General features: G+C 49.7%; 8 protein-coding genes and 1 long non-coding RNA gene across 19 annotated transcripts; 1 reads left to right on the forward strand and 8 right to left on the reverse strand.

The window, feature by feature from the left end:
* The first annotated feature begins 11,688 nt into the window (after positions 1-11,688).
* On the forward strand, positions 11,689-16,483 carry LOC136324957 (uncharacterized). 2 transcript variants are annotated; one of them, XR_010729170.1, is made up of 4 exons: positions 11,689-11,782; positions 11,945-12,643; positions 14,018-14,088; positions 14,848-16,483. It is a non-coding gene; the product is annotated as an uncharacterized lncRNA (long non-coding RNA). The 2 variants fall into 2 exon arrangements; XR_010729169.1 differs by having other exon boundaries at positions 11,705-11,848.
* A 21,422-nt stretch (positions 16,484-37,905) lies between these two features.
* HOXC4 (homeobox C4) lies at positions 37,906-98,091 on the reverse strand. Of its 7 annotated transcripts, none has more exons than XM_066258538.1 (4): positions 97,941-98,091; positions 40,926-41,052; positions 39,544-40,760; positions 37,906-39,051 (listed from the first exon to the last, which is right to left on the reverse strand). In XM_066258538.1, exons 3-4 carry the CDS (start codon positions 39,980-39,982, stop codon positions 38,696-38,698), a joined length of 795 nt encoding a protein of 264 aa, XP_066114635.1. In that variant the 5' UTR covers positions 39,983-40,760; positions 40,926-41,052; positions 97,941-98,091; the 3' UTR covers positions 37,906-38,695. The 7 variants fall into 7 exon arrangements, with proteins under 7 accessions (XP_066114635.1, XP_066114638.1, XP_066114637.1 ...); XM_066258541.1 differs by lacking the exon at positions 97,941-98,091 and adding an exon at positions 75,690-75,774; XM_066258540.1 differs by lacking the exon at positions 97,941-98,091 and adding an exon at positions 73,631-73,754.
* Positions 57,988-60,125, reverse strand: HOXC5 (homeobox C5). The gene is made up of 2 exons (XM_066258549.1): positions 59,672-60,125; positions 57,988-58,992 (listed from the first exon to the last, which is right to left on the reverse strand). The coding sequence occupies exons 1-2, from the start codon at positions 60,123-60,125 to the stop codon at positions 58,778-58,780; spliced, it is 669 nt and encodes a 222-aa protein (XP_066114646.1). The 3' UTR covers positions 57,988-58,777.
* On the reverse strand, positions 62,453-98,123 carry HOXC6 (homeobox C6). Of its 4 annotated transcripts, none has more exons than XM_066258548.1 (3): positions 98,032-98,123; positions 64,345-64,570; positions 62,453-63,621 (listed from the first exon to the last, which is right to left on the reverse strand). In XM_066258548.1, exons 2-3 carry the CDS (start codon positions 64,496-64,498, stop codon positions 63,314-63,316), a joined length of 462 nt encoding a protein of 153 aa, XP_066114645.1. In that variant the 5' UTR covers positions 64,499-64,570; positions 98,032-98,123; the 3' UTR covers positions 62,453-63,313. The 4 variants fall into 4 exon arrangements, with proteins under 4 accessions (XP_066114645.1, XP_066114644.1, XP_066114643.1 ...); XM_066258547.1 differs by lacking the exon at positions 98,032-98,123 and adding an exon at positions 75,690-75,805 and having other exon boundaries at positions 64,345-64,690; XM_066258546.1 differs by lacking the exon at positions 98,032-98,123 and adding an exon at positions 73,631-73,741 and having other exon boundaries at positions 64,345-64,690.
* On the reverse strand, positions 80,163-83,649 carry HOXC8 (homeobox C8). The gene is made up of 2 exons (XM_066258544.1): positions 83,168-83,649; positions 80,163-81,820 (listed from the first exon to the last, which is right to left on the reverse strand). The coding sequence occupies exons 1-2, from the start codon at positions 83,601-83,603 to the stop codon at positions 81,528-81,530; spliced, it is 729 nt and encodes a 242-aa protein (XP_066114641.1). The 5' UTR covers positions 83,604-83,649; the 3' UTR covers positions 80,163-81,527.
* On the reverse strand, positions 89,656-92,775 carry HOXC9 (homeobox C9). The gene is made up of 2 exons (XM_066258542.1): positions 92,238-92,775; positions 89,656-90,553 (listed from the first exon to the last, which is right to left on the reverse strand). Exons 1-2 carry the CDS (start codon positions 92,773-92,775, stop codon positions 90,309-90,311), a joined length of 783 nt encoding a protein of 260 aa, XP_066114639.1. The 3' UTR covers positions 89,656-90,308.
* A 4,641-nt stretch (positions 98,124-102,764) lies between the features above and the next one.
* On the reverse strand, positions 102,765-107,721 carry HOXC10 (homeobox C10). Its single transcript, XM_066254868.1, has 2 exons — positions 106,950-107,721; positions 102,765-103,914 (listed from the first exon to the last, which is right to left on the reverse strand). Exons 1-2 carry the CDS (start codon positions 107,698-107,700, stop codon positions 103,637-103,639), a joined length of 1,029 nt encoding a protein of 342 aa, XP_066110965.1. The 5' UTR covers positions 107,701-107,721; the 3' UTR covers positions 102,765-103,636.
* Positions 107,722-117,579: 9,858 nt separating this feature from the next.
* HOXC11 (homeobox C11) lies at positions 117,580-119,681 on the reverse strand. Its single transcript, XM_066254869.1, has 2 exons — positions 119,000-119,681; positions 117,580-117,812 (listed from the first exon to the last, which is right to left on the reverse strand). The coding sequence occupies exons 1-2, from the start codon at positions 119,679-119,681 to the stop codon at positions 117,580-117,582; spliced, it is 915 nt and encodes a 304-aa protein (XP_066110966.1).
* Positions 119,682-136,436: 16,755 nt separating this feature from the next.
* On the reverse strand, positions 136,437-137,988 carry HOXC12 (homeobox C12). Its single transcript, XM_066254870.1, has 2 exons — positions 137,388-137,988; positions 136,437-136,675 (listed from the first exon to the last, which is right to left on the reverse strand). The coding sequence occupies exons 1-2, from the start codon at positions 137,986-137,988 to the stop codon at positions 136,437-136,439; spliced, it is 840 nt and encodes a 279-aa protein (XP_066110967.1).
* Between the last annotated feature and the right edge of the window lie 651 nt (positions 137,989-138,639).

Here is a 138,639-nt window from a genome sequence, read left to right on the forward strand (position 1 = left end):
AAGGGATGTGCTAGGCAAGAATGAAGTGATTGGAAATGAATGGTGCACTGGGAATTCAGAGGCCCTCAAGGTCATGGGGAAGGCAGCTGAGAGATAGCAAAGCAGGCATTTGCATCTTTTATGTCTAGAAAAAAGATCAAGGTGGAATTATAGGGCCTGAAGGAAGACTGTGTATGTAAGTCAGTGGAGGAAACAAGGTCATTATTTCAAAGGGGATATTCCATGTCCACTGAGGGCATAATGAAAAGCCATGGGCTACACCTAAAGTAGAAAGAATTAGAGTTAGACAGCAAGAAAAACTTCCCAACAGTGTAACAGGTAGTAGAGGGAAGGCATGGAGCCTTGCTCTCTGGAGAACCTGAGTAGGACCCACTGGGTGACACCTCAGCTGGGCTGACACTGAGGGCCCTGTGGTTGACAAAGCCCTGCAATGACAGTGAGGGGACTAGAGCCCTGGAGAGGGTCTCTGCTTCTGCCTGGTTCTGACCCCTTTCTCTCACCTGCAAGGTTTCTGAGCAGCTAAGGTGTGTAGCCATGTTCTCAGTGTGTGTGTGTGGAGGGAGTATCTGGTATGAGCCTTTGCTACCTTTCTCTGAAACCTCAGTACTCAACTCAGCTTTGTGGGGACTTCAGGGTATAAGCCAGGAAAAGTAAAACATATCTTTGGAGAGTTATACAAGACAGTGGTTCCTGTGATTATAATAGAGAGAGGACCCAGGCAGTTTGATAGTCCTGAGGATGGAAGAGGGACTTACTTGTCACTGTACACTTTTGGTGTCTTTGGGTATACAACCATGTCCATGTATTTTCTATTAAAAAAAAGTTAAAATCAGATAAAAACAACAATAATAACAAAGAATAGATCCAAGGAGGTTGGAACTTGATGCCTGAGGACAATGACCTGGCTCTTCCAGCCCACATACCTACTGACCCCCCCCCCCCACCTCCAATCTGGTATCTCCATTCTCTACAGGTTCAGAGAGGGCTGTAGCTAGTCTGATGTCACACAGCATTAAGGGGTTAGCAAAGTTCTGGGGGTCAGTTTTCCAGATTCTCAGTGTTGGCTTTCTCTCCTGATCTTCAATGACCTGATCTTCCCCTTGACCTCTCCTGATCTTCAATGACCTGATCTTCCCCTTGACCTCTCCATTATTTCAGAGCTGTGTAAATGCTACAAATCAACCTTCAAAGAGATATTTTTTTTTAATTTTTATTTATTTTTTATTTTATTTTATTCATTTTAGAGAGGAGAGAGAAAGGGAGAGAGAGAGACAGAGAGGGAGAGAGAGAGGAGAGAGAGACAGAGAGAGAAGGTGGGGAGGAGCTGGAAGCATCAACTCCCATATGTGCCTTGACCAGGCAAGCCCAGGGTTTCGAACCAGCGACCTCAGCATTTCCAGGTCAACGCTTTATCCACTGCGCCACCACAGGTCAGGCTCAAAGAGATATTTTAAAATGTCTATGACTTAAATGTCATCTTTCCCAGAGAGTCATCTCTTTATGAAGTTATCCTTTGTCCCCTGATGTGGTGTCAGTTTATTCCCTCCCTTTCTGCCTTCTTTCTCTCTACCACCACTGACCATCAAAGTGACTCTCCATGGTAATTTGGCCCTGCCTCTGATTAGACATGTGACCTTGAACCAGTCATTTAACCTTTGTGTGCCTCTGTTTCTTCATCTATAAGATCATGACCTTCCTTCCATGGTTCTTCATTCATCTGTTTGTACAACAAGCTTGTATTCTGTGCCAGGTACTGAACTCAGCACTGAGGATCACATGAGACAATGTATGTATGTAGAGTTAGTACAGAGACACAGCTTTGGCCAAGGCCTCCTTCCTTGGCTGCTTTTCTGGGCTTGGCATGAAAACCCAGCAGGTCCTTGGAAGAATTGCTTCCGTCTACTCCAAACCTCTTAGCATCCAGTACTGCTCTGGAGTGAGGCTGACATCCTCCTCCAGGTAAAGTGTCAGGGCTTGCAGAAATAGCCTCTTTCCCAGGCTTTTCCACTGGCTAGATCTTGAGGGCATTGCTTTGTCTGCAAACAGCAATAACACTGAAATTCACCTGTCAGTCTTTAGCTTGGAGCTTCAAGAGTGTCTAACTGTCTTGCCCTCTGAGGGCACTACCCCTGAGAATCTGCTCCTGCTCTGCTTATGTCTCTCCTTTCCTGAGCCCTGTGCCTCTTTGGGCCTGGCACAGAGGCTAAGAATCTTGGGTAGGAAACTCTCTCACATTGCCTCCTTCTAAATGTAATCAGGGCTGTGGAGAGAAAATGACCCATTCTTTAAAACCACCACCACAACCTCAGAACATACAGGAACTTGTTTCAGATGAGGAAAGAGAAGTTTCCAGAGCTCTTTGAGGGAAGTTTCCAGAGCTCTTTGCCTCACTCTCTGCCTGGCCTCTGAGGATTAGGTATCGCTGGGAGGGAGGGTTGTTTGTGGAAAGATGTGCTGCTTCAGCCCTGGTCCTGACAAGAGCCCAAGTCAAGTCAAAGTGATAACAATTAACCATGGGGAGAAGGGATCCAGTTTAGACATAAGGAGACATTTCCTGATGGTCAGGGAATGGGGTTAAGGAGAGAGCTTGTAGAGGGTTAGATGGAACCACTCAGACACAGTTCTCCCAAAGCCAGGGGGAGCAGAAATCGCAAAGGATTCAGAGATTCCATGATGCTAGGGGGCCAGCAGGGACTGGGAAGGAAGCCAAGAAGGTATCATCAGTTTATTCATGTCTAGAACACAAACATCATAGACAGGGACCAGGTCCTCAGGAACCCCCAACATACACAGCACAAGCCGCACACAGGGCAGGCTAGAGAAGCTGACCACAGAGGACAAGTCTTTCCCTGGAAGATGCCAACTCCATCCTCAGGGAAGGACAGCTGCTTTAGTGTCCCAACAAAAAATGATTCCAGACTGTGGTGCCTGGAAGTACTCATTGTGTCTAGCTTCCGTCCACTTACCACAGCTTGCTTTGATCTCCTCAGAGGACAAACTGAGAAAGGACTAAAGGCCTTGCTTGCAGGCCTAGCCTCTGGTGTCCAGGAGCAGAACGAGTTAGCCAAAGCTCAAGCACGTGACTCAGCTCCTGAAGACTCCAGTGGAGAGTGAAGAAGGGTTTCTTCTTTGGAACCTTCACAATTCATGGGGATATAAGCAGAACAGTAGGGGGGAGGGGGTGTTGAATGGCTAGGGTGAGGAAACTTTCCTAGATGCTCAGCCTTCCACACCCACGAGAAAAAACTGCAGCTTCTGGGGGGCAGGAACTGAGCCTGCATTATTACAGTAGCCCCCATGCCAGGCACAGAACACATGCTCAAAACCTATGCCATGAATGGATAAATGAGTCTGGGGCCAAGAGCTGGCCCCTTCGGAGTTGGAGTGGGTCTTTGGATGAGAGATCCCTTTCTGGGCCTCAGTTTCTCCATCTGTAAAAGGAGGGGGTTGCACCAGATTAAGCTTTTTCCCCACCCCGGGTTTCCTGTTCTCTCACTGTTCCTCTCCAATTCTACCCCTTTAAATCCTTATCTCCCCCTTGACCACATTATCTGCGCTCCCCAGCCAACTTCCTTCTGTTTTCTCTTTACAGGTGTTCTACTTTTCTGTTTCTGGTGATTCCTCTGGGCACTTCCCTGGCCCCCCTCCCCCCTGTCTAGCGCCTCCTTTATCGACTTTAGACACCAGGACTAGGAGATTGGAAAAAGGGGCAGTATCCTGAGGCAGACTCTACCCTGCTACTGCAGTGGCCCTACCGGGGGGGGGGGGGGGGGGCAAGTTCCCTCCCCTACCATGCCACCCCCCAGCGTAGCCAACCCACCCCTCTCCCAGCAGCAGGTGCTGCACTGTGCCCTCTCCCCACGCTAATGCGATCTGGAGAGACCCGGGCGGGCGGCGAGCAGTCTGGGCAGAGAGTCCTGGGCGGCGCTGATGGATGGTCCCCTGACAGTAATCGCAGAATGAGGACGAGCTGGCGATGCTCTAGCCCGAGGCCCCGCTGTTTGGTGAGCCCGGGAGTTTCTCCCTCCACAGCACTTGACTCCCAGGCACTGTCCCCAACCCACTTGGCTTTGGGAAGGCCTGAGACCTGAGGTCAGGAGGAAGAACCTTCCCTGCCCTCTTTCCCCCAAGGCAGTATGTAGTTTCTGTTCTGGAATTGTCCTAGGATCCTACACTGTGTCTGTGATTCTGAACAACCTACTCAGCTCCTTGAGCCTCAGTTTCCTCTTCTATACAACGGGAAATACCGGTTTATCTAAGCCTGGATGGAGAGTATTAGCTTCAAAGAAAATAATACTGAGAAAAATTACCACTTTCCTTGAAGTAGAAATCGATTTTTACTTTTAGTTCACAGAACACAGAATAATCTGGGCCAACATATGAAGCTGTCTTAAAGCTGGGTGGATATTCACACACAGAATATGTGTTTATATACATACACAAGTCATAATGTTTTGGGGCTGTCTAATAAATTTATCTGAATGTAAGAGGTGTTAATATCAGTATTGGCCAGATGTCATTAAAGAGAAGCACATAAATACATACATACATACATACATACATACATACATACATAAGGAGAAACACATCAGGGAGGCAACTGCCTCAAGCAGAACTTTTTCTACACTCCATTGTGGTCCCCTCACTGTCTAAGCCCTATTCCCGGTCCAGTCTTGGGATTCCTTTCAATCCAGGGCTAGGCTGACTAAGGGCTGTGAGGAGAGGTCCCCCTTAGGGAAATGTTCCTGGAGGACTTTCCAACCCTTCACTCACTTCCAGGTGACACAGAGTTCTAAGGCTTTTCCACTCTCCAACCCCAAGGGATTCCCCTTGGGCCTGGGCCTTGTGGAGGGGCTGGGGGCTAGGATCCAGAGCCTATTACGATTCTGAGAGCACGTCCAGGCGCCTCTTCAATCCCTTTTAACCTTTCCCTCTCATCAGAAGCCAAATTGAGTTAGTCTTGAGTTTTGATTTAATCCCCGAAATGGAGTCATAATCTGTTTAGTGTCCTTTTCCCTAGTCCTGGGTACTAAAGTGTGTGTGTGTTGGGGGGGGGGGGGGTAATGAGAGCAGCTCTGTGGCTTGTGGAGAGCCCTCACACACAACCTCCAAACAACACCAAAGAACAGGAGACACCATGGCCCTGATGGCCACTGGTGGTATAATGGTGATGATTATGGTGATGATGATGATGACAACTAACATTCATTTATTGGACACCTCCCATGTGCCAATACTGAGTGAGGCACTGTCCATGCATTTCTCACTTAATTCTCACAATTACCTTCCAGGTAGATATCATTAATACCTCCCATGTACAGATGAAGAAACTGAGACATAGAGAGGTTTAGTAGCTTACGCCACATCCTACAGCTATTGAGGAAATGGCAGGGCCCAACTTTGAAACTACAGACAGCAGAGCCTTACGTTCTTAATCACTCTGCTGTGTGACCCTGGGCAAGATGTTTGTCTCAGTTCTCTCATTTGCATAACACAGATAATAAATAAAGATAATATACTCCCTTCTTAGGGTTGGTATGTTGATTAAATAAGATAAGGCATTTACCCTATTCATAGTAAGCATTCAGTTAAGTGCCCTAAACATTGGGGTAGGGTTGAGCAAGGGAAGGGGTGCAATGCAATGCAATGGGTACTATTAATTATAAATTGTGACTTCTGAGCATCATAGTTATGTTTTGGAGAGCCTACAGGGCACAGACAATCATATAAGAAAAAGATTGCCATGCCTATTTTACAGATGAAAAAACTGAGTTTCAGGTAAATTAAGTAAGTTGCCTAAAGCCAACCAATTGATAAATGGCAGAACAGTGCTTATATTCAAACATTGGGCCCTTGGACTCTAAAGCCTACTGCTTCCAGTACCTCCAGGGTCATTAGAGACTGGCCTCTCGTGGAGGTCAGGGCTGAGGCCAACAAGCCCAAGTCACATCCTTGCCCACCTGGTATCTGATTTTTTTCAGGTGAGCAATGTTTCCTTAAAGGAACAGAACTTGGCCCTGGCTGGTTGGCTCAGTGGTAGAGCATCGGTCTGGCGTGCAGGAGTCCCAGGTTCGATTCCCAGCCAGGGCACACAGGAGAAGCGCCCATCTGCTTCTCCACCCCACCCCTCCTTCCTCTCTGTCTCTCTCTTCCCCTCCCTCAGCCAAGGCTCCACTGGAGCAAAGTTGGCCGGGGCGCTGAGGATGGCTTTGTGGCCTCTGCCTCAGGAGCTAGTATGGCTCTGGTTGCAACAGAGCGATGCCCCAAATGGGCAGAGCATCGCCCCCTGGTGGGCATGCCGGGTGGATCCTGGTGGGGCGCATGCGGGAGTCTGTCTGACTGCCTCCCCATTTCCAACTTCAGAAAAATACAAAAAAAAAAAAAAAAAGGGAACAGAATAAGAGTAAATGAAAAAGCAGCTAAGACAGTTTCTCCCTCAAGGCCAATGTAGGGCTTTCCCCTGCCCCCTCTCCTCACTCCCCTGTTTCTTCTGTGCTCAAGTTTGTGGCTATTAAATAGAAGAGGAGAAAGTTTGAGCCAGGCATGAAATATTTATCAGTTAATTACAATATGCAGATTCTGTTTCTGGGGATGATTTATCTTTTTGGAAATATAGGAAAAGATCCTGGAAACTTGTATCCTAATTGCTTGGCCTATTATTGTAGCAACCAGGTAGAAACTCCATTTACTATGTAACAACAAATTTTTCCACTAGCTGCCTCTGCCTCTGTCATCGGTGGTCTGGGGACCATCTGCTTTTCCGATGAGAGAGGGGCCTCTAAAAGATCAATTTGTCCATTCCCCTGTTTCCTCCTGGACAAATTTCTAAATTCTAATAGTTATAGAAAATGAAAAGGATGAGAATCTCAGAAATTCTGGGGTCTTGAAAGAAGCATATCCTAAGTGACACCCTCCCCCACTGAGGCAATGCTGGCTGCTGAGGGGGTGCCCATATGGAGAAGAAGCTCTCAGCTGAGTATTCTTCCCTCCCTGCTCTTTGCTCACACACAGGAGAAGAACAAAGTAGCAGCCCTCCTCTCACCTCCTATACCACCTTCTAGGGTCCACATCTCAACCCCTGGCTGCATATTAGCATCACCTGAGAAGTTTTTAAAAATGCAGATGCCTGAGCACTACTCCAGGTCAATAAATTAGAATCTGGAGCTAGGTATCAATATTTTTAAAACCTGCCTAGGTTTAAAATGCAGAGCAAAAGATGAGAACCTCTAGAGCTAACAGAAGAATATGGCTGTGTGGTAAAGGGGCCCTGCTTATCCGCAGGACTGTGTAATTTTTATCCCTCCCTTTAAGCTGCTGTGGGAAGCAATTCCTTCACTTTTATTGGAATCTGAAGAGTGTACTTTTCTCTCCTCACAAGAAGTTTCTAATATTGATAACCATTATTCATCAAGCCCCTGTTGAATGCTTGAATCTATGCAAATAAAATTTAATCTCATCTACATAACAACTCTATAAGGTCAGTGGGTCTGTCCATATTAAGGATGACTCAGAGAGGTTAAGTACTTTGCCTAAGGTTATACAGCTAGCAAGTGACAGACCTGGGATTTTGAATGCAAAACCCATGCTTTTAACCAATATGCTACCCTGCTTCTTAGTTTCTCAAGGCTGGAAGGGTAGTGCTTCAAAGCCAGGTTCTGAAGGGCCTAGGGAATGTCATGGAGAGGGGAAGGGAAAATCAAGGAGTGTAGAAAGGGGTTACACATGGTGGGGCAGACAGGAAAGTGGTAGTGAGTGGGAGGCACTGGACAGGCTGTGCTGGGATGGGTTGAGGTACTTGAAGGAGGGAATGATGAGGCAATGGGGTAGTGGGTGGGGTAACAGCTGAGGACTGGGGTCTAGGAGTGGGAGCTGGAAGCCAGAAGGGCAGGAGTGCTGGCTGGGCCACTGTGGACTGAACAGCTGGAGAGGCGGAGGGACCTTGTTTCGGAGGAGGGGTCTTTGTAAGGCATGCAGCAGTGAGGAATGCCCCACCATGAATACTAAGGGCAAGAAGAAGAGAAAGGGCCAGAGGGGGTTGGGTGATGTTTAGCTGCTGGGGTGATTAATGGGGGTGAATGGAGGGTGAAACTCAACCCTTCAAACTGAGATGGTGGGGAATGGTTGTCCAAGAACAACAGTGCACTGTTTCCTCGAGAAAGCCAATGTCCAGGGGCGGGGCAGCGGGGAGGACGCCAGGCGTGGTTGCTCCTTCCCTTTTTTCCCAAGGTCTCTTTATTTGCCATCAAACAGTAAATTAAAATATACTTGCCAGCTCTGGGGGACCCTCTGGTTGGGCTTCCTACCTGCCTCCTGGGTTGGGGGAGACTCAGGGACCTGGGGTGGCTCAGGGGAAGGGCAGATGGGGTTTGGAATAGTGCTTGAGATGAATACATGGATGGCTTCACCAGGGCATGACGTGGTGATGTGCTGGCTGGGCCACTGGCTTCCCTCTGGACCAGACAGGCACTGGGAGATGCATGGGGGTTGGGTCACTGGATGTCCTATGGAAGGTGGCATGTTCTTAGAGCAAAGTCCTTAGAGCAGCCCCAGGGAGGGGAGGGAGGGAGAGAGAGTTAGGAAAGAGGAGTGAGGCCCTGGTATCAGGATTATTGACTGGGATTGAGAAATGGAGGTAAAACTCATGGGAAGTAGGAAGTTTGAACCCCCCTCCCCCATTTCCTACTTCCACCTCTCTCTAGGCACAGCTGCCTCGACTTTCCCAACAGCATTTCCAGGGGGCAGTAGAGGAGGGTATGAAGTAATGTCTCAGAGATGTCTCTGAGTGGGGGAGGTGAGCTGCAGGCAGGGACTTAAATGGAAATAGTCTCACAGGGTAGGAACAGTTTTCTCCCTCTCCAGGCTGTTATAGAAGTGAAACAACTGTCAGGTCCTGCTTACCAGCTCCAATCATCCTTGAAGTCTTTATTTCCTATAGGAGAGCATGGTGGGTGGAAAGGGAGGTCAGGAAAAGGAGCTAGGTATGTATTCAGGGGTCCTAAGAGGGCTGAAGGAGAGCAGCATCTCCCAAGGGTGGGGCAGGCAGAATGCCAATCTCTGATCCTACATCACTTAAGAATTTTGCCTGGGAGTCCTGCCACCAGTCCTTAATCCCTGTCTCTACACAGAGCTTGACCAAGCTGCTTCCCTTGTTAGGATCTCACTCCCAGTCACCACTATATTTTTCCTGGAGTCAAGCCTACAAAACACTTTAAAATCTGAAGTTAGGGGGAGGTAAGGTAGTTTACTGACTGCAAACACTCTATGAGGTGCAACATGACCTGACTAGTAATAGGCAACCATTCCACATAGGATTCAGGTTCAAGGGTTACCTTTCAGAGGTGCCAGGCCCCAATTTGCTTGTTCTTAGGGCAAGGGCTAACAGAGACTGCTCTGTGCTTCTCAGAGAAGGAAATAAATGAGCCCACTAGAGAGTAATGGTCACAATTAACAGTCTTAATTATGAATTAATAATTCATAATTATTCCAGACTTGCACATAAGCACAAACCCACTGAAATTATTTCCCAGGGAGGAACATAGTTGGAGAGGGTAGGAAGGGGATTTCAGTGCAGCCATTACTTTCAGAAGCCTTTACATTCATTCCTCTGCTTCCCCACTAGACCTGGAAGGATTCATTCACTCCTTTGGCTGATTCCTCCTAAGAGCTACCCCCACAAAAAAGCTTCTAAACACAGTGCCACATTACCTCCTTATTTTCTGCGGCCAGAGGGCCATCCCTGCCAATGTGACCTCAGAATCTGGACTCTGAATTTTTAGGGTCTCTCTGTTCCCTGCTGCCTGTCATATGTATATGTATATGTATGTATATGTATATGTATATACACTGTGTGCCTTGCAGGAGGGGCTGACCATCTTTCTGGCTCTTCTCCCTCTCCCACCTCCTTTCTCACAGGGATTGCCTAGTAGCCCTCAAATTGTGGCAGAAGGCTACTCCAACTCTATGCAGGAAGGGAAACAGGGAGCACCCCTTCTCCTGTGGATGCCATTGGTTCCTGGTCTGGGTTTGAGGGGCTGACTCTGACCTCCTGAAAAGTCATCTACACGACATCAATAATGGGTTAGGGAGGCATGTCTAAAACCAGACTCAGCTTTCTTTTTTTTATTTCTTTTACAGAGACAGAGAGAGAGAGAGTCAGAGAGAGGAATAGATAGGGACAGACAGAGAGGAACGGAGAGAGATGAGAAGCGTCAATCATCAGTTTTTCCTTTGTGGCACCTTAGTTGTTCATTGACTGCCCTCTCACATGTGCCTTGACCATGGGGCTACAGCAGACTGAGTAAGCCCTTACTCAAGCCATTGACCTTGGGTGCAAGCTGGTGATATATATATATATATGTGTGTGTGTGTGTGTGTGTGTGTGTGTGTATATATATATATATATATATTTTTTTTTTTTTCCCAAACCAGATGAGCCCAAGCTCAAGCTGGTGACCTTGGGGTCTCGAACCTGGGTCTTCTGCATCCCAGTCTGACCCACTGCACCACCGCCTGGCCAGGCAAGACTCAGCTTTCTGATGCTTCCCTCTCAACACCCATAATCCCAAATTCCCACTCTAGCAGATTTTAAAATATCTTAAAGAAACTTCAAAGAGCAGCTTAGACCCTCATAGCTCTGGAGGATATCTCTTTCTTTCTATCTCTCATCTGAAAAAAGGGAGAGAGCCTATTCTTCCAAATAATCAACACCTTAGGCCACAAAGGGGCCTTATTTTCTGGCCTTTAGGCAGTCCTTGACCACCATCTCTGCTGTGACCACCTTCTACAAATGCTAGAGGGAAGAAGTGAACATATCATGGGCCAAGAGGATCTGACATTAGAATGGATTTCCAGTCCCAATTCTACAGCTTTCCCATCAGCCTCATCATTTGAATCAAATATGCATGTCAAGCTAAATCTGCTGGAGGAAAGGAGTTGGAACATTGAGACCTAAAAGCACCCTTGTCCAAACCTGTGGGTACAAGGGGCGTGCGTGAAAAGCTGCTTCCAGGCCAGGTGGATGCTCAGCCAAACACAATGGCTGGGCATGGGGACTACACACCCAACCCTTCAACCCAAGCTCTCTCTTTCTTTGGCCTCACTTTTGGTATCAAGAGGAGCATCACTTAGGTGTGATCCAAGTTATCCATATAATTAGCTGTAAAAAGCATGAGTTGTTTTTGAAAAAATGCCACTACTTTAGACTTCATAGATGATATCTTTAAATCCCTTTCTTCCCTCGCTCCTTCTATTCTCCTCCCCAATAGAAACTCTCAAATCCTAGCTACAAAAATTTTACATGTAGGGGGCAAACTTCCCTGATCTACCGTTTTCCCCCACCTGCAACTCCTGTCCCCTCCCCCCAATTTTTTCCTGAGCCTCCGCTCTTCGTTTCTAAAAAAAAAAAACCGAAGAAGAAGGAATTTTCAATAGTCCCACTTGTCAAGCGAAGACCATCTTTTAACCTTCAACAGCAGCGAAAGCCGTGTGAACTCTCGGTGAACCAAGATTGAAGTCATAAATCACGCGTACAAAGGCGGCTGCGGAGGCTGGCGCAGGCTGCTGCACCTTTAACGCTTTCTGGGGCTGACAGGCGGCGGCCCAGCTAAAGTTCACAGCGCCCGGGGAGGGCCCGCCCCGCCCCCGCCTCCCCTCCCCTCCCCACCCCTCCCCTCCTGTCCCCTCCTCCAGCCCGGCCCCAGCCGGAGCCCAGGCCCCAAGCCCCAGGCTCCCAGCCTGGCCTGCCGCGCCCGCCTGAGCCTCGAGGAACAGGCGCCTCTTAACGGTGCTCGCAAAGGCGGGGTGGGGGTCGTGCATTTTCACTCCCACAACGGCGCTCCATCCTGACCGGGTATCCCCCACCCCTCTGCTAGCTGTATTTAAGTAGGCAACTGGATCCCCCGGGCCACAATAATTTAACTTGTTTTGTCTTTGGTATTTTCTACAGGATCCCAAGAGATGGACCTTCCACTCCCCTTTTTCCCTCTAGAACTGGCATTCTTCATCTCTGTCTGCACAGACCCAGTTATACAGAACCTTGGAGTTCAGTATGTTCCGAGTGATCGGAACCACAACACCTGGCTGAAACATGCCATATAATTAGAAGAATTTTCTTTTCTTTTCCTTTCTTTTTTTTTTTTTTTGGCCTTCTGTTTCTTTCCTTTCTAAGAGGGTTGGAATTGGCTGCCAGGACTGGAGCGGAGAAGCTGGGGTGGGGAAAAAGAAAACCATCCCACTTTCATCCCTTGCGGAGATATGCAGGCTTCCCGCGCTGAAGCCGGAACTCGCTTCCTTTCCTTGGCCTCTCGGCCTCCTACTCGGATCGGTTTTTCCTCCCCACACTGTCTTCTCGGTTTAAATAAAGTTCAGCGACTCCACTTGCCTTTCCTTCCCGTCTTCTCTCTCTCTCTCTCTCTCTCTCTCTCTCTCTCTTTCTTTTCTCTTTTCTCTCGGAAAGCAGAAAGCAGACGGCCCAGCGGCCACAGGCCTACCGGTCCCAGCACAACCCGGCCGCCGGCCGGCCGGGCTTCCCCTAGCCGGCCTCCCTCCACTGGCGACAGCCTTCTGGATCGGATCCCCTGCCACACTCCACCATCCTGAAAGTGTGCAGCCGCTGGCCTGGGGAATCTGAACGACGGGGGCTGGGGTAAGAGTGTCCTGTCTTTCTCTGTACTTCCAGGCTTGCTCCAGAAAGTTTGAAGGGTGTGTACACCCGGACTCTGACAGTCTGCTTCCCTAAACCCGTGGTCAACTAATCTATGACAAAAGCCCGAGATGGATTTGGTATATGTTAATTCACAATGCCCTTTCCTCCAGAATTTAACTGTAAATTAATACACACCGGAAACCACGCGCATACATGCTCGTTAATGGGCTTAGGTATTAGCTAGTCCTAACGATGCATACAAATGTGCTCTGCGCTGCTCTGTAGGCCCCTTAAGATTTATGGGCCTTAAGCTCTCTGAAGCTGTAAACAAGGAGAAAAAAATCGGGGGGGGGGGGGGGGAGACAGAGGCCTGATTCACCCCTCCAGGTTGTGGGAAAGAAGGGATCTTTGCAAATGGGTTTTTACTTATTTTCCTTTCCTTACCAGCTTTGTGTGAGTGGGTTTTGCCATGGGTCTGGGATGGTGTTCTCTCTTGAATAGTGGTGTGTGCGGGCAGTGTGTTGTTTTCGTGCTGGGGGAGGAAAATATCTGCCTCCTGTGAATTGTTGTGCAGGGGCTTGAATACAGCAGGCACTTGTGGGCGTATACTGTGTATGCACACCTGCTAGGTAGGTGTGTGTGTGTGTGTGGCAAGCAAGGCTCCCTCTGGGTCAGGCTGCTGTCCCCTGAACCCAGTGAATAAATTTCTAACAATCATAATAATAATAAATAACAAATAACAATAAAAACAGTAGTTAACAGCCCCCCTAGCAGGACAACAATAAAATGCAAGAGGAGACGTTCTGAAGAGGAAACAGGAGAAGAAGTCATGATCACAGCCTCTGAGGGGATGATAAGAAAGGAAGTTAGATTCTTCCTATGTCCTTGGGAGGCTGGGTTTGGGAACCTTTTCCCCAGATAAGGTTCTCCAGCCAGTGAAGCAGACGGAGGGCCAGGGAGCTGCTCTTTCCTGCTGCTTTTTCTCCGGCTTTTTTGCTTCGTGTGATGGGGGGGGGGGGCACATATGGGGAAGGCTGGTGGCTTTGGGGACTCCCTGGAGCCCCTGTTTTAAAGGGGGTGCCAAGCATGTAGGGTCAAGCTGAGGGGCAGACACAGATAAGGCGATGGCCACAGTCTGGTCCCACAGCCCTGGAAGAGGACGAGTGGCCTGCCAGGCAGGGATGAATTTATGGCTGCCTGGAGAGAGGGGAGAGCCAGGCTGGGCTCCGGTAGGCCCAGGGAGAGTTCCCTTCCCAGGGTCTTTCAAGAGAGAGAGGGAGAGAGAAGGAAAGAGAGAGGAGAAGAAGAAAAGAAAAAAAGAAGAAGAAAAAGAGGAAGGGGTGGAGGCTCATTGAATTTTTCTCTGCCGGCTAGAGCAGAGCGGATTTCCATGAAAGAAGAAAGGCACGGTCTGGACCCTTCCGTGTCTGCCTCATTCTCTCCAGGTACTGTTTTCTGATCATTGTATTTGTTTATTTTTTTAGGGGAGGAGGGAGTGAGAAGTGTAGAGACAGGATCCTAGCCAGGGAGGAAGCCGCCCCTCAGTTTCGGATCTAACGAAATCCTCCCCTTAAAAAAACGATTGTATCTATGAAAAAATCAAAAAGGACATATAAACACACAAATTAACTAACTTTTACAAGAGACAGAAAAGAAAATCACCATAACAAATGAGCAGGAGAACTTTTCAAAGATTTAAGTCACAAACCTTTTCAGAGATTTGGTTGCTTTTTCAACAGCCCGTGACCCATCTAGTCTGAAAAGAGACAGAGAAACACAATTTCCACTGAGTCACTCCTTTAAGACCAGTGTACATACAAAGGTTCGAAGGAGAACCTGGGCATCCTCACATTTGAAAACCACAAGGGGTGAATGCCACTGTCATAACCAATTGGGCAAAATAACAATAAAATAAATAAAACTGATCACAGCACTGAGCACAGAGCAAATCTTTGGACTAGAGGGCCCAGGTCTGGACTCCAGGCAGCAGCCAGGCAACGCAGCTGCCCAGGGATGGGGTGTTTGGGCAGGCAGGCACTACTCAGTCTCCCCCTCCCAAGCCCCGACTGCAGCTCCCTTCTCCCCAGCTTCTAGACCCCTCCTGCTGGGATACAGGGTTGAGGCTTCCCTGGTGCAAGGTTTTGGGATCTAAGATGGGGGGCAAAGTGACTCAAGCCAGCCTTGGTTTCATTTTTCTCCTCTAGGCCTCTCAACTTGCCTGAGCTCTCAGCGACCGGGAGACCAGGAGACAGACAAGGAAGGAACTTTTGGGCTGCCAACTCCGAACTCCTGTATGACTTCCCAAAGTCCAGCCACGTGGGAGAAAATACCAGTGACCAAACACCTCAGTGCCCTGTCATATATGACTGCACTCACTTCAGGATTATCTTACAAAGAAAAAGAAGAGAAGCTGCATGTTTATATCTAGTTCTACTGATCTGTTCACATCTGGAGAGTTTATTTATAACTCCCACTAGAACTCTCTCTGTTTGGAAGCACTGGTGGCTCTATTGACAGACTGTTGTCTAGAAAATATTGCTCTATCTCTAACCATATCTAAATGTGTTATGGTTGTATTTACAGATTTATGCTTAAGGAAAATATAATTATTTCCATTGTATTTGTACATATACAATAGTTACAGGAGCAGATTTATATATGGGAAAATATATGGTTCTCTTATAGACATCCAGCTTTATGGACATTTGATACCCTGACAGATTTATATCTCTGAGCAGCTATATAGATAAATGTATATTGTCAGAATATGTATCAGTAGATATATACTTATTGTGATATAGAGTGGTTAGAGCATTCACTTTGAACCATATATGGCTATGGAGATATTTCTATATTATTATCACTATCTGTAGGCATATCTATTTATAACTACATAGTTATAAAAATAGGCGTAAGTAATTATAGTCCTGTATATACATGCTGCTTTCTCTCTCATGGGAGTTACAGACACTTGTGAAGATAACTCTATTGTGATATCTGTATGTATATAAGGGTGTAATTATCTCATGATGGATATAAATTGGGGTTTGGCCCAGTCTATCTCTATACAGACATATTTATATGTAGGGGCTTGGAGAGAGACTTGTTCACAGAAATATTTTCAGAGAGCCAACTGAAAAGTTGTATGGGCCATTTAGGAAGCCAGCCAGCAGAGTTCCTACTAATGGAGTGATGGAGTTACAAAAGGGTAAACAGCGGAGGAAGCCTACAGGAGAGGAGGGCAATGTAGGGTGATTGGAGCTCAGCAGGAACAGACAGACTGGGAGGAAAGGGATAAACACCTGGTAAACACTCACCAAGGTAAACGGGTTTGTGAGGGCTGGCAGCAAACGGGAGTGGGTGCAGGTCTTATGGAGGCGAAGGCAGTGAACAGTCCTATAATTCAGAGATACCCTCTAGCCAGGGACGGAGCAGCCACCAGTTTGGCTTTTAGAGTATTAAGATGAGCTATTTCCTAACCCCACCTGCATTGCTAATGCATTTTTCTTGAACCCTAATTTTGGGGTCTCAAAGAGTGGGCTTCAGGGGTGAAAAGATTTATGAGGGAAAGGCAAAGAACAGGGTTCACTTTTACCACTATTGCTCTCTGATAATACAGCCAGGAAGTAATGTCATGCTGACAAATAAAGCTTGCTTTCACCTGGGCCCCTGTATCTCTGCTGGCAAGTTGTATGGCTGAGACTGGAGGCCTGGTGGATTGTGGGGTGAGTTTTCCAATATTGGGCATATTCTGATGGGGCTTTCAAGAGGCCTTCCCCACCCACCCATCTTGTAGGCCTGGGCTGCAGGGCCTTAATCCTCCTGCTCCATGAGCCACTCCTCTATTGTTTCTGAAATTGGGGGTTTTCTCTGTTTTGAGTACATCAGGGCTCCTCCAGCTCCTACCATCCCTGCATGTGTGTTTATGGGAGAACTTGACTTTGAAGAGCAAGGAGCTTGGACCTGAACCTCTAGCCCTCTCTTCTTCCTCTCAGGTCTGTAAGAGTCTCTCCTGCCAACCCCTTCCCAGCACCCTGGGCCAAGGCTCCACAGTTCTTCCCCAGTCACAAACCATCCAGGGAAAAAAGACACGCCCAACTCCAGTTTATTTCTTTTTTTAAACCAGGGAGTCACAAGCATCTTTGCAAAATGGGTTGTGTGAAGGATTTCCCTGCACTCAGTTTCAGTGGCTAGACTGATTCCAGAACCTCTAGGATACTGGGGAAAGAGTTGAGGTCCCTGGGCTGGGATTAAATACCAAGCGCTTCCCTTCACACATCTCTGCTCACAGCATTGGACCTCTAGGGCGGGACCCTCTCTGCTGCCTGGCACAGAAGAGTTGCCCAATACATACTTGTTGAAGTAAACTAAATGGCAATCAATTCAAAAGCTTTTGGCAGTGGGAGTCTCACCCTCCTTGGCCACAGCAGGCTAGCAGGCACCTAGGTCCCAGGGCTGGAGCCAGGATGGGGATAACATGGCTGCTGGCTGTGGTGGACTCTGGGAGGGTGGAGAGCCCAAGTCTGACCACAGAAATGAAGGGTAAGAGATTGAGGGAGGTACCAAGGCCAGGAAATGAGGGAGACAAGGCAAGCCCTGCCCCCACTCCCAGTCTCCTGGCTCCTCAGACCCCCAAGTATATGAAAACTAAACCAGAGCCCAGATGTGGCCTGAGAAGGAGACACGTGTAGGCCTGATGGGCCCAAAGAGGGACCACCTCCTGGCCCATTAAAAAATACACAAATAAAAATATGTCAGTAGAGACAGCCAGCCTGGCTAAAGAGAAAGGCCTCTCCCTGCCCTGGCTCTGCTCTAGGGATATTACCAAACAGCAGAATTAATGCTTAAAAACTGTTTTTAAACTTTTAAAAGCTCACACATTTTCTAATCCATTAATACTCCTTAATAGCATTGTTTCAACAAGTGACTTTTTATCATCATCATCCCCGCACACACACAATCTGGTCTCAGTGAAATAGTCCCTTCCACGTGTTTAGGGACAGGCAGTCTTTGTCAAGGAGTGGGATGAGATTGACAGGTGGGAATTTCCCCATCTAGTGAGGACCCCCTCCTGCAGGGAAGGGTTGGCCTTCCCCTCTCTCATCGAGGCTTTGAGCAGGGTGAACCTTCCCAAATTTGGTTCCTTTTTCCCCTAAGAATCTTTCGAGGCGACCTGTCCCGTGTCTGGGTGAGGGGCTGAGGACCAGAGAGGGAGCTAATTTAAATGTGGATCTCATTTCTGGTCCCCTAAGCTTTTGAGTTTCCTCCTCAGACACCCAGTCCTCCCTTCTGCTCCCCCCAACACTGATGCCCACAGGGATGGTGGATGCTTTTCCTAAAGAAACACAGGGAGGGAGGAATGAGGGGCCAGCATTTACATATGTTTGCTTAAGTGGGACTTTGGCAGGTGTCTGTGGGGGCGCTGTGAACCTCAGAAACTATGGGGCTCCAGGTAACAATTGTCCTTGTCCAAAGGCAGGAAATAGAGACACTGGCCACACATTTTGAGCCTAAAGATTTTGAGTTCCTTTACATGGGCTGGAATGACTCTTATCTATTTCTGGATTTCAGACTACCTTTGGGAAGCTGATAAAAACAATCTGTCCTTGCCATAGCAAAATGCTATATTCAGTGTTGTTCACAGTTACTGGGATTGCCTGGGAAGCACAGGACATCCGTGTTAAGTATCCCTAGTTTGTATATCTTCTCTTTCTTTCTGTGACCCATCCTTAGTTGTCTGGCTTTGCGTTAGCCCTTCCTGAGTCCCCTTGCTTGAGAGTCAGAAAGTTCCTCTGCATATATAAACCCTGCCATTCCCGGGCACAGCCCTTCTCCTTTACTAGAGCAGCACCAGGCAGAGGGCTTGCATGCTTATGCTGAGCTCCTTATCTGCTCTCCTTCTGTAGAAACCAGAGAATGGCTATTAACTAAAGACTGGTCTACACTGTCCAATTACTCCTCTAATTCCTGAGGGTTGGGGGAGTCTGGGGACATATTGGCAGTAGTGGAGGCCAGGCTGTAAGGGGACCAACTCCCATCTCTAGTGGAAACTTGGGCACAAGGAGCAAGTTGCAATGCCATAATAATAGTCATAATACTAACAATAATAATTTATTTAGCATTTAGCATATCATTAGATGTGTATTTACTGTCTTCCTTTGGCTTTTATACAAGTGTCTCCTAAGGATTCTCACAACACCCAGGGGAAACAATAATAAGCTAATTACCACTCTCCAGCTCCTCCTCCTCCTCCCATCCACAAAGTCACCCTCTCAGAGATGGAGCATTCACAGAACCCTTCCCTGTGTTTTACGCATGCTTGACACAATCTCTCCATTCCCAATTCTTCTTTCTCATTCCTAGTTGTTGTTTTTTTTTTGCATCCTAATTAAGGAAGTTTCCCATAATTTGGAGAAGGGTAGTAGCTGAGGCTCAGAGAGTTGTAGGTATTAATATTGTTTCCCTGATATCACAGCAGTATTTAGGATAATGTGTGGGAAACCAAAGTCTTACTTCTCTGATCTTTTGAGGCAAAAACTGCCTGAACAGGGCTTAGAGGCAGACCAGGTTAGACAGAGGACTTATGTTGCCAAGATGACTCAAGTGTATGAACATGCCCAGTTCCTGCAAACGTAACATCCACATCAGTGCCTTTCAGATTATTCAAGCCAGACAGAACTCAGGCTCCACATATCTCATTGGCCTCTTTTGGCAAAGGAAAGAAAAGGAAGGAAGGAAGGAAAGAAAGAAGGGAGGGAGGAAAGAAAAGGAAGGAAGGAAGGAAGGAAGGAAGGAAGGAAGGAAGGAAGGAAGGAAGGAAGGAAGGAAGGAAGGAAAGGAGGGAGGGAGGGAGGGAGGGAGGAAGGAAGGGAGGGAGGAGGGAGGGAGGGAGGGAGGGAGGGAGGGAGGGAGGGAGGAAGGAAGGAAGATATGTGTATATGTATATGTATGTATAAATATACATTTATATATAATATTCATACACATTTTTGAGTGAATAACCATGAAAATGGTTATACTTTTTAAAATATTCATTTCTTCATACTTTTATATATAAATTCAGATCTTATCAGAGATTATAATTAAAACACAAACCAGACACATGTTCTTGGATGACAGATTCTGGGTGGATACTTAGACCACCTAAAAGGCCCCCTAGAGTCCCAGTTATCTGTACAGCATACTCTTAGACACTCATTTCCTTGGCCCCAACCCAGGGTGGAGAACTGTACTGATGTTGTAACAGTCTTGGTCAGAGATAAAGCTGCTTGGCTTGTCATTGAGATCCTGGGTATTTCTGCTCAAACTACCTAGACACTGAGGTCAGCATTCCACTTCTCTGCCCAAGTACACAGTTGCGCCTGTGAAGGAAGAAGCACTGGACAAGAGGTTATAAGAGCCAGGTAGTCAATATCAAGATGAACTGAAAAAATTGGAACTGAATGCACTTTTAGCTCTCTAAATCATAGGTGGCATAATTAACATTCTCAGTGGGTCGGTTCCATAGCCCATGAAGTGTCTTTTCCTCTTTCCATGGTCCTAATATCTTTCCGCTACCCATGCTCTCCACTGTGTGCCTCTGGCACTTTCACATCCCCAATTCTATCAAAATTTACTCGTCTAGAGTCCTAGCCCAATATCTACTGAGCCAGAGTGCCAGATTAGGAAACTTCACCAATGTATTGAAATGCACTTTCTTCCAGGAAACTGTGTGCTTTTGTTAGGGGTCTTCAGAAGCCGTTGCCCAGATGGAAGGAAATAGCTGTAATGCTAGAATTTTAGACCCATGGCAGGTGGCTTGATATAAATTTGTGTGAGTATGGTTTATGATTTTTTAAAAACCATATCAAGGAGGCAGCTGCCCATCCTGTATGTGGGTAAGGCCAAACTTGTCTCATACCTAAGGTTTCCAAGCTGCTTGGAGGAATCTAGGACTTTTTCTGCTTCTTTTATCTTGAGAGGTAAAATTAAGTGGGACAAGAACAGGATTCCATCCAGGTAAGAAGATTATGCACGAATTATCAGGATCTAGCTTCTGATTTAAGAACATGGTAGTCATGCATTCCATGATTTAGGTCCAATTCATGAGTAGTGCCCTGAAGCCCCCTCCGTATTCATAACTATATAATAGCTTCCATTTCTAGAGGGTTACTATATGCCAGGTGCTTTATGCTGTATTTGATAAGGAAGTGTAATCTCAGAAAGGTTAAGTCACCTGCCCAAGGTCACATAACCAGGTTTGAACCCTGGCAGTGTGTTTCTCCATCTGCTAGGAGTTAACTCCAAATCATGACTCCTGGATTAGATAAACAGCAGGTAATCACAGAAATGAAAACTTTTTTTTTTTTCTGAAATAGTTTTACATCCCTGGACATACAGAGGTGGCTCCACAAGGCACTTCTACAGTGGCATTCTATCCAAGTGCATTTGCACTATCAGAATTTTCATCTCCCTGAATGCAGTTTTGCTGGCAGTGCCTGTGATTTTTCAGCATGATAGCTACCCACCTCTTTCCCAAGACCAGAAATATACTTATATTTCAGGCATCTATCTGTTTCTAGAAGAGTCCTTGAGTTCCCACTTCCCCAAGCAGAGTATAGCTTTCACACAAGGCCAGCCAATGTGAGCTGAGAAGTATCTAGAGATTAATCTTCAGAGCCCCTCATCTCCCTGAGCTTCCCCTCTAAGCACTACTTTTCTGGTTCTATCCTTGTTTGATAAAGTATCCCTGTGGTGCTTTTGTATTTTAAAGGATGTGATCTGGTAGGACTACACTTAACACCATGTGCTCTAATGGTCAAACTTGAGGCATTTCAGTGGCAAGATAATTGGGGAGGGGGAAGCAGAGCCTTCCCAGGGGTTTTAAACAGCATCGCTGCATAAAGCTGATCCTGCATCTCATTATCTGTTAACTTCAGATGAAAGCTGTAAAATTGGATCCCTTCATTCTGATATTTGAAACTAAGCAGATAGTGGGCTGATTTCTGCTTTTACCTGGTGACTAGCATCAAGCAGATACCCTCCCTATCATCTTGTCTTTTCTTCCCTCCCCTCAGGGGCAGGGTCCTTAAGGAAAACAGCCCCCCATGGTATGTCTGCAGGGGCCCTGTGGAAAAGGTTGAGTTGTCAAACGAAGAGACACCACAGCTCCACAGCTGACATCCCTACTCCCCCACCCCCCACCAACTCTAGAATGAAGATAGAGAGTTTTCTGTGCCTGGTTTGGTTCACGGAGACACATAGTCCATCATCTGATTTGCTATAAAGAGTATTCCTTCCCTGCCCCCCAGCATCCTCTAGTTTTTGCTTAGAGACTAAGAGATGGAAGGATCTTAATGATAACTTAATTGAACTACTTCATTGTAAAGGAAGGGAAACTGAGGCTCAGGCAAAGACTAGAACCCAGGTGTTCTGATCCTCAAACCAGAGTTCTTTCTACTACCACACTGCATTTCAGCTGCATAGTACTGGAATTACTTCCACTAAACCCCAGAATTCAAGCTTGCTTTTTATGGCAGAGAACACAGGCATCAACCATCATAATGGTGTGGGCTGTCCTGCCTGACTGTGGCCACTTTTTGGCACATGCTCCAACATACCTACACCATGCTCCATACTCCTCCCTCAGCCCATCGGTGATTTCTGTGAAATTAGAGGGCCTCTCTCTTCCCCTGTGTCTGCACCACATTACACATCCACCACCTCAGTCCACTCCCTAGAGCTGACCAGGGCCTGGAGAGGAGCTGAAGTTTCCAGCACAGAGACCAAAAGGGTAACAGTGTCATTTTTGCCTCTGACTTACTATCCACAACCTCAGATGAAGAGAGAAAGAGGAGGCTGTCGAATAGAAAGTTTTCCGTAATGTGTTGTCACGCCTTCCTCAAGGTTTAAAGGAAAAACTCTTATTGTCCAATTTTGAGGACTGAATGCAAGGGAAGGGAGCTGAGCTTAGCACAAGGAATGCTGATTATATGTAAGAAAGACCTTGCAGCCATGAGAGTTGTTGGACACCTGTGTTCTCTGAATATACCAGGTAAGTTCTTACCCCCACCCCCTTCCTGAGATGGTCAGGCTAATCTCACAGGGTTCCTTCTAGTCCAAAGATTCTGGTTGGAAATGTCCTTCTTCCAATGTTTGGTGGTCTGTCTAATCCTAGATTCTTCAGGCAGTGCTCACTCAGTTTATTTTTCAGGCTTGGATCTGGAAGATGTTTTAAAATTTTATATTGGTCCTAGACAACAACTTCCCTACTCCTAAGAAACAAAACAAAATTGAACCAATTCAGAGAAAAATCAACCAGATCCCCTGTCAGTTTGATGTAAGCACAGTAGCACTGGACTCAGTGGTCCAGAGCCTTGGAGTCTGTTATAGGCTAAATTATGTCCCCCTGCAAATTCCTGTGATGAAGTTCTAACCACAGTACCACAGAATGTGACTGTAGTTAGAGACAGGCATTTAAAGAGAGGTAATTAAGGTAAAATGAGGTCATATGGCTACCCATTATCCAATATAACTGTTGTCCTTATAAGAAGAGGAGGTTAGGACAGACACAAAGGAAAGAGCATGTGACGAAGACCATGTACAAGCCACAGAGAAAGGTCTCAGAAGAAATCAACCCTCCCCACCTGACCAGGCGGTGATGCAGTGGATGGAGAGTTGGATTGGGATGCGGAGGACACAGGTTCAAAACCCTAAGGTTGCCAGCTTGAGCGCAGGCTCATCTGGTTTGAGCAAAGCTCACCAGCTTGGACCCAAGGTCGCTGGCTCGAGCAAGGGGTTACTCGGTCTGCTGTAGCCCCACAGTCAAGGCACATATGAGAAAGCAATCAATGAACAACTAAGGTGTCGCAACGAAAAGCTGATGATTGATGCTTCTCATCTCTCTCCGTTCCTGTCTGTCTATCCCTCTCTCTGACTCTGTCTCTGTAAAAATAAACAAATAACTAAATAAATCAACCCTCCCGACACCTTGATCTTGGATTACATGCCTCCAGAACTGTGAAAAAAATAAATTTAAAGTACCTAGTCTGTGGTACTTTGTTATGGCAGCCATAGCAAATTAATATGGTGTCTAAATATGTCTTGGCCATTCATTTTCTGTGTAACCTTCAATAGGACATTTAAACCTCTCCATGCTTCAGTTTCCACATGAGTTTTAAGGTCCCTCCAATACCTAACATTCTGTGCTTCTATATAAAAAGAAAGTCCAGGTTATACTATACAACATTTACATTTTTTTTTCCTGCCGGTGATGTGAATAGTAAGTGGACACAGTTCTAGATGCAGGTACTCATGTCATCACTTTCACAGCTTCGAATTACCATGTTATCCTTCTGAGTGTGCAGTCACTTACATGAGCCTTTCTCTACTCTAAACACCAGTGTAAACACCAGTGTAGATCCAACTGGCAATACAAACACATTTGGGTCCCCTGACATGCTACATCTCACCAAAACTGGTTGAAACGAGAACATTTTAGTCAATTGCCTGGTTTTGGTGAACATAGGGCCAAATAGCTCCACCAGTTTATCTCTACTTAATTGATGGATCTTGTTTTTAAACTGTCAGAGTCTGTCCATATTTTTTGACTCAGAGTCACTCTGTGGCCATCCAAGTCCTAATCAATTCCATCACTGTTATTCTTTGAATTGATTGGTAAATTTACTCCCAAGAATTAACCCAGACGATTGACACCACTTCACTCAGGCCCAGAGAATGCACTCTCGGGTCACGTCTATACGATGCCAAAACACCCATTTGGGTCAATCAATTCAGTGAAAAAATCAGTCTAACCTATAGCTGTAGCACAGTGTAGGTGAGGAAATGGTCCCTTGTCAGCTTGACAAGGTGACTCAAAATCTGTACCTACCCTGTGTCCTTCCCCTTCCTCACTGAACTGATTTTTTAGGACAAAGAAATGTGTGTTTATATGGACACACACACACATACATACCATGCCACACCACTCTTAGTCTTGTGTTTTGGGGAGAGAGAGGACTTGGAGGTAAAAAATTTGCTCTGGTGAGGGCAGTGAGAAGAAAATCTTGGGATGACTTATCTCAGGTGCACATTTGCATGAATGTAACTCAGATTGGAGCTTTGGCTAGTAACTGACCCATTGGTTGGGATGAGAGAGAATGAGTCAACTGGAATGGAGCTTGGCCATGTTAACTGGTCACTAGTAAAAATGGCCCAGCCTGACTGGTGGCACAGTGGATAGAGCATTGTCCTGGGGACGCTGAAGTCCCAGGTTCAAAACCTTGATCTCTGGCTTGAGCGTGGGATCATCAATATGATCCCATGATTGCTGGCTTGAGCTCAAAGGTCTCTGGCTTGAGCAAAGGCTAACTGGCTCAACTGGAACCTTCTCCTCATCAAGGCATGTATAAGAAGCAATCAAAGAACAACTAAAGTGCCACAACTATGAGTTAATGCTTCTCATCCCTCTCGCTAACAAAAATAACAAAAAAAACAAAACAAAACGAAAAGGCCCAATGTGTATTTGTATGTCTCTTTCTGGGCTTTTGTATTTGACTTTTTATATGTTGGTTCCAGGACCTGCATGTTTGCATCATTGCATATTCATATATGTGTAAGTGTTTGGGTTTATCCCACATGCCTGAGTTTGCTGATATATACTGGTACATTTGCATCTGTCTCTGAGTGTTTGCATGCTTTTGTACATGATCTGTGTATAAGCAGGTAGATTTGTCTGTGCCTCTGTGCATATCTCCTTTGGGTTTCTGTAAGAGGATGCTATTACATGTATCTGCATGTATTTGGAGATCAGTAGCTCCAGTGAGACTTCAGAAGTCTCTCAAATGCCTGACAAACCAAGGATGAAATCTGCTGCTGGAGAATGGTTGGGCAGTCCCTCTGCTTACATCCCTCTGGCTCAAAAGTCATTTTCTTCCAAGATGAGGTCTGCAGTATCTGCCAAGGACTCCCCTTCTGTCTGCCTCCACAACATCTGGACCTCCAGGGTCCCCTCTCAGACCATTTTTAGTGTACTTAATGGGTCGAGAGGAGTCTCTGGAAGTGAACTGGGATATTAAGGTGGAAATAAAAAAGGAAACTTCATCCTTCCCTCCCCATTCTCATTTCTCCTTATTGATATTTATCAATTTTGAGCCTGAGGCACAAGGGAATCAATTGCTCTGCATTTTTTAGATCTTTTTTATACTTCAAAAGCTAAAAAAAATTGGTAAGATTTTAGGTAGGTTTGATAATCATATTGTGAGTATATTGTAAAAAATGTTTTTTATCTTATAGAGATATTCATTGAAGTATTCACAGAAGAAATGATAGAATGTCTGGGATTTGTTTTAAAATATGTGAGGTAGGGTTGGGTTCAATTTAGATGAAACTAGATTGGCTGTGAGTTGATCATTGTCAAAGTGAGGTGATGAGTGCATGAGTGTTTGATTATATTATTCTCTCTATTATTTCATTTGACTTTTCCTTAGTAGAAAAGAATAACATTCACTCAAGCATTTTCTACTATTTCCCCATACATTCCCCATCTGGATAGCTGAGACAATGATTTCCCCCCACTTTGCAGATGAGGATTAAGGCAAACTGGGAGTGGAAAGCTCTGACTAGAATTCAGGCAGTCTGACTTCCCACTGACTGTTCTTCTCATTGCATTGTGCATAAAGATGAGCCTCATTCAGCCATAAAATATAGAATTTGTGAGTAAATACCTATCTGATTAATGAAAGAACTGAGGCTCCAGTTGTTCATACATTTGCATGAGGCATACCTAGACAAATATATGGACGTGCAAGGGTTCCACATTGCATCTGCAGAGACAATACACACCTCAATTCAACAGCTATGCTTTCCTTGGTTGTACACTTATAGATCACTTATTTTTAAAAGGTATGTTAGACATGATATACAAAAAAAAAATTGTTACTTCTATGTGGGCCTATTGTATGTGCTCATCTGAAGAGCTGGGCTATCATACTTTTGATGAGAATGTACCAACAAGGAATCTGGAAGGAAAAGTTGTCCCTGCCCCTGACAATGGATAGATCAAGCCCTGAATCACAGACACTTGGAGAGTTTGGTAAGAAACGGAAAACAGGCCCTGGCCAGTTGGCTCAGCGGTAGAGCGTCGGCCTGGCGTGCGGGGGACCCGGGTTCAATTCCCGGCCAGGGCACATAGGAGAGGCGCCCATTTGCTTCTCCCCCCCCCACCCCTTCCTTCCTCTCTGTCTCTCTCTTCCCCTCCCGCAGCGAGGCTCCATTGGAGCGAGGATGGCCCGGGCGCTGGGGATGGCTCCTTGGCCTCTGCCCCAGGCGCTAGAGTGGCTCTGGTCCTGGCAGAGCGACCCCCCGGAGGGGCAGAGCATCACCCCCTGGTGGGCAGAGCATCGCCCCTGGTGGGCGTGCCGGGTGGATCCCGGTGGGGCGCATGCGGGAGTCTGTCTGACTGTCTCTCCCCGTTTCCAGCTTCAGAGAATTGCAAAAAAAATAAAAATAAAAATAAAATAAAAAGAAATGGAAAACATTGGAAGGCTGGTACATTGTATCTCTCAATCACACTGTAACTTTGAACACAGGGGTTCAAAATATTTTTTCCTCTCATACATAGGTGTGTTCAGCTAAAAATAACAATCTACATATACTGCTCACAAAAATTAGGGATATTTAAAAATGAATATGAAGCAATTTAAAAAAAGCATTTGATTTTTTTTTATTTTTTTTTTTGTATTTTTCTGAAGCTGGAAACCGGGAGAGACAGTCAGACAGACTCCCGCATGCGCCCGACCGGAATCCACCCGGCACGCCCACCAGGGGCAACGCTCTGCCCACCAGGGGGCGATGCTCTGCCCCTCGGGGGGGGGGGGGGTCGCTCTGCCGCGACCAGAGCCACTCTAGCGCCTGGGGCAGAGGCCAAGGAGCCATCCCGAGCACCCGGGCCATCTTTGCTCCAATGGAGCCTTGGCTGCGGGAGGGGAAGAGAGAGACAGAGAGGAAGGAGGGGGTGGGGGGGGGGGAGAAGCAAATGGGCGCTTCTCCTATGTGCCCTGGCCGGGAATCGAACCGGGGTCCCCCACACGCCAGGCCGACGCTCTACCGCTGAGCCAACCGGCCAGGGCCTGATTTTTTTTATTAAACATGAACATCAGAAAAGCAAATGACAAGTCAAAGAAAGTTGTTCGATTATGCAAATGAGATGCAGAACCAACTTTTAGTTCATTGCTGAAAATGCACTATACAAAAGGCTGAAAGTTGCCTGACCTGTGGTGGCGCAGTGGATAAAGCATCGACCTGGAAACGCTGAGGTCACGGGTTCAAATCCCTGGGCTTGCCCAGTCAAAGCACATATGGGAGTTGATGCTTCCTGCTCTTCCCTCCCCCTTCTCTCTCTCTCTCTCTCTCTCTCTCTCTCTCTCCTCTCTAAAAAAAAAAAATTAACAAAAGGCTGAAAGTACTTGAGTATCTGCATGTTCCCTGATCACCTAATTTTTGTGAGCAGTGTGCTTCCATAACTAGCTTGTGCATGCCACACATCCACCTTCCATATGTATGCTATGCATTCACATCTTTAGAGAAAGGGATTCTGAGCAGGTGAGCATAGGTGTAGGAGTCAGAGGACAAGAGGTCTAGCCTACTGTCCACCACTTATTGAGCATGTAATCTTCAGCAATTCACATCACCCCTCTTTCGCTTAGTTTCCCCTTCTGAAAAACAAGATCAATATTAATAGCTAAGTTGTCCATGTCAAATAATGTTAAATATATAAAAGCTATTTCATCTATTAATCTATATTTTACTGTACATATTCATGCTAAAAAAATAATGACTATATGGGAGTTGATGCTTCCAGCTCCTCCTCCTTCTCTCTCTCTCTTTCTTTCTCTCCCTCTCTCTCTCCTCTCTAAAAATGAATAAATAAAATTTTAAAAAATAATGACTATACATTTATAACATGCATAGCATATCTACTTATCTACATATCCATCTATCTAATCTATTTATGGAGTAGGAAAATTGAGTAACTTGCCTAGGATAACACAATTTGAATATAGCATAGAATAGTAAAATGATGATGGGTTTTGGAGTTAAAAGCACCACTAAAGAATAAAAAGGTGCCCAATATAATTATTATGAAGTGATTTCTGCTAGTTATCTCAGTTGGTTAGAGTAGTGGTTCTGAAAGTGTGGTCCAAGGATCCCTGAGTGTCCCAGAAACCCTTTCAGGAGTTCTATGAGGTCCTTTCTCTCCTAACTACATATCTGCATGAGGCTTTGTGCTTCATATACTGCAATCAAAATGACATATCACAACAAATTGAATGCAGAAACAGATATGAGAATCCAATCATTTTCTATTAAGCTAGACATTAAAGAGATTTGCCTAAATGTAAACAGTGACATTCTTCTCACTAAATTGTTTTGGAAAATATAGTTATTTTTCATAAAAAGTTATGTTAACATGTAATAGATTTATTATTATTTAGAATATTTTTAAAGGTTACAGTTTTAATTTCTAAGAAGGTAAATATTGATAGGAATAACTGATATTTTAAAAAGTTCTTTGAGATTCCAATAAATTTTAAAAGGGTTATGGGGTCCTGAGACCAAAAAACTTGAGTATCACTGAGTTAGAGCCTGTTGCCAATAAAGACAAGAAACTTCCAAGGCAAAACCAAGCTAGGTGGCAACACCCAGATTGTTGTAGGCTTATTGTCCTTAAGCAGGCACCACCCTGCATCGTCACTAGTGCACCCTGCCAATCTCAGTCCCATCCTAACAGCCAATGCCCATGACCATCATAAGCAAAGAGGTGGAGAGGTTCAGAGAACCCACTCTAGTGTCAGACAAGTCCTATTGGAGTACTGGTTCTGCCAGTGGACACATCACTAGTCTCTTGGGTCTAACTTAGCTTCCCCTTTTGCAAAATGGGAGTATAACAACTTCCTTACAGTGTTGTTATAAATCTCAAATGAGATAATGAATTTAGCACAGTGCCTGGTACATAATCGGCATTTAAGAAAAGGCCCTTTATAGTTAATAATAATAATAGCACTTACTGAAATTTTACTGTATCCCTAATAGTCATATAAGTGCTTTTCATACATTAATCTTCTTAATCCTACAGTACCATGGCAAGGTTGTTAACAACCCTAGGACATAGTTGCTCTGTAATCACTACTGCTATTGTGGTGATGTTGGTTGTTTCCTAGGTCCTGCCATATGATGAGAATAGTATAGATTGAAGTGTTAAATAAATGTTTGTGGTTTTGATTTAACTTTGACATAGAAGCAAGAATATTAAGCAAAGGAATCTGATCTTCTGGAAACTTCTGACTCCCACCTGCTTCTGCTAGTTACCCCAGGTCTAAGGAGATAAGTGCAGGATCAAAAATGAGTCCTTAAGCCACATGGTCTTCAGCAAAGGTGCAGGCCTTTGAGTGCAGTGTATGGGAAAAGGGAATAGCAAAAGCCTTTGTTACCCGTATCATCAGTGATAAATCAATGAACCTACTTCATAGGTGCTCTAGTTGGAATGTTATTCTCTGTCACTTATCACCTCTGCGCGCACGCACGCACACACACACACACCACCATTAGCAAAGTCACTTACTCATGCATATATGAACAGAAAAAATGAATGTGTTGAGGTCCTTGCATGTATGTGTTATTTGTGTTTTGAGGGTGTGCCTTTAGGTAAACATGTGTGCAGAAAGTAAAGTCTATGAAATTATAGGCTAGAAGGAGCAACTCTCTCCCCAGTCTTTCCATCCATCCTGATTAATTATCAAAGATGCTATAACAAAATACAGGCTCCCATCACCTGTATCTTTCTTAGGTTAGTTTCCCCCAGAGAACATCATGGCTGGTCTTATGTCCATACAACCAGTGGTGTGGAGAAGGGGAGGAGATAGATAGTTCAGTTGTCTTTCATCACCATAAAAACTGAGTGGCAGAGCAATGGGGAGCACAAATCTGGGGGTCTCGGTCAACCACCAATCTTCAAGGTTCAAGGATAGAAGAGGGGGCAGGGCAGGGAATGAGGAGGACTTACTTTTTTGTGTGAAGGGGAGAGAGAAATAGACAGACAGGAAGGGAGAGAAATGAGAAGCATCAACTTGTAGTTTTGGCACTTTAGTTGTTCATTGCTTGCTTTCTTGTATGTGCCTTGACTGGGGGGACTCCAACCGAACCGGTGACCCCTTGCTCAAGCCAGCGACCTTGAGGTCATGTCTATGATCCCACACTCAAGGTGACGGCCCCATGCTCAAGTCCGATGAGCCCATGCTTAAGCCTGTGACCTTGAAGTTTCAAACCTGAGTCCTCAGCATCCCAGATCGGCACTGTATCCACTGTACCACTGCCTGGTCAGGCAAGGACTTACTCTTTTCTAGTAGTTTTCAACTGTGGGCACTAGAACAAGGACCTTGGGATATTTTAGTCTGGTGCTCTGAGATATAAGGTAGGTTGTTGCTAGCGAAAGGTCTACCAGCCAGAGTTCAAGAGTCTTGGGCCTGAATTATCTGGACTCATACAACTGGATTGACTAAGAGAGAAAGACAGGCAATAGTCTGCCTTGTTGGGTTTACAACCCTCTCCTTCAAGCTTGGGAGACCACATATTCCTGAATATGAGTAGAGGAAGGAGGATATGAAGAAGTAATTTTGTTTTGTTTCTTTTTTATTTTTTGGAAGACAAAGAAGAGAGGCCCTCCAATATGCACTGCCTTGGTCTTCTCAGTTTACGTTATGGAATTCTGCGAAGTACTAAGGGGCATTCTCATTGCTCAGAAAATGATGGAGAGGCTGATAATGGACAACCAGATAAAGAGGTTAGAAAAGGCCATCTCCCCTGTATGATCAGAATTGAAGATATGTTCAAAATCTGGAGCCCAAAAGAGCCCAGCAGACAACTGGGGCAATTATCTAAATAATTCAGCACCAAACCATCTGACTTCATATTCCTCCCTTTTTTTTTTTAACCTGAATTATGAATAATTGTCCCTGAGAGAGAAGAGGCTGGTCCCTGGCAGGCCAAGACTCAGTTGTGCAATTCCAGGACCCTCTCCAGCTGGGAGAATGAAAGAAAGTGACTTGGGGTTGGGGAGGGGTTTCACAGTTTGAGCTTAAAGGTTTCTGGATCCTGGGGTAACAGAACAGGCTAGAGGACAGAGGCTCCATTTGGGGACTTCTTTGACTGCTGGAGGTGAAGGGATGGGGGAAAGGAGGGAAGGAGGGTGTTGGGAGGAGGGGCAGGCAGGAACAGATGCCTCCAGATCTAAAGAAATAATTTGAGGGGGAAAGCAGGAAGGATCAAACGGAAGAAGAGGAAGGGGGAGGAGGGAGATAAAGGAAAGAGAACAAAGGTATAGTGGGGATTGAAGCCTCTTTGGTGGAGAAGAGATAAAGGGGAATTTGGGTGAGATGGCTAAACCAACATCTGCCCCAGGCTATAAAACCTGTTCTATTCGCTGCTGAACCAGGGCCCACTCTGGAGCTGTCAGCTTAGCCCCTGAGGTGGTCTGGACTGGAAGCTCAGCAAGAAACTTTTGAACCTCAGCTATCCCTTCCAGATTGCAACCCCCCCCCCCTTCACCTTTTGGTTCCTCTTCCTCTGCTTTCTCAGTTGGAGGGGAGTTCGAGGAGGAGTGCTGGGGCTGGAGATTTTCCCAGAAGATTACAGCAGGATGAGAGGGGCTGAGGAGCAAGGATGTGAGGAAATACGGAACACAGAGAGCAGCAAAAATGTTGGGGAGAGATCTCCAAACAGCTGAGCAAAGACAGACAGAGCTGGAAGCAGTCACATTAAAACAGTTCAAAATTATCAAGAAAATTTGAGTCCAAGAAGAAAGGTTTCTTGCTGGGAGGCCCATATCACCTCACCTCACCTTGAATCCAGTTAGGGCGAGGTGAGAGACTTAGGGAAGGCAGCTAAAGCCACAAGCAAATATATAAGAGGAATAGTCCATACTTCCCCCATTTTCTCTTCTCCCCAAACAGTCTGCCTTTTTTCCCTCGAGCTGAAACTCAAGAGTATTCTGTAACCTTATTTCCCAAAATCTGTTCCAGCTGAATGGGAAGATTCTGCATGTACAAGGTTACAAACACTGTGCTAGTGCCCAAAGGAACAGAGTCACAAATAAGAGCCATGGAGTGAGGACAGATCTCCCCCACAAGAACAAACTGGTTGGGGGAAATATTCCAAGTGACTCACCCAATTCCCCACCCACCCGCCCAACCCCCAAGAATAGCCCAGCTCTGTCCCTGCCCATCAGATTTGATAACGTGTTTCCTCTTTTATAAGAGCCCTGATCCTAACCTGGGCTCTACAGACAAAGGCCAGGAGATCAAGGAGGCAATTCTTCCTACGATTTGAGGTACATGTAGTTGGGGGAGAGATCCATTCTTGGCCTGAAATTCCTCTGATGGAAGAGACTGTTGGTTTGACGGCCTGGGATTCTTCAGTCCCGCCAAGTCCCTGTTAGGGACTGCTTCCACTACTAACTAGATCTTCTATCTCCATTCCCTTCTCCCCAGATCTTGAGAGGGTCTCCTTTCCTGCTCTTGTAACTCAGAAAACTATCCTTTTATTTCTAAAGAAAATAAAATCTTATCTGGTGATTGTAACATTAGGGTATTGGTCAGTTGAAGAGCAATTGAGAGTCCATTCAATTATCTATGAAAAAAATGGAAGGTAGAATAAGAGAAAAGGGAGCTTGGGCTCTAAAGGGTGAAACCCCAGGGGTGTGGAGCAAAGTTCACCGCGCAGTGAACCCGCTCTGCGGCCACGCAGCCCGCAGCCCGTGGCCCCCAACGTCCAACCCTATTGTCCGAGAGCCAAGCTCGGGGTCGTGACCCAGCTAAGGGCAACAACGCCCCGAGGGCGGACGCCGAGTGGAACCCGGAGGAGGAGCCGGGCTACTGCCGGCCTCTTACATCTCGTCTGTTCTCATATCGCGATTGTCAAGATCCCCAACGCTGGGACCTCCGGGGAAGGCAAGCCGCTTTGTGCCCCATTCTCTTGTGTCCAGCTTCTGGGAAGTCAGAAGCCAGAGCGTGAGCCTAGGATTAGGCTATTTGGCAGTGCCTCCCCTACATGCTCCGTTTTAGGGTTTCTCTGCTTAGAAGTTCAAATATATTTTGCTCTCACAATTTCTGATGCTGGGAAGAAAGAGTCAGAAAGGAGGAGTGAGTAGAGGTGACACTTTTTGGGCTTGACCCATACCCCATCTCGACTGGCAGAGCAGATCTCAGAGGACTCAACTTTCCTGGAATCTGGCCATTGTTGATGAAACTGGAAAATTAAAATCGTCCCTTCCCCTTATTAGACTTGTAACCCTATTCACACTCAAACACATTCTGAGACCCTCTCTACCATCCTTGTTCTCCTGGCCTCCTGATTTATCAGCTAGCTGGGCCTGCAAGAATAGGAAGCAAGAAGGTGGAGCTGCAGAGGCCCTTTCCCCTGCTTACAAGGATGTGGGCTCGCTTCTGGACAGATAGACCCTGTGTTCAAAGAAGCTACAAAGCTGACACCCGAGAGGAGAGCAGAAAAATCCCAAGGAATGGAGGGAGAGCCAGTTCTGAGAAGGGGCCCCTGGATCTGGAGGGCAGTGAGGAAAGCTTGGTTTCTTCTCTGCTCTCCAAATCCTAAAGGGATCTGAGCTCCTCAAGCTACGCAAGTTTTAAGGTGGCTGAGGGACCCCTTCAGATCTCTGGTTCAAACAATGCATTCTACCATTTTTCATTCCCAACAGGCAGCTAAAAATCCGTGCACCATTGCAGCAGAAAAATTAAAATGAGGCTGGTGATCTGGGGTGTGGAAAAAGCAGGTGGAGGGAGAAGGTCAGTTCTAGTAGAAAGATTGGTCAGAGGCAAAGACTTCCTTTTCTACCAAATCCTCCAAGTGTTTACTTTGGGCTCCTGCCCATCCAGATAAATCAAGCTAACAGATTAGGAGGTTCATAAAATTGTATTTGTAGGTAATGATATCCAGAGAGGTAATAAATATTCCCTCTGCTCTGATGGCCGCTAGAGTTGAGGGATCTTCCATCTCTTTTTTAAAGCTTGAAAACAGTTTCTTGAAAAGGGAACATTTTAATTAGAATTAGCTCTCCAAAGGTGGAGTGCCAGATAGAAGCTGTGGAAACTATGAAAAGTGGCTTTGGGAGGGCATGCTTTCCCAGGAAAAAAGCAGAAAAAGGCATGGTAAAATTGCCCCAGTCCCCTATTCCTCCCTGTCATAGCACCTCAATCTCAAGGACTCCGTTGGTAGTCACTGTCCCATAATCTTAGGAAAACAGACAAACTGTGACTAGTAGGGGCTTCCCCAAGCTCTGTAGAACCCCTTAATTGTTTTTATCTTCCTTACCACTCTCCCAAATACACACACACAATCTGGATTGCAAACCATCAAGTCCATGCAAGAAAAAAGCTGATGCACAGATTGCAGAAAAGCTTTGTAGGAAACTTCATACATACAGAAGTGAGAGGCCCTCAGAGAAAGAAAGTTCTTCTGTCCTTTCCCTTAGTCTCATTTTCTGGGCTCCCTCCCCTTTTTGAGCCAAGTTTCTTTATTCCTCAAGTACATGAATCAGTGCAGAAACTCCATTTTCCCCAAGCAGAAGCCCTCTATTATTCAACGTTGGATTTCCCGCTTTCCCTCCCCAAGACTGGAGTTGAGATAAAATTTGAATGGCAAACAGATAGAGTTGAAACTGCATGCTTCTCACCCGCAGAACAGATCGAGTGCTAACTACTTACATGTCAAGGGGATTTTTGACCTGTGGGGATCTCCTTGTGCTTGCAGAGAAGGACCTTAGAAGATTGGTGTCGTTGTTTCGCTCTGTCTTCTTTTTTACTTGGTCATTGGAGAGAGAGAGAGATACAATGCACTAGCAGGCATTCATGCGCCTTGCCTCTTCCATTTACTCTGGGCAAGAAATCAAGAAATCGCCAGCCCCACAAAGGCAGTGGCTTTCTATCTGGAGACCAGCGGCTGAGCCAGGACTGGCTTGGGAGGGTGTGAGACGGGGTGGGGGAGAGGTCAGAGGCGCTGCTGAATATAAAGGCGAGGGGAGAGAAAATGCTGTGTCCTTCTCGTGAACCTAGGCTGTTACTCCCCCCCCACCCCAGCCTTTTCCCACTGCTCAACCCAACTTCAGTAAAAGCCCCAGCCCTGGCTGGCGCTGGGCTTCCCAGTGAGGCTGTAGCAGCATCGGGTAGAACAGCAGCAACGGGAAACCACGCCTGCCAGAGATAAGGGCCCTGGCCCAGGTTGACCCCCATCTCCCTTTCCCCAACCCACCGGCTGAAGAGCCTGATCCCATTCTGGGTGGTCAGGTCCAAGGCAAAGGAGAGCTTTGGGGAAAGAGGAGAGAATGGAACCCATTGGAGGGAAGGCCAGAGGCTGAAATCTTCACAAACTCAAATGTAAAGGGGTTTAGTTTTGTTTTATTGGTAAAAAATTATGGATTTCTGAAGTTTTGGGCCAAGAGGGATAGAGATAACTATGTGTATATGTGTGAGAGAAGGAGAGAGAAACCGGAGCCCCCAAAGAGAAGAAATGAAAGAACTGTCTCAATCCTTTAAAGCTGCTTTTCCTTCAGCAAGTTCAGGGAGAAGCTTAAGAAATAAAAGACAGTGATATTTTCCCTCTTGGCTTTCATCTCTTCCAACTTTGGGAGGAGGGGGAATAAATTCCCCTAAAACTAAATGAGCAAAGTTGGAGGACTATAGATCTTAATTCTTTTTTAATCCCTTTCTTTCCACATCTCAGACTTTCCCTCCCAAGCACAACTAGATCCTCTCTTCCTGCCCCAAAGTCAACTGCCTCAAGATGACAGCAGTGACAGTCAGATTGGGCCCCTAATTCACTTGATTATTTAAAATAACTCGAGGTGATTGTTGGTCCTGCTTCCTGGAACTGTAGGCAGCATGTTTTGCTGTCCCCAGGGCACCATTGAGGGAGGAGAAAGTAGACCTACAGGACCAAGTGATTGCCCTCAGCACACACCCATGCACTCCTCTCCGAGAACCAAGTGGCGCAAGAAGAAATAAATCCAGAGCACACAAACAGATTTTCACAACTTGGTCCCCTTGTTGCCTTTCACTCCTGAATTTTGGGAGAGGGGAAAAGAGTATTCCTGGCTCCCCTACACACCCCAGATCTCTTCTTTCTCTATCTTCTACTTCTGATAGCTCTCCATCCTAAAATTTGGATAAATTGCCTAAGAGGCTCACCAACTGCCTCCTCCACCTTCTCCCCCTCTCCCCCCAAAAAACAAAAATCTGAGCGGGTCTTATTTAGAGTTTGGTCTTCAGGACCAGAATTATTTGGGAAACTTTGGCTTTAATTAATTATTTAAGTAATCTAGACCAGTTTTCTTATTTTGTTTCTTTTTGTTTTCAATTTTTGTTTTTTAGCCCCGAGGAAATAATTTTAAGACAAAAATTTTACATCCAGAAAGCCTTGTTCTAGCCTTCCCTCAACCTTGCCTGGATCTGGAAGGTTGCAGGAACAGTGGTGGTTCCTGCCTCTTCCTATATCTTTTCTTAACACCTGGCAGGTCCACAATAAAAGATAAGGGGAAATAAAAGTTCTTCATTATCTCCAGGCATCAGGCTTTGAGGCCTACCCATGCAAGGGGCCTCCCAGGCCTCTGGCCTTCACTTCACCCTTCTTTCCAAGTCTAAACAAACAGAAGAGTCATTCTGACAGGTTACTTTGCTGTTTTAGAAACACCAACTCAAAATCTTTCTTTTAAGGAGAATGCACATGTTGAGGCAGCATCTTTCTTAAACCCTCATCCTGAAAGAGCCCTAAAAGATGGAAACTTTTCTCCCTCCTACTACCTAAGCTTGCTTTCTTGTCTGCAAATTAGGCAGGCCTACTTAGCAGTGAGAAGGGAAAAGGTAGGAGAGGGAAATAGAAAAGAGAAGGCACTGTGCCTGACTATAGAAAAAGTGAGACCCCCTCCCAGCTCCACTGTTTGTACCCCCAGAAGAGTCTGACTTCTTTGCAGGCTCAGAGGGAAGGGACAGGAGAAATCAGCTCTAATCTTCCACATCTTCTCTTCTGAGGAGCCCCTGACCCAAATCCCTTTCCAAAGTCTTCAAAGGACATTGGAAAACTAAAGTTCAGGCTTAAGATTTGTGTGTTTGCTTAGAGTAAACTTAGGCAACTAAAGAGAAGGTGGGATGTTACCAGACCAGAAAGAGAAGAGGGATAAAAAGAAACCATCAGACACTGACATAAAACTAATTCACATCCACTGGTTTATTATTGATCACGGGGCATTTCACATCGACACTAAAATTCTTTATTGCAGGTTTTACAATAATCAAAAAATTTGGTCCAAAAACACAATAACCACAACGGGGGGTGGGGGTGGGAAATATTCTACCTATAGACTGCCTCTCTGTACTGAAAGTTCATTTTTATTTTCTTTTGGCTTCTCAAACTGAGCAGCCCGAGAGGCTCTCCAGAAGCATTTAGCTTTGTCTGCTGTCTTCCCCATCTCCTCCCAGCCTCCCCCCCACAACAATAATACAAAAGAACTTCATAGCTTTGTTCTCCTTAAAATGACTTCTCTCTCACTAACCTCCCCTGATGCATTTTCAATGCAAAAGGCCTAAGGAAGGGGGTGGGGGGAGAAGGAGGAGAAGAAAGATGAGAATTGGCTTTAAAATCTTTCCTTTTTTCTTTTCCTCATTTCCCCTGAAATTCACCCAAACTAGACCATCACACCTTGCAATATATAATTTTTGCAGTTTTTTTTCCTTAAAAAATAAATAACCCCCAAAATGGCCTTTAAAAAAAACCCCAGCAGGTACCATGCTAAGACAACATCACATGCTTAAAAGGGACCTTAATAGTGGAAGGGAGAGAAGGGCAGGGGGCTTGTTTATCTGTTTTGTCTGTTTGGAATTGACAAGGGATAGGTGGGAAGAAGAGAAACGAACCAAAATATATATATATATATATATTAAATTCTATAAATAAGAGTCAATTTGTATGTGAAGGGAGGATGGGGGCATGTGGTGGGGGCAGGGTGTGAGTTATGTTTTATAACCTGGTAATGTCCTCTGCCCGTTGCTGCTCCTGCGGCGTGGTGCTCTGGGAGTGATCTTCAGAAGTGCCCGGGGTGGCTGCCGAGAGGGTGCTAGGCGCAGCACCAGCCGGGGGCGCTGACCTGACTTTGGTGTTGGGGAGTCGGTGGTCCTTCTTCCATTTCATGCGACGGTTTTGGAACCAGATTTTGATCTGCCTCTCAGAGAGGCACAGCGAATGGGCGATCTCGATCCTTCTCCTTCGGGTCAGGTAGCGATTGTAATGAAACTCTTTCTCTAATTCCAGGACTTGCTGCCGGGTGTAGGCTGTCCTCGAGCGCTTGGGTTCCCCTCCGTTATAATTGGGGTTCACTAGGGGGGTGGGGAGGGGAAAAGCAAATAATGGGGTTCAGAGGCAGCAGGTTCCCTGCCCCCCACCCTCACCCTAACCTCAGCTCTGTGGAACAGGAGGAGGGGGTGGTGGCAATAAAGTAATCAAGCTAAATGGGTTATAAAGAAGTTGAAGGAAGCTGGAGACTTTGTAGTGTAATAAGAGGGGAATCCTCATTGTAACGACACTGAATTATTTATGCGCCCTTAGAAAGCGAGCATAGTTTTCACACATACATAACAGATCGTAGCACATGGCTCGGACTGCCCAGAGTAGCTAAGCCATAAAATTTATGGGGGATGTAATTACCCATTCTCGCTCGTAAATCCAGTTCAATTGTGCTAACCCAGAGTCGCTCCTGGAGAGAGAGGGGGAAGGAGAGAAAGGAGGACGGGGGCCAGAGGGGGCCTGGAGGGTGGGGAGCGCTGGGGAAGAGGGGAAGGAGGGGGAGAGCAAAAAGCAAAGTTGCCTACCCGTGCTAACGTGGATTTTTTTCATCCATGGGTAGACTATGGGTTGCTTGCTGGCGGCGCTGGAGGGATGGTCAGGGGCTGGCTGGCTGCAGGCTGGCGGGGCTGGGGACGGGGAGGCGGAGGCGCCTGAGAGAGGCGCCGGCTCGCAGAGCGGCTGTGATTTCTCAGAGTGGTGGTGGCCCGCCTGGGCCGGCCCGTGGCCTCGCGAATTGCCCGGCCCCTGGAGACTGGTGCAGCTATACTGGCGCTCGGGGTAGCTAGGGCGCGGAGGAGGTGGTGGGTACAGCTCCTGGTGGTGATGCTGGAATCCCGATTCCCTGGTCCGGCCGTAATATTCCGGACTGTGTTCAGGGATGTAGCTATTTTGCGAATATTCTTCGCATGGAGGAAATTTAGGATCGATGTAGTTAGAGTCCATCAAATACGAGCTCATGATCATTAATTTCTGGAGTGGAAAATAATTTTTCTCGCTTTGTCGTTTTTCTGCTCCATAAAGCCCTCCTACTAGCTAGCGACCCTGTAAAGTTACTTTCACCATGTGACTCCGCCGGCCAATCACACAGAGCAACCCAGTCCCCGGATAAGGAACCGAATCGCTTTATTCAAAATGTATCCAATTTTTTTTGCGTGTGGTGGTGGTGGTTCTGGGGTGCTGCTGGTGCTGGTGCTGGGGTGGTGGTGGTTGTGATATGGCTTTAGCCGGCAGGGGCTGGGGTCCCCCAGTGCGCACCTCGCAGACTGACAGCCCTCCTCTGTAAAAGGAGATGGTAAGCCCGCAGCTCCCTCCAAAGCTTGGGCATTGAGGGGCTGTCGGGATGCTGGGATTCAGCCCCTTGGCAGAGTCTCCCCTTGGGCCTCCGATGGGCCCTTTGGGCCTCAGCTCCTGAGCTTCTCCAAAGGTCTCCATTCATGGCGATCCTGTCTCAGTCTGTGTAGGTCATTGGGCAGCGCCCCTCTTTCTCAGGAAGAGGAAGTTGAATGAGGACTGGAGTGGAGGTTGGATGAGGAGGGACCTAGACTGAGCTCAGAAAGCTCAAAAGCCTGGGTTGCCCCCTATCCAAGGATACCAGAATCCAGTCTCCTTCACCCATACACACTCACCCAACCCTCTGGCCTGGGGCCGGCGAGGCAGGGTCCCAGCTGGACAAGGCAGGTAGAGGCAGCAGGATGCAAAGATTCTGACATCATTTCTGGAGGTCTGGGGGTTTGAGCCCCGGCTGAAGAGAGACAGGAAGTGGTTGGCAAAAGCAGAGTTCAGAAGCCTTGCCCTCCCCTAATACCCACTGACCCTCCCTGCCCCAGCTCAGGGAACAGAGGATTTCTTCTGCTGGTTGCTGTTTCCACTCTCCATTTTTTCAGGCCTGCTGTTTTCTGACAACTACCTCCAAGGCTGCTTCCTAGGAAGCTGGGGCAAGGAGCAGCGAGATCAGCCAGGAGTCCATGCTCCCACGATGGTGTCCAGCCAAGGCCTTGGGAGCTCTTCCTTCTTCATCCCCACAGAGGGCAGACCTAGCAAAGAGGGAGGCCTGTATGGATAGAGCCTGCTTCCAGCCAGAGACTGTATCCACGTAACACATGTGTTTACATGTAAACACACATTCCCAAGGGCCAGCTCCAGGCTGCCTTCCAAAAGCTGAGGGGTGAGCTCACCAAGCTGGGGAGGCTGGGCACACCTGAGGAGGGGTGTCTCCAGTCCATTCCTGCCCCCTCCCCTCTTTCTGTTACCCATCCACAAGAATACATTGGTGGCCAGGTGGCAGAGCCATGGGAGGGGGCAAGAAGGGCTGCTTTTCAACCCCCCCCCCATAGGGTTGCCCACATCATGCCACCAATTCCGATGAACTGATCCCATAACTCAGAGTTGGGGGTAGCAGAAGGGAGAGCCCAGGGAGTGAGCTGGGTCCCCTTGTTGTACGTGATAACAATTATAGTTTAAAATCATAGCTTGCCGGGGCTCGGCTATATTTTACTTGATAACAATAAAAGTGACACATAAAGTTAACTGTTTATGTTTTATTTATTAGACTAAATCTGCCAGCGGTGGTAGGAGCGCTTGCCTCGTCGTGCAGCTTTTATAGGGCTGTAAAACGTCATAAATCAGTCTCCCGAATCGCCCGCACTCTTTGTGTCGGCGGCAGCGCAAGGCTGCCGGCCGCTGGCTGCCTGCTCCCTCCTTTCCACGAAAAGTCGTAATGTGATTTTTTCCCCTCTGATTTTATTATTATGATCGCTGCCGTGATTAGTCAATCTACCTTTAATTCAATGCCCTACACTGCCTCCTCCCAGCCCAGCCTGGTTGACACTTGAATAAGTACCTTTTAAAATGGCATAACAACTATTTGAGGGTTTAATTAGAACATATGCAATTAAGGAAATGAAGAGGGGAAAGAGAAAAACAAAGCCCTTGTGAGAGGGAGATTTGAAGGTGGGAGATTCTCAACCTCTCTCTCATCACCTCTGGGTCCCCACTTCAAAATCAGGGCTCACCCTGAAGGCTGGAATGAGAGATTCACTGGACCACAGCTGATGCCCAAAGGGGCTGATTCTCCACCTGGGCCCCTGGCTGCCTTCCTTTGCCAATGCTCAGGCCTCCCACACTCACCCAAGGTGCCTGTGGGAGGGGGGTCCCTGGATACCCTCTCCCCAAGAGGGCAGTGCCCTGACTCCTGCTATCAGGAAGGTGAGGGATCAAAAACTTCATGGAGGTATTCCATCTCTTGGAGAAGATTCCCAAATTTCCAGTTGGTTGAGAACCCCTGCCCACTCCTGTCTGGGATCCTCTTCGTGTGAGGGCTGTCTAGTTTGGTTGGAAGAGGAACTTGAGACTGCTTTATTAATAATGGTTTGCCGTGTGTGAGGGTCTTATTTTTTGTAATTATTTGGGGGGTGAGCAGGAAGAAGGCAAAAAGAAACCAATGTTGAATGCTGATCTACATAAAATGTCTGAATCACTGCCCCAGACTGCCTCAAAGGGAGAGCCAAAGCTCAGGGGAATCTCAGGTAGGGTGGGGGTAGGGTGGCTGAAGAAAAAGAAAGCCTTCCAGCCCCACTCCTAACATCCCTTCCAGGTCAGCACCTAGATCAAGCTGTCTCACCCTGTCCTGGCCCAGGTGACATCCCCACCTGACATGATGAGGCTGTGGCCTCGCTCTTTCTCCCAGCTCTAACACTCACCTTCTAGCAGCCCTGCCTCCATCTCAATCCTTAATTTTTCAATTTTTTACCCTCTTGGGCTTGTTAGGGAGAACTTCCCAAGGCATTGCTCATCCTACTTGCTACTTCCCCAAGATTCTGAGCTCCTGCAGGTGGCTTGAAAGAGTGGGAGCAGCAAGAAACCCACTTTGGGCCAGTATGTGTAAGTAGATACAGAGAGTTCAGATGCCTCCAACTAAATGTCAAGTCTGTCTTTGGTTATTATGGCTAACAAATATATATGTATACATACTATTAATAGCCATTAATATATTAAATGGCTCCTTATGCAGCCACAAATAGGTGGGGTTCTCATTCCAGGTTTGCACAACTAATTCAACATGCACATCCATAACATGAAATCAGGGAGATTCACCCCAATATGCCCACTCTCATCTACATCATTTACTAAAAAATCTTTCTTTGGGCTCCTATCATTTAATAGCAAGGAAGTTGCCTATCACATGGGGAAAATAGCAAGCCAGACTGCATCACACACACACATACAAACATTTTCAGTTACTTAACAGTACAGAAATCATACCCTTTCCAAAAGCTCCTGCAGTTAGCAATGGCTAAGGGGTAGGGGGTGGGCACTAAAGCTTGCTGTTGCCTGTGGTGAAGCCTAGTATCTGGTGCTGCCTCCTTTTGTGCTTCACCCTCCTGCCTCCTGCCTTGCCAACCCAAAGATTTTTCCACCCTAGCTTTGCCCTTCATCTCTCTCTATCCCAATTTTATTTTCTATTTTTTTCTGAACACCTTTTGCCAGCTTCTAAACACTCTCCGAATGCCCCCGAACCCATCTCCTCTCTAAATCTCTGTCTGGTTTCTCTTTTGGAAGCATGTTTTAGTACAAAGCACTTCCCTTCTGACACTGCTGAAGAAAAATATGTGTCCATTGTGTACGAGGCCTTATTGTGCCTAGATTACCATACTGACCGTTGGATAACCCATATTCCTCCCCTCCCCAGTAACAAGCTGCCGGCTGAGAGACCTCAGTGGCTCCACAGACTGTGCGGCATTAAAACACACCTCTCAGACTCCCTGCATTTTCCTAGAGAGGAAAATAAATGGGAGGACCAATGTAGGATTTAGAAGGCAAAGAGAAGGAAAATGAGAGGCATTCCTTTTCTTGTTCCAGAAGGGCAGGATTTTTTTTTTGGGGGGGTGATGTATGTATGTGGTTTTTGTTATTTTAGAGATTAAAAATTGCAGCATGTCTCTCTCTTTCCTCTTCCTGAAATAAATTGACTTTTAGATGGTATGCAATCAAATAATTCATTTCATTTTCTTTTCTCCAAGCATCTTGAAAACCCCAAACTAAAGCAAGACTCTTATACCGATTTTTCCTCTGTGTGTGCTTGTATGTATATATGTGTGTTTTGTTCCTTTCTAATGCCAGCAGGCAGGGCTAATGTATGCAAAAGAATATGCAAATGATTAATTGATTTTTTCCTTAAATCTCTTGTCAGTAAAAGTAATAAATTGGTCTAAAATGATTTTAATAACCCGGATATGTCACCAGAAAATATTCAACCTTTTTTTCCCTCCTGGAATTGCTTATAGTCTCAAAAAAAAATAATCATGGAATGTTAATTCCCCCCCCCTCTAAAATATTAAAGATAAATTTCCCTTGTTTGTTCAGAGACCATAAGCAAGGTCCTCTTGTGAATTTCCCCCTCCTTGACTTGCCTTCCTTGGAATTCAATTTTCTTCAAATCTCGTTTAAAGTGGCTTTTTAAAAAGTGGCCGCATTTTAATATTGGTTAGACAGAGTGACCTGCATTTCACCTCGGGTGTTTGACTTGTTCCAATAGGTCACTGCCATGGGGTTATTGATGGGGAAACGCCATTGAAATTTGTCTCTTCGCAAATGGCCTTTAGATCTTCCAGCGAGTTCAATAACTAGTTATAATGTGGAAGGGGAAAAATGAGGGCCCTGGGCTAACGAATTTGATGTTTCATTTTTATGCTGAAGAAATTGTTAGTTGGAGATTGGGTTCCCCACCCCCTTCCTTGCTCATCCTAGCCTCAGTGATCCCCACTCTTGTCCAAAGCCGCTGGATTATAAACCCTGTAAAACTTGGGCTGGGGTGTCCCTTTTTCCCTTTGATGCATGCTTTAATTCTTCTTATTATCAATATTATTTTTGTTGCTATTCAAAATTCTGACTTAAGAGTGCACTGCTGGAGATTTGTGACCTGGCCTTTCCTGTCAGTGGGGGGAGAACATTCACTTTTAAAGGAGCTAAATGCACTTTTGAAAGATGCAGGGGCTAGTCTGGCTTTAGGGTAGTTTAAGGAGGGCTACCTACCCTGGTGCTCTCAGAATTAAGGTGAAGATAGGAAGCTGTGATCCCTTTGGGGGTTGATGAGGACACCTGCCCTCATCTGTTCTTGGTGTCTAAGCTGCCCTCTGGGATCGACCCTGCTTAGACCCATGGGATCCGGTACCCAGGGTCAAAGCAGGCAGAGGTTGGGAAAGGGTGAAGATCGAGGGAGAATTCCATGGAGCAGGCAAGGAATCCTGGGTCTCCTCCAGAGTCAGAGACAGGATTCGTGGGGACTTGGTCTGTTAACTGTCTGCCGAACTTCATAAGAAGGGCTCTCCACGAAAACCCAATGCCAAAAGACTGCATTTTAGTGAACTGGAGAGAGCAGAGAAAAATTATAGGGGTGGGCATAGAGATTTTATAAGGTTCCCTTTTTGCTGGAATTCTCAAGGAATGGAAGAGAAAAGGGCAGGGGAAGAAAGGAAGGTCTTTGTTTTATTCTCCCCAATCACAGCAAAGTTGAGAAAGCCCTGACTTCTCCAGAGAAGCCTCTGTGAGAAAGAATTGTGTAGAGATCATTTTTCCAGGCTGACCCAGCCATACCTGATCATTAGCATTATTAACCTCAATAATAACAAGAACATCGTTTCCTCACAAAACAGAGCTTCCTGAGTGCCTTATTTTCTTCTTTCAGGAACTGTTCCCTTTCTTTCCCTGCCCAAAGGGGCCCAGTTTGCTCAGCCCAAAGTTTCCCCTTTAATAAGCCCACCCGCCTCCTAGTCTCTTTCAAGCCTGGGCCCATAGATCCGGAGTCTGAACCTTGATTTCTGGGTTGAGGAAATCAAGGCCCAAGCCAATATCTAAAATGCCTGAAACCAGGGCACCACTTTCCTCTGTCCCCTTAAACCCAGAGGCAGTAACTCGGTGCCACCTGCGCTCTCAGACAAACTTCCCTAGACAGATCCCTGGCACCACTGGGATGGGGAGCAGCCCTTCGCTACCTGCCATTATCCCACAAAAATGGGAGAGTCCATCGGCGGCTTCGGGATCCGCCCTGGGAGAGGACATCCAGCCTGCTCTTCCCAGCCAAGAGGGGATCAATAGCGATCTGTTCTAAACTTGCCTGCAGCCCCTCCGCGCTCGGAACCGGAGGGCGCGTCCCTTCCCCGGGTGCTCACCCGCCTCGCCGGCGCCTCGGCCCGCGCCTCGGCCGCCTCCTCGCACCCCCGGACGCCCAGCCTAGGCTCTCGCCCTCTCCCCCTTGTAATTACGTGATTGATTTTCGCTTGGACCGCATCGGGACGCCTCTGCCTCCGACTGGTTTAAATCTTTCCGTACCCTTCCTGTTTTGTCTTTCCGCGTCCTCCCGACGGGCTGTAGGCGGAGGCCGAGCCTCGGGCGGCCTCGCTGCGGCCCCGCGGCCGCCTCGCCCTACGCGCCCTCCCGGCCCGGCGCGCGCGGGGGGCCGGCGGTCCCGCCCGTTCGCCCCCGAGTCTCTCGGGCCCCGCTCCTCTCCGGCAGAGAAACGGGCCGTGTTGCAGTGGCCGCGGGCGCGGGCCGGGGTGCTCGGAGGTCTGCCCCGGGGCCCGAGGAAGCGCGACGCCGGGCTCCGGGCTCCGGGCTCCGGGCGCCGGGCTGGGCGGGGAGTTCCGGCCGCGTCTCCCAGGACCCGGCCCCGCGCCCGCGGCCCAGAAGCTCCCAGAGAAGCGAATGCGGCCACAACTTTCCATTTGCTAAACGCGGGCGGACCTCCGGGCCGGCGGCTCGGAGCCCCCAAACTGCACTTAGCCGGCGGGTCTGATGTCACCGCACAGGCCCCGAGGAAGGCCCCTCGGACGTCAGCAGCGACCTCCGGCACCTCCGTCCGCGCAGTTTCTACACCCGAGGGCCTGAGGTGAGGCGAAGGAAGCGAGAGGGGCAGGAAGTTTCATTTATAAGTAGCATAGATTTGGGGTAGGGAGTGGCAGGGGAAGACTTGAAATTTTAAAAAAGGAGCCCCTTCTCCCACCGTGGCTGACTTTCCCTTTCTCGCCTCTGGAAGAAAAAAACCAAAAAAACTCTTTTTCCTCCCCAAATCGCTGGTGTTCCGCTTAATCTCTCGTCTATTTACAACTAATAAACACCTCTCTGATTATTCTCCCACGGCCTGTTCATTCTTTGATCCTTTCCAAGGAAGCAAGCACTGAGTTACTATTAGCAGTATTTTATGATTATATTTTTCCCATGGGGAGAGGAGGGAATTGGGAATATCTTTCTCACTGAGGAAGAAGTTCAGTGAAACTTGAAGTCACAACCTTCTCCTCGTCCTCCGACCTACCTACCCTAACCTCTGCTCCCCATCCCCCTTCCCCGCAGCAATGTTGCTGGGTAAATAAGAGTCCGCTTGCTTGGCTATTAGGATTCTGGAGACGTTGGCATCTGTAGCAATCATTAGTCAAAGCCGTGGAAGCCAAAGGAGCCGAGGAGTTGAACAGAAAAAATCTTGGAAATGATATACAGGGGCCGCGGAGGCATCAATCCCACCGATAAGAGCGCGGCTGCCGGGAGCTGGGCGGCTGCTTAATTGGGCCCTGGGCACCAAGAACAATTGGGGATGGAGCACCTATGAGTCGGGCAGTGACCTGGCACTATTTGGGCACGCTATAAAAATAGTTGGGGACTTGAATATCCTCTTCCCCAAAAGTCAAAGGCCTAGTTAGGGTGGGAAGGAGATTCTCATGCCTCTGTCAGCCTTTCTACCCTAGCAGCCAAAAGGAACTTGGCTGAAGGGACTCCTTCCTTTCTTTAGTCCCCTTCTCTGTAGTGGCTCTCTTAAAAGTTACTGCAGTTTGGGGAGCCCGGGCTGGGATTTCAGGTCCCAGAGACAGCCTGGAGATAAACTGTGGTCCCTAGAGTGGGTTTTCAGGGGGCAGACAATTCAGTTGGACTACATTTGAAGATAGCCTTGGAGATTGCAACAGAATCACTCACTTCAATAAGCAAAACATTCAAAAGATATTTGTTCCCTATCCCTGTTCACCTGATGTCTTTATTGATCAAAGAGATGACAGACAGAGAGATACAGTAAGTTTAAATCATTCCAGAGGGAGATTTATGCCTCTACATATAGATATATACATGAAACCATTTCTAAACACATGTTCAAATATTTAAGTTTCCAGCAGAACTGCAGACTGTAAAGATCTCCAAATATTCTTCAATATGTAGTTATTTTATGAGTTGGGACCCTTGCATAAATCTGGAAAAAAATGTCAAAATAGAGATTGAGCAACACACACATACTTCTTTCCAAGTGAGGGGGGAAAAAAAAACAAATATTCATCTAGATGTTTAGAGAGAGAGAGAGAGCTGAACCAATACATCCTAACATATACATCCAACACTATAGAAAGATTGGTAATGTGCACACAGGAATTCGACAGAGTACTGTTATGTTCAATATGGATTTATAAATCTAGAGATCTATAAATCTGCATTTAAATGTGGAATAGAGAGATGTAAAACATACATCCTGTTACAGAGACATAGAGTGATCTATAAATGCATTTTCATGTGTATAGCTACAGTATTGCTCAGCTCTCTATAAAGACATGTGTATTTGTGTGGAGTCCTAGAAATGAGGGTGATTCTTTAGTGCTTGTAGGCTTGGGATGCCCCAGCCCAGACCTCTCTGGGAAATAAGCAAAGGTACACTAGAACCTGTGCAATTGCTAAGAAGGCCCAGGAACTCATATAACCTGTGGCCTCATTTCTCTGGCAGTGGATAGGAGCAGTGATGCCTGGGTCTGAGAATGTCCTGACTTACAGATCCCGAACTGAGATGGAGGTAGAGGGCTCTTTACTTCTTTCCCCTTCAGCTCCTTAACCCCAGGCTCAGGGGGGACCCATGGGAAATTGGGGTGCTTATAGGAGATGAAGGCTCATTAATATTACAAAATGGAGCCATTTAGGTAAAATATGATTTTGTTTGGAGAAGGCTCTGTTAGAAAGAGGTGCAAGAAGTCTGTGGGCTTTCACACACACCCTTGCACTGATCTTAATTACATTAAACCAGTCACAGGACTACAAAGTTTCCTCTATTCATATGGTGCTAGATGGGGTCTTCCATATGCCTCCCTCCAACCCCCTCTCTCCATGAACTCTCTCTTATGCCCCTTGCTCTACCTTGTCAAGAAGGAGTTTGGGGCTTGGGAAAGGGTCACAGGGAGACAGCAACCCAGAAGAGAGCAGAGGTCCCAGGAGTCATGGTATCTACCACAAGGCTGAGAAGCTGATTGCCTTGGATGTTGGTTCCTTTTTAGTTGAGGGGCTGGGGGACCAAGGTCTGTGTGGACAAAAGAAAATGAAAGGTTGCTCAATCAATTTTTAATTCTGGAAATTTGAGGGGGGAAAATCACCAATGAACTCTTTTCTTTTTGGAAGTGGAAGATATTGGGAGCCTTGGATTTCCTTTCATTTTTCTTGTTTGGTTTACTTGGAGAAATGGAGGTAAACCCTGGTGGGCTTGGGGATGTGCAATCCAATCTCTCTGGCCAGATTGAGGGAGAGTGATTTACAAAGCAAAACCTCAGATGCTACTTCCTGAGAAGTTACCAGATCAAAACAGCCTCCTCTAGGCTTTTACAACCCAATCTCTACTCCCACCAGGAAAAGCACCCTCAATAAAACTTTGGCCCATGCCCCCATCCTCTATCCAGAGCAGGGGGAGAGACACAATTTGAAATGAGGGACCTGACCCTTACTCACCACACACACACACACACACACACATTGGGTTTTCTAGCCAGAAAGTTGACTTTTTATTTTTATTTTATTTTTTTATTCATTTTTTAGAGAGGAGAGAGACAGAGAGGGAGAGAGAGGAGAGAGAGACATAGAGGGAGAAGGGGGGAGGAACCAGGCAAGCCCAGGGTTTCGAACCGGCGACCTCAGCATTTCCAGGTCGATGCTTTATCCACTGCGCCACCACAGGTCAGGCCAGAAAGTTGACTTTTTAAAGAAGTATTTACTAGACAAGATTTTTCTCCAATGTCTGAGCAAAGAATCAGTCATGAAATATTTGGAATTTGAGCCTAGAACAGAGGGCAAAGGGGGGGTTTAATCAGATAAGGGCCTGGCTTCATAGTCTCTTTTATTTATTTATTTATTTATTTATTTATTTTTTATTATTCATTTTAGAGAGGAGAGAGAGAGGGAGAGAGAGAGAGAAGGGGGGAGGAGCTGGAAGCATCAACTCCCATATGTGCCTTGACCAGGCAAGCCCAGGGTTTCGAACCGGCGACCTCAGCATTTCCAGGTCGACGCTTTATCCACTGCGCCACCACAGGTCAGGCATAGTCTCTTTTTTAATGCCTCACAACTCAGCGACACTAAAAGTCACCAAGAGCTTGGCTGCCACCATTTGTGGGGCTGCTCCAGGGTTTTCATTTTCTAGAGGGGAATGAAACAGAAAGGAGAAACCTGAACAATTGCCCAGGGCTTGAGGGCAGGTGTGGGGAGGGCAGGACAAATGGTCTCCAGGCTGAGTGGATAAGAAGAATGGGGCAGGACCAGAACTGGGAAGTTGATTCAAGGCTGGTTCACTCTGTATAGCCTGAGCTTCAGAACTCTTTCATACCACACTTGTGCACATACATGTACTTCTGCGTGTTTAGCTGTGGTGTTTGGGGCCAGGGGCTGAGAGAAGTAGGAATTTTTCTAAGGCAGAACTCAGTCTACTCTACTTCTCTGAGAACTGTGGATTATGCAATACTGAAGGATGCCGGGGAACTGAGCTGACACATCCCACCCAACACAAGCAGGGCTGCAGATCATGGTAGAAATTTCTCTGTACTTGTGTCAGGTGTGAACTAGTCTCCTCTGTGCGTTGGCTCCCTAGCATGCCCAGAGCGTTCTATACAATCTATCATTGTAGCTTCTAAGGCCTGCTCATCAGAGGCTGAACAAGGTGCTGGATTGCCTAGTGCAACTTTCCCAAGTCCCAAATTTCATCTTCCCTGCTCCTCACATACACACTGATTTCTCTTGGGTGTCTCTGTTCCCTTTGCCCATCAGTGAGCCTTAGAAATAGGGGAGGGAGATGGATTCCAGGGTTCTGTAGGACTCAAGGACCAAGAATCTCAATCACCCCAGTTCCTCAGTTCAAACTCCTTTAGCTCCTGGGGTCCCATCAAAGCCTGTGAAGGAGATATTATCAGAACAGAGACATCATTTTGGGTTACAAGGACCCAGTAAAAGGGGATGTGATTTTCTTGGCTCTCTAGAAGCCTAGAGAATCTCTAGCCTTACATTGAATCTTTAGCCCAAAAAGCCCTAGCTTAGGATCCCGATTCTCTCCCTTCTGCACCTCAAAGGGCTCCCAGGTTTACAGGCCCACTAGGAGGAGGTTCAGAGTGGTGTTTATCTTCTCCATGAAAAACAACAACACAGAATTGAAGCCCTGGACAATGATGTTTCAGGTCAAAAACAGCCCAAAGCAACCATACACAAATAAGGAGAGTCAATGAGGCAGAAAGATTAGAAGGGATTGAAGAGATAAAATCTCTTTCCAGTGCCTGCTTAGACAACCAATGCCCCCTGTCTTTCCCCAGCTTCATGAAATCTGGAAACTCCAGGGTGAGGTGAGGGTTGGTCTCAGTCAAGACTACCACATCATCTACCAGGGAAAAAGAAGTGTGCTTGCTTTCATTCTAACTCAAAAAAAAAAAAAAAAAAAAAAAAAAAAAAAAAAAAAAAAAAGAATCAATAGAGCAGTGTGGTTGAAGGCAATGTGGAAAGTGGGGGCTCAATGGTTTCTGAGAAAAGCTGCAGTTTCTCTGGTTTTTCATTCTAATCCTTCCCACCTGTGGCCTTCTCAAATCTGCCCTACCTAGAAGACAAACAAGCAGGAGAGTGCAATCAGAGCCCAGCTCGAACTGGGCTTCCCCTCCCATGCCTGCACCTTTGATGCCTGCAGAGGAGGGTTTAGCATTCTTAGTGGCACAGCCCATCAGAACTCCTGCCCCTTAGTCAGCTCAAGAAGGATAGGAGATCAGAAGGAGAAGGGGAGGAGAGAGAAACTCAAACAGAAAATTAACCCTGGAACAAAGCCCTGTAGACTGGGGGATGAAGAGAGAAATACCTGGTCTTGGACCCATGAGTGGATTGGTTCAAGGCCCAGCCCCAAAAGTTCAGGAAATATAAATACTTTCATCATACATTCACTCTCTCTGTACCATCAGATGCTCTTCCTCAGAAACAGTTTCCCCAACCACTGATTGTTCTAATCTGACCCATGTAAACATAAACCCTGAAATTCACACCTTCAGTGGCTCTGTCCTTTGATAGCTATGGGCCAGACCACAGGATCATCACATAGATAACGTTAATGGCTCCTGGAGCATTTCCAGAAACACAAGTTAAAAGAGTTCTCTTATAATCATCTCACCTGCCCTCAAGAAGATCAGAAGAGAATAAAAACTTGTACAAGGTAAGTGTATAGGGAATAATCACAGTCAGAATTTGAATTTAGGGCTTGAGTTCATATCTGCACTTGCCATACAGCCTGATCTAGAGTATATATCTATATCTACAAAGCCCAGAGAATTGGGTAGGATCATGAAGGCCAAAATGGGAGTAATCCAGGGGACAGCTTCACAATTTCAGATCCCTGTACAATTGAGATTGACTTTGAGATACAATTTTGTTATAACTAGAGGACAGAAGTCCTTGACTCTCCATAACTGGTTCTGGGACACAGGAAGGACGATGGAATAGTTTCAGCATTATTCATCCCCTTAGCATCTGGAATAGGGTGGACCCAGGAGCTATAGGGAGTAGTGGGGAAGGAGGGAGGGAGGAAGCTGAGTGGAAGGGGTAGGGCAAGAAAGAGACCTAAGTATTTTGGGGCTGATTGGTTGGTGGAGGCCATATGACCCTGGCTTAGAGCATTCCTGATTGGTTGCTTGACACTTCTAGGCTAAAGGCCTAGGAACAAAATTTAAAGCTTTCTGGGTTGTCTGGGGCACCTTGGCACTTGATTGACTGCCTATCTCCCCTCTACAAAAGATTCCCCCCCTACAGTTGAAGCATGGGGAGGGGGTGAATAAAACCAAGAACCTCAGGCCCCATTTTATTCATCCTACTTCCATTTGTATTTGTCCTACAAAACAGCAAAAACTGATTGAGGTAAATTATTTGAGAGGAAGGATGATCTATTATTATTGAGATTGGAAGAGGGGATGATATTTTTGAGCCTAAGAAACAGAAAAGGGGACAAGGAGTCATAGGCCCCCAAGAGACTCTGTGCAAATCTGTAAAACAGAAACATGTGTGTACACCACTCTACACTGAGTTGAAGGGAATTGGACTGAGATTTGGCCAGGAGTCAGGGAAGCCTGCAAGTTTTGCCTGGGTGTGGGTCTTCGCCCTGTCTAAATTATGGGTTAAAGAATTAGACTCTTGCTCTGACCAGGTGGCGTAGTAGGTAGAGTGTCACTCCCGGCACGCCAATGTCCCAGGTTTGATCCTTTGAGAAAGGTACATATGAGAAACAACCAAAGAGTGCAAAATTAAACAGAATAACTAAGTGGAACAATAAGTAGATGCTTCTCTCTCTCCCCCTTCCCCCACCTCCCTTTCTCTCCCAAATCAATGGAAAATTTTAAAAAAGAAGAGAGAGAGAGAGAAGTTATAGACCAAGGGAAGAAACTCCCATCTCCCTGCTGCTTGGATAGAAAGTTTTTAGAAACCCTCAAAAACAGACAGGTGGGGAGGGAAGAGTCCAGGAGGGGCCAGTAATGAGGAAGGGAGAACCTGAGAGCTAACTTTTCAAATGGACCACTGAGGAGAATCCTCTCAGATCCTAACACTTCCCTGGGAAATAAAAGAGTGGGAGGGAGGGTGTGGAGGCTCAGTTTTGGGGAGGAACTGAGGTCGTGAGGAAAGGTGTTGGAGTACTCCACGCCCACGCTTGCGCTCCTCACTCAGACAACAGACTGCTAAGTCCGGGCAACCCAGATGCCGGTGTCTTTGGGTCTCTGTCTCCCATCACCTTCCTAGAGTCTGCCTGGGCTCTTTGTGCTTGATCCCTGCTTCTTCCTCAGTGTCTTGGGTGGCAGGAGCACGCTAACAATGTCCTCTCTCCATTTCCCAAATGCACCTCTCCACAAAGTGGGTGCCCAGACGCCCTCCGACTCCAAGGCAGTACCGGCTACTCTGGGAAAGCGCAGATCTGGCTCTCCCTCCCTCTCCTCCCCCTTCCTCTTTTCTCAAGTTGCCCTCCATGGGACCAACTTCTACCCTGTTTTGGAATCCCTTGAGATTCTGGTGGATCCCTTCAAGGAGCCTGAGTTCACATGTTGTCGCTTTCTCTTTCGTGGCTTAGCTCTGAGTGATGCACAGGGAGGGGTGCGCACTCACAGGTGTGGAGGACACGTGCCTTCCAGGCCTGATGCCTCCTGCTCCTTCTTAGAAACCTGAAGGGAGTCCCAGCCTAAGACTGGCCCCAGGGTGCCATGCCCATTCTGGGCCCTGATGGCTCTGTCTCCTTCCCCAGAACCCACTCTCTTCAGAGCTGGAACCTGGCCAGCCGAATAAAAACAGTTGCCTCCATTTCCCCACCCAGTTACACTAACCTTTAGGTCTCCCAGGCCTAGTTTTACCTTAGGCAAGGGCTACGGATGCCAGGAAAGACCCCCAACAGCTAGAGGGAGGAGGAGGAGGCATGAAACCACACTGGTGCTTTGGAACCCCTGGGGTTCAGTTGGTCACTTTTAGGATGCTTCTGCCATTTCAGCTCACAGCCTTTGGGTTCAGAAGTCCCAAAGCCCTCCTTTCTCAGCCCTTTCCTGGACCAGGAGGGCCCCAGAGGCATTTTGCGCTTACATCTAGAGTTTACACACTCTTAAAATACCAAACACCCATGTGTCTGCTGCTGCCTTTCTTCCCAACTGAAGAGGGAGAAAGGGTGAGGGAGACCTAGCAAAGCTCTAAAGAACTCAAGCCTTTCTTTGCTCCAGCTGACTCACAGACAGGGGATAAGGAGAGTGGAGAGGAGCGCTGGTCTGGGGAGACAAGCTCCCCTATCTTCCACTCCCAGCGGCTTCTCTTTTCCCACCGCAGCCTGAGGAGGCCTTTCCCTCCCCTTAATGAGTGGGAACTGCCTTCTCTCTTGAAGAGAGAAAATGAGGTAAACAGGATAAAGGGTCAGAGAGACAGAAAATTAACTTACAGCATTCGCCTGGGATTCATTTGCGAAGATGTAACCTCTCTCACCGTCATCCCCAGCGCCGTAATCCCCTCTAACTGCCAGGCCCTCTGTCCTAGCATTAAACCTCGCCAGCAGCTGCGTGGCTGGACAGTTAAGATTATATATGATGTAAATATATTGTGGGTTTGTCAGCTCTCCCTACACCATAAAACTTGGTTTAATGACATCACGTGGTCCCCCAAGAGCCACTCACGGGCTTGCCTTCAGGCCATTCACATAAATAACCTCCAAAAGTTTCAAACTCCTAAATTCACATAGAAGCCATGCTTATTTTTCTAATGCTCAGTTATACTAAAAAGCCCCGAGCTGCTCCTTTGCCCCACCCCACACCCCCCTTTCAGGGTGGGGAGTGGGGAGAGGGTGGATCCTTATTTATTTACGTACTTATTTCCATAAGGACCTGTCGCCTTCGAGGTCGTGTTGATATTTTTTCCTCCTACTTTTTACCTCCTCTCCTCTAATTGCTCAGAGTGGGTCGTGTCCCCCTCTTCCCACTCCCCCGGGAAGGTAAGTCATGCTTCTTCCCCTTCTTTCTTGATGCCAGAGGGGGTGGGTTTCAGGGTAAAGAGGCAGGCTTCATGGTCTCTGTTTGGGACCCAGAAGCCCCTCCACAAACTCCTTCAGACTAATGCTAAACTCTGGTACTTGGAGATTATTCCAGGAGGCTGGCCGGTGGGGAGACCACCTCAGACTCCAAAGTAGAAGCCTCTGCTCAGGGAGAAAGCAAAGGTCTGGGCTGTATTCAACTCCCAGCGCAGGGTTGTGGCCACTGATGTTGCTGAAACAGAGGTTGGGGGCTGGCACGAACCTGCAGACTGTGACAGGAGCAGGGAAAACAGGTAGTCGTGGTTGCATCGACCCAAGCCTGTACAACTCAAGTCAGTCTTCCAACTCCTCCAGCGAAAGAAAGGTTCAAACCCTGTGGGAAGGAGGCAGTCATTGCACAGTGGTGCTGGTGCGCTCTGCCCAGCAGGTCTGAGCAACGTTGCCCCCACCACTGGCAAAGCCCTTGACTCTCCTCCCTGGGGCAGTGCATCCCCTGGGGAAGAAATGCAGGGCCTCAGCATCCAGGGAGATTGAGGCAGGTGATGGTAGGCACCAGGGCCTCTTTCTTAGTTAACTCTACCCATTGGAGATGCCAGCGCTTCTCCACGCTTCGCCGCTTGCCCAATAGTTTTACTCAGCATGAAAAAAAAAATTAAAATAACTTCCTGAAGAAAATTACACATTTTATTTGCGAGAGATAAAGAAAGAAGAGAGGAGGTGAGTTGGTGCCAGGCTGTCTGCTGTGTGCTAGTGGAGGAGAGACATTTTGGGAGACTAATCTGGTCTGAATGAGTGCAGTATGAAGAAGGGTACAGCAATGGGTGCAGTTCCATAAACATTTAGTGAGACCTCCTACATGCTAGCATGGGGTGAGGAAAGGCTCTTGGGTCTTTAAAAAATGACAGGTGGCTTAAGCAATAAGATGCAGGGAAGTCAGTCCTTATCATAAATCCCAGGAGCATCAGCATTATTAATCACAAATATTCGCCCTTCCCTCTCCTCAGAGCCTCTCAGTCCCTTTCCCTCCTGGCTGCTGGAGCAGCCTTTTAGCCCAGCTCCTGAGCCTCTCCTCCCCCCCTTACCTCAGTGTGGGGGGCCTAGGCTTGGCTCTCGGAAATCACCCCATTGTGGGAGGGAGAAGAGGATATGCAGTAAAGTTTTATGGATACTTCCCACATTTGTTTCTCCTATAAAGTACTTTCTCCCCCATCACATCCCAAAAGCCTAGAGTGGAGCAGAGCTCATTCAACTAAGGCTTCCTCAGGCGCCACCTGAATTATCTGCCTTTTCTCCGTCCTTTTCCCTCACCCTCTCCCTACATAAAATCCCAGATCCTAGATTAAACGTTGGTGAACAGATGCAACTCAGACACTGGTCTATGTAGCTTTTTCCCCCAGTTAAATGCCCTGCATAGCCCTAGGCCCTAGAAGGTGGAGGAAGGTTGGAAGACTCCTGCCAGGCAGGTATACCCTGCAGTTCGCTTTTCCTACTCAACCTTTACCAGAATCTGAGAAAGCTAAGACACACCTCCTCCAAATTCCCCAGCACCCCTCTACCAAGCAGCACCAACTCTTTCTGAGCATCCTTCTGAGTCCAAATGGGACCCTAGGCTGAGGGCTCAGCCTTCTCTCTATGTCCACTGAGGACCCTCAGGGATCACTTAGCCCCAGGAAAGGTCTTCAGAGGCCCAGAAGGGCCAAAGTCTGAGCATATCGGAGCCACCAATTCCTGAAGATTCATTCTGACATGCAGTGAGGGGCTCTGTCAGTTTAGAGGCTTCAGATCCACCCAGCTAAAGTGGGAGTGGGGTAGCAAGGCCTAAATGCCTTGGACAGCCACAGCATGGGACAGGCCAGTACAGCACCTGGGTGTTCTCCCCATCCCCAAAGGGGGGTCCTTCATGGAGCCAGGGATCAAGACGGGAGCTTAGTTTCACCTCCCTTGTATCAATACCTCAAGAAGCTCTTAAAATTTTTTTTAAAGGAAAGGCTTAACAATTGTGGGCCTCCTCCTACACCTCACAGCCTATTTAGACACTTTTGCCCAATATGTGCCCCAAACAGAGAGGAGCCACTGCATCTTTAGTCCTGTTCTCTTTGTCTTTATTTAATATGACAAAATATAGTTCCAGGAAAGACCTGAAGTTAATAAATAGTTGTACAATAGCAATGGGGTAGGAGGGCATAGAAAGTCGTGACAGAGACTACTGGCAGCCAGAAGTCTCTAGGACCACTTGGTGGGGTCCTGTGGCAGGGAACCTCGATAGTTGAGCTAGCTAGTGGTCTAAGACTGGGAGCCTGAAAGGCCATGCAGAGGACGCAGACTGAAGAGGTTCTGGGCTTTGGGGTTGGGGGAAAAGGTTTGGAGAGCATAGAGCAACCAAAGGGGCCCTAGGCAAACTTCAGTCATCTCCCCCTTTTATTATGCAAATAATTAAAAAATGAACAACTTGAGTTTAGTCGCTACAAGGATGTACTCCGAGTCTAGCGCCAGACTCCCCCAGGCACAACCATTCTCTCACCAGCCCTAAGCCGCCTCGTCAGCAGGGCGGGAACAAAGGAGAGGGCGAGGCTGGAGGGTCGCGGCGCCAGGCTTGAGGCGACCGCAGGGCCCACCTTAATTCGGGCCGGCGGGTCAGGCTGGGGCTGGAAGCCTGAGAGGCGGCCCAGGCCAGGTATGGTCAGCACCAGCCCTTAAGCTACAGTTCTGGGAACCCCTGCGGAACTTGCTCTGGGATCCCAGAGCTAAGTAGAACTGAGAGGAGTCAGGACAGCGCGCGCAGCCCCTTGGGAACCTGGGGTCGGCGGGGTTTCGGAATGCCAAGGGAAAGCGCTTTTGTCTGTGAGGCCCCGGAGCCGGTGCTCCAGCCACCGCCCTTGCCCCAAAATATAGAGAGGGGAAAACCGAAAAGGAAAGGCGTGGAGAGCGAAACGGGATCGGGGTGCTTTTGCCCCCCAACCCCACCCCCGCTGCCTCTAAAGAGCCTCTTTGCTTTTCATTTTGGAGTCTTTCTTCCACTTCATCCTGCGGTTCTGGAACCAGATCTTGATCTGTCTCTCATTGAGACACAAGTTGTTGGCGATCTCTATGCGCCTGCGGCGAGTGAGGTAGCGGTTAAAGTGGAATTCTTTTTCCAGTTCCAGAGTCTGGTAGCGCGTGTAACTGGTTCGGGACCGCTTGCCGTCCGTCTCTGGAATATAAACCCCCCCCCCAAGCCAGGAAGGGGTGAATAGAGTGCAGCGCCTCAGCGTCCCCACCCGAGCCCCAGGCCCCGATCCACGGAGGGAGGGACAGGAGACAAACAGGGCGAGACAGGCCCTGAGGGCCGCAGGCGGGCCAGGCCCAGCCCCGGGAAAGGCGCCTCCGCCTAGGCAGCAAAACTTTCCTCCGCAGCCTCACTCAGCAGCCGGAGGGGCTAAGGGGTGGGGGGAGAGGGAGACCCAGGCTCGGACCGAACGGTAAGCACCCTCGAGATCTGATCCCCGGGGACCCCCCCTCCCGCCCCTCCCGAGTCGCTGGAATCCTCCGGAGCGGCGAGCGCAGGCCGAGCCGGCTGCACAGGGGAGGGTGGGAGCGGCGGGGGGATCCCCGCGCTCCTCACCCTTCAGATCCCTCTATTTTTTTTACTCCCTCCCTTTCCCCCCAAAATTGAATATTGCCTTTTATACACGTTTTGTTCCTATGATCCAATTATGTCGTCGTAAATTTGGGCGCACACAGCCTCTAAGCCTTTTAGTGGACAGTTTTACGAGCCATTGATGCCTGGATCGTAAAATTTATGGCCGCAGGGTTTTTTTTCTTTATTTGCCCCGCATGGCCTATAAAACCCAGGCGGACCCGAGCGCGCAAAATGAAGTCCTAAAGTTTACCGTGGCTCATGTGCAGTTTGGTCATCCACGGGTAAATCTGTGGCGGGGCCGGTGGCTGGCTCAGTCCGGCAGGCTGCCCTGTTTGCGCCTGCTCCTCTTTGATCTCCCCACTGCTCTTAGCTCGCTCCTCCAGCGCTGGCCGAGCTGCCTTCTGACTGTACATCCCGGGGTTCAGAGGAGCCGCTTCGTCTCTGCCCAGAGCGTGTCCCGGAGCGGCCGCGGCGCTGCAGGCGGGGCGGTCGGGGTGAGCCCTGGGGTTGGCAGCCATGTCTACCCCGTGGAGAGAGTTGGAAGGCGCAGGCGGTGGGAAAGTGATGCTTAAGTCCAATCCGCCGAAGCAGTACCTGGATGCCTGCACCTCTGAGGCCGATCCATAGTTGCCACAAGTTTGCATGTTATAGGCAGGGATATTGGGGCTCTGCTTATAGAATGAATTTGCTACGTAGGAGCTCATGGCGGGGAGGGCCCAAAAAAATTTCTGCACCCTTTTTGATTAAGGGTGATTTGTGACTCTTTGAAGTTGAGGGGTTTTTTGTTCTCCAAAGTGCACAATTTATAGGTGGAGATATCTCTTTCTTTATCCTATGCGCTCTTCCCAAATAAGGGAGCCTTAAATAGAGTCACGTGACTCCAGCGGCCACTCATAAATTTGGCTTGATGACCTCCGGGAGCTTAGTGATGGAAGCCGGCGAAACGCATCTTGATATGTTGGCAAAGCCTAACCTGGGGGGAGAGGGAGTGAGAGCGAGAAAGAGAGAGTAGGGGGAGGGAAAAAAATGCTTCTTGGAATTGGGGGTAGCCGGGACAACGAGCCCACAGCGACACCTGGTGCCTACTTGGAAGAATTGCAGCCTACCTCGCCGGCTCGCCCTCCAGACCGCTGTTTTTTCTACCCTAGAGGAAAAGCTGGTTGCTGCTGCAACAAACCCCTGAAATGGCCTTTTAAATTGCATTTCATTTTAAGGAAAGATGAGGCCTCATTTAGGATGCACTGAGGGTTTTTTGTCTGTTAAGGATATACCCGTCCTCTTCACTCCCAGGACCTTCCAATCTTCAAAAATGGCTAAGGGAAGGGGACTTAGGTAGGGGGGGACCTGCCCTGATTGGACTTCTGAAAGGGTTTATCTCAGATTGGATGTCCTTCTACTTGGTGGTCCCTATCCTTGGATGTCCCAAGGCGTTGCTATTGCTGAGAAGATGCCTGTTTGCATGGAAAAATGAACCAAGCCTCTGGAGAGGTAGTCAGGATGCTCAGGAGAAGGGATCCTAGGTGGGCAGAACTAGATGGGGGTGGGAGGGGTCATGAGGCTGAGAGTGCTGGGGGCTCTGGGATGAGCCTGGAGGTGAGGAGCCAGGGTAGCTGAGTAGACCCCAAAGTGGCAACAGGCAATTTTCCAAACGTGTGTGTGTGTGTGTGTGTGTGTGTGTGTGTGTGTGTGTTTTGAACCAGACACAATGGCCTGCTTTTCAGCCCTATGTATGACCTGCATGTGTGATCTATGTCAGATATTTTGGATAGAAAATAGATGTTAATTGGGGGCATGAAGAAGCAAGATTGAAGCCTCCACAAATACATGAGCAGGGCAGGGGACAAGTTCTACTTTGTGCCCTGTGGGGAAAAGGTCTCTGGACCAGGCTCTCTAGGGACCTGGATCCACAATGTATACAGGAGAGCGATTTCTGAGCTATATGGAAGCGCAGAAAGAACCTTACTGGGGGCGGGGGGGGGGGGTAGGCAGAGCAGGCGCCTGGGCAACCTTCACAGCTCCTGGCCAGGGACTCTGCAGCCATTCGGCCCCTTTCTGATCCTCCTCCTCAAGCCCCAAGTCTTATTCTTTCCTGCATGCCTCTCCCCTGGAAATCTCCGCCCCTGCCAGGAGAAACCCCCCTCCAGCCCCTCCACCCCCGCAGGCGGAGGCGCTGGAGGGGGCGCTGGCGGGGATCTGGAAGGTCTGGAAAACTAGCAGATTTTTTTCCTCGGGGAGACCCCCTTACTACCTCACTCCCTAGGTCCACTCAGGTTTCTCTGGCTGGGCTTAGGGAGAGAAGGCCTGAGCTGGGGAAAGGTTAGGCCTGGCTGCACTCTTCACCCGCCGAGTTTGAGGAGAGAAGAGTCAGGAACCAGACTGGGGCTGAGACTGTGAGAAAGAAGGAATTTTGTCCCTGCCACGTGAGGAGTCCCAGAGCAGGCGAGAGCTGTTTCCAGGCTTTTTCGAGGTGTCCTTGAATCGCTCAATCCCCGGGGAAGAGCTCAAATCCCGCGGTCTTCTTTTCCCCCTCTGCTCTCCGCCTCCGCCACGTTTCACAACTGTGGGCCTGGTGTTGGCAGGGGACTGCTCACAGGGCTCCCCCTCCTCACTTGGGGTGTGAGCAGGAATGACCTGGTGTCTTGGATAATGCTGCTTTCCTGGTCTTTGGGGGCTCGGGGTTCAGAAGACGGACCCCAGACTAACACAGTCAGGAAGAAAGGCCTGTGTGGGGCTGGAGACCAATCCGACTAACCCCGGCTTCCCTCCTCCCCCCAGCCCCTTCGAAATCCCATGCGGCCTTTTTTTGTGGGGTGAGTGTGTTGCTCCGCGTAGGGAGCCCAGAGAGGCCTCCCAGCCCCCCAACGCGATCACCAGAGTGGGAGACCTGGGCTGGTTCCTGGCTCTGGGAAAAGCGAGTGAAGGGGTTAAGGGCTTGCAGGCGGCCGGCAAATGCGGAGTGCTGGGCGCCTGCTCCAACTTTCACCCCGAGGCCGGCGTGCGAGCGAATTAACAGAAATCCTGATATAAAGTTTTAAAAATAAGATCAGTTTTATTAAATACTCGAGAACGGATCCAGAGGTCGGATTTATACAGGGGGGTAACACGAGGGGATTTTTAAATTTTTTTCTTCTCCTACTGGCTAAACAAATGTCATTCACTTTTTTCTCTCTTTTTGTAATTTTCCCTCTCTCTCTCTCTCTCTTTTTTCTTTTTAAGATGGAATTGGAACACGGACGGTGCTAAACATAAATATAAATACAGAGACCACAAATACAGCTAAAAATATTCACACAGAAACGGTCACAGTTTGTAATATGCCATAATGACCCCCAGGATTCTTTAAATACAATTTGCCTGGGCTGGGCATTTGCTGGGGCAGAGGGGCCGGGCAGGGGCTGCGGGGAGGCCCTGGGGGTTGCTGTGGGACCAAGACGTGCCCTCCTTGGGCCTCCCGCCCTCCCCCGCGGCCAGGCCGGGCCCTGAGGCCCCGAGCAGAGGCCCCAGGCCCGGAGCCGGCTCTACGCCCCCGGGGGGGGGCGGGGGGGCACCTCAGAGGTGGAAGGCCAAGTCCTCATTTGGAGGAAGAACAGTGAAGTCTGAAGCGAGGTTCAGGGACAGAGCCCCCAAGGTCTGGGGGGGGGGGGCTGCAGAAAAGCCGAGAACGAGCTAACTAGCGAGGGAGCAAGGAGGAGGAGGAGGCGGCGCCTGGTGAGAGTTTGTGCGGTGAGGGAGGGGTCCAGAGTTGACTTTCAGGTCCATATATGACTCTCTAATTTTGTCTTAGGAGTCAAAACACACCAATTGTGCCAGTGATAAATACAGAGTGTGTGGTAAGGAGGGAGTTGGGGAAGCGAGGGAAAAGGAGAGAGAAGGGTAGCAGGGATAGTCCAGGTCACTCTTTCTGCTTCTCCTCTTCTGTCTCTTCCCGCTTTTCCTCTTTTCCGCCCAGGCTGTCGGCCGCGGCCCCTCCGCCGCCCCCTGAGAGAGTGGACGTAAGATTAGATTCCTTTTTCCACTTCATCCGGCGGTTCTGGAACCAGATTTTGATCTGTCGCTCGGTCAGGCAGAGTGCATTGGCGATCTCGATGCGCCGGCGCCGCGTTAGGTAGCGGTTGAAGTGAAATTCTTTCTCCAGTTCCAGGGTCTGGTACCGCGAGTAGATCTGTCGACCGCGCCTCCGATCCGCTCCATAGCCGACCCCTAGAGATCCGGGCACAAAACACACTAAAAACAATCAGCAAAGCTTCCTCCGCAGACGGTTTAGCCTAGCGAAGTCCTGACCCTCCCAACTTGACCAAGCAGCTCAGGGTCCCCTCGGACTACAGCTTTCTCCCACTCGGCCTAGCCCGCCCCCACTAGAGGTACAACCAGGATCCCAACTTCATTCAGTTCCCCCAAAGGGTGGTAGGGATGTGTCCCAAAGAATTGGGGGGGGGGCTGGAGGGGGCAAGAGCCAGGCTGTAAATCTAAAAGCTGGTTTTTGAAAAATCCCAAACACTGGGGATGCGGGGCCCCGTCTTAACGGCTGGCCTCCCCCGCCTCCCCAAGCACCCTAGCTCCTTGAAAACTTCTCCCCCACTTTTCTTCCCCCTCCTCTCTCCCTCCCTTCTTCTCAGACTGACTCGACTTTGGGGGTTCCCCCACCCTCTGCCTCCTCCCCTCATCCTCTGCCCTGTTCCTGCCCCCTCAGCTCGCCGTGGAGCCCTCCAATCCGTCAGGGGCCGAGGGGGCCAGGCTCTTGCGAGCGAGCAGGAGGCGAGCAGAGGGGGCAAAAGAGGGGGCCCTGTCTCGGCGTCGGCGAGGAGACGAGCGTGATTGTTTTTATGGGGCCATAAAAAACTCTCTCCGCCCGTTCTTCTAGGGAAGCCGGTCATAAAGCCAGTTCAGTTTATTTAATTTATATCTCGGAGCTGTAAAACTCACCACTGTGCGAATTCATTCGCTGCATCCAGGGGTAAATCTGGATACTGGCTTTCTGGTCCTGGGGCGCAGTCCTGCCCTGCTCAGAACTAAAATCCTGAGCGATTGAGGTCTGTGTGTTATGTCCTAAGGTGTTTTGTCTGCAGTTTGAGAGCATGTCTTTCTCCTGGTAAAAGGAATTAGATCCATAGTCATACGGCCCCCGGCTGGAACTGAACACGACATTCTCCTGTGGCGAATAAAAAGGAGTCGAGTAGATCCGGTTCTGGGCAACAGCCGCTCCATAGGTCGAGAAATGCCTCACTGGATCATAGGCGGTGGAATTGAGGGCGACGTTGGGTAGGACGTCCTGGCCCCCGGCGAGGTGGCAGGATAAGGAAGGGTTAGTGAAGTAGGAATTCATCCCTTTGCCTTTACCTGGTCGGGCTATGATTTCTTTAATATTTATTTCTGTCTCCAGTTTGTACTCGGAACTAGATGGTTATAGGGACGGCTCCAATCCAGGACAGACAAAATGACAAAGTCAGCTGACCCCTTTCCAGCCAATCGCAAGCCAGATGTCAAGAAGGGGGAAAAAAATCGCTTCTGCTTCTGTTGATTCCCTAGTTGAGACTAAGTGTGTGCTTTGAAAGTAAGACTTGGATTTCTTTAAAAAAAAAAATTATATATATATATATATATGTTAGGAAATTGATTTGGAGGTGAACGAAGGGTGAATGTCCGTGAGCAGGGCCATGGGGCCCAGGAAAGGAGAGCTGCACTCCCAGGAAATCTCTCAGCCCCAGCTAACTTTGCTGTGCAGTGGCCAGAGCCAGGGCTGAAGACTCCCTGTATTTTCAGTCTGATTTCATTTTTTATCTCTGTCCCCTTTTTAAAATTACATCCTGATTTCTCCATGGGAGGAGCTCCCTCCCAACTCAGGGTGATCCTCAGAAACCCATGGGAAATCCTGGTTTGATACTTCATGAAGTGAGTCCTCACTACCAAACCAGTATACTTTCATATATATATATATATATATATATATATATATATATATATATACACACACACACACACACACACACACACACACACACATAAAATAAATATATATTAAATCAGGAGTAGGAAGAAATGGTTTGAATCATGGTGCTCAGAGGAAGGAGGGTGTGGCTGAGTCTTGGATGTAGGGAATGTGGGGAGCAAAGAGGTCTCAATGGGTAAGGGTGAGACTTCAGGGTAGAATGGCAAAGCTGAGGTGGGCAGAGGGGCCAGGCGTCTGCTTTCCTCTTCTTCCTAACTCCCTTCTGCCTCTTCCACAGGACCCCCTTTTGGGGGAAACTCTGGCAACATTTTTGCTTAAAAGGGAGAATATATAAACATACAATAGAAAAAAGAGAGAAAGAAGTAAAATGTGAGAGAGAGAGAGAGAAAAAAAAAGGAAAGGAAGAAGAAAGAACTCTGAGAGTCTTTCTAGACATCAACTCCTGTTTATGTTGGTGAGAATTTATGATTTGGAGCCAGCAAGGGCCGGTGGGATAATTCACATAAGATCCAGCTAGAACGAGAAGGCTGGTGGAGCTCTGATGGATACATAGCATCTTGCAGGCTCAAGCCCTTGCACATGTCAGAAGCCCCTTGCCCCCTCCAGACTCTGCCCTGCTAAGGGAGGTGCCCCTGGACCTGAGCTCTGGAGCTTGTATATTTCAGCAAAGTGCTTCTGAGGAGCTTGTACCCAAGGGCCAGCTACACCTGGTGGGGCCCAGCCTCTCAGCAGCCCCTACCCCCATTTCTTTCCGCCTTGAGGCTAAAAAAAAGGAAGAGGTTAGGGAAAGGCGGTGAGTCCGAGGCTTCTAAGAGAGCTGCAGTGGGCAAACTGAAGCAGCGGAAGGTGTGCAGATAGGGTTTTACTCCAGATTAATTCAAACTTAATTTGCTATTATGACATAGGCTGAACACGCTTTGAGTTGACAATGAAGGGCTGGTGGGGTAAGTGAAGGGAGAAATGAAAGCTCATATTTTCTCATAATTTTTTGGTGGGGGGAAGGACTGGCTATAACAAGGACCCGGATGTCGCCAGATTTTATGATCTGTTCCTTCTGTGTAACAAAGCGGAGTAATCAATGGGTAGCAATAAAGCCATAAACGGGACTACGGTGGAAAAAACTCGTTTATTCATCTTCTGTAATGTTAAGGTTTCCCTGGAGTGTTGCTAGGGGGGGAAAAAATAAAGTTTTGAACCCAAAAGCAGACGGTATGTAGGAGCTGATGGTGACAACATGTTAGCTAATACATGAAGCTCCTTACCGGGTTGAAGAGTCTCCCTGCCAGACAATTTGTGTTGGCTTTTAAAAATACAGGCTCAGTCCTTCAAAGAAGGAAATTTGTTGGTATTTGAAGGGTATGGGAAAGGCCCCTGTAACTACAAAGTCCCTCCTCTTGAACTATACTTTCTTCTTTCCAAGGAGATGAAGGTAAATGGGTAAAGGAGGGTTCTTAAATTAAGAAATTTTGAGATGAGTTGTCTCATTTGGGGGTGATATGGCAGGTACATAAACACAGACACCAGCATGAACTGCTTTCCGGTCTAGAATCCAGCTGTCCTCCAATTCATGGCATGCCTGGACAGAGGTTTCCAACAGCTGGCTGGGGCTCCAGGCCCCCTGGAGGGCAAAAGGGAGAGGGAGAAAGAACTAGGGGCGGGGAGACCCAGGGGGCTGAGCTAAGGAACAAGTCAGTGCACCCCTAGACACAAGTAGCCGCTCTCAGAGTTCCCCTGTCTAATTTCTACCCTAAGGGCAGTGGTGTAACATAGAACAGGCAAAAAAAAAAAAAAAAAAAAAAAAGTAATCCCCCTCTTTCAGTGAGAGAATGCTAGAGGGATAAATCATGTCAGTGATATTTCCTTCAAGATATTAAATTGTTGCGATGTACAACAAATTGAAGGATAGAAGATAGGATGTCTTAATGAGGTTTGGCTTTCAATGAGTGTTGATTTTCTATGTATTTTAAAATCTCTTTTATGGGTGGGTAGGGGAAGGAAGGACTTTTGAAGAAAGAAGGGGCTTTCTGGGGGAAATTCATGCTGCAGCTCCCCAGCAAGGACGCCTGGGTTTCCCTGAGACCCTCCTAAACCAAGTCTAGCAGGGAAAAGGGCCCAAAGTTGGGGAGAGTTTCCTTTAGGGTCTAAAGGCAGTGGGCGTAGGGGTGGGCAACCTGAGGAGCAGAATGTAAGTCTCAGGCCCGGAAAGTTAAGTGTTTTATTACGTCCCTAAACAGAGGGCAGAGACTGAAAGGTCTCGCAGATTTATAATGAACAGAAACCAGCTGCTGGGGCAAAAAGGCAGAAATGCTGGAAGGGGGAAAGAAGGGGAAGGAGAAACACAAATAATTTCTCCCAAGGCTTAAAGACTTTCAGCAAAATTTATTTCCAACACACTCTTCCCCCATCACTTTCCATTCCTGAGGAAAGAAGCTTTCTTCTTTCAGTTAGGTCTTTAATTATGTCGCTAAAATTTGCTGGAAGGTTTCGTTCCAAGGGGGGAGAGCAGGTCAGATAAACCGATCTCCCCTTCACTGGGTTAAATTTTTCTTTTCTCACTTCATGTTAATTTCTTTTTCTATTTTTCTTTCTTTCTTCTCTCTCTCTCTCTCTCTCTTTTTTGCAAAAAAATGACTGTTGATGGGGAGAAAACTAGGACTTGAGTTTTTCTAAATATATTTATATTTTCTTGTTAAATTTGTCTGAAAACAGTTACGGAAAGTCATCAACAGCAGCAAGAGCAGATGTTTTATTAAAATTGCAATTGAGTTCTGTAAATATGTACAGATCCTGGGAAGGGGAGGAGAACTCGTTCTTTGTTTCTATAAAATAGGCCTAGAGAGTCAGAAAACACCCCCTATCAGGCCCTCAGGTCTCTGAGTTGCTCTGCCCTTTCGGCCTCAGGAATCAGGCATTCCAAGGGGGTTTGGCGCGGGAGCAGATTTTTGCTCTGGGAGCTGTAATTAGTGGATTCAAAAACAGAATTCAAAAAACACAGAACAGGAATCAAGCAAGAAAGTTGCCGCTTACTGCTCCAGTATCCCCCCAATCCAAAACACATGCTTTTCATGAGCACTAATTATAGGAGAGGAACTTACTGCAGGCATGCCATAGGCCTGAGTGGGGAGCAATCACTGGCCTGGAGTCCCCAAGGCTAAGGGTTGTATTGGAGGCTGGGCACTTGAGGGTTTCCCAGGGCGAGACAAGCGCTCCTACTCTGGCTTTACCCCTCTCCAGGCCAGGGGCTAGGGCCTATGTACCTCTGAATGGAGGAGAGAATGGGTGGGACTGGGCTCTGGCCCAGAAAAGATTCATAAGGAGACCTCACCTTGCATGCCTCTGCCGTCCAGTCTGCTCTGGGAAATATATTAATTTCTTAGGGAAGGGTATCTGAAGTGAGAGGGATGAGATCTGAAATTTTCATTTGAGGGCATTCTTTTCCAGAGGTCCTGTTAAATTTGTGTTCTGCTGGTCTTCTCTCTCTCCCTAGACACCCCCAAACTCTGCTCAGATGTCTGTGACCCACCCAACCTCGCAGATACACACACTCCATTCCTGGCTGCCGGCACCACCAACTACAGCTCGGCGCCTCGCGAGGCTGCTCAGGGACACAGACACTGGAGCCAAAGGACTCAGTGCTCAGCCTGGGCGCTTGGCTGCCTGGAAGCCTCTGCAGCTGCCTGACCCACCCCACTAATTCTCGATTTCTGGAACCTGAGAGGAGCGGATGCCCCACTGGCCCTTTTTGTGCCACTGGGCAAGGGCTAAAATCCCTCTTGCAGAGAAAGCTGAATTTCAATGGTGTTCAGCTCACTTCACAATCGCACTGTTTGGTTAAGGCTTTGCTGTTCTAACGCGACTATTCAGTTGACCCGACTGGCTTATGATTAGGTTTTTTTTACTTAAAAATTAAAAGAATAAATCCTGTTCCAAATGCCTAGTGTTTTGTGCATGAGCTCCTTTGATCTCCACAGAATCCGGAGGAAAAGGATTGCAAAGAGTCTTAGTCCGCCAGAGAACCTGAATGCGGGGAACTGGGTCTGCCTGGGGACATCAAAGAGTAGCTCACTGGAGGAGCCCCCAGTTTCTCATAGGTGTGGTGGGAGAAGTTGTCTGGGCATATGCCTCCCCATATACACACTGCATTCCCCAACATGCTCCTTCTCCTTTCAGAGCTCAGGCATGGTGGCACTTGGAGAACAGTGAAATTTGACACATCCAACCCGGAAATGGATTCCATTTGGGGGTGCTGATATTATGGGAACAGGGCCTAAGATAGCCAGCTGAATAAAGTTGGGGGTATACAGGGAATAGGGGAGAAGGAAAAGGCCAGATGGGGCATGTCAAGTGCCTGAGAACTGCCTCAAACACCTCAGAGACCTGGGCTGGTGACTTTTCTTTTGAGCTAAGAGGTGTAGAGGCTGCCTGAGCTGCTTTTGTTTTATTTGCCATTAAACAGAGAAGAAACGTACAAGGAGGAGCTCTGCTAACTCACATCATATTTTCTCTCCTCCCTCTCTTTCCAGATTTCTGCCTGACCTTTCACTACTACCACTCCACTTAATGCTACCATCAGTAGACACTAACTCCCACACCGGTGTTTGTATAGCTTCTTAATTCACTTTTCTGGCTGAAGGTTAAAAAGTAAAATAGGTCCCAAGCATCTCTGTTCTGTCACACTTAGTCCTGAGCCGCTGTTGTTTCCCTCTGAAAGAAATTATTTCTGGATTTTGGGGCCTGGTCCCCAAGCCGCCTGCCCACCTCTATCCCAAGCAGCTAATTATCAGCTAAGGAGGTGGCATGCGGAGAGCCTTCAGGAATGGGGACAGAACTCAGACCCCGAGTGACAGTCCAGGGAGGCAAAGTAAGTGGTTCAGCTTGGTCCAGGAGGAAAAATGCAAATGCAAATTATTCAGAATATGCTTGGCCCCCAGAATTAGGCCAAAGGATCCCCAATATCCTGGTTTCTCTTATATCCCTCCACACTGAGCAAGCACTGCTTAGCCCAGTTTTGGAGCTTTATGAAAATTATAAAATTCAAGAACGGGGCACTTTTGACATCACAGTGTTATCATGAAGAAATTGTAAATGTCATAAAAGTTATATACAGCAGGAGTTGTGTGTGTAGATGCCCTGCTTCCCCTCACTTGTTTTTCCTTTCCCCCTTCTTCTCCTGGTCTAAGTTCTCCCACTAGAAAATAAAATGTTATAATGTTTTGGAACAATAAACCAACAATAAAACATAGTCCTTACTTCCCTATAAATAATTTTACCCTTTATTGTTTGCAGATCTGAAGGAATCATTTAATCTGTGCTGGTGAAAAGAGGGAGAGAGATGGGGAGAGGGGAATTAATTTCATAAACAAGATTATTTACTTCATTGATACCCTTTTAGATTTGATAGCCAGAAGCAAAATTAGAGACAAGCAGCAGCATCTCTGACTCTACACCTGGCAGGATAAGAAATTTATAGGATCTTTAGTGAAGGGGCAATTTAATTTTGTAGAATTTGCTTAAATTCACTGCTATTTTGGGGGGGGTGAGAAGAGAGGAGGGTGAGCGACATGCTCTATCTAGCTTTACGAATCTGCCAACATTACCTTGATTTAAAACCCAACAACCTGTGTCTCAGGGAAAACTGCAGAAAGGAGTGAGGGACAGGGGTGAGGGGGGCTCAACTTTCTCAATGACTGTGGCCCCTTTAACCAAGTAGTTGCCAGGGGGAAGGAAGAAAAGCTGGAGACAAGGGGAGGGCTGCTCAAAGTCTCTCCACCACCAGGACACCAGAGGTTTATGGTGTCCCCATAATTCCCCCAACCCTATAAACAGCTGCCTAATTTTGGGGCAATCTGCTTCCTCCCCTCAGACGGGGAGAGTGAGGGAGGAGAGGTAAGGGCTGAAGTGGGGTGCTGGAAAGGGGAGGGAGTTCAGGATAGCACTGCACTTTGTTCTCCTGGGTGAGTTTGCTGGTTTGGCGGGTTTCAGACGCAGGGTGGCAGCAGACAAAACAAGTAAACAATTCCTCACAGACACAATAAACAGGGGCGGCTGCAGCTCCGTAGCAGAGGCCGTGGGCCAGGGGAGGGGCACAATTTGGGGGTAACATCACCCCAGCACCCAAGGGTACCCGAGGCCTGAAGGCCCATGGCTGCCCTTGGTGCCAACAGAAAGAAGGTGGAAGGAAGCTGCATGCCTCGGCCCCCACAGCATGTCTGGACAGGAGAGTCTTGGGAGGAACCTGATCCCCTAGGAGTGGAGAAAAATGCTGCCAGCCCCTCTCCTATCCTTACTTTCTTTTATGGGTTTTTTTTTTACAGACATTTCTATATCCCCCTTTCCCAGTCTTTTTGTGGCCCCCGGAAGGGAGAAAGACTAGGAAAGGAAGCTGGTTTATCACCTGCCCCAGCCCACACTCCAGGCCCACAGGCGGCTAGACCCAGCTTCTCCTCTGGAACTGCCCCATCAGCATCCTCCCCAGCTTGGGTAGCAGACAGGATTAAAACAGATTCCCATTAGTAACCAGATCTGGGTATCTGGGGAATTTACAGAGCCCCTAAATCTGCCCCACAGACGACGCAGGCAAATCTTGGGCTTGGGAAACCGACAGCGTGATCAGAGCTAAAGGGTAAATGTTCACCACACCCCTACCCATTCTGGCACCTTCTCCACAGGCCTTTCCAAGTACCCAAGCTCACAGCCACCCCAGACCACTACCCAGAGGCCACCATATCAGCATCACTGCCCCAGAAAGACTTCAAGCATCAGGGCCCAATCCACTGCTTCAAGGCCCACATTACCCACAAAAGAGTTTCCCACAGAACTCACTTTCAACACAGCTGGGTTCCCCTGGTAAAACGGTCCCTGAGTTAGGGAAATTGGGGGGGGGGAGGTGTGGAGAGAAAACAGAAGGGATCAGTATTTCTCCAGCCCAGCTGCTTGGACAGCGGAGGAATTAAGGTCTGAGAAAGCCTTTATAGCATCCGTTGGTTATTGAAACCCGCATACTTCGATGACAGCATGCACATATTTTCAGCAGAGCACGCACAGAGAACCTTCTTGGCATGCCCAGTGCCTCCGTGAGCCCATGCACATGTAGCAAAGGCTAACAAAATTTTGCACGCACATAAAATGGTGTTTGAGCGAATATAGGCATGATAATATATAATTAACCAATGAGGAAATATAATTCTGTATATATTCATGCAAAAGTATGAGTCTGTACATTTGAACCTGTATATAATAAGTGTATAAACCTACCAAGCCTGGTTTTGGAATACAACAGCCAACCCAACAAGGCTGCCTTCTCCAACAAGGTCGCATTCTTCATGGGGATCACAACTGTCAAACCAGGGAGAGAAAGGGTTTTCCTAGCTAGGAACTGGTGCATGCAATACAACCCATGGCAGGGCTGACAAAGCCTGTAAGGGGCAGGTCTGGGTGCCCAAAAAGTGGGTTCATAGCTGAACACTGGGGGCCTGGGCTTCAGGGAGCATTGCCAGATGCTGACCCACAGATTCAGTGCCTCTGACTAGCCCTAGCCCCGGGTGTGCAGTCCTTGAGCCAGATTCTATTCTCAGCCACCCTGGCTATTATTAGATAATCACTGCAGTGCTCTCCAGCACTAAGGACCATGTCTACAGGGAATTTGGCCTGCAAGAAGTCTGAGAATTGCCACTAGTAGCCCCTCTTGTGCTTCTGTTTGTGTGCCGGAGGAGAGAAGGAGAGAAGAAAAAGAAAGAAAATCGAAAGTAAAGAGGGAAGAAGGGGGCCGGTATTTGGGGCCGGGTTTATCTCCTGGCCAGACTAGAAGACTGGAAAATCAGGGCCAGTCACTGCTGATATACTTTGTCTGCATCTTTCTGTCTCATGAAGAGTCTAGGGGTGAAGGGCTTAGAGGCCTATAGGACCCTAGCCAAAAAGAGACAGAAAATCAATTGATAAAAATATTATGCAAGGACATCTCAGGATGGTGCTGTTAACCCGTCAGCCACGAACCCTAACACCCTAAAATCTCACCAACAGCACATTCGGACACATCCCCCTGTACTGTTAGAGAAATACCTCCGCCTCACCCAGGCCCAACCCTTGGAAGGGAGGGGGCCCTCTAATATCCTAGGTGAATCCCCACTGGCCCGACTGGCCTCTCCAGAAACTGTTTTCCGGGGGGCGAACAAAGAAGACTTGTGCCCACCTCCCAACCCCCAGACAGTACGGCCATCTGCAGGGGCAGACAAAATATAGGCGAAAGAGAAATAGAGACCTCACCGGTCGGCGGTTCCCACATTACGCCAGGAGAAAGGCTCCCATTTTCAGGCCTCCGAGGCCCCTCCACTGGCCCACTGTACTCCCCTTGCCCTTTTTGGGTCCCACAGACTCCGAGTCTCGATGACTGCGGCCTGGCTCCCGGGCCGGCAGCCTCTGGGCCGCGCTGGAGCGGCGGGAGAGCGCGCGCGGCAGCCAGAGCATGCGGCGGGCTGGGCCCATTTGGGGAGAGCCAAGCGCTTTTCTCGATCGTAAACAAGGAACGCGAAATTAGCCCCTCGGCAGACGCCTCCGCAGACACACCAGTCCTATGGGGGGGGGGGGGGGAGAAGGGGGAGAGAAAATGCCATTTCTTCCCCCGGGAGAATACCTCAGAGGCCTTTATGTCGTCGGCAAAAGGGGAATTTTGGGGGGGCAGGAGAGGAAGGCAAGGGGATTGTGGGGGAGGGGAGGGGAGATTCACCGTCAACTCGAGCCCAAGGGGTTTTATTTGCACGCAGTCGAACTATATTTTTAAGAATTCGATAAAAACAGGTTCTCTCTACCCCCACCCCACCCCCAGGCGACGGGTCAGGGTTTAAACAGGAAATCGAGGAGCGATCCCCTCCCCCACTCGGGCTTGGAGGAGAAATCTAGTCGCGCCTTTAGGAGAGGATGGGAGGGGGCGGCTCCTGGCTCGGACCGAAGGTGAGTCTGGCCCCTAGACTCACAGCCCTCTCAAAGAATATGCGCCCCCTCTCCCAGTTCTGGGATGTTGTCCGCCAGGGTGTGTGAGCGTTTGCGTGTGCGTCGCCCTTTATAAACAGAAGCTCATACACACAGCGGTCGCCTCGGACCCAGGCCAGGGAGCAGGGCGGGGTCATATATCAAATTGCAACACATTCAGGGCCACGTACATTTGGAAGAAATTAAGCCACTGTGTTATGAAACCATATGTGTCGGGTTAAGACTATACAACACGCCATTAGCACCAATTATTAGGAAGAGCCCGGACGCCCAACACCCTCCGGGACGCCGCATTCTGACGTCCCTACCCCCAAGAGCCAGCCACGCCTCGAGTCCTCACGGCCTCCACTCGCCCGGAAGGCCCCGCTAGCTAGCGAGGCCTGGGCCTGTCCCCACCCAGCCTGGGGCCTCCCCAATTCCTACTTCCTGCCCAGACAGGGCTGACCCTAACCCAGCGCAGCCAGGATGAGGTGGGTGAAGCAGACCAGTGGGTATCCTGGGTGGGGTGCCCGCTTTGGGGGGTAAGGGACGCCGCGCTGGCGGAGAGAAGGCAGGCCCCTCTTCTCTGAGCACAAGATGAGCACCACATCCCCCACCCCCACCCATCTACCCGCAGTGCAGGTCACCTCCCATCTTTCCCAGACGCTCGAGTGAGGGCGGGAGCAGGGGGTGGGCAGACGCTCTCCCCTCCGCTGACGCGTACTAGCCACCAGCCTCCCCCCTAATTGCCAATTAACAGGCTCCGCCGCCTGCGGAGCCGCCTCTCTTCCTGCTCCGCGGCCCGGACTTGGGCCCGTACTGCGCATGTGTGAGCTCCAGCGGCCGCACTCTCGGGGAGGGAGGGGACTGCGGAGCAGGGAGTGGGCAATGGAAAGTTTGTTTAGGGGTCGGGGAGCTGACTTTGCTCGGGAGGCAAGGGTTACAACCTACAGGTTCTCTCTTCTGCCCTGGAGTTTGAGCTTTTGGGCCCCCTTCGTCCCAGTCCCATTAGCCAAGAGGCCGCAACTCTATGTAACAGGTTAGGTTACCGTGGGCATGAGGCAACCGGTCAGCGCACAAGACCCCTGGCCTTGAGCCCCACAGGCGCAGCTCTCTCCCCCCCCCCTCAACTTCCGCGCACGTTGACTTCAGGACAACACATTCCTCAATTACCATATTCCAATTTAACCCAATCTCTCTCCCCTCCACATTTCCTCCCCATAATTGCCACGCGCCCACCCTCTTGTCAGCCCCCTCTCCTCTCTAACCCAGACCAGCCGCTGCTGTCCTTATCTTGAAACCGCCACCCAGCTACGGACCATTAGTTACATATTTGAACCAATAAGGAAACACTTACCGGGCGCTGCTGTCACTCTCTCTCTCCCTCTCTCTCTGCCTCTCTCTCTCCCACTCTCTCTCTTTCTCGTCTTTCCTCATTCTGTGCCGCTGCCGAGCCTGTCTCAGCTCCACACACACATATATATACTTTATATAAATTAAAAAATAAAAAGAATAGTCCCAATAATCAAAAAGACAAATAAAATTAAGGAGAGTTGCAAGAAGAGGGTAGGAGGGAGAGCCTGCAGCTCCCTCTCTCAACTCCTGCTCCCGCATTCCTCCTGCCCCTTGGGGGGCTAGAGGGTCGGGAAGAGAGAGAGAGGTGCCCTCAACTCTCCTGCCTCTCCTCCTCCCCCCTCCCCAGGTGTCCCCAGCTTCTGGCAACTCCACCTGGGAGAAAAAAATTAAATGGGGGGGGGGAGAAAATAATTATTAATCAGATTAATAAAAAAAATACTGGTAATGAAGGGAGTGCCCAGCGCAGGTTTCCCTGGCAATGGTTAGGCTCTTACAGGGAGGACTGTTCTGCGGAGCGCTCCGAACGGACAAACCACAATAAAAAGTTCACGTTCATGGATGGAATCCACATGACTTCTTGTGGCCAATCCAACTTGTGAGTCGATCGTAAACTTTTATTACTCAGCTGTAAATTTTCTGCAAACAACCGGGAATGCGATGCATTTGTGTAGCGTGTGCAAATGGGCGCCGTGGTCGCCATGTTTACCCAATTCTCTCGGAGAGGGAGCATCCCCCGATTCCCACAGCACCCCACCCACCGCCCACTCCCTAAGGGCCAGACTGCTCCAGGCTAGCGAAAGGGCAAAGGGGGATGGAGACGAGGGAAGGAAGGAAAGAAGGAAGGAAGGAAAGAAGGAAGGAAGGAAGGAAGGAAGGAAGGAAGGAAGGAAGGAAGGAAGGAAGGAAGGATTCTGGCGCTGACTTGGCTGCCTCCCGTTGTCCTGCAGAATTTTAAATATTTTCCTTAATAAATGGGGCATTAAGGTTGGATCTGAGGGGACCGAAGCTTTGCAAAGGTTTGTGGCATTGGGACAGTGAGGGTTGGCAGGGTGAAGAGACTGAGAAGGAATGTGCTCCTTACCCCAGCTTTTTTCCTCCGGGTAAGTGAACAACATCCTTCCCAATGGGGAGTCCCGGCAGCCCCCCACTCCACCCCAGACAGGAATGGGAGGGGCAGGCCTCTGGAAGCCTCACAAGCTAGTCTGACCTGACCGTGGTCTGCAGAGCTGACAGGGCTTAGACTGGCCCTGGGCAGTCCTGCAGAGACAGTAGGAGGGGTAAGAATTGGGGGCAGCCTCTAAACCCCTAACACACCCTTCATCTCCAGATTCCTTTTTCAGAGAGAATGCCATTTCCCCCCAAGACTATCTTTATTGTCTAGTCTTCTCAATTCCAAGGTTGGGATGGCAGCTTATTCCCAATTGTTTTAGATTGTAAAGTAAAATGAAGGCCCAGAATCTTGGTTGCCACTTCTTTTTCCTTTAGGTGCAAGGCAGTTTGAAGCCTTTTCTGTCTTGTCAGGTGGCCCACACCTGCCCGTCTTTTTCAGAAAATTCCAGTGTTGAAGCAACCAAGACACACCTTGGAGTCATTGAAAAACAACAACAACAACAAAAAAAACCCACCTTATTTCTTCCTTAATTCCACCTTCTGTGCTAAATTCTGAGCACCTGAGGCACCCTCCACCCTTCTCCAGACCCCCAGATTTGGCGATGAGTCCAGTGTGGGGGAGCCCAGAATGAAGTCCCCATAAAGACTATTTGCTAACCAGTCACTGCCCAGCCACTGTTCCCAGCTAGAGATTTGAAGGCCCAAAGCTTTTTTCTTGGTCACTAATGGAGCTGGCAGGGCGACATCCTCGGCTGGGTGCTCTACCCCACCCAACAGGGGTCCCTCATCTCCTCCCCAAACTTCCTCCACATAAGCGAAACAGTTCCCTTAGCCGGATGCAGGGACCTCGTTTCTTTTACAAACCTACCCATAAATTTTATAACAGGTAGTTAAAAATTACGACAAGGAAGCGCTGGCCCAGCTTTTCACAATGGGCCGCAGGGAGAATGGGACAGCACTGCGGGCAGCTCAGCGGAAATTTTACTTCTTGTCTGTGGCACAACCTGTCCGGAGTTCTCTCTAATTGGGGCAGGGTAACGTTCTCCAGCCGCCTTCCAGTCCCTGGGGCATCTCATTTGCCCAACCCACTCTCTCCTCCCGGTGTCCACCAAGGGGCCTTTTAGGACACTCACTATCACCTTCACCCCACCCTCTGGATTCCCTGTAGGCCCACACGTCTCCTGGCTTCTGCAATGAAGTGGGGAAGAGAGTGGAAATGCCGAGATTTTTTTAAATCTAGAGAAACGAATTTGCCCCCCAACTTAATAGCTGCAGTATGCTGTCTCTACTGTTGAGATTAGAATAATAAATTCAAGGCAAAATAAGGGAGATGCTTCAACTCAGCATTTTGAAAGATACTATTTTTCACAAATCACAAATAGCTTTCGGAAGCCACTTTGATGGCTAATAAAAAAGTTAAGAATGGAAGAGAGTCCTATATGCTGCAGCCGAATGGTCCCCATTCGGGTAATAGGACGGCGGGAGCGTTTGAGAGGACACGTTTCTAAAGGGAGTGCATCCCGCTCGTAATTAAGTTCCTCCATAAAACGGGTTTTACCTCCTTTTCTCTCCAAACGAGAAAACGGAGGAGGTGGGCAGAAGGGGTGGGGGAGTGGGTGCTGCAAGAGAGGCGACTAAAGCTCTCTAGGTCTGGCCCACATTTCAAGAGATGCCCGGCACCAGATGCACTCCGCCCTCCGACGATGGGCTTGGGGCCACGGGCATTGCTGAGCAGGGCCAGGGATGAATGGGACATTTGGTGTGGGGAAAATTCGGCGAGGTTCTTTGGAGCCACTTAACGTAGCCAACTGGGCTGCTGGGGCAGCGATTTTTATTAATTACATTAATAATTCCATATTTAAAAATGAACCGGCCCTCCACCGGACCTCGGAGTCTGGAGCGGACGCGCGTGGGAAGGTCCAAGGTTGGAGGGAAATGTTCTCTTTTAGGGCCTTGCCGGTGGGTAGCCGGTGTTTCTCCGCAGCAAACAGAGTTACCTGGCTGGCTCCGCGGCACTCCGCAGGGACTCCAGGTTCCGAAATATTTTCCCCAGAGCATCTCAAAGCTGTTTCTGGCTGCCCCCAGCCTGTGCTTCCAATCGGCACCTTCTCTCAGATGGCAGTAGCCCCCTATCCATGATGCCCGACCCAATCCTAATTTCAGGACCACTCTGCATGGGAGCCAGGACCCAGAAACTGGTAAAATTACACAAAACAAGAGTTTGCCTGGGCCCAAGTCTGGGAAAATCATTGACTGAGAGCGAGCGAGAGTAAGACATATCTGGCCTCAAAAATATTTCAGTCTTCGGGGATCTGTTTTTTTAGACCAGAAGATCTCCTCTCCTCCCCTTTTCTCCTCTCCTGACTGAGCCATATGACTTGTATCTCTGGAATTTGGTATTTGACCAGAATCTTTCTGGCAGAAACAGATTTCTCTAGGACCTTCCAGGGAGCAGTGAGAGACCCCTTGGCCCCCTGAGTCTCTTAGTCTTCCACCCTTTATTTTAGGGAATGAAGAGTCCAGTGAAGACTCTCCTTACCCTGCTGTGGCTGAGGTGGGAGGGCTATCCACTTAGCAAGCCAGTCCCTTCTCCCCAGGCCGATGACCCCACTGTGAGTGCAGGGCACACTGCCCATTTGCCAAGGTGAATCTGAAGTGGGCTTGAAACAAGAAGAAGAGAGGCTGGAGTTGGTGCATGCAGGTTAGGTGACAGTGATGGTTCTGTGCTGGCTGAATTTGAAGTTCAGAATGTGGATCCACACTGCTTGAGGTAGCAGCTCAATCATCTTCCCCTTCTCTCCTTTCCCTCAAGCTTAAACTTCCTCCTTCCAGAACCTTAGGCATCATTACAGTCTGGCCCTCCAAGTTGCCTTGAGCCTCATCTTTTCCCCGTCGTGTTCAGTGTTCTAGTGCTGGGTGCTGGCTGCCCAGGGTATGTGGAGATCAGAACGAACCCCATTGCCTCAGCCCCAGCCCCAGCCCCAGCCTCAGGCCCTGAAAGAAAAAGGCCTAGCTGTGTGAAGGGCATGGGGACGGATTCTTTGTCTGGCCTAGCCCAGGGCTGAGGAGGAGGAAGGTGGGTAAGTGGGGAGGTGCTTTCTCCCCATTGGTATTCTGGCATCCAGAAACCCATTTTGGGGTCAAGGTTCTCCCGAGAGCGCAGTGCTCTTCTTCTTCTCTTCACCTCCCTCTTTCACCTGCCCTCCAAGCTCAGCTTGCCCTCTCAACTCCACGTGACTTCCCCCCACACACCCCCTTCAAAGTCAGGTCAGTGGAGAAGACCTTTATCCAGAGTGTTGGGAAGGAACGATAAGGAGGGCAAGAAAAAAAAGTCACTCCAACTTCAAATATTTTCTCCCCCATTTTTTTATTGACTCACGTATACAATACAAAGTACTTGGACCAGGAACAGGGCTGCCGGGACACAAAATCTACATTCATAGCTGGACATAAAGACAAATGACCAAAAGTTATTATAGATATATTTTAAACTTTTTTTTCTTTCAAGCACATTGCATAAACAGAGAATTCAAGACAGAGTAACTATACATTCAGTGCAATTTAGTTCTACTCTACTGGGGTTAGAAGCACAATAAAAGCATAAAAGCGCACAGGACCGGCGAGCTAGGCAGTCTCAGTTGTTGGGTTTTCTTAGTGAAATAAGCAGCAACAAACGACAACAAAACCGCATTACAAATACTCTCAAAACAGGAATTCTTTCTATAGGTAGTGATAAAATATTTTGGAGTTTTTTTTATTTTAAGTTTTTTCTCTTTTTTTTTTTCTCCCATATTAGGATTCCTTAAATTTTCTCTTTTCTCCTTTTTTAAGGTTATTGCAGGTTCCCTTTAGGTAGTATGTTAAAGATTTATCAGTATTATTATCATTATTATTATTTTCATGATTATGGTGATTTCCGAACACTAACACTAATGGAGCTCAGAGAAAGCTGGGCCCAATAACAGAAATCAGATAGTGAAGGGGAGGGAGGCATGGGCCCTAGTGACCATGGGATGGCTAGGTAGGGTTTTAGCGCAACTGCAGGCTCCTATCCACCCCCTGGAAAGGGGGGAGAGCAGAGACCGACATCTCCTCCAGGTTTCTATCAGGTTCCTAGAGAAAGTCAAAGTGTCTTTCTAAGGGGGGAAGCCCCAGAAAGGGAGAAGGGATATTTTCTTGCTAGCCTTTTAAAATTTTTTCTTTCAACATTTTTCTTTTCCTCTCTTCCTTCATTTTTTCTTTCCTTTGAAAAAAAGTAAATATAATACACTAATCCTAGCATAAGAACAAAGTCATGAGTCTTTTTCATTTTGAGGGGGGCTCCCTCTAAAATAAATACTAAAGAAGCAGGGAGGTGAGAGTGTGGCAAGAAGGGTCCGAGAGAGGGGGGCAAAGAGGCCAGGTCTCAGACCTTAAAATCCAGGCTGTTCTCTGAAGGGTGGGGGTAAGGACAAGTGTGTGTGTCAGGGCAACAACTGAGACAGAGACTCCGAACTTTTCGCTGTGTCTCAGTCTCCCCCCCCCCCAGCCCCCTCGAACAAATAAAGATCAGGGGAAGTCCAAAGGTAATAAAACCAGAACTGCAAGTATCTGACAGGTAGTTAGAGTTGTGAGTGTCATTCTATTCTCTATAAAAGCAAATGACAGTCGTAAACTTCTCAATTTATCCGCTACCATAAAACAAAACTTCAAGGGAGTTGCTAAAGGGGTGGGGGGATCTCTTTTTTGCTTAGTCCTTGTTTTCTTCCTTTTCCTCCTCTTCTTTCTCCTCTTCCTCATTTCCTTCCTCTTCCACCTTCTCCTCATCTCGGGCTCCAGGCAGTTTATCCTTGTTGTTCTCCTTTTTCCACTTCATCCTTCGGTTTTGGAACCAGATCTTCACTTGTCTCTCAGTCAGTCCCAGGGCGTGAGAGACTTCAATCCGGCGCTTTCGTGTCAAATAAGGATTAAAGAGAAACTCCTTTTCTAGTTCCAAGGTCTGATATCGGCTGTAAGTTTGCCTTCCGCTGCGCCGCCCCGGAGCTGGACAGAACAGAACCCCAGTCTCGTTATGTTTGTGTGGGGGCTCAGCTTTCCCCTGTCACTCTTTCTCCCCTAAAGTCCCCACTCTGATCTCTCAGTTCCCCCTCCCTCCTGCAGAAAAGGCAAGAGCGAAAAGCAGACAAGGGCAGGAAAGTTTGGGGGCTTGTTTTGGTTTGCTTCACCTTGGGAGGTAGGCTGAGGTGGGGCAGGACCGAGGGTCTGTCTGGAAGCTGGGGGATGGCAGGGGCCAGGGGAGCACTGCAGAGTACTTCTGGGCCTTGCAGTCCCAGGAAACTGGCCCTTGCAGCTTTGTTTACAAATGCAGAGTGGCATTTGGTGTGCAGGGCTGGGGACAGTCTGTTTCCAAAAGAAAGGGAAAAGGTCTGGGGTAAAGAAGAAGGGCTTTCCTCACTGCCCCTCACTGAATCTCTCTGCCTAATGCTTTGCCAAGAAGAAAAATAATTGATCTCCTGGAATGTATCGCTGCTTGGCCTGATTGCTAACTGGAGACCAGCAAATAAATCACGGACCATCCCTGCTGGAACTTGTCGCTTTCTGGTTTCCCCCTTTACTTCGAAATTGGGCCATGAGAGGCCACCCTTTGAGAGGCTCATGCCCTGAGCCATTCGTAAGGTTTTGGGGAGACCCCACTAGCCTTTGATTGGGGGTAGCTTGACTAGGATCCCCAGGACCTCAGAGTCCTCTACTCTGCATGGCCCCTCTCTTTTAGAGCACTCTTTTTTTTTTTTTTCCTCTTTAGCTTCTCTTCTCTTCAATTGAGAAAAGTGCAGCAGAGTTGGGGTAGTGGCCCTAAGGCTCGTTCACTGAGAGAAGGCAGAGGGTACTCCCAGAGAACCAGAACACCTGTTCTCGGGGTCTCACTACCCTCTGACTCAGCTAAGGAAGGGAAACAGGAGTCTCCCCTTACCCCAGGACAGCCACTGCCCTGGACTAAGGCTCTGTGCCTGTGAAGACACTGGTTTGCTCCAAAGCCTGAGAACATTAGGGTCCTCAGGCCCCTTCCCAGCCACCTCCCCAACTTTTGTCTTAGGGATGGTAAAAGGGAGAGACAGACAGACAGATAGGTGGAGAAAACAATTTTTAACCCATTACACCCAGACACCACTTTTCTCCCCACCTTAACCCAGTCTCCAAAATATCCCAAGCAAGCCCCGTGCCTCACCCCCATTGAACCTCCCAACCTTGAGAAACCCACTCAGGCACGTAGGTGGGGCCGGGAAGACCCCAAAGCCAAGAGGGAAAGCTAGGGCAGACAAAAAGGAAGCAAGGGAGGGGGGAGACCCCGGAGAGCGGGAGACCAAGGGGGAAAGAGAAAAGGCTTCTCACCGTGGGGTCTCATCCATGGAAACATGAGGCTGGGAGACGAGTTTTGATTTAAGTGGCCTTGTCCTTCGCTACTGTTAGTGTTGGCGGAGGATTTACAGTCGGGATATTGCACCACGCTCGCCTCTTGCTGAGCCCCATAAAGGGACTGTCTGGGGAGCGCCTCGTAGCCATAGAATTTGGAGGCGTCTCCGTGGCAGCTCAGCGAGCACGGGTTCTGCTGGTAGCCCGAGTTGGAGATGCCCGAGGTGCCGTGGTGGAAGAAGTCTTGGACGTGGTGCGAGGCGTGCTGGAAACCGGGCGCCGAGCCGCCGGGCCCGTACACCAGCGCATGGCTTCTGCCCACGCTCTGGGGGAACCGGCAGTCGTAATAGGCCGGTTCCAGGGACTCGCCGCCTTTGTATTTGGAGAACAGGGGGTTGACGAAGTAGGAGCTCATGCTGGGCACATGAAAACCCGCCGCCCCCTCCCCTTTGGCTCGCGACTCCCCCGCCCGGTACCCCCGAAACTCCCCTCCCCCCGGGAGCGAACCCCCGGCCGGCTGGCTCCCCGGGGCTGGGCCGGGCTGGGCGGGTGGGGGGCGCCGGGTGCCGGCCGGCCGGCTCACGCAGCTCCCGGGCTGGGCGGGCGGCGGCGGCGGCAGCGGGCGCGGCGGCGGCGGCTCTCTTCACTGTCGGTAGGTAGAGCTCGCGCTCCCTCACTTAGCTCTTTCCTTTAACAGCCCAGGCGAATTCCTCAGACTCCCGGCGGTGGCGGCGCTTACACGCGATTCGCGTTCATCAATCCACGACATGAAGACAGGCGAGAGAGAGAGAGAGAGAGAGAGAGAGAGAGAGAGAGAGGAAGAGATGGTGGGGGGGGGGTTGAGGGGTTCAGGGCTGGGGGGACCTGAAGGGAGGGGAGGAAGGGGGAGGGATGGGGGGGGTGGTGGTGGTGGTGGTGGTGTGTGTGTGTGTGTGTGGTGAGCCAGCCCCAGCTAATGGCTGGGGCCAATTTTTCCAAGGTGCATTCAGATCTGAAGGTGCCTCCCCCACCCCTTCTCTTTTCCTTCTTCTCAGAGATAGTTACCTGGGCCAGCAGGTCACATCAGGTTACCTCAACAGGTATAAGATCCCCAGGGGGTTGAATACCAGCAAGGGAAAGCAAGTCCCCTAACCCAAAGGATGAAATTCCAGGGGGTTCTCAAGTCTGGAGACTTTGAAGAGGAACAAGCACATCCCATCCCCCAAATACTCTGAGCATCAGAACTCTCCACGTCGCTTGCTCCTCCCCAGGGTGGGAAGCTACCATGTCTTCCCTAGGTCCTTAAGGCTCTCTGACCTGCCTGTTGTGGGTAGAGAAGAGGGCCAGAGGTGGGAACCCTGCATTTGCATATACCCAGTCCAGGTTGCACTGCCCCTTTAGGCTCCGGCTCCTGCCTGAGGCATGTAGCCCAAGCGATGGCCAGAAGCTTGGCTGAAGGCTCTGGGAGCAAAGCTGCTGTGGGGACAGAGAAGGAGAGGGCAGCTGGTGGTTCCCTGGCTTCTGGCTGGACTGATTCAGGATGTTTCTTCTTAGGAGACAACTTGTATCAGTGTTGGAGGAGACTGGAGCAGGCCTCTTACCTGCCCCCCACCTATCCTAAATCCAAGGAAACGCCAGCTCACCCTGGACAGCCCCCTGGTTTCACCCAAACCCCCATTTTCCCAAGCAGGTTGCCCAGGCCAGGATGTGGATGAAAACTGCCATCAGATACTCTTTAAATATTTACCCATACTTTCTCTGGGAGGGGTTCCCTCTCCCCCAAGACAGGGTAAATTTAGATTAATTCTAACAATTAAAATAATCTTAGTCCATCAGCACCCTTCTCTGGCCATATGTGTATACAGTTGTGTGGACTGAGCACAGACAGAGAAAAGGGAGAAAGTGAGAGAGCTGTAGATATGTGTGCTGTGTGCATACAAATGAAGAAGAGGAATAAAAATAAATTTTCTGAAGCTTTCCCTATACAGTGTGTGAGGTTGTTACACACAGGGCAACATTGAGGCACACTCAGGACATACACATACTGTATGTGCTACCTTCCACCCTGAAGAAAACACATGCATGTTCACCAAACAATCATACATGTCTTGAAACACTCTTTTCACTTCACAGACACAGTGCACACCCAGGCACATAGAGAAATCATACCTAACAAACATACATACATCTTTAGCTCTCTGCATCGTGAAAAATTTGCTACCTATTTTTTTTTTCACATCTAGGGTTTCAGGGTTGGGTGAAGGAGGCAGTTAGAAAACCAGATCTTTATTTTCCCCACCCAGAGCCCAGCTCTAGAAATGGAGGAAGGAATGGAAGTTCAGGGGAGGATGATGAGAGAATGAGCCCCCCCCCCATTCCTCTAATATCTAAATAATTACTGGGGAAATGGCTGCCCTCAGCCAAATTCCCAAAGGAGATGCACTGATGCCCCAGCAAGAGACACTTCCACTATTCCCTGAATTCAGAGGAACCCACCCCTATTTGAGTTAGAGACTGTCCAGACTCTGTGAAACCCAGAACATGGACCCTAGAGCAGCAGGAGGAGAGGGTCAGAGGAAGACTGTGCCAGGGCTGTAGGTCTCTTTAGGGTCCAGGATAGTAAGGGCACGACAGGGGTCTCATCTATCACCAGAGCACACGCTCCAGCCTTGGTCCCAGCCCTGCCTTCTCTGAGCCTGCTCTGCAGTACCGAGCTGAACGAGATGAATTCTGGGTTCCCAGCTTTTGGGTCGCTGGGGACTGTCATAAATACTTTCTCTTCCCTTCTCTTCCCTGCATGGGGAAGGCTCGGCAGGCCAGATCCGCTCGGGGCCTGCGCCTTATCTTTTAGAGGGGTGGGGGGAATACCTCGGCAGTTTATGGTCCAGTGAAATCCCTGCCACACAGCTATTCTTCCGGGCCTTTGTGTCTTGGAATGCGACTGTCCCGAGTGTGCCTCCACCAGCGCCGGCTCCGAGCTCTCACCAGTCCTGAAACCCCTGGCTGGACTCGGTTTCCCCTTTGGGGGGGTCCCTGCTTTCCTTTTTTTCTTTTTCTCTCCTTCCTTCCTTCCTTCCTTCCTTCCTTCCTTCCTTCCTTCCTTCCTTCCTTCCATTTGATTGTTTTTTCTTTTATACATAACTGGTCGATTTTGCTTTTGGAGCCTGGAAATAAAGAACCGCAAGCAGCCTCCCTTGCTGGGGAGTCTCTGTTCCTCGCCTCAAGGCCTGCACCGCCCTCCTAGGCACTACGGATTTATGTTCGTTTGTCCGGGTCATTCTGCCTTTTTGTGTTAATTACGCACTGCCTGCTTCGTTATCTCCTCTCCTCCGCAAAGCGATTATTTTCGACGCCCGCCCTCCCGAGCCTCCTGAACCTGCTGCCAGAGCAAAGGCCCATCTCCTGCCGGCACTTGCGATTTGTTTACACCTCGCAGGTGAGAGGATTGATTTGCTCAGAGCCATTAGGGCCAGGCTGGACCCCGGCGCGGGGCCTTCTCGCCGTGGCTTCTCCGAGCCGGGCCTCAAATGTCAGTGCGGCCAGGTCGGCTAGGGGCACCACCGCCGCCTCTAACATTGAGCAACAGCGCCACCTAGCGTCCACTTGCTCCAATACAATCTGGCCGGGGGGAAAAAAAAAGCCAACGGATAAAGCAAGCAGGTCCTCAAGCTTGGCCCAAAGGTGGAAAGTGAGAGGAAGGAATTTCTAAATGGGTGCGAGTGCGGTGCGGAGTGGGGGTGGGGGGACGATGTAGGGTGGGCCTGGTAGGGAGTTCCCGGAACCTCTGTTCTTTTGTTTTATAAGTCTCGAAATAAACCTTGTCAAAGGTTTCACACTATTCTTTTTATGTCACCCGCTCTTCCCGCATTAAGAGACAGTGCAAAGAACTGCCCCGATCTTCCTCCTCCCCAATTCAGGAGCATTTCTGGGCTGGGAACACCTCTGCGCACGCACATGCACGCTCTGAAACTCCCGCGACCGCCTGCCTGCCCAAGGCGCGCACGCTAAACTCCTCTTTCCTCTTACCCTGCTTCGTGTTCCGCGCCGCCTTCTCCACCGCTGCCCGCCGGACTTTGGGGTGGGACTCTCAACGCACCCGGCTGTTTGCCCCCTGGTTTGTAGCCCATCCCTCTCTCACGCGCGTTCTTTCCACCTCTCTCTCCCAGTCACTGAGGTCTTGTTCTCCGTGGGCCATAGACAAAACATTCCTATAATCTGATTTCAAAGGAAAGAGTGTCCACCTTATTTAAACCATAAAACAATTAAGCCCAGACGTCTAGCCAGCTCCGCGCTGCTGTTTTGTTCGGCCCCATTCAGAATTCAGAGCAGGGAGACAAACAGCGCCATAAAAGTGGCATTTCGGTGCTACGGAAATGTACCTATCCTCTGCCTTCCCAAGTGGAACAACCTTTAGGGTTTTGTGATTCTGACAAAGGAGCAGAGGAGAGGTGGGAGGGAAGATTAGGGCAGGAGGGCGTTTGCTTAGTCTCTCTTTCCCCTAGCTTTCGTTTCTTTCCCCAGCTGTGTGTTGTGTTGTGGTGGTTTTAACTTACAAATTATAGTAAATAAGAATCTAATCCAATTCTGACCTGCAGGCGGTTTAGCTGGTAGTGAACAGTGGGCGGGGTGGGAGTGGGCCTTCTCTGGATCCCAGGCTCTCCTCAGGGCCCTGGAGCCCTGCGGCCCTCCTTCCTGCCCGTAATGAGGCCGGCTCTAGCAGGCTGCAGGAAGCAGGCTCCGCTGACGGACGAGGGGAGGCGACAGGGCCTTAGAGCAGGGACGGCTTGGAAGCTCGGAAAGGCGGCCAAGCCCTCAACCTCTGGACTGGGAGAGAAGCCTGAGTCCCCGCGGCCAGAACCCGAGGCAGATGGGTGCCTTGTTCTCCAATGGGTGCAGAACTGAGGCGGGGGTCGCAGAACAGCAAAATGGCCAAGGGGAAGAGTGAGGAAAGCGAGAAAAGAGAGAAAACTACAGGCAACACACATTTCAAAAGGACCAAGGAAACAATCGTTTCTGGAATTGGGGAGGATGTCTCTTAAGTGGGAATGAGGAAAGAGTGCTTCAGCTACTGGGAAAACCACACCATTGCTGGCGACTTTTGATTGTTCCATTCAAAATATTATCAAAACAAAATGTTCACCCCTTCTCACCTTCCTCCAGCTCCCAAAATTAGAGTGTTTAATGGAAGGATGGGGTAGGACATTCAAATGATGGGGAAGGGCTGGTCCCTACAAGTGCCTCACCAATCCTGTAAGGTGATGTAATGGCCTGGGGAGTTGCATAGGGCCTGGGCTCCCCAATAATTTTCTTTCATAGTGGTATACCCCAAGTATTCAGAGCCACACTCTGCACCCTCTCCAGAGTGGGCAGCCTGAGATATTAAAGGGCTATATTTCAGGCAGTCTGAGTCTAATAGTTTCCAGATTGGGGGATTTCCGAGAAAGGGGGCGCTCAGGCAGAGGCGTACCCGGCAGCATGTGTCTGCTTCTGATTAGCAGATGAAAACTGCCCGTTCTGGGGAAGGCACTCTGGGGTACAGTGCAGTTGACCAGCCCCACTGAGCTATTATACACACATCTCAACATCCTACACCTGGGGTCCCACAACCACCAGAAAATACCCCATTCCTGTCTAATCCTTGACCAGCTTCCTTGGGCACTGGCCACACCATCCCCCAGAAATGCTGCAACCTCACAGCATAAACATAACCCTGTCACCCACCACCACCACCACCACCACCACCAACATTCAAAGTAAACAACCAAGAGACACAGGAAGATTGAGAAAAAAAGAGAGAACTAGGGGATGGAGAGAGATGAAGAAGCTGAGAATGCCTTGAGAAGTGAAAACAATCTAATTCTGATTATATTAGCTTTGCCATCTTTTGCCTTCCTTCTTTCCTTTCTTGCCTTTCTATTCTCTCCTCCTGCATTTTCCTCTTTTTATTCTCAATGCAGTCCTCAGTGCCTGTCCTGCTCTTTGGGGCCTACTGGCCTTCCTCCTCCTTACCGCACACCCTCCCTACTCACTCCCCTCAGCAATTCCTCGAAGAAGCACCGATGCAGCCAGGCAAGAATCCAGCCTGGGCCCTCACCCAGCACCCAACTTTCATCTTCACCTATCTCTTTCCTCCCATCTCATGTACTCATAAATTATTACAATTAATTACAGCCAGGGAAAACCATTCATGCGATGCCCCCACCCCCTGGACTCCACTGAGCTACCAGGAAACTCGCAGGCAGCTATCGGAGCAGGCACAAACTGTACCAGGGCCTGATCTGCCTCCACCCCAGCCCTGGAGCCCTCACCCCCACCCCACCCTGCCTGGAGAGAAGCAGCAGGCACTTGCCCTTCAGAGGTCGAGGGAGCCCCTTCCTGGCTCCAGCCTCCCCCAAAGGATTTGAGCACTTGCCTCCTTCAGGACAGCGGTCTGGGAGCCACAGGGAGGAGAAATAACGAGAACTGGATGCAGTTGGGTTTCTGGTTTTTTAAGTGACTTCGATATATTAACACAGAGCTGTTCTACCATAACAAACATAAGCACATTACAGGACGGACGCTGGGGATGAGAGGAAACACTACTATGTACATGCCAGAGGCGCCGGCCTGTGCCGCTGGACCCAGCCTGCGGCACCGTCCCAGTCCTCATCCCTCAGCTCCTGGGCTGGGAATCCTTATTGTGTATGTGTGTATATCTTTTTTGTACAAAATCTGCAAGCAGACACCCCAGGCCTGGGGAGGGCTGGCTGGGACCAATATGATACAGGGGGAAAATAGAAATATAGTAATTCAAGTACTGGCTTCTCTGAAGAAAGGAGAAAAAAAATCACATTTGTGTGTCATTTATTTCAGTTGCACTGGGAGAAGAGAATGCTGTTTCTCTCCCCGCCTCCTGCTCCTCCTGGGTAGAACTAACTCTAAAACACCAATTTCTCAACACTGAACCCTCCCAAATTGCAAGAGTATCCTTTTCCCCTTCCTTTTTTTTTTTTTTTTTCTTTTTCTTTTTAAGCTGATTGACTTTTCTCTATCTTGTTCTTTCCTTTTCTTTTTCGTGCTCTCTCCCGCCTGGATTGAGATTTTTTGTGGGTTTTTTTTTTTTTTCCCTTGGCTGTGCCGGGGCAGCAGGCAGGGGCAGGGTTTAGGATTGCTCCTTGTCGGTTTTCTCTTTATTCATCTTTTTCATCTTCATCCTCCGGTTTTGAAACCAGATTTTGACCTGCCGCTCGGTGAGGTTGAGAACCCGGGCCACCTCGTACCGACGGTCCCTGGTTAAATACATATTGAAGAGAAACTCCTTCTCCAGTTCCAGCGTCTGGTACTTGGTGTAGGGGCAGCGCTTCTTCCTCGTGGAGCGGGCGTGGATCCAGTTGGCCACGGGGTTGCCTGGAGGGCCAAACACAGGCAGGGGTCAGTGGAGACCCTTTCCAGACCAGGATCCCTGCCACTCCACCCCCAGGCTTAGCCAGGCTCCCAAAACCCAATAATTGAACCTGAATTTGGACAAGTTTTACTTTAGGAATTTCCCCTCACTCCTTTTGCATTCTGCCTCCTCCCCATCTCCCCCCTCTTCAGTTTCCAGCACCTAAAATTATAGGAAATCAAAGCTATCAAAGCCACTACAGTCTGGTCCTCAGCTTCAAGAGTAGTAATTCGAGAATATCCTCATAAAAAGTCCAAATTCCCAACCGTTTCATAGGCCCATAAACGCTTCTCTTGTTTTTATTTTTATAGCGAAGTCTCTCTCCTCCCCACTTCCCTCCTCCTTTACCCCTCCCATCCTCCCAGCCCTCGACCAAGCCCTGAAATTTCAGCAGTTGTTTCCTGACCCTGAAAGTCCCTAAACCCCTCACCACCTTCTCCAGTGCTCATCACTCTCTTCACTCTCCCAGTACAACCCTGCTGAGGCGAATTCTCAGGGTGATGCTGGACTGAGAAAAGCCTTCCTCCTCTCCCACAGAGACTGCTGGCCTTGGAAACAGGCTCCCTTATATCTTAGCTTCCCAGATTGGCTTCCAGTGCCCCCCCTCCTACCAGCCTCAGGACAGTCTCTGCAGGAGCCAAGCCTCCAATTTCAGGTTTATAGGAGTAGCTGGGGGCAAGAAGGGAAGGCTCAGAGGGGTATAATTAGGCCCTGGCCCCTTATGGGGCAGGAGGAAAGGATTTCCTGGAGCCCCCTCCTGGGACTCCCCTTGATACTTCCTCACACCCAAGAGGCTGCAACCCCCAACCCCCCGCTGTTTCCCTTCTTTCTCCTTTCTCCGGCCCTAGAGCTCCCACCTGCCCCTCCCCACCTATCCCTGCCCTTCCTTGCAACACTCAGAAGGCTCCTGTCTCCCTGATTGGAGTGTGTGTATGTGTGTGAGTGTGTATATGTGTGTATATAAAATATTCTAATCTCTTCCCACTCTATCCTGACACCCCCATTCTCTACCTTTTTTTCCTGCAGACCCTCAGAAGAAGACTTTCAAGTTTGAGACTGGGACCCCACTTCTCTCCCCCAACTCTGGAAGTCTGTCTCTCCAAGTTCCTAGGCTGTAAAATCCCCCAGACCCCTCAGTCAGTGCTCCTGCTAGAGAAGTCCATGGACCTTCTGTTTTATGAATCTCTAGTGGAGTGAAGACCTCCCATGCTGGCTGGGAGATAGGGGTGATTTTTCTCCCTGGGGTATTTCCTCTCTGCCCCTAGTGTCTTCCTCATCTGTTGCCCCATCCCACCTCAAACCATAAAATGAACCTCGCCCCCACCCCATCCCCTGGCCCTGTCTTCATTTCTTCAAAAGTAGCAACTGAGCCAAAAAGCCTAGGCTGGGGGTGTAGGGGCCGTGGTTTCTCATCAAAGCCAGCCTCCCTCAGCCCTCTCCCAACCTGGTTCCCTGGGCCCCCTTCTCAGACCTTCCTGCCCCTGAAAGCTCCCCAAGGTAATTCGCTTTTATTGAGTCCTCGCCCCCTCGCCCTCACCCCTCTCCCGCGCTCCCTGCGCCGCTCCGCGGGGTTGTAATCTGGCTCCCCCCGCCCGGCTTCCCCTCCCCTCCCGCGCGGGCTGTAAAGGAAAATTGCTCCCAACTTACTGGGGTCTAGGTCGGCCTTCTCCTCTTTGTGCTTGCTGCCAGCGAGGGCGTCCGCCTCGGGCGAGGGCAGGGTTTGCGGGGCGCGGTCACGCAGCTCCCCGGGAGAGCCGTACATGTAGTCCGGGTAGCTGCGGCCGTCACCCGGCCCGCAGTCGGCGCGGCGCCCAGGGTAGGCGTCCGGTTTGAGGGCGTAGTGACGGCCCCCGGCCGGGAAGCTGGGGAAGGAGACGGCGCCGGACAGCGGCTCGAGCCAAGTCCGCATGTAGCGCGTGTCGGCGCCGAGGTGGGGCTGGGGGCCGTACGGGTGGTACACCACGGACGACTGCGAGGGCACGGGCGCCCACGACGTGCTGAACACGGCCGGCTTGGGCGCGAAGCTACAGGACGGAAAATCGCTACAGTCCGGCACCAAGCCGCTGGGTCTGGCCGCGGCGGGGTGAGCCCCGGTGGCCGGAAACCTGGACGCTAGGAGGTCTTCATTGTCGTGAGAGATGAGCGAGTCCACGTAATAGTTACTGATGGGCCCCGTCGCCGACATCGTAACGGGGTTTTACATACATAAGATTATTGTATGAACTGTATATGTACTTTTTATCTGCTCACAGAACAATCAAGGCAGGTAATTATTTTTCCAGCCTTTTCCTCGCAGCTCATTGGTTCTCCAGCCCCCACGTGATCGTATTTACCCAAAAATACGGCGCGGATCAATGCGCAGGGGCTTTTTTTCTTGCCTTTTTTTTTTTTTTTTTTTTTTTTAAACCTTCTCCCACCCCCTTCTCTGCTGATCCCCGCGACCTGCGTTTTCCTGGGGGTCCGGAACTCTGGACCTAAGGCATCGGCCAGCCCCTCAGGACAACTCGTATCTCGTCAGAGAATCCCCTTGCCCATGTCCACACGTAAGCAGATGGCCTCCCGCCCCTACCCCCAGGAGGATTTCTTAGTAGGTTGAAAATTCCAGCCCTCGAAGCCAGGGTTACTGGACCCCCAGGGCCGGGCTGGGCGCCGGAGCCCCTCAGGGACGCAGTGGCCGCCGAGGTAGGTGGAGGAACTATTTCTTGACGTAATCCGTCTCTGTCGGCCCCGACGCTCCCGCAGTCTCTGCGCGAGCCGAGACCAGCGATTGTCAGTTCGGAACGTGGCTTTTAAAAATGCGTTTTTAAATAGTGTGTATGTATGTATTTCTTTCAGGAGCATCAGCAGAGAGGGAGGGAGGGTGGGAGGGGACTGGGGAAGCTGGGGTGGAGGGAAGGAAGGAGGGAAAGGGGAGAGTCCCTCTGCCACTGGCCAACTCAGCCCCCCAAATCTGGGGTAGGGGAAGGTTAGGGAAGGTGGTCCGCGGGTGGGAGGGGTAGGGTCTTTGGACCTCATACACCTTTATCATTAGAAGTCTTCTCTTTGCTTTGGTACAGATATGCAAGCGCCTTTATTTTAAATTTATTATCTATATCTATTTATCTTTCTTTGCCAGCTTGAAGAAGTGGAGAAAAGATCTACACAGCTTAAGTGGGGCGACCCCCATCCCATCTTCCTGCTCATTCTCTTTTGCCCTCAATTCCATCTCTGCGACACTCTGCCCCCCAAAAAAGAAGTCACCCCTGGGTTCTGTCAGCAGAAAGCCAGGGTGAGAGCGGGCAAGGCAAGAGAACGACCTCAGTCGTGGGCAAGTAGCTTGTTTTTACGTCCTTCAATAAAAATTTTATGAGGATCATTTGATTGTTCATAAATGTGTCTTTCATTAAATAAAATTGTAGGCTGTTTTTGGAATGAGAAAAAAGCATCGGAGGAATGGGAGAAAGCAGTTTCTTTGGGGTCAGACACAGGAATTCTGGAGGAGCAGCGTGATTGTAGGGAAGATCAGACAACTAGGATTGCTTCCCCCCCCCCCCCCCAATAAGTTGCTTGCTACCCTCCTGTGTGAATTTGGGATTTGAAGTCCAGCCCTCTTGCTTTCCATCAGACTGTCCTATGGTGGTTTAGTAAAGGTGGGCTTTAAGCAAGCAGGAAATTCTCAGTAAGGGTGCAAAAGAGGGGGCAGGAAGGTTGGCTGGTGGGAAAGAAGAGCAGGTGATATCCCTAGAGGCAGATGTACCGAGGCATGGCAGAGTGAGTTTAAAGGAGGTGTGCAATTTCAGGATCAGAAAGGAAGAGTCCCAATTTGCGCTAGAAGAAACAGGCAGAAGCAGAAGCTGAAGCTGAGAGGAAGGCTCTGAGACAGCAGGGAAGAACGAGGCTTCCCAGATCCAAGATCCCTGCCTTTGCTTTCTTTCCCACTCCTGTCCCCAGGAGGGGACTAAACGCCAGGGGTGGGGGCACAGGCTGGTTTTCTCCTGCACCTAGATTGACCTGTCTCCTTTTGGGAAAAGAAGGGCTAGAGAGGGGTGTCCCAGAGAGTGTGGTATGTGTGTTGGAGGGGGGAGAAAAGTTGAGGGGGGGAAATAGATCTGAAGTCCAAAGCATTGAACCCAGCTTTCAAGGCCCCCTCTCCAGCCTCTGCTCCTCCCTCTCTCCAGTTCTTTCCCTTTCGGCCAAGCGGGGCTGGGATTTCAACGCAATGTATGGGAGGATGTGAGAAGTGCTTGGCTGGGGAGAGCAGACCCGGGGCCTCAGCCTCCTCACCCTTGCTCTGATTATCTTCTCCTCCCCCAGACTGGACTGCTTTGGAAAATTCAAATTACAGCAAGAAAAAGAATATCTCTTTGGCCTCGATGAAGTTGGGTTAGCTGTCAATCAAAAATTCTCCCTCACTAGTTCAAGGAAAAGACAGGAGGTTCCTGTCCCCCTGCCGAGGCTTTCTCCAAGTCCTTAGTGCTGTCAGCACCTCCCCCCAGCCCTGGCGGCTGAGGACCCTGCCCAGCTCTTGGGCGGCTGCTGGCAGACATGTAGCCTTTGGCGGGCCCGGGGCCAGACTGTGACCAAGATATCAGGAGACAGAGCCTGCGAGAGACAGAGCCTGAGAGAGACTGAGCCTGAGAAAACCTGAGACAGAACAACTGAAACACAGGGCGGCAGCCCATAGAGAGGAAGGAAGGAGGAAAGGAAAGAAGAAAACGGAGGATTAGGATAAAAAGGAGGGAGGGGAGAATTAAAGAAAAGAGGGGAGGCAAGATGAAAAGAGATAGGATAGCAGAGAATGGAAGGCATGCAGAGAGCCAGACAGAGGAAGGGCGGTTATAGGCAGGCAGGACGGGTAGAGAGAGAGCTGGCGGAGCAGCCATGGCATTGTGCAGTCCGATTGCTTGCCGGGGACAGGCTCCAAGCCTAGCGGCCACTTCTGTCTGGACACAAAGGAGGAAGAGGCCTCCTCCTGCTCTTCCTAGCGACCTGCTTCTGTGGGTACATAAGGCTCCTGGGATATAGGACCCCATTTCAGCCTAGACAGCCAGCCAGGCAGCTGGGGCTGAGCCATGCTCTAGTCGAGGAGCAAAGAAGACACGACGAAGGAGAAGGTTTCACACCCTGCTCCTTTTGCATCTTCAGCAGGCAACAAGGCCCATCTGCACCAATCTCAGTTTTCTTTGAAGAGAGATGCCCACAAAGACCCTTTTCTGTGGGTCTCTACTCTTTGAGAGAGCTCCTCAGACAGAGTGGCTGCAAACAGATGCTTGTTTCTCCCCTATCCTTTTTTGGCCACTACCTTCTTTTCAACTCTTGAGGAGCCTGCCCATCTTGCCTGGCCACCCAGCAGAGGCGGCAGCAGCAGCGGGGATGCCAGGATCATCCTGCTCACCCTCCCTGCTGCTGTCAAATTCCCTGTGAAACTGAGGGGAGACTGTCACCTGAGTTTTAGAGCGTTAACTGACCTTCCCCACTCAGGCATAGACTTAGCTATGGATCAGGAAGTAGGCCTCGCCCACAGCCCCCTCCCCACAAATACCCCATTTTGCCTAGGCCTTGCTGAGAGAGGCAGCCTTGGGGAGGGGTGCTGGAAGACACTGGGAGCTCCTGAGTTCAACAGGCCCAGGTCCCTGTGGTTCTACAACTGCATGTGGTTTATACTTCCATTCCCTGCATTTCAAGGTAGAGTGGCAGGTCAGAGCTCTAAAGCAGACCTTCAGGCTCCCATCAAATCCAGGCCTAGAAGGTAGGAGATACAGGGATGTGGGGTCACCAAGAAGGAGGTTTTCTTCCCAGGTTTAGTTACTCCTGCTGAACCTCCTGCCAGATTCCAAGACTCCCTTTTACCCCCACCACTCCCTTCAATTTCTCCCAGTGCGGATGGGTCAAACCCAAGAGACTGGAGGCTACTGGGAGTCCCTGTTGGGGAGGGGGTAACCCCAGCTTTGGCTGGCAGCTCTGCATTTACTCTGGTTCTTAGAACTCCTCTCCAACCCTAAAAGATTTCACTGGGCACAGGAGAGCCCCCTAAGGGGGAGGGACAGCCTTACTCCACCACCTCAAACCTGAGCAGCTGCGACCAGAACCAAGATAGTACCACCGTGGGAAGGACAGAAAGGCAGACAGGTTATAGAGTTACCCTTCTCCCCTTGCCCTGCGCCTCCTTTTTAGTGATTGAAATTCCCTCCGGTTCAATCCACACCGTCAAGTTCGGATTAAATTTAAAACAGGCCCTCCGCGGTGCTCCCAGTGGGCTATCCCGGCCGGCACAGGCAGGGAACCGGCTCCCGGGTTCGTCAGCACCGCCCGCGCCGAGGAGGCTTTGCTCCATTTGCTTTCATTTTCCTTATCCCTCTGAAATGGGCTCATTTCACCTCTTCGCTGCCCTCGCCCCCTCCCCGCCCCTCCCCGGTTCCCCTCTCCTTTCCCCCCTTCTCTCTCCTGATCCCTCTTTGTTGGGAAAAACACATCCACACACGACTCCTCCTCGCTAAGGCCCGCGCTGGAAGCAGAAGCCGAATTGCCCCGGCCTGCCGCGAGGAGCCCCGCGCCCGGCCCCCACCCCAGGTGGGTATCCGGGACCCCTCCGCTCCTGCAGTTCGGCCCCTAAGCCCAACAGGAGTGACACCCCTCGGACCTGTGAACGTGGCCCCTCAACGCCACGGCCTGCACTCCTGCCGGCCCCCCGCCCGCCGCCCCGCGGCAAACGGGGCCGTTTCCGGCTCCCCAGGGCCTCGCCCCCCAGCCCGGGGAGTGGCTGGGGGGGCCCAGCGCTGGGGGTGCGCTCTGCCTGGAGCCCCCAGGGCCCTGGGCGCCTTGTTACCTGATCTTTATGTGCTGTGTGTGTCGCAAGGAAATTTGCAGTGACTTTGGAGCCCAGACTGAGGAAGCAGAGGTGGCGAAAGGAGAGCCAATACGGGTACAATTAAGGGGCCAGAGCCGCTCGTCTCTCCCCGCCCTCCGCCCTCCTCGCGCGACTGGGATCTGTCTGGCCTCCAACCTCGGGGCAACCCGCGAACCCGGAGCCGCCACACAGCCCGCGGCGGAGGGACCCAGAGACTGTGGCTTCCAGGAGGCTGGAGTCAAGCTCCCTTCCAACTTGGGGGCGCAGCAATCAGCCCTGCTGAGTTGCAGAGAAGCCAATGAATGAAAATGCGCATTCCGACAGATTTTCCCGATTTTTTTCAGCCTTTGGAAGGAGAGCCTAGGGTTTGAGACGTCTCAGACAGACAGACAGACAGGCAGGCAGGCAAACCGCAACTCCAAAGGCAGACTGACTCACAACATGAGTGTGAGCATAAAATCAAATACAGGTTCAACATTCCCCGGGGGCCTCTCTGCCAGGCCCGCGGGCACCGATCTGCCTACCTTCTCTCCCCTCCCGGGCGTCGGGCAGAGACCTGGAAGACTCAGTCCCTCTTGCTCGGTCCAATCCCGCCTTGGGAAGCGCCTTCGTTACCTGCTCTTCGGCTCCCCACGGCCACAGACGCAAGGCAGCCGCCTCCCGCTCCGGGAGGAAAGCCCCGGCCGCCGCCGCCGCCCTCCTTCCCTCCCTCCCTCCCTGCCTCGCCCTCCCTCCCTCTCTCCCTCCCTCGCGCGCTGCCGCTCACGGGGCCCTCCCGCGGGCAACCTGTTCTGGATCAAATCCAGGTATCTCCGAAAGAGAGAAAAAAGAAAAGACCTCTGATGTGCAAAGGAAAGGGAAAGGCCCTCAACTGCATTTACTTTTCATGTTCTGAGCCCGAGTCAGCCTCGGTTCCCATGTTCTGGCCACGTCCTGCCCCTGCAGAGGTGTGCGAGGCCCGCTGCCTTGCCCACGCGGAACGCCGCGCCCCACGCTCTGCGTGCTACACACACTCTGGGCCACCGCCCCAGGCAGCCCATACACTACAGACCTCAAGGTCCTTCCTATAGACTCAACATCCGGCTGTCCGTCTGGCCCCGGGCCTCCGCCCGGGAGCCCGCTCCACTCCATCTGCGGCCAAAGTCCGCACGCAATCCACCTTGTCTGTGCTCTGGCGCCCGGCCTGGACGCTTCTCCCAGCCCAGGCGCCCTCCAGGCCGTACTTCGGCTGCATTCCTGCCCTCGGGCTGCAAACAACCCTTGCACGGGACCCACACAAAGCCCTGTGCCCCGACGCTCCCATCCGCAGCCTCCCATCCCCGCGGCCGCTGCCCTTCACCTGTTTCCGAAAGGGTTGCATTTCCCCGTGGAGGCCAGGCGGTGGGCCTGAGCGGAGGGTGCTGGGGAGCCACAGTCCCGGGGAAGCCACAGAGGGTCGGCCGGACTAAGCCAGAGGTCCCGCAGCCGGCGAGATATCTCAGAGACCAAGGCTCTCCTTGGCGAGGTCTTGCCTTTTCCTCCTTCTCCCACAAGTCTTAAACAGTCAATGCCGAGAATTCAGCTCTATAAATCCTGCTTCTCTTTCCCATATCATAATTAAAAAAAAAACCAGTAGGGGAGGTTTTAACTTTTATTGCGATTTCTGGAGTTGGGCTGTGGAGCATATATTAAGTTTACGCTTATGCGCTCTCGGCGGGGAGGGTCCTTTAAGAAATAAAAATCCATCTTAATATCCGCAGACGAGAGAGATAATTTTTCCCCTCCGTTTCACGCTGTTTCTTCTGAAGACTCCCTTCCAGCGAAGCGAATAAATAATCACCACCGCCTTAGCCATGATCCATGGCCCTAGGGCCCCAGGGCCCCAGGGCGGGCACTGGCCACCAGACTGGCCCTCACACTGGTCATCACCTTGGCCCTATGAGATACTTGCCCCATTCACCAGGATTCTTTTGGGGTGGACAACCAGACTCATGGCTCTGTGACACCCCCCACCCCCCATAAGCTCTCGGGCTCTGAAACGGAAATGGAGGCAGAGAGACCCAAAGCACAGAAGTCCTTCATTGGTGAATTTCGGCCCATCAGGGACCCTGTCTCCAAGACAGGCTCTCCTGAGCACCCTGTTCCTACGTGGGACTCCCTTTGCTTTAACTGGCCCCATGCTTCGGACGGTCTGAAAACTCAGAAGCTGCTAGGGGCTCCCAAATCGGGGAGTGCCCCCTGTCTGCCTTTCACCAGCTGGCCTTCCTCTCTGAAAACCTCCCTGTTTCTCAGAGAGTCATAGAGAGAGCTGAGCACTTTTATCCAAGAGAAAAGACTTGTCCCCCCTACAAATGGCTAAGGGACAGACGGAAAGACAAACTGACAAATTTAGCTGAAGAAAAGAGAAGCTTTATTTCCATTTTCTCCTCTAGCCTCCTCGGGGTGAAAAGAAATCTTTTTGTATAAGATAGAGAAAAATAGATGAGCATGCACATAAATATATACAGAAGATTTGAGAGAGCCTGGAGGAGATAGAGATGTAGAAACAGACACACACCCATACAAGGTTACAGATATCCCCCAGCAGACAATTGAAAGAATATGAAACTCTTTCTCTCTCTCTCTCTCTCTCTCTCTCTCTCTCTCTATATATATATATATATATATATATATATATATATATATATATTTTTTTTTTTTTTTACAGGGACATGTCTTTATTTTCATGTCTGAAAGTTTATAATGTTTTAATAATCATAATAATTCCAAAGTAAGAGAACAGAAAACCTGTCCTCCATTTGGCTTTCTCTTCCTCGGCCTCTCTGAGAACAGGAGTATATCTCTCCACTCTCTTTGACCCCCATTTTTTCTCTGCAGGAAGAGCAACCTCTTTTAAGAGCTTCTCTCTAGCAACAAGGTCTAGAATTAAGGGACCAAGACGGAGGGGTGGAGAAAAGAGGGGAAGAAGCTTTGCAAAGTTCCACATTGCTCAGATTTCCCCTTGTTCCATTATCCTTCCCTTCTCCCCCTGGCATCAGCCAACAACCTTCCCTACAATATGGTAATGGTGGGCACTGGCAGCCGCTGTTCACCCAGACATTTCCACGCGGTGCAAAAACAAGCAGCTGCCTGACAACCACAGACACAACAGACCAAAGCCTATGGGCCACAGATATCTAGACAGAGTCCAGAGCTAGGTTCCTGCCCTAATGTTTCCCAGTAGGGTATATGTGTTTCTACTTGGACTTGATGCTTTCCTCTAACCTACTAACATCCTAAATATGCCCTTCTCCTGGTGATGGAGTTATGGAAGACAAGAGGAGGTAGCTCAGCTGGTGCTCAGAGGTTCCCAACTCTTGGAAACCCTGATGAACCCCACTTTTCTAAAGGAAAGCCTCAGCCCCAGCTATCTGGAGGCATAGTTTTCCCTTTGAGGTGACAGGTGAGAAAAACTAACCCTTTCAGAGACTCCCTTCTCTTTCTGTGCTCTTCTCTCTCCCAGTGACCCTGCCCTACCTTGGCTGGCCAACCAGGCCACCTCTTACTCAAATTCCTGAATTTCCTTGGAATTGGCTAGACTTTCTTTGTCTGTGTCCATCAGCTGAGTCTAGGAAACAATAGCTGCAGGAGAAACTCCTCTCCCTGAGCCACAGGGATTGGGACAGGCTGAGGAGTGGGCAGTAGAAAGTAGGGTTTTCAGGCTTGTCCAGCCCCACTCACAGCTTTCCCTCCTCAGTCTGTATCCAGTGTGTTCTACCTGGAAGGGGGCTGTGAGGCTGTCCCACTGGAGAGGAACGGAGCGGGATAGGTGGGTTGGGGCCCTCGACGAAAACCGACTGATGTAACTCAGGCAGTTTCTTGTTGCCGAGTTCAAAACTCAATCCCAACAACATGAAACTACCTAAGCCACAAATCAGCTGAGCAAGCAGGGCCGGAGATTCGGCTTTGCATCTATCAAGAGGAGATGGGAAGGGGGTTGGGGAAGGAAGAAATTCAGCCCCGTCCCCCTTTCCGTTCCTACAACCTTCCTAAGGACTAAACTAGACTTTGGGTGGCTGGGTGGGTAGGGGGTCTGACTGCCTCATCAGCTTCTGGTCTAAACAAATTATCCAGGGAAACTGGTGAAATGGGGCCCCCAGTCACCAAACCCCCACCCCACCACCAGCACTGCAGTGGACCTATTCCTCTGCCTCTGGCTCTGGCCCTGGGGGAACCTGGAGTGTCCTTCCACTCCTGAGCTGGGTCCCCTGTCTTGTCCATCTGGCTCTTCTGCACTCTCCTCCTAGATTCCCTGTGATCCTCTCACTCTCAGTTCAACTCTGGCTTCCCTGTATTTATGGGTAGCGGAATCACAGAGCCTGTGCTCCAGAGCCTCTTCCAATCAGGCCACTTGCCTGGCAAATCCCCACGGTTGGGGACTGAGAGCCTGGATAAGGCTTACATCCAAACCAGCAGAAAAACCTAAACTTCAATCTCCAGTCCTCTCCAGCCCACCCTCCCTCTGCTCGCCCCAGCAGACAACCAGACTGAACAACAACCAGACCCATGTGTCACCCTTGAGGCGACCCTAAGTGCCGGCATAGAGAAAGAAGCCAAAACCTACCAATTTACCCGTTTAAACCGCCGAATCCCACAGCATCGGGCTGAGGAGGGGAGGAGAGGGAGCTCACCGCCACTGCCCACTGCTTCCGGCGTCCACAAGCAAGCCTGGGCTCTCAGAAAGCTCGGATGCCCGAAACACCTTCCTCTCTGTTCCTCCCGCTGTGCACCAGGCACCTGGGGACGCCGCTAGTCCCCACTCTGCCGCCAAAAGAACAAGAAACCTCTTCTCTTACCTTGTCGCCGCCTCCTCCTCCTGCCGTCGCCCGCGCTTCTGCTGCTGCTGTGGGGGTGGGGGGTGGCTGAGCTCCTAGTGTCCCCCTCCGGTGGTTAAGTTTATTCCTCGTTTTGGATAGGTGGGGAGCACTTGGGGTTCCCCCAGCAGCAGTGGGGTGCGCCGGGCCCAGCACCCCCGGCAATCAGATCCATCTGCTCCTCAAGATTGCAGTTTGCTCTCTGCCTCTTTCCCTCCTCCAGTCACCTTTAAATGCATCTTTTACTGCAGCACCACATTATATTTGCAGATCATAAAATCCACCTCGCGCGCGCACCAAGACCGTCCTGACATTACTGTTTTATGACCTTGACTTATTGTGGTCACCTGGATAATATTTAAATCAACGTTATGGTCTCTCACTTACATTAAACCCGCCAAGAGACGTTTCAGAAAGGCTCTATGAGATGAGTCAAACACAAAATACACACATCCACACACTCAGCCTCTTTAGGGAGGGGGTGTCACTAAAAACAAAATACCACCCATTTGAGGATTATTGTTCTGGAAATTTATTAGGGTTTTTTTTTCTCCATTAAGGAAGCTACATGCAAAAGATACAACATACAGAATATCTTTAAATAACACAACTGCCAGACGGGGACAGGGTGATATGGGGGGGGGCATTCTGTTTTTGAGTCACTATGTTCTATTTTTAATTTTTCATTTGTTTGTACCTCTGGATGGAATTTTTCAGATGTCAGTGAATGAGGGATGTGGGGCTGCTAGGAGAATGGGAGAAATGCAGAAAGCAGTACAAATACGAGACTTCAAGCAGATTCTCAGAGAGACTGGGAGGAAAAGACACGGAGAGGGTTTGGTGGAGGCGCTGGGCACTACGACAAACACACAAACACTAGCTGAACTTTCCAAAACGTCTATTATTCTAAGGAGGAAATGCAGCAAGGAAGAAGTGATTCTGACTGTGCTCTGTGAGATTACAGACCTTCTCTGGTTGATTTTTGTCCTCTCCCCCCCCCCCTCCAAATGCAGTGGATTCTACCTTAACTTGACATAAAGAACAGGATGCTGTGCGTGAATGCACGGGTGAGTGAGAGGTTAACACACACACCAGCCACACTCCCACCGCAATCTATGTGGGCACACCTCACCCCAAAACCCGGCACCCCATTTCTCATGCTTCAGGTGGATGCATCTTCATAGCACGAACCATTCATTAGTCCCTTGGAAGGAGAGTTCGAGGTCTTTGCCTTTCTGCAGGCGCGTTGCATTTATACTCATATTCAGGGAGGATATATATATATATATATATATATATATATATATATTCACCAGGCACAAAGGGAGGAGGGGCAGAGAAAGAAAGGGGGGAAAGAGGGGAGGAGGAGGAGGGGAGGCTGAGAGAGCTCAGGTGAAATTAAAATTGGAGGTCAGTTCCCGAATTCGATTCTCTCGGTTCATTTTCTTGAGTTTCATTCTGCGATTTTGAAACCAGATTTTGACTTGTCTGTCTGTAAGGTTAATGGTCTTGCTAATCTCCAGGCGGCGCTCTCGCGTCAAATACATATTGAACAGAAATTCTTTCTCCAATTCCAGCGTCTGGTGTTTAGTATAGGGGCACCTCTTCTTCCTTCCGCTCTTTGCTGTCAGCCAATTTCCTGTGGTGTTTTCTGCCTTTATCTCCTCTGTTAAAAATAACAGTATTTACATAAGTATCCCTGAAGAGGCAAACCCTCCGGAATGCTGCAGCTTTTGCCAGCCTGCTGTGGGGTCGCTGAGGGAGCACAGGGGAGCTCTTCTGGCCCCATAGGCCTGGCCTTGGGGCTATTAGAATATCTTTGGGGTCTAGATTTACAGGAGAGAAAGACAGAAGGTTCTTGCCTCCAAAGAATTTAAATTTAAGTTACCCCAATCCACCTTGATCTAGCAAATTCTGAGTACTCCCATATCCCACCCCTCAGCTTGCTGACCCTGGTGGGCACTTGAAACCTCACCAGGCCTTCCCTTCTCTTGCTTCCATTCCAGCTCCAGAAAAAATCCAACCAGAAGGGAAAGCATTTTTTCAGGCCCCAGATTGGGTGTCAGAGTCCACTTTGCTAGCTAGAGTAATTCCCAGAGAGTATTAACCCTTTTTCAATTCAGTGGAGGTATGTCACTTCATTCTCTGCAGCCAGAGGCTATTGCAACTGTCCCCACAGACTTTGAGTCCTTGCTCCCACCTGAAGTGCCAAAGAGCAACACTAGCCATTTCCTCCAGGTGTGAAAAGCTGAGGCAGGGGAACTTGTGCAGGAAGCAGAGGTCAGGGACAACAGCTCTGGGGCACGCTGAGTGGTTCTCAGACAGCTGCCCTGGCCATAGGTCAAGGGAGAGAGATATCATGAGGAAATGCAGCCACTTGGAAATCTCCTCCCTGGTCTATGTAGATATGTATGCCTGCATGTGTGTGTGTGTATTCCTGCAAAGACTACACTCTTACACATTGCACACATAAGTATATATTTATATAAGGAGATACTATAAGTATAGTGTGTATTTCCCATTATGTTATTGATAGCTTTTCTCCCTGGACCACATTCTTACTGAAATGGGTCAGCCTTGCTCTTTAAGTAGCAGAAGAGACCTGGTCTATCTTTTCTAGGGAAAAATCCAGAGACCAGAGATCCAAGATGGTCACCCAGCAAAGGACTCTGCTGAGGGCTCTGCATTCTATCTCTTCCCTATGCCAAATAAAACTGCCAGGCTCCAGGATCATATCGTAGTGGGGATTGGGGTGGGGACCCCAGGGGAATCAGGAAGCACCAGAAAAATGCAAACTTGAGGCTGTAATTTAAAACATCCAAATGTCCTAAATTCTGCTACTGCCTCTGCACCTGCAGCCTCCTGCCAAATTGTTTAAAAGCTTTCCATGTCTAACTCTGCCCTGTCTTTTTCCTATTGGGGTTGTTGGGTGTGTGGGGGGGGAGAAATTACAAATGGAGAAGTCTGGCTGAAAACACTCTTGCCTCTGGCCTGGTGGAGACACCAAAATGGGAGAGGGGAGTCAAGAAGGGCACAGGCAAAGAGCAGACTGAGATTAGTAGGGGTAGAAGGGCTTAGGTTTTTTGGGGGAGGACAAGAGAGAAAGAGGAGCCTACTGGAATGGGGGCAGTTTGAGTCAGGAGGTGGATTTGTTAACCTTGACTTTGTTTTTGGTGAGGTTAGAACTCAGCTTTCCTACCTTAAACCTACACTCCAACCAAGCTCGGGCGGGGTCTGGGGAAAGGGAATAAAATTAAACTTTCACTTCGTTGCCACAATGAAGATTTTATGGGTATGTGCACCTCACACTCTCCCTCATGATTATGAATACACCTCATCTTCTGGCCAGGAACTCCATGAGCTATTTTGCCAAGCCCACCTTTGCAGAGGAGACCCAAGAGGGCGAGGCTCTGCCCTTGCCCGCCAAAAGAGTGCGTGTGCATGTGTAAGCGGTCATGGGTGAGTGTGTGCAGAGCATGAGAGAGGGTTGTGTGTGAGTGTGACACAGGTCGCATGTGTGCGCGCTGCTGCATCCATGTACAAAGCACCACAAGATCCAGGCCACCTCAGTCCCCTCAACTCTCACCAGTCCATCTGTCTCTACATGCACTGAGCCCTTTTTATATACAGCCTCCAGGAGCCAGTGCCACGGGAGGCAGCTTTATTCCTCCCCTCCCAGTTGGGCCTATGCTGATGCTTTTGGCTCCAACTTTTCAGGGAAAGTCGGTCCCCTCAGCCTCACTCCACTCGGTTTCCTCCACAGTCTTTCTGCAGGTGTCCTGAAGGCCTCCAGTTCTTGCAGCAGAAATGAATCTTGAACCCTGAGCTTGAACTCTGGTTAGGCTTTCTCTCTCAAACCAAAATTACAATGAAAACCAACTAAAGCCACACTTCCTTGCCATTCATACAGAAATTTCCCAACCAATTTGTAAACTGTTATTGGAAACCAACGAAAAAAAATAATTTAGGAAAAAACGAAAAGAAAAAAAATTTAAAGGGCGACTAAAAACTTACAACAATCCAAATGTCCTTTTCGAACGCCATACCCAAGCTAGGCGTCTGGGGGAAGAAGGGACGTGGTGGGCAGCCATCCTCCACCTCTTCGGGCCCAGCCCTGCTGCTGGAGATCCACCCCACCCAGCCGGACCGAAAACCTCAGGATCCCGAACCACACGCACAAATGAGACCCACGTACAGCAAATCGTGCTTCGCAGGAAACAATTTTCAACTGGGAAAACGCAGTAAAGCAAAATCTCCTTTCTCCCCAGCCTTCCCTAGTCCGTGACCCAAGATCGCCATTTTAAGCTTTTGCAAGCTTTCAGACCTGAGCTGGGGACATCAGCCCCCCAGGGCAACAGCATAGAGCAAGCAAAGCAAAAGGCAGCACGGGCCTGAGAGTGGCCACCCGACCTGGGCAGATGACGGCGCCTGCCGGCTGCGGGCGGTGCTCGCCGTCCCCGGGCCTCAGCGCCCACGGCCGCTGCCTGCCCCGCACCTCCACCTCACAGCCTCCCTTCCCTGGCCAAGTGACGCACCACCAGCCTGGAGCTCAGCAGACCGGAGCCGCTAGCTGGGGTCGCATTTCCAGGGCCTCCTCGGTCCAACCCTATTCCTTCACCCGCTCCCGCCAGAAAAACCAGGTAACCCAGGAAAACCAAGTAACAGAGCCTTCTAGCCAGGCCATGGCCCAGGCGGCCTTACCTTTCGCTTCGTTATCCGAGGTATCTGGGCTGGAGTCGGCAGTTTGGGCCCGCTCCTTTTCGCTCTCCAAGGGGCTGCCTTTTGGGCCCGCCAGACTCTGCTCGGTCTTAATCTCACTGGGGCTGGGGGGCTGGTTGTCGGACTTGGGGGTCTCAGGGAAACTCACTTTGCCCACAAGCTGGGGCGACTCCAGCTGTTCGGCGCGCGGGTTGAGATGGCCCCGCTGCTCAAAGGAGGCTTCGAAGTCGTTGGCCCCGGCACAGTGGGGCGGCTTGTCCAGCGCGGAGTAGCTCGGGCTGGCGCGGTAATAGCTGGGCACCGGCACCTCGTGCTCCCCGAGGCAGGACTCTTGCAGAGAGTGGGAGTAGAGAGCTGCCTCGGGGCCACTTTTAGCCCGCTTCTCTGCGCTGTACATGCAGCAGACATTCTCCTCTTTGACACTAGGTGGGTAGGAGCAAGAGGACAGCGGCCTGCCAACAGGTTGTTCCAGGCGATAGGCGGCTTTGGGGTCGCCCCAGGAGTCCAGCTGCGAGAGGTAGGACGGGTAGGTGTTGAGGGCGAGGTTGGGGCTGTTGCCCTCGTCCCTCTTGGAGAGCGAGGGCGCGAGCCCGCAGCCCCTCATCACCCCGCAGTTGAAGTCACTCCCAGATTGCATATACATGCCTGCACTCCGACTGTAGCGCTCTCCTCCGCCCGGCGCAGCCGAGGGCTCTGCGTACGAGTTCGGAGTTACATTGCGAGGGCATGTCATTTTCAAAGAGAGGGGTTTTTAAGGAGCAATACTACAGCGGAGGAGCTGACATCTTTCCCCCCCCCCATCGGCGGGGTGGGGGGCGGTTAGAGGGGCGGGAGGAAAAAGAAGGGGAGGGGGAAATATCAGCTCCATAATTATCCGTGCAATCGGTCCTCACCATGTGACGGCTAGACCAATGGGATTTGAAAATGGCCTTGATGATTCAGACGGCCGTGACGTCACGGGGTCAAGTTGTTGGCGGGCGGAGCGCTCAGCGTGGAGTAACAGCGCCACCTAGCAGCCACCTTGGGGTAGGGGCGCCGGAGATCTTTCCCGCGAACAAAGGAAGCGGCCCCCGGGCGGCAGGGCAGGAGGGAGGTGGAGGGAGATTGAGCGAGGAGGGGGGTTCAAGGAAGAATGAAGTTTGTTTACCCTGGAACTAGCCCGTAACTCCTGGGGAGGGGGTCGGAAAGAGGGGGAATGCGGAAGAGAGGGAGAGCACAAAACAGTCAAATTCAAATTAAAAAGTCAAGACACCGGTTCAGGTATTTTCTCCCCTCTCCTCACCTCCGCTCTCCCCACCTCTCTTCTCCTCTCCCCTCCTTAGACTCGGTTCCCGCTTCTTGGGGGGGGGGCGCTGAGGTGAGGTTTGGTGAGGGAGGGCTCCAGTGGGCAGAGAAATGGAGGAAAAGTTAAGGAATTCCAAACAGAACTAAAGTTTGCCCTTGTTCGTGGGGTTTGGCCTTTGGGTCTGAGAGCTCGGGGACTGCCCGTCATGGAAGTTGGTTGACTTGCAAGTTTCCTGTGGGAGTTCACAGGGAATCTCCAATGTATAGCTGGACCAGGGAAGGGTCACATCACTTCAGGGCTGCTTGAGGAAAGGAGATTCTGAAGGAATCCAGGGGTCTGGGGAGGAGGAAGCTGGAGACTCGAGGCATGGGTCCCCAGCCCGGCACTGCGGCCTGGGCCTGGATGGTGGGCGGCTGCCTCCTGGACGACCATCTCAGGGGCAGGAAGGCATTGGCTTTGGGTGGGTTTGGCTGCTTTGTTTAAGGCCCCAGCGGCCCTCGCTTTCCAATTGATCCTGCTCCCACTAAAACAGGGAATATTCTCAGAAAGAAAGAAGGAACCAGCGAGGCCTTAGCCCGTTTGGTTGAGTCACGTATCACACGGAAAAACAGGACACCAGACGCGACAAAATCTTACCCGGAGAATTGTCCTTTACAGAGTGAATCAGCTGGGGGGATTTTTAAAAAGAGAAAAGGTGCAGAGTCTATTATTGTGGTTATTTTTTTAATAAAAGGGAAGGGGGAAATAAGAGGCAAGGAATGTCTCAAATAGTTCTTCATCGCGGTTTCTTCGTCGCCTTTCTCCCAAAGCGAACTAAACTCTCCACGCCTTCCTTAGGAAACGGAATCTGGAGAATTACTTGTTTTTCCGGTCGCCCCACATTTCCCCCCCACCACCACCCCGAACAAGCCTCTGGTTTCGACTTTCCGAAGGGCTGGAGCCTGGCGAGGAAAGGACGGGAGCTCCGGGAGCTCTGAGCGAGTGAGGAGGCCGAATCCATTTACCAAGGCCCAAGCTCGCGGGAGCAAGAAGGGGACTTCGGAAAGAAATTCACCGAATTCTCTCATCCAGTGATCCAGAAAGAAGGCTCTGGGGTCCCTGAACCCCGGAAAACTGGAATAACATCTGTAATGTGTGACTTGTTTGCAGGGCCAGCCAACGGATATTTGAAATGGTTTTGTGTTTTCTTTTGCAGGGGTGGCCGTGGGCTCGGCACAGTGGTTGGACCTGGCAAGGTTAGGACGTTTAGGCCCCACAGGAGACTTGGGACAGCACAGGCAGCAGTCAATCCAAGAAGCCATTTGTCCCACCGCCCACCCCGAGGGAAACGAGGGAAATGGAGGAGACTTCATGGCCACTCTGTATGATCTGCATAAGTCTTTCCCCACCAGTTTGATGGAAACTGTTCGCTTTTATGAGGACCCAACGAAAATTCCCCATCATATTTATCAGTCGGGGATAACAATTTAGTATGGGAACTGATTATTTCCTCATTTATGTGGCGGTGAAATGAAAGACCAAAGCAATTGAGGATTATATGGTTTGGGGGGGTTCCCTCCCCCCTCTTTCACGTTTCCTTTATATTCCTGCCTGGTGTGCCTGTCCTTGCAGTTTGGCATCCCAGTCCCCTGCTCTTGCCCCCTCTTTCAGGGTGTGCTGGTTCCTCTACCTAATGCCCAGGTGCCACTTTGTGACCTCAAGCCTTTCCTGTTTTTTTCTATCGTTATTAGTAGCTAAGGGTCAGGACAGCGCTACTGGAGCCTCTGTCCAGCCAGACTTGGATGCGGCTGGGGCAGCAGGAAGTTTGTGGTTAGCCTCACAAAGAAAGGGTCTGAGCCCGACCTGGGAGGGGGTGAAAGAGGTGGAGGAGGAGGGTGAAAGGAGACAAACTCCAGATTACCTCTCAAACCCAGCTAGCCCTAGGCTTAACCTGGAAAACCAGCAGAAGAGGAGTGAAGTCACTCGGCATTAGAACCTGCCTCCCCCTATCAGCCTGACCCCCATCCCAATCTCATGCTTTACCTCACCCGTAGGAGGGGATGGAGTTGCTTCAGAATCGTTGCCATTATAAAAAACTAATCCTCGCGGGGGGGGGGGGGGGAGGGACCTCCTGCCTAGACTCCCACCTCCTCACAAGAACGAATAGTGTTTAAAGTTGTAATAATTAGAAGTATGATAAACACGGCCTGTTAATGAAAAAATAAATCAAATTCATCAGCCTAAGTGGGACCCCTGGTGGGACAAATGTTTGCCTTTAATTACGCAGGATAAACGCATACTAGGAGCTGTTAAACAAGAGCCCGCAAAGACGCAGACTTGAATAACTTGTTGGGCTTTGTAGACTTGGTAATTCTGCCTCAGTGGGGCTTTGCCCTCACGTGAGGGTGAGGACAGGGCCAAGGGAGCATTTGTGTGGGTCCGGGAAAGTACTGTCTACTGTGGGTCTCAGCCATGCCCCCTTGGGCTCGGTCTTTCCCGAGGCCACGAGCAAAGGCTGTTTCCGTCCTATTGTTCAAGCCTGGCGTTCAAAGGCACTCGAACTGCCACAGCCATCCTGCCTGCTGCCGCTGCCAGGTGCCCACCGGCCCTGCTGCACAAGGCCAAGACCCTCAGGCCTCCACCCTGGAAAATTGGATTGAGGTCCAGGAGAAGTCTGTGTTGCTAGAATTGCCCAACTTTCCAGGACTGCCAAGCGCCTATGCCGGACTCTTGGACTCCCTCTTCTTGCTTCAACTTGAGGATGTGAAAATCCAGGGGCTACAGGCCAGAGTGGGGTTCGGGCTGAGCCCACATCTTGTCAAATCCTACCTACCCCAAGGGTCTTGGCCCCCTGTGCCCTTCTTCCCAGTACCTAGACTCTGAAAGGGAAGCAGGGGTGGGGGCTTGGCCTCCTGCCGCTGTGGGACTGTGGGTGAGGGAGAGAAGAAAGGTGGGCGCTCCTTGTGTATTCAGGCTAGCTGGTGGGTTCCGGAGGGCAGGCTGAGGGCACTAGGGATCCCCACGTGGAAATAGAAGGAAAACGGAGTGCTTAGCAAGCAAAAAGAAACCTCGGTTGTTTTCCAGGCTCTAGCCCTCAAAGTGCCTCAGAAACACTCTGATTTCTCTAAGGAAAATTAGCGAAATTTCCCCATGAGTTTAGGGAAATCATCTGGGAAATTCCAGAAGTAAAGAGAAAAAGCAAAATGTCTCTCCCTCTGGGGTAAAATAAAAACTTAAAAAGTGTGTGTACTGAAATCTCATCAAGCGAAATAGAAAACAAAATCCCACCATAAAATTGCAGAGATCCCCCCTCTTGTTTTGGAGTCCCAGATAAATCATTCTCCCTCCAAAACTCAAAGAAAAGATTTGCTTTGCTTTTCCGCTAACACCAGGCTCTGCCCTGCCTTAATTGGGAGCAGGGAAATCACAGACAAAGTGCAGAATGCTCACAAGCCCAGAAAAGAGCGTTACAGACAGGTAGAGAGAGGGCGGTGGGAGCCGCTCGGAGGCGCCTGGGTTCTCGGGCTCCTCCGCGGGTCTCGCAGCCACTCCGCACCCGCAGCCCAGCCGTCGGAGTCGCTCTCACATCAGGACCCTGTACACACATTTGCACCCAGATACTATGGAATCTACCGGTTAAACATGTGTCTAAATTGTGCTTAATTTTGTGTACAGAGTCACAAATATTCACTTTTACCCAAAAATGTGCTTCCTGCGACCCTAAGCCCCGAAGTCCGGCAACGTGAGCCTGCACAAATGCTTTCTTGTCTTTCGGAAGCCGGCCAGTTATTTAACTTTGCCTTCTGAATTGAAACCAGAGAGAAAACACGTCCAAGAGAAGCTTCGGGAGGAGACAGATGGGAGGATGTATTGGGGGGAAGCTCTTGCTCCCCACTTTAATGGTTTGCTTCCAAGTTGCCCCAGTAAGTCGGGTTTCCAGCCAGAGCCAGGGCTGGGTTTGGGCCGCTTACTCCGGAGAAACCCGCCCCCCACCCGCCGCCTCTTCCTTACCGACTAAATTCCTTTTCCAAGATCTGTTTTCCATTATTTACCTTTATTTTTTTCTTCTTTTCCCTTTTTTCCTTTATTCTTTGTCCTCCTTTTTCTGTAATTTTTTCCTTCTCTTTTTTCCCCGCAGTTCATTTTTCCCTTTTATTCCTGATTCTTTCTTCCTTAATTCTTTATCTTCCATATTTCCTGTTTTTCTTCTTTCTTTACTTATTATACAATTTATTCTTTGCTCTTTTCTTTCCTTCTCAGTGCTTTCTTTCCCCTTGACTTCTCCCCTAGCCTTTCTTGTTTGTCTCTGCTGCGATGGATTCTGTGAAGGGCGAGAGCCTCAGGCTGGGTCGCATCCCTCGCCAGACGGGCGGCTGAGGCTTGGAGGTGACCTTCTACAGCCTTCAGTCTTAGCTCGGCTTTTCACAAGGGGAAGGGTAGGGCTGCCAGCAGCCAGAGGCCAGGCCTCCACTGTCGCCATTAGAGGAGAAGCTGGCGCTGGGACACATCCCTAGCGACTCCGATGGCTCCCTGCAGTGCTGGCTCCAGAGCTCAGGTATCTTCATTTCCACCTCCCCAAAGGAGCTTTGTCCAGCAGGCCTGTCTTTGGGGAATTAGCTTTATCTTTGTGTTGACTTCCAGAACTACATTAAAATAACCTCAGTCTGAGCCCATTGGTTTCCCCAAGGCTGGAGTCAGGGGAAATGAAAGCTGGGGTTCTGTCAGATCCAGATAGAGAGCAGATCTAAAGGTTCACCAGTGCTTAGCAGCCCAAGGCCATGTCCCCACATGAAACCTTTGTTCTTTGAATTCCCAGACTGCAGCCCTGCTGGCCATCCTTTTCCTTCAGTCCTGCAACTACTGCAACCTCGGGGCAGGAATTTCTTGATATTTTGAATTGTCTTTCTTCAAACCCACGGTGGACTTTGCAGGCAGCAGGGCTGCAGGGCTGTGTGTACAGAGACCCTCCCAAATCTCAAATCTGCCATTTGAATCGAGGCTATTGGTCTCCACTTTATACAGTGTGTTGAGGGTGTGTACGTGTGTGTGTGTGTGTGTGTGTGTGTGTGTGTGTGACAGAAAGAGAGAGACAGGGAATGGTGTCAGCAGGAGAACAGAAGGTATGATGGGGGAGGTCTGGTCCTGCTGGCATTGTCTAAACTTTGGGGGTGTATAAGGATGTACCTCAAGAGCAGGGTGGACAAGACTCTCCTGGAGGCCTACAGCCTCTGTTGGTGGTGCCCAAAGCTGGGTCCAATGTGCCCGAAGCTCAGAAAGCATTGACCAGAACCTTTAAGATTTGTTGGTTCTTAAGCAGAGAGAGGCAGCTCTCTGACACCACCCCCCACTGGGACCCCAAAAGCCTCTGTCTCTCTAATCTCCCCCAAATCTTGAAATTTATTCCATGGCAAGACCAAAACTTTAAGGTTTTTTTTTCCTTTTCTGTTTAAATGGGAGGAGGAATCTTGTAAAACTTTTATGCCAAACAAAATTATAAATACTTCCAGGGTGTTACGTTTACCAAAGGTTTATATGAATAATAAAGAGTGTAGTCGCGTGCACAGGGTTCTGGCGGGCTGTGAGAAGGGAGGGTTCAGCAAACAGCATTATCCAGACCCGGGGCACCAGAAAGCCCTGGGGGACTGCCCCCTTGAGGGAATATTGGTCCTGCAACGAATTGCCCTACAGATTCCTGAGAGAGGAGGGGAAGAGAAGGGGTGGTGCCCTTGACTCCCTTGAAGTTCAAAGTTCTTTTTTGCCCTGTCGAGAAAAGCCATCTCCCAGTCTTCAGTCCACTCGAGAAACTAGTCCCAGGTAGTTTCTCCTTCTCTGGTTGAGAACCGGCTCCAGGTCTCCTCAAGTCTGTTCACCTTTCAGATATCTGGTCAGCAACGTTTCTTGTTCTCCCAAAGCAGAGTTTCTCATCCTTTCCATAGGGGACACCTGGGACCCGTGGGGTTTCTCTCAGAAGCTCTTGGTGGGGGTTGTGTAAGCTAGCTTCTAAATGGCCCTTGCGTCATAGTTTCCCAGCAACCTAGGGGTCTGAGTGACAAAGAAACCCAAAACCCAAGCTGGCCCCAACCTATTTCTTTTTTCAAGTCCCCCAGGTTCTCCCTGCACCCCCAAAGCCTATAGTGGGAGGGGAGGGGCCCAGAGTCCTCTCTCAGCCCACACCACTTAATACCCTTGTAAACTCCCACGTGCGCTATAAACTTGGATTTTTACAACCAACATTCCTCCTTAGCTCCGGGAAACTTTGAACTCGGCCTCGGGTTTATTTACTGGGGGGGGGGGGCAGAGAAAGGGGGTTGGGGAACTGTGAGCTGAGAAAGCTAAAGAAGGGAAAATGCGAGGCAAGGGGGTAACGGAGCCGGGGTCTGGGGAGTGTTGGGTGTGCCAAGACCATCCACTGCTGGTTTGTTTACTGTTTAGGGCGGAAGCGTTTTCTAACACAGGCCAGACTGGGTCGTTAAGGGAGAAATGAAACTGGGTTTAGAGGCGTGGGGGTGGGGGGACGCTTTATGGCCGCGTCTAGACGAGGATCTTTTGTTCCAGGGCAGCTCCGTTGCTGGAGCGGATTACCCAGAGAAGTTGAGTCCTGGGTGCCTCTGACCAGAGAAGGGGGGGTTGGACATCCTGGGGGTCGAAGGTGAATTTGTTAGGGGGACAGAGAACCCTTTTTTCTTATTTTTAGAGGGTCGCCAAGAAGTGGAAGTTTTCTGGTTCTGGATCACAGAAGCTTTGTTTTTCTTTCACTATGATGTCCCCTACCCACCCTTCAGAAATCCTTCCTGGAGCTGGAAATCTTTTCTGGGCTGTACATTTCAGGGAAAGTGGCAGCTTCAGATTTAAAATATTTTTCTCCCAAATCAGGAGTCATTGGAAATTAATATTTTGCTTTACAACAGTTTCATTATACAGTTATCTTTATTTTATTTTATTTTATTGGAAACATTGCCAGCAGGCCTATATTCCTTGATATGACTAGCTGATGAACAGCACATAACTAGATAATTCTCACATCCGCACACATGCACACACACTGAGGACCCTTAGTTGCATTCCTGCTGACACTCACTAAACACTGCCAGTGGTTACATACCACAGAGGACACAAGTCCTAGAAGTGCCTGGGCTCAAGTTTACTCCATAATACAAAAAAAAAAAAAAAAAGGGCGTAAAAATAATACTCCTTCTCATGTCTGCCCATAGGCACATTGTTTTAAATAAAAATACTTGTGTGGGAGCATGTGGAGAGACTGCGGGGCTGCATTGCATACAGCTCAGTTTACAAATTTTGTCTTAAAACCACATTTACAAATTAGGGATCTGAATACCTAAACTGCAGAAATCCCTATCATCAAAAACAATGACAACGAAGCCTGGAAGCAATAGTCCATAGTCCTGGCACTTTTATCTTTCATTCAACAGAATTATATGAACAAAAACTTTTAAAAATTTTATATAAGAACAGTTCCAAAGAGGGAGAAAAAGAATTGGTATAACGAATTTGGATCAGAGCCTGCCAGAATGCTTTCACTAAAAGTGAGGAAAGGACTATGGTTATCTTCATGTAGAAGAAACATGCAGTAAATGTAGATGGGTGTGTGCGACTGTCCTCACAGGTCATCTCCTTCCCCAGTGCCCTAACCCATGCCAATCTCTTAGAAATCAAATCTTTGGGGCTTTCTCCTCTGGGACACCCAGTGTATAAACATTAGGGTGGCCCCAGCCTAAGGTAGTGTTGTGTCTGGAGGAGCGGCTATTTGTGCATGAGGGAAGGGCCCAGCCCCACCTTTCCACCCTTGGGGGCAACCCAGGTGAGGAAAGGAAGGGTGCTGGTTTCTCCTCTCTCCCTTCCCTCCTTCAAAATTGTATATAAAATTTCCAATACAGTTTTCTCATAGAGAAAACAAAACAAAACAAAACAAAACAAAAACAACGAAAGCCCTAACCTCAACACTACACATTTAACTGCGACAGATGGAGACATATGGCCGGAGGATGGTGGAGCCAGGAAAATTCCTATAAATTTAAATTCGATGATGGTTACAATTAACTCCACAACAAACGTGTACTTAAACGAAAAGCGTTGCGGGGCATTTGGATGAAGCCTGAGCTGCACGTGAGAAAGGAGAACTTCAAGAGGAACCATGGAATATCTCCAGCTTGAGAGCAAGAGGAAGCTACCACCATACTCTCTCCCCTGCCATTGGAGAGGGGGTGGGGTCCGGGCTCACCAGCATTCTCCTCCACCTCCGGAGCATTGAGAGTTTTAAGAGGAGAAGAGCTAATAAAAGGGTCAAATAAAATCATAATATTGAACAGAATGAAATATCTTTATTTGCCACCAGAAAAAAAAAAAATTCACAGCAATCCCTCCGGGCCAGGAGCAGGTTGGGGATTGCACTTGTACACGTGCTCACACCCAGGGAGAGAGATGGGTGGTGATTTGAATCTCACTTCAGGTGAGTCTTTCTATTACCCCCTCAGGGTAGAAAGAAACACTTGTGAAATTTATTTACAAAAATTTAGGCCCCAGCAAGGGGGAGGTGCCCAATCCCATCGCCCTAACTGTTTCACCCACCCCAATTTTTTTTCCTTTAAAAAAAAAAAAAGAGGAGGTAACAACTGCATAGACTATAGCTATAAATTCATGGAGTGGAGCACAACTTGGAAAAAGGTTGGGGAACCTCAACGCACCAGTTAAAAATTTTCAAAGGAGAGTTCTACACATTCACAGGGAGAACAGCTAGGCTCAGGCGGGGCCTGGGGGACAGACGGAGGTAGGACACAGGCTTTGCACACCTAACACCAGGTTCAAGGTACAGAAGTTTCACAGCAAGGCAGGATCACATTTAGCTGCCCCCCCCCCCTAGCAGTGGGGCAGGTGGGGTAGGGGCGGGTAGCCTGAGAAGTTTCCCCTCACAGACACGGTGTTTTGGCAGATCTTTTCACTTGGGCAAGGGAAAGCTTTTAATTCAAGGATTGTTCGGTTCAGGCGCCCACGACTCTCGTCCTTCGCCACCCAATCAGAGCAGCAAGACAATGTCGCAAGGTGTTTTGTTTTAAATAAAGTCTCGGCCTCGGAGCCAAAGGAGTCCACTCGCCGTGGGTCAGACACTTCCTTCACCTCCCTTCCAGGCCTGGTGCCTGTCCCACAGCTAGAGTCAGGCTGAAGCTGAAGGAGGTTCCAGAAGGAAGTGCGGGCGACGGCAGTGGTGGCTAGCCCTGGCCACAGTCCAGTTTTCCACCCGCGAAAAGAAGGCGGGTCAGAAAATAAAAAATAAAAATAAAATAAAATAATTTCCCCCTTCCACATCCTCCCCCCAAAGGGCCCGGTCTGCGGTTACAGCAAAGGATTTCCCGAGAAATACTGCAGCCGGTCTCTGCTCAGTTTTTTTTCTTTCATCCTTCTGTTCTGAAACCAAATTTTCACTTGTCGGTCCGTCAGGTTCAGCATGCGGGACAGCTGCAGCCGCTTTTCTTTGTTGATATACACGTTGAAGAAAAACTCTCGCTCCAGTTCCCGGATCTGGAATTTCGAATAAGGGCAGCGCTTCTTGCGGGTGCGGGGGGCGTCTGGAGGGGAGGGGGTAAGTGCGAGGAGACGGGGGGGGGGGAGAGACACGTGAGACCCGGGCGACCCCAGCCCGCGAGCGCTCGGCGGCCCTTCCCCCAGCCCCGCCCGAGGCAGCCCTCCCGCCGGCCGCGCCCCGACCCGCCGCGGGCCCCCTGCCGGGTCTGGCTGGCCCCGGCCAGGGGCGGGGGGATCCGCTCCCCTCCGGCGGGAGCCGCGGCGGGCCGAGTTCGGGGTGGACGGGGACCGGCCGAGGCCAAGTGCGTCCCGGGCCCCCTCCCCTCCCCGCCCGCTCAGCGCGGGCCCCGCTCTTCCCCGCAGCCCCGGCGGCTCCGCAAGCCCACCGCCCCCTCCCCCGGAGTCGGAGGGGCTGGAACTGCGGAGGGCCAGCGCGCAGCAGGGAGAGCAGGAAAGCGCGGTGGGGAGGCGGGAGAAAGCGAGCGGGCGGCACCGACGCCACCCGGGAGCCTCTCCCGGGGCCCGGAGCCCGGAGCCCGGAGCCCGGCGCCCGGCGCCCGGCGCCCGGCGCCCGGCGGGCCGCGCCTCCCCTGCGGCCGCGCTAGGCCGGCGCGGAGGGTCGCCGAGCCCCCGGCCTGGAGCACAGTGGCCCCCAGAGCCGCCTTTCTCCAACCCTCAGTAGCCGCTGAGCACGAGCGGCCCCGGGTTCTGCTCAAGGACCCGCTCACGCCTAGTTTGAACATTTCAAAACTAGTTCTTTAAAGAAGCAGAGCGGCGCCGGCCGCCCCCGGCCTCGGGCTCCGCTCCGCCGCCGCCGCCCGAGTTTCTCCCGGCCTTTTCCTCGCCCCCTCCCCCGCCCCCGCCCCCGCCCCCCGGCAGACGGGCTCCCCGGTCCTTCCTTAAACGCTCCTCTAAGTTCACGATCAAAGTTAATATCGCCCGCGATGGTGGCGCTTTTAAAAATTTCACAGACAGCGAGAGATAACGGGAGGAGGAGTGTTCACCCGGCTTTTCCAAAGAGCCCTTTTCCCTTCCTCCCCACCCCTTCTCTATCGTAAAAAGTAGAGTCGTTGGGAGAGAGGGCTTTGTAGGTTATAATAAAATCCTTTGAATGCTTATAAAACTCCACATAAAATCAGACTGACCCAAAACACGAGGCAGCGCCCGTCCTGCCCCGGCCCTCGCCCCCGCCCCTCCGCGCGCCCGCGCGCCTCCCGCCGCCGCTACCTACTGGGGGCGGCGCCCTTGGCCGGCTCCGGGGCCACGGAGGGGGCTGCCCCGGCCGGGCTGGGGTTCGTGCTTTCCTCCTCCGCCTCGGCCTCGGCCCCCGCCTCAGCCCGGGGCGCTAGGCCCGCGGCCGGGGGCGCCCCGGGCCCCCCCCTGGCCTCCCCCTTGCCCGGGCCGGGGGGCTCCGGGGGCGCCTCGCCGCCGCCGCAGTAGGCGTTGTCGAAGAAGCGGTCGAAGGCTTGAGGCAGGACGCTGTTCTTGCTGACTGAGGAGTAGAAGCCGGCGGGGGCTGCGTGCGGGGCGCTGGGGGGGTGGTGGCCGCTGTAGGAGCCTTCGCTTTTCATGAGGATCTCGGTGACTGTGGAAGGAGGCAGGCACTCCCGGTGCATAAGCTCGTCGGCCGCCGCATAGCAGGAGGAGTAGCTGTTCCGGTGGTGCCACTTGCCGGACGGCTCCAGGCCGTAGGAGACCTCCCGGACCGGGGGCACCTGGGCGGAGTAGGGATAAGAGATCTGACGAGAAGGGGCTTGGGGCAGGAAGGAGGAGACCGTGGAGAACTCGGGCACGTAGTAAGTGCAACTGGGCAGATAGAGGTTGGAGGCACAGCTCCCTCGCTCGCCGAAATCAGCGCCCCTCTCTTTGCGCGACGGCGAGCAGAAGTTGCCCAGGTTGACCGAGTTAAACATCGTTCTCTTCTCCTGCCGGCTCCAGATGGAGGTTTTGGACCCGGTCTAGCGAGGGGGGAAATTTTGGGAAGGCGAGATGACGCGTTATCCGTCTTAGTCTCTCTCCTCGAACACGTGATCCAAAGTAGATATTGTCATATATCAGTTCGGAGCACTTCGCAGACGTAGGAGGGGTTCTCTTAGGTAAGATGGGGACGTTCAGGCGATTGGTTTGCAAACACCGCAGAAATATTATGAAAATCAATTGCAGATTTGTATACCTTTTTGTCTCGTCACTCCCCTCCTCTCTATTCCACAGAGCGAGCAAAGGAAGAGAGAGAGGGTTGGGGTGGGGTGGGCAGTGAGATGGGCGGGGGAGGGGGCAGGGAGGGGGTAATTGTATTTTTTTCTAGCTGCTGCTCTCTTTTTCCTCAGGATTTGGGGAAGAAGGAGGGCTCTCACGTATGGGGGTTCTTGCGTCCTCCCCGTGATAAGTGAGAGACTAGGGTGGGAATAAGGATCTTCTCCCCATTGCCTGATTCTACCAGAGATGTGGATCCTTCACCCCAACTCTAAGGGACTCTTACCCTGCCAACCCGCAGAGTGGCCAGTGCCTGTTTAGAAGACGTTAAAGAAGTCAATTATTTCCCCCACCAGAGCAGAATGTCAAGACTACCTTTCCCCGTTGGAGAGACTCCTTAGAAGAGTACCTGAAGTTTCTCAAAGGTGAGGCAGTTCAGTATCAAGCCAATGTCCCAACTTTGTCTGGCTTGCTGTGCTGCTGGTGGCTAGGGACTCAGATTAGTCATAAATGAGTGGAAAGCAGTGCGCCAGCAGCCCAGCCGGTGCCTGGCGAAGTCTGGGGAAAAACCTTCTCTAATGTTGTGTTAAATATTTAGTATGAGAGAGTGGCCCTGGGTGAATATTTCATGCCTGCCTTTATTGTCAATCAATGCACAGAAAGCTACATTCACTGTGGATTTTTAAATCTCAAGCCCAAAGAAAAAGGTTAGACTGAGTGTCATATGTCTTCTTTTTGGGTGGGGACTCATCCTCGCTTAGGGACTGAAAAGAAGACCATACAATATCAGGGTTTAGAAAAGATATCGTGGTGGAACTGGGTTTGGGGCTCCTATTCTTAGATGATTCGAGGCTGTAAGGTGGGTGGTGGGGCCAGACAGATCAGCAAAGCAGTGGAAGGGAGCTGAAGAACCTGGGTGCACAAGGCAGGGCCCAGGGCTACTCCCTAGTGGAAGCCCCCAGCTCTGATCCCAAAAGCTGCAGCCAGGCCTTGATGCCACCTTCCTATTTCTCAACCTACTCTGCCTTCCTCCACATCTGCCAGCCTTCTGGATGGCTGTGGCCCAAGGGGTAGACGCAGTGGTTCTGCCCTCCCTTGCCTCCCATCCCTTTGGGCACCACAAGACACATTTGGTCAGCTGGAAATCACTTTATTGAAAGGTTTTGGACTGAATCCAAGGTGCTGGAGCAACTGCCATGTGCAGAGAACAACCTTGGATTCAAGGAGGAGCTACCAGGGCATAATTTGTTTGGGTAGAAGGGGAGGAATTGAAGCCCTCAGAAGACAGCCCACTGTCTTCTCAGGAAAACCCAGAAATGGCCCAAATCTCCTCTACACCCTACTCTCGGTTAAAATTGGTTTCCACTATAAAAATATCATTTGGATTTGATTTTTCTTGCTGAACATGATGAGGTACTGAGGCCCCAAAACCAGATGCAGAAGACACAAAACTGGTTCCTTGTCCCCAAATACAACTCCCCAAAATTCATTCCTTCTCAACCATCCTGGCTCCCAAAATTTGTTGTCTTCAGAACAGTACCTGGGGTAGTGCTGCCTCCACTGTAGGGCTCATTCTTGGAGTGGCTCTGGAATACCCAGGGATAGGACTCTAGCACCTCTCTAGCCGTTCATCTATCCCAAGCCCCTCTTTAGTTATGACCAGATCTTAACTGAAGGCAAAAGGGAACTAATTTGGGGCTTTGCTAAAGTGTTGGACTGCTCCATTGGTAAGGGATTGCAAAAAGAAAAATCTATTGGTTTTCCTCCTTTCTCTATCCCTTTTTATAGGGTGAGCTGGGGCCAGCATTTTTAATTATAATGATGGGGAACTATGGACTATGGCTTTTATGGGGTTTATATTGACTTCATTAAACTTGAATTTATAGGAGGGGAAATGCTCCCCAAACAGTGATAGGAACCAGCAAGAGGATGATAAGAGGTACCACTATTCTTTGCAGATATCTAGATGAGGACTCAGAGTCTAAGCTTTGTGCCCTGCCCCCCCCACGTTCTTTCCCATCCCGGGCTCCAGGGCAAATTGGGGCCCAAACCCCCAAGGCGATTCTGCACTGCCAGGACAGACAGCGAGGGGGGGGGCTTCCTGTGGGGAGACAGCTGTGGGTCTGAGCACTTGAATTTGACCACCAAAGTTTATTCCAGGGCCACCATAAAAGTGAGCCTGGCAGCTGCAAGTTGCTGCTGGCGGCTCTAGTTCCTTGAAACAAAAAGGAAAGAAAAAAAAATGTCCAAGGAGTTGTGTCCAGAAGACTCTAAGGTCTTACAGAAGAGGTTTCTGAGAATTAATATTTTTCTTTCTAAAAGTAAGGCACCAAGTTCCTTTTATTCCCCCCTTGTTGTTTTGGTCTGACCTAATTTTCAACAACTTAAAAAAAAAAAATCCCAGCAGCTGGAGGTTGCTGCTGAGCTCAAGGAGAGAAGGCTCTGGCCACTGAAGTCAGCAAGGTATTGATTGGCAAAATGTCCATGGTGTGGGCTACTGACCTCCCTGCCTGGCTCTAGGTCCGGACCACTCTTGGCGTAAACTGAGCTGCCTGTCCCAGGTTGCATCCCAGGGCATTAGTGCCTCCCTCAGCATGAGGTCTATCTGTGGCCCCAAATCTGTTTCCAAGAGCCTGGAAACCCCACTCCCTGGAGTGGAGGTGGCCTTTTCCTCCTCATCTCATGGGTGCTTGTAGCCTGTCTACCATCCTGGAGTTCCAGCTTTCACATGAAATCCTCCTCTTTGGCAGGTAATGCTGCCCACCCGACAGCGCTTGGTGGCTTCTGTAAGCACTGCCTGGCCACTAGCAGGCAGCTGCGGTCTGGGCAGCTGCTGTGGTGCCCTGGCCAGGGCTATGGTCAGCCTCCAGCCTGCTTCTTTTCCACTCATAGACAACAGAGGCAGCTTCAGAAGGGGGCAGTATCTCCCAAATTCCATCCTGGGAGAAGCCAATCCAGCATTCTCCACACACCCCTGCCTGCCTTGAAGCTTAACCATCTCCTGCTACTGTGAACCCTAGAGTAAAGTGTGGGAGGGAGAGGGGCCCACCCTGCAGACCATGAGCTGAGAGGAAAACCATGGAGGCAAAAGGAGCTGTTACAGTTCTGGTGGGCTTGAACTGTAAATTCACTCCCAGATGGAACCAATAAAAAGATAAACACATGAACACCCTCAGCAATTTGAAAGCTGGGCCAGCAAGGATGTACACTCATTAGACATCGGCTTGCATGTTTTTGCACATATTTCTCTTTCTTAGAGCAATCTCGCTGCTTAACAGTGTGCTTGGGGATTTTCAGGCCAGCAGTTTATTCTACACTGGGGACACCTTTCACCCCCAGCTAGGAAGCTAGAATGGGATGGGACTGCTGGTTCTTGGCTCCCACCTCTCCTCAGTCCAGGCCAGCACCCCAAGTCCAAAGCCCCGAGCAGATGCATGCTGCTCCAAGGTTCCCCTGGCCCCTGGACAGGACTGGGGAGGGAGAAGGGCAGCTCCTCCATCCCAAAGTCACACCCACCTTTCTCAGTGGAGGAATTGTCCCAGGAGGCTAGCAATGCCACCCTATTTCTCCCCATAAAAGCCTCATTTTATGAGCCAGATTCACTGGCCCCATCACCAAATGCTCTAAAATGAAGGAAATGTCTTTAAAGCAGTCTGGAAAAGGAGCCATGCTACCTTTAGACCTTGGTTTTTCAAATCCAGTTGCAACAACACTGAAAATGCTTTTTTTTCTGGGCAGGATTGCCCTACTGGGCCACCTTGGGTTCCACCTCTGGGTTCCTGGTGGAACCGAGACCTGGTTGGCTCCAAAACCATTCCCAGACTTTAGCGCCTACTTAAGGCTCCAACCCAATCCTTATAGATCAAAGTGAGCCCTTGGCATTTTTATGAGATTAACCTCAGTGGTTCTTTACTTGTAATCAGATGCCTGGGTCGAAAATGCAAAAGGGAACAGCCCATCAATCCAAGAAGGAAAAGGAGAGAGAGGAAATTCAGGTGACACAGAGTAAGAAGATTCCAGTCACCACCAACAACAACAAAAGATCCTTTGCCTGCAGCAAGAATGGTTTGGGGGTCTATCTCAGTTTCCAGACCCTCCCATCTGCCTGCACATTTTACCCCATTTCTGGGAACCAGGAAACCTGACTTGCCTGTTTCCTGAAGCTTGATTCGAAAACTTCCACAGTATGGTCATACCACGTGGGGCCAGTGGGGCCACTTGCACTCCCTGGCCCCCATGGGGAAGTCACCTTCTGCTCATGGCTTAAAAGTCTCTCTTATTTTGCTGCTTTTATCTCTGCGGTCTCTGTGGTTCTATCTTCACTACAGCCAGACGCTGAATTACAGTAAGATTTGTCAGAGATTTATCACTGGCCCCAAACTTGGAGAACCTTGTTATATAAACAGCCATCTATTGTCTAGACTTCTATCTGGGTATGGATCGAGCGTGATGGAAGGTCCGGAGATCGTAGGCTTGGCTCTGTGGGGTGTGTATGCAGCTGAGAGCTTGCTGCCCCCACCAAGGGTTTCTGTGGGCAGGGTTAGCACAGTGCACAAATTTGTGTGTACTGGGCAGGTACACCTGAGTGTCCACTGGGGGAGACCCAACACGGGGAAGATTTGTTTGTGCCTGGGAAACATTCTGGTGCATGCACTTGTGTGTCGGGTGAAAATTTGTCACGGTGTGTTTTGTTTCTGGGGCATTTTAAGTGTTCCTGTCTTTGTGGGTTTTATTAACCTGCATCCGTTTGGTCAGTTTATGCCCCTTTAGAAGCAGATCATCTGGTATTTTTCTATTTGGGGCCTATTGTGTGTGTGTGTTTGCTTCTTTGAGGAAATGGGCTTGGGTGATATCTTTCCAATTTTGCTCCCTCAGATTTCTCACCCACCCTCAATTACACCGCAGCCTCTGCCTTCACCAGAGTGTCTGACCCTGCTCCACTCACTGCAAGTTCCTAAATCTCCTACACAGCTACCATTATTTTGTCACAGATATGAAACACATTTTAACATGAAATATTTTGCAACATGAGGTCTGGCAATCTCTGTCTTTCCCACACTTTGGGGAAATGTCCCACCTATGAAATGCCCTTATTTCCTGAAGGTTCCCTTCCTTGAGCTGAGGAGGACCTCAGAAAGGGGCTTCCTAGTCCATTTTGACCTTTTTATATACTCTTCACAGAAATCTGGATAGGATAATGACAGAGGCCCTGCCGCTTCCTTCCTGGGGCTTCCAGGCAGCAAATGCCCTCACCCTGACCACCCCCACAGCCCCCCCCCAGCCCAAGCAGTATGACATTTGCCTAGATTAAATATCCGTGGGGGAGACAATCATCACCTTAGGTCTTAGGGTCAGATGCTGCTTTCAAAAGCTAGGATCCTTTAACACCAGCAGAAATAATCAAATCCTCCCCCTTTGTTTTTCATTATCAGAACACAGGGTGGGAGGATTCCAGGCACAGAGGCCAGGGAGCTCCACTGACCACCCCTACTGCTCCTGGCTGTTCCCAACCTGGGCTCCAGGCTCCACCTCAGGTCCCTATGCACCCTCCCCTGGATAGGTAAAGTGAGAGGGGACTGATCCCAGAGGCTGGTTTTCTAGTAGAGAAGGGTAGAGGTGACAAAAATTAAGGATTTGTGGAGCATCAGATTAAACCAGAAGCCTACACCATTGCTTTCTGAGCATCCCTCCCTTCCCATGCCATTAAAATGACCATTTAAAAAGCAATGACTAGGCCTAAAAGGGGCTCCACGGGCACAGAGCAGGAGAAAATGAGCCGTGAGTCCAGGAAAAAGGAGGTGAGTCCTTCACTTCATATTCACATTCTCCATCTCTCGATCTCCTTCTCTAGTCTCTCTCGGGCTCACTCCTAGTTCTACCCTGAAGGGAAAGGATCAAGGATTCCACTTCAGGTTCCCTTCTCTCCGCGCCTTTGGTTGAGCCTGCCCGCTGCCCGCAGCCCAGGCGCCGCCGCTCCGGAACTCACTCTACTTCTGGCGAGACCGCTGTAGCGTAGCCTTACTCCGTCTCTCCTCGTCTCCCTCCATCCTTGCCTCTCTCCCAGCTCTCAAGCCAACAACTATCTAATATACTTGTTTCTCCGCACTCAAGGCCTAGGCCGAGCGGGCTCCGCGCTCGGGGGCCGCCGGGTTCCGCGCAGTTGGGCTCGCTCTGCTTCCAACCCCACCGGCGACAGCTTCCTTCTTTGCTAGTTGCCGGGCTAAAATGCTTTTTTCTTGATTTCCTGTTTGCCACCCTTTCTTCCCTCCTCTGGATCTGAGAAGTGAATAAATCCAAGTCTCCTTCCTTCTCCCCTTCCCCCGCCCCCGTGCTGCCTCACTTCTCCTTACCAGTGTACCTCCTTGTTTTCGGAAGGAAATCTTAATAGTCATTTGGGCTGTAAATGAACTTTTCTTTGTGATGGTTAATATTGTCTCCAATTCTTACGTCCCGCTCCGCTTCGTGGTGGAATGAAACGGATTGGAAGTCTGCAATAGAGGACGGGGGAGTGGAGAGAGACGGAACCCTGAGTCACAGACAGCGGCGAGATACGGCGGAACGAGAGATAAAAAGAGAAGAGGCGTCGGGTGGGGGGAGGAGGGAGAGAGGGAGGGAAAAAGGAAGGGAGGGAGGGAGAGAGGGAGGGAGAGAGAGAGAGAGAGAGAGCGAGCGCCCCAGCTGCCAGGAGCGCAGCCTGAGAGCGAAAGGGAGGGAAAAGTTTCCCCGTGATCTTCATCAGGCGACTTCTCGGTGGGCTGCTTGCCCCAGCCAACGGAGCTCGCCCCCAGTAAAGGAAAGAAGGTGTCCCTTTTTTAAGGCCCCCAAGCCAAAAGTTTGTAAGATCAGGAAGGCCGCGGCCAGGTCCTGACAGAAAGAAAGGCTGAGATGGAGGACCGTCGCCTTCCTTATAAGGTACTATGCTAACTTGACCTTCACGTTGTCGTGGCGCCCCCCCCCCCGCCCACCCAGACTGCCGCAGCCCGCAGAGCGAGAGCCGCCGACAGACCCTAGCTTCTGCCTTTCTCCTTCTTTTCTTTCTCTTTCATCTCTCTCCTTTTTTTCACACCCCTCCTTTTTCCTTCTGTCTTTTTCTTCCTTTATATTTTTACCTTTTCCTTTAATTTTCTTTCTTCTCTTCCCCACCTCCTACTGTCCTCCTTCCTACCCACTTTCTTTCACTCTTTCCCTTTTCTCTTGCCTCCTGATTTAATGGTTTTTCTTGATTACCTCTTGCCTGGCTCTCTACTGTAAGCTCTTCTACCTCTCTCTCCCACAGCCTTCTAGTCTTTTGAATCCCAGAAACAAGAAAAAGACTTTTAATTATTTCCCCTTCCCCACCCCAACTGATTTCCACAGCTACAGCCTGGACTCTGTCCCAGTCCACGTGTCTGGTGAGGAAGGTCCAAGACAGAAGGCCGATTTGAAGTCCAGGGGCTTCGCTCTGGGCCCAGCGCTCAGTTGAGGATGACAATGAACTTGTTTTTGGTAAGACTTTGTTTTTCTCTCACTGGCCTTACCTGCAAAGTTTCTGGACCCTAGTGGTGTTGAACTGGAGGTGAAGGTCTTGATTGTGGGTGGCATGGGGAAAGCAGAGACTACTGCTCCTGAGACAAAAGGGGAGATTTAAGTACCAAATTGTTGTTTACCCTTCTCTAAGCTCTCAGCCCCTAAAATCCTAGAGATTTCTCTTAAGATATCTGGGGAGGGAATTTAGAGAATCAGCGATATCTGGTGATTCACATACATAAAAATAAGATAGAGAAAGACTATGGGGACCTCTCTATATTACCTCTTGCCATATCCCAGTTTCCAGGAGAGCCTCTGACAATAACTCTAATCATATTTTGTGAGGCTATAAAATAATATTATCAACTCTCCTATAATTGTCTATTATTCACTTACTTGTGATAATTGCAATACTAGATGAGACGGTTCTATGCAGATAAAATAAAGCCAAATAAATATTCTGGAAAATAAAACTAGGTCACTGAATCTCTTACCCTTATTCAACATCTCTTACCCTTATTCCTTCTTCAATATGTTCCAGAATCTGTAAGCTCCTTGGTTTAAGAGTAGCCATCTTGTAGGGGATAGAATGATATTAGGGGACCCCACAACCTCCTTTTCCTCTATACACCCCCTTCTTCTTTTGCAGAGAAACCAGAGGATCAGACAATAAAAGCTAAGTGCTTTTTCTCTGTCTCCCTACAATTATCCAGATAATTGCATGAATTCTTCCTTGACTGCTTCCTTGTAGTCAGTCAGGGTTGGGATTTCAGCAGGAAGTTCAGGGGACAGGATTCCAAATGGGGGAGGCTGGGAGAGTCCTGTGTTCTTACATTCCCAGACTTTATAGTTCTGTCTAGTGTTACATTGTTTCTTCAGGGAAAGATCTTTGTTCTCCTTCAGTCATATTTCTAACTTCCCCCTCCTTTTCTTTTTCTCTCTCTCCCCCTATTTTGGTTCCTTTAAAGGAGATTCAGAACATCTTCTATTTTTAATAGATGACTATAAAAGTAAAAATAACTCCCCCTGCCCTTTAATATCAATATCTCTCTGTTAAGTATGCACATTGGTGAGAATAAGTACAATAAAGTGCTGCAATCCAAACTAGCAATTACATCAAAGCCCCACCCCCCCCCCACCCCCAGCCTGGTTTTAGCTTATCTAGGGTGTTCATTCTGCTGCAAGATAACCAGGGGGTATTTGTACTTTTTAATGCAAGCTTGTTGGGTCCTGAGTCAGCACCAACTTGGTAGAAAAAGCAACCATGGAGCCAGAGTGCCAGACCAGCCAGAAATAAAAGGAAACCACGCGGAGAAATGCAGAAGAACGAGGAGGTGGCAGGTTCTTGAACAAACGTGGCAGAGGGCAAGACAGGCACTCATAGACAGAGGTTAATATATTTTTATTTCAAGAATTTTAAAAAATTGGGGCTTAATGAAGAAAAGGGAAAATTCAGAGAGGAGGAAGTTAGAGACAATTATCCAAGCCACAGCATGAATGCCGCAGAAGCAGAGAACGCTGGATAAACCTGAGTGGGAGCCAAGCAGCACCAGTCAGCCGCTGCCCTACAGACTGCTGAGCTGACCCCTCGAAGCCCCCAACACCCCGCGGCCACCAGGGTTTCCTTGTTTTCCTTATCATCTTCATCTTTATGACGAGGCTTGTTAACAAGACCAGCGACATAGGCCATGCACATCTATCTCAGATGCTCACGCTCAGCCAAGCAGCATCCGGTGGGGAGACTGGAGAGGCACTAATTAATTGATTCTTTTGGACAGTAAAATATGGCCATGTCTACACAGAACCCATAGACTCATAAATAGTATCTCTGCTGGGTGTGAGTGCATTGTCTCTCGAAGAATTTTTCCATAGGCATGTGTCATGCAGCCCTGAATTTTTAGCAGCTCAAGAATGACCCAAGTGTGACTAACTTTCAGGAGGCCAAAACAGAGTTAGCTTAGTGCCAGAAAATGCTATAAGTTAGTGCTACCCTCAAAAAGCATTGGGGATGAGTTTTGTTAGAAAAAGCTAGGATTATGGAACATAATTTCCCTGCTGTTTGTGTAGACTCAAGCAAAATTAATAATGGGAACCAGAGCTGAGAAGCTGGTTAGACCAGAATATTCTCCCTGGTTGGCTGAGAGGGAGTGGGACTGCTCCGGGATTTGAGAGGGGCACAGAAGAAGTCCAGCATTTGTTCCATGCTGCTTCCTAGATTCAAGATTTAAAGATAGAAAATTTAAATAAATCTTTGCTTTTAGGAGCCCTTGCATGCCCAGCACACACCTGGAACCTGTCTGTTAGCTCAACCTGCCTGTTACACACTTCTCCAGCTGCTGCAATTCTTCCCCCCTACCACCTGGCAGCTCAGAGTAACTTTATAATACTATATATTTGTGTTATGTCTAGAAGAACATATCCTGAGACACAGGGGATAACCTAATTATATAATGCTAATTTCATATACCAGTGATTACGCAGTCAGACCCTGCTGCTAACAGTACTTAACATTCTAAATATGGACCCTGACTTCAGACAAGAGATGCAAAAGGGAAATAGAGATAGAAGACCATGTAGATAAAGACAGGTTTTTTAAAAGACAGAAATAATAGAGCCCTGGTTGTTTAGCTCAGTCAGTTAGAGCATCGTCTGAAAATGCTAAAGTTACCAGTTTGATCCCCCCCCAAATCAGGGCACATATGGGACACACCAATGAATACACAGCTAAGTGAAACAACAAATGATTTTCTTTCTCTCTCTCTCCCCCTTCCTCTCTCTGTCTCTTTAAACTCAATCAATCAATCAATCAATAATAAAAAAATTAAATTAAAAATAAAAGACAGATAATAGAAATACAAGATATAAAAGAGGTTAGCCAATGGAGATTGTCATTGCCAATGCCCGAGCTTCCACTGCTGTTTTAAATATCGCCTGAGAAATGTGTATTATAAATACAATGATGTGTGAACCCAAAAAATGTTCTTCAATTGTGTTTGGTATACACCATGTATACAAACATAATGAACAGAATGTATTTTTCTTACACTGGGTAAATATGCACTTTGTGTATATATAATAATATGATGTATTTTAATGCAGTTTTATGTGGATATATTAATATCTGGATGGATTTTCTATGCTCTGATTTGAATACCCTATGGAGTGTATACACCTATGTAGCTAAATAGATGCAGGACTATACATTACCTGGATATGTGGAAGTGTACTGTTTATATATGTAAATAAATTTTATATGTGGTGAATATACATGCTTTATGTAATCTTTTCCCAGGAGATTGCTTTACTGTACAATAGTTAGAAGTGCCTCTGTATGTATATTTTCTAGAGAAATAATTTTTCCCTGTCCAGAATTTGAATGTAATGTGGTACCTGTGCATTTTAGACAGTTTCAATATATCGGTTATGTCAGCAGCCTGGCCAAGTACGCATTCTATGGAACATCTTTTCCCTTCTTCACATGTGCACGATGCACCCATCTTTCACAGGTAGCTTTCTTAGCAACAACCGCTGGTGGTGAGTTCTATCTACACAGACCTGTCTTTGAAAGAAGATCTCCATTCTGGGTCAGGGAAACAGATAGGATGGAGGTTTGTCTTCATGTCCCCAGGAAGTGTCTCTGACTCAGAAAAAGAAATCACTCACAGGCAACCAGCTGGTCACACTGGCCAAAGATCCAGCCGTGTTTGGTCTTGTCCAAGCCCAGTTCTTTGATTCTTTTGCCAGGCTGGTTGAGGTGGCTGCGGCTTTAGGAGCCTCTGAGCAGAGCGGCCGGCGGTGAGAGGCGCGGCGGGGGGCGGGCCGCGGCAGTGGGAACGCCGCGTGCCCAGCAGAGGGAGGACACTTAGGGAAAAGGCCTGGTCTTCGTAGCCCGGCAGTGCCTCAGACTCAGGCTGTTCTTCGAGGTCTTCCACAAACTCACCGGGCATCCTCCAGGCCTGAGGTGCTGAGGGTTAACCAGCGAGCAGGTCCGGGTCTTGGCAGCCTCCACGGCTCCGGCTCCAGCCAGCAGGGGTCATCCGGTCCCTCCCCAGGCCCGGCGGACCTTGGGCAGCGACCTGAGCTGCCCGCGCTATGGCGCGGGGAACTTTGCGGGTCAGCCGGGGCTGGGAGGCGCTCTGGCTTTCCTCGCCCCGGGATACTGGAGCGGTCCGCCGTTGGGGCCGGGCCGGGCGAGAAATTGGATTGGAGCTCTCTCCACCAGACCGAGGTTGGGAGCGGGCTGCCCAGGCGCCCGCGTCATCCCCCAGCCGCCGTGCGCCTTTGTCTCGGAGGCCTTTCGTGAGCGGCGAGCGCGGCGCCTGCTCCAACCGTGCCCGGCGTCCAGGGGCGGCGGGCGCTGTCCGCACGCTTCCCGGCGGAGAAACTGCAACTCATTCTCGACGGAGACAGACACGGAAGGGCGGCCACTTCGATCTACGGCTGGGGATCTGTGCGGCTGCGGGATCCGGGCCTGCAACCCACTTCGAGTTGAATTGCACAGGAATTTTCGGCGCCTCCATGTGCCCGCAGCACAGAGAGGGTTTGGGGCTCCTGGGTGTTTCCCGCGCGGGCTCGGGGCCTAAAACCCGGCTCCTACTTTCCTGGTAATGGCGGGTAGGATGGACGGAGGCTACGGTCTGTTCGGAACCCCAAGTCCCGGGGGTTTGCTTTGTTCGCAGAGCGAGGCTGGCGGTCCCTTTTCTGCTCTAGGTTGAGTCATCGATCGCTCCGGGTTTCTGGCTGCATTAAGCATCCACAGAACATGGGTTGTTGGGGCTGTCTCCCGCCAGAGGGATGGTGGCTTTATTAAATACCCTCGCTGCCTTTATGCAGATCAGAGTGGAGTAGAACTGGGTAGATGATCAGGGCCAAATACACACTTATCAGGATGGTATAAATTTACACACAACAGCGGGATTATTTCCTACCTGAATTATCCAGATAAGTCTCCTCTTTTCTTGCTCCTCAAGACTCAGTTGGAGACACAAGATGTTTTGTCTTAAAAGTCAGTGTAGTAAATGGTAGTGTGTGAGGGCTTAACCCAGACAAATATACTGCTCACAAAAAATAGGGGGTATTTCAAAATAAATATGAAGCGATAAAATATCCCCTAATTTTTGTGAGCAGTGTAGTTGCAAAATAGATGTAATCTTTACCCAGATCAACAGCCCAGGTGTGCCCTAAGTATTTAGGTTGTGGCTCAACCATGACCTTCTTTTTGGCTGGGAGACCCAAGGACTTGTTTTTCAGCTATTGGGAGGAGGTTATCCTGCCTTTCCTTCTCTGACAGTTCCCCCAGCTATTGTCTCAGGGCCAGTGTAGACATTACCCAATAAAACGCATTCTCTCTCAGATATGCAGTGTCTTTAGGAATAAATCAAGGGAATAAATTAAGAGCCAGTTATTTCTAGCCTTCCTAAATTCCTTTCTTTTTAGGCAGAAGTGCCTTCACTATTAATGCTTCTTGTATAGCTGTGTCTTAAGAGGAGAGTAATCTCTTGCCTGGATTCACTGGGATTCAGGTCTCCCCCACCCTCTATTCAGATTTACACAGAGTCACCCAGCCCCTCCCTCAGCTCCTGGCTGCCAGAAGCTCCCAGGTTCCCAGCTTTGCCCACACTCTGTAGGGCCTTTGTATGAGTACCCTCAAAGCTTGGGATCATTTTTTTCCTGCCTGAATCCCTCAGCTATACAAGACAGCTGGGGATTAGGTGCAAAGGAGAATGGGATTTGGTTTAAATTTACTAGTTTTTCTAGTTGCAAGAGTAAGGAAAGGAAGGGAGACAAAGTTTTCAGGGCAGGCTGGGCTCAGTGGGGGCCTCTGCTATTCCGGAGCAGACCCAAGAGGGTGAAGAGGGAATTTGGAGGAGACTCTGTGATTAGAGCTAAACTGTGAAAAAGAGGAACTCAAGGGCCAAAGGTGCAAGGATAGAGGCAGAGGGAGGGTCACCCCATCCAGAAGGGAAGGGTGAGGCGGAGGTGCAGAGGGCTCATGTGTTCATCTGGAACTCAGACACTGGTCTGGACGTGGGCCTCTCTGTGGCATGGCCCAGAGAAGGTCAAGGCTAAGAGAGATGGAGCCTATTTCACCAGCTTCAAGGGGTTTTTAATACCTTGCCCAGTCTCCTTGCAGTGCACAAAATGTGCTCCCAGAGCAAAGCTGCAGGGTTAGGGCCATGGGGTTGAATTGTGGACCCACCTACCACTGTTCTGTATCCTAGGGCACTCTCATCATCCCAGCTCCAACCTGCTTGCCCACCTACGCTGGTTTTGCTTCATGGCAATCCTGGACTTCCTTTTTCTGGCCCTGAAGGTGGTTTCAGCTTCTGCCAAGCTGTCCAAATTATTTTTACAGCCTGTGGCTTCTCAGATATTCCTCTCCTTCCCTAATCTACCATCCCCCAATTTTCTCTCTCTCTCTGCTAGTAATTACTTGGGACTGGAGATGACAGCTCATCAATAGATCTCGGTTGCTCATATATTTTTGTTGCCCCTGAAACTACTCTTCCTTTATTATTATACATTATTATTTTTGTTATTTACCTGAGCTGGAGAAAGTAAAGTGGGCAACAGATAGGAAGCTGAGGATCTTATCCTTTCTGATCAGAGGAAACAATGTATGGGGACCCACTTTAAAACGTTTTCTCAAAAAAATCACATCATCATACAATCATGTTTTAATTATTAATATTAATATGGTGAAGCAACTCTGTACAAGGACTTTATCAAGAGAAAACATGCTAAAGACAGCTGTTTGAATAGGAGGGCACACTACAGAGCTGAGGAGGGAGCAAAAGGAGGGCATCTACCCACAGGAACTATACAAGGTACTAGCAACAGACATGGAAAACAGGACACAGGTAGACAGAGATCACAAAAATCAAGTTTAAAGCAACAGAAAGCGAATATTAAATATCTTTGTCCCCCCACCCTTTTGGATTGTTTTGGTCTCTCTCCTCTAAGGGGCTAAGGAGTGGTAAAGCTGGAATCCAGCACTCTAGCACCCTTGAAGGGGAGAGGCAGGCAGCTGCATGAAGAGGTACATGGGTGGCCAGCAAAGGGGCCAGTGCCTTGTACCTGGGACCAACCCACAGGGGAGTGTGCAGACAGCTGGAATGGCAGTGATTTCTGCAAACTTGTACCTAAGTGAAACAAGCGTATGTTGGTGGGGAAGTGTGTCAGATGCCCAGTGGAGGAGGAGAGCATGTGATTATATGGCCTGGCTGTTCTACAAAGTTGTATTTGGAGATATGAGGCTACCTGCTTACAAGCAGGGTCAGGAGAGTTGGATGGGCCCAGTGGTGTGCTGGGCTCAGCTGTACCTATGAGTTTGCTTGTCCCTCTACACAATCTTTACAGGGACTTGTAGCTGTGTCCTGAAGGAGGTGGGAGGGACTTTGTGGATTGCCTTTCAAGGGTGTGTTAGGGGAGACTCTTCCCAGGCAAGAAGAACTCCAAGCTAGCAGGCCATTTTTACACTTTTCAGGCTGGGCTGAACTCCCATCAGTCCCTTGCTCCTAGCAAGGGTGGGTCAGCAAATGGGAGGATGGGGAACTCTCATCCAGAGGGATAAAAACTGTGTATGGGAAGGCAGGTGAGCTCCTTTACTTCTTTCTTCTAAGCCAGCCTAAGCTGGGGCTGGGTCCTGAAGGGAGCTGTGAATAAAAAGGTTCTCCACCGGGGAAACCGCTCTCTGATCTCCAAACAGTTCTGGAGATGTGCTCCTCCCTCTGCTCTGTTCCTTGTACCTGAAGGCTTGAAGCCCGGTGGCAGAGGCACCAAATTCTGAGACAAAGGGCCTCGTTTGGGAGAGGGTGGAGTGCAAAACAGAAAGGAGTTGAGTGGGGGACTGCAGTGCCTCCTCCTTCATTGTCACTAGCCTGGAAAACCGAGGCTGAGCATGGCCACTGTGGCTGGTAGCTACTTTAGGGATGGATTGTCCTCCAGCCTTGTAAATTATGCCGGTCCAGCCTCTGGTCGGCCATGACCGTGAACGCTAGTGGAGAAGGGAGGAGAATCAGCGGAGGCATAGGCTGCCAGAAACTCTCCCACCAACCAACGCACGCATGTTAGGAACCCCTTTCACAGAATCTTGGGTTTCCCAAAGGGCCAGGTGGGGGTCCCTAGAGTGGCTACCTAGAGTGGCTATTGAACCAAAGGCTTCATCCACTTAGCTCTCAATTCTCTGCTTGTGGTTCCAGTCTGCTGCCGTCTATGTGGCAGGAAGAGAGAGGGTGGCAGCACACCTGTAGGCAAATGGGCTAGCAGAAGGCTCAGGAGAGGGCTGGGGACAAGGAGATGTTTGGGCAGCTTGCCCTCGAGGGGATATAAACCTGTGATCATCTTGTCCGGAGCCGGAGCCGGGTCTGCCAAACGTTCCCAGACCCTGCAGACTTAGGCATTGCTGATCATTTTGTTCTCCTAAACTGCACTTCCTCTTGCCTTCCACCACTTCCTCCTGCCCTCCCAGAGCTACCCTGTCCCCCTCCACTCTCTCTGATTATCTCCACCCTTACTCTCTCCTCTCAGCGTCTCCTAACCCCAACAACAGCGAGTTTGGGCAGACTTGTTTCCACTGTCCCCATCCTTGCCTACTCCTGCAGGCAAACAGGAGACCACAAAAGAAAAGTGTTGGGAGTGGTGCCTAGGTCTTTAGCAAGAGGTTCAATGGCCCAGTTTGGTTCACACCAGCCCTCCCCAGTGCCTCAGCCTTCCCTGTCCCTATCACTGGCCTGCAGCTGCAGGCTTCTTCTCTCCCTGGCTAGGTTCTTTGCTTCTCTCTAGGGCCTGGCAGGGCCTGCTGGGGATATGTGGGAGGGGACCACGAACAAAACAGACAAGAAGACATCCAGAGAGAGCCTGCCAGAGATGTCTGGCATTCTAAGCAGGGACTGTGTCCCAGGTAGTGCCCCCTCTTGCTTTCTGCCAGAGACAGGCTCAGTCTGGGGCTGGCTCCCTTGTTTTTCTCCCTAAAAGAAGGAGAGAGCTTGCTCCCTCAACAGAAGTCTTTTTTTTTTCATTCTCCGGTTCTGAAACCAGATCTTGACCTGCTGGTCACTAAGATTCAAGCGGTCTGAGAGTTCCCTCCGGCGCTGCCGTGTGATGAACTCGTTCACGAGAAACTCGCCCTCCAGCTCCGCCAGCTGCAGCTTCGAATAGGGCTTGCGCTTCTTCCGCGAGCGGCTGTGGATCGGGTACCAGGGCGTGCCTGGGTGGAGATGAACCAGCAAGGTTGGCTAGAGGACCAAGAGGTGACAAGCCCAATACCTTTGGTCCTTCCCTAGTCCCATTCACCTTGCCCTGTAGTCCAACCCCAAGCCCTTCCTCTTCTGTCTCTTATCTTCTGCACAGGGCCACATTCTCACCAACTCTCATCCTTCATCATTTTCTTTTTCCTCTTTCACTTCTTTTCCTTGCCTCCCCAAACTCTAACTCCCACTGCAGTATCCCTGACCTTTCTATGTTCCTATCCCCTTACTTCTCCCTAAACCTCTTTTCCAGGATATCCTGGCGGAGTGGCAAGAGTAAACCACATCCACTGGTGTTTCTTAAAAAAAAAAAAGTAGGCAATTTGGCTGTGGGAAAGCAGAGATAGAGGCCCTGAGAAAGCAAGGACCAAGCTCTAGGTCTTCATCTTTCCACCCCTAGTGCTGGGGAAGTTTCCGTCAGAATCCCCCTTCTCCGAAGCTCCCTGTCCCCTCCAGCCACAAACTGATGAAAGATAAAGGGAATCCCTTCAGTTCTTTTATGGGAATATTTACATGTTTATAGGGCTTCCCCAACCCCCGTATCTTTTTAAAAGATGCGCTTCCTCACCACACATTCTATCACCCCAGGCAGCCCTAGCTCAGTCCTAACCTGCCCGCCCTGGTAAGACGGCCTTCCTTGAGTGCGTCTCACGGGTGGGCCTGGGTGCTTACCGCTGGACGAGAGCCCGCCACCGGGGTTTAAAGGTGATACCAAGCTGCTGGGGTCGCCGGTGCTCTTGTTGCCCTCGTTGAGCAGGGAGGAACTGGAGTCGGATTCCAGAGACTGGCACGAAGGCGGATCGTGCGGGGGTCCCGCGCCACCGTCGCCACCACCGCCTGTCGCGTAGTCGTACTTGAACCCGAGCGCAGGCGGCCCGGATGGCTCTAGCGGCAGCAGTGCAGCTCCGGACCCAACTCCTGGGCCCAGGTCGCGCCCGCGCTCCTCACGCTTCAGGCTCCCGCCGCCACCCTCCGCGCACGGCTCACGGTAATAACCCTTGCTGTCCTCAACGCGCGCCAACTCGCACGTGCGGCCAAAGGGCGGGTTGAGCGACACTGGGCTGCCAAGATAGGGCTGCGGATAGCCATTGCACGGCTCCGCTGACGGCCAGGGCAGCGAGCACACGTTGTCGCGGCGCGGGTAAGACAGCGAAGGCAACCCGGGCAGCTGCGCCCCAGACGCACGGAAGTTGGGGAAGTAGAAAGTGTCTCCCGTGTGGATGTTCACCAGCGGCCCAACAAACCCGGGATTCAGGAGATTATGCTCGCCCATTTCCGCGGGGCCCGACCGGCAGCTTCTACTTTATTGCTATCTGACATTAAACATAGTTAAACCTGTACCGGCCACCTATTGGCCATCCAGCTCACGTGGGCACGGCCGCAAGGGGTATGGGTGGGGACAGCGAATCCCTCCACCCCGTACCAACTCCAGTTCCCCCTTCCTTTTAATATAGGGGGGGGGGGAGAGAAACGCAGGAGCAGATTTATTCGCTGGCTTCTGTTTTTTGTTTTGTTTTGGTTATTTTTATCATATAAAATCTAACGCAGAGAGTGAGGCAATACCGGACACGGGGCAAGAGGAAAAAAGCCACACCAGAAATACCTGCGCATATACATTTTTGTACTCTGCACCCCGCAACCCCCCAGATGTATTATCTTCTCGCCAACAGCTGGCCGAGCACAGCTCGTTTCTCTGTAATTAGCTCCTTTATTAACTAAAACCGTTGGAATTTACAATATCTCCCCAATAAATTACTATTAGATATTGTGTCATATAAAGTTTACTGGCTGTTTAAGGAGTCAGATGAGCCCTTTGGCTCGAGGTTTATTTACAGTAGAGGCGAGGTGGGTATAAAGACAGATTTTCCTGCTACTATCTCTCCCAGCACTGTGGCTGCTGCCCTTCTCTTCTTCAGTTCTTTCT

Source organism: Saccopteryx bilineata, chromosome 2 (assembly GCF_036850765.1).
Source record: "Saccopteryx bilineata isolate mSacBil1 chromosome 2, mSacBil1_pri_phased_curated, whole genome shotgun sequence".
Classification (NCBI taxonomy): Eukaryota; Metazoa; Chordata; class Mammalia; order Chiroptera; family Emballonuridae; genus Saccopteryx; species Saccopteryx bilineata.

Coding starts and splice junctions, on each gene's coding strand:
- HOXC4 (XM_066258538.1), bottom strand. CDS start 39,982: ATGATCATGAGCTCGTATTTGATGGACTCTAACTACATCGATCCTAAA. Junction 39,052..39,543: donor AAAAATCCACGTTAGCACGG/GTAGGCAACTTT, acceptor CCACCCCCCTAG/TGAACCCCAATTATAACGGA.
- HOXC5 (XM_066258549.1), bottom strand. CDS start 60,125: ATGAGCTCCTACGTAGCAAATTCATTCTATAAGCAGAGCCCCAATATC. Junction 58,993..59,671: donor CAAACTGCACATGAGCCACG/GTAAACTTTAGG, acceptor TTTATATTCCAG/AGACGGACGGCAAGCGGTCC.
- HOXC6 (XM_066258545.1), bottom strand. CDS start 64,744: ATGAATTCCTACTTCACTAACCCTTCCTTATCCTGCCACCTCGCCGGG. Junction 63,622..64,344: donor GCGAATGAATTCGCACAGTG/GTGAGTTTTACA, acceptor CCGGATCTCTAG/GGGTCGGCTATGGAGCGGAT.
- HOXC8 (XM_066258544.1), bottom strand. CDS start 83,603: ATGAGCTCCTACTTCGTCAACCCCCTGTTCTCCAAATACAAAGGCGGC. Junction 81,821..83,167: donor TCCATGGATGAGACCCCACG/GTGAGAAGCCTT, acceptor TGTTCTGTCCAG/CTCCGGGGCGGCGCAGCGGA.
- HOXC9 (XM_066258542.1), bottom strand. CDS start 92,775: ATGTCGGCGACGGGGCCCATCAGTAACTATTACGTGGACTCGCTCATC. Junction 90,554..92,237: donor GAAGGCCGACCTAGACCCCA/GTAAGTTGGGAG, acceptor TTGGCCCTCCAG/GCAACCCCGTGGCCAACTGG.
- HOXC10 (XM_066254868.1), bottom strand. CDS start 107,700: ATGACATGCCCTCGCAATGTAACTCCGAACTCGTACGCAGAGCCCTCG. Junction 103,915..106,949: donor CTCGGATAACGAAGCGAAAG/GTAAGGCCGCCT, acceptor TATTTTTAACAG/AGGAGATAAAGGCAGAAAAC.
- HOXC11 (XM_066254869.1), bottom strand. CDS start 119,681: ATGTTTAACTCGGTCAACCTGGGCAACTTCTGCTCGCCGTCGCGCAAA. Junction 117,813..118,999: donor GGCCAAGGGCGCCGCCCCCA/GTAGGTAGCGGC, acceptor CCTCCCCTCCAG/ACGCCCCCCGCACCCGCAAG.
- HOXC12 (XM_066254870.1), bottom strand. CDS start 137,988: ATGGGCGAGCATAATCTCCTGAATCCCGGGTTTGTTGGGCCGCTGGTG. Junction 136,676..137,387: donor TGGCGGGCTCTCGTCCAGCG/GTAAGCACCCAG, acceptor ATCTCCACCCAG/GCACGCCCTGGTACCCGATC.